Source organism: Amia ocellicauda, chromosome 15 (assembly GCF_036373705.1).
Source record: "Amia ocellicauda isolate fAmiCal2 chromosome 15, fAmiCal2.hap1, whole genome shotgun sequence".
Taxonomy (NCBI): Eukaryota; Metazoa; Chordata; class Actinopteri; order Amiiformes; family Amiidae; genus Amia; species Amia ocellicauda.
The window spans coordinates 931438-1075616 of NC_089864.1; the positions used below are offsets into that span (position 1 = coordinate 931438).

Sequence of the window (144179 nt, forward strand, 5' to 3'; positions counted from 1 at the left end):
GGCGTGGGTGATTCACTGAACCTCTTTCCCCTTCATTTGGGCCTCCATCCGTAGACCGTGTTTCTCTCGCTGCATTTTACATTTGACTTTTCATACTTCACATGCAATAGCTGAAATGCTGCCTTCATAAATGGTAGTCTCAGTTGGTTTCTCTTGCTTTAGTTGGCAACACGCTGCAACAAACTTCAGCCCACGTAGGAGTCAAGGTGAACGCAGGGCTCAAAAACCCTTAATCCTTAACCCAATCTCCACTTGTAAAGTCACCCTTGGAACGCAGACCCACTCTGTCAGCAGAAATCACGTTATGGTTACATTTTCTTAAGGTTATTTTATTTTATCCTCCCGTACAATGTTTCTCTGGGAAAGATGGATGGCGTATGTTAATACACATTGGACCAGATGACCCAAAATAAAGAGGGGGGGGAATACATTTTGTACAGTCCTAGCCTTCAATGTCACCAGTTTAATTCTCTTGAATAAGCACTGTATATAGGTCTCAGTGTCACATTGCACATACAGATTGTACTGCTTCCACTGCTGACATTTCCTAAAAATTGTCAAGTGACCTTTTTTAGGCTAAACGGATAGTGATTCCTTTACAAAGGGCCAGTGAAGTCACAGCATGATCAGGGCACTGTCACTATTGTAACAACAGGGATCGAGCTTATCGTTGTGGCTTGTGTATGAAACCGTCAGTCATTTCTCAACCAGTAAGGTTGATAAAGAAATGTATAAATAATTCACTGTGCTCATGAATTTATTATTCTAAAGCAGTCTGAACACAGATTCCTAAGCGACATCGCAGTGTTATGGGGAATAGGGGAATATCGATGCGTTGTGATGTACTGTTTGACCACTAGGGGGTATAACCCGGCTGGATGTCTCTACTCTCTGTCAACCTTACCAAAGATGGCCAACAGAAAACGAATTATTGGTCTGATATTCTGCATAGGCGATTCCTTATTAGTAAATTTGATCCTCAACACACTGATCCCTGAACACACTGATCTCTGTCTTTGTCACCAAGCACGCCCATATCCGAGCAGGCCGGGCTCTGCTCAGCTGTGTGTTTGTGTGAGACTCACAGAGCACACATAGGGAAGGCAGAATGGACGCGATTCACATACCCAGCAGAAAGACCCGATACAGCAAGATAACTAATTATGAAGTAGAAAAATGGAATCTGACACAAAAATGAAACCCCTAACCCTTCAAAAACAAATCACAGATGCTGAGTCTGTTTACAGCACTATGAAAGCCACTGACAGTGTATCCTGTATAAGAATAACACGCCATGGCAGCTTTGTGGCTGGAATGAGTTACTGCAACAACAGTACAGAAGAGCCTGTGTGTCTGTAAGGCCTGAAGTGACAATATTCAAGAGGACTTCTGTTTCCCTGTTTAGTAATCTTCTTTACTTGTATATAGTTATTCTGGCTGTTGGTAGTCTAATATAAATGGCTGTGATTTCAGTTCTGGAGGTTTTTAAAGAAGTTCATAAGACTTTGAAGTTTCACTGTCCAGTGTCAAAAGTCTGCCTGGAGCACTAATACAGTGTTATATTGACCATAAATTAACTTTTTTCTTATAAGCGCTTTTGTTTTTCTTCACTTTTTTGATTTCTTTATTAACTAGGGCAAAACTGTTTTCTGAATCTCCAGTTTGTGCTGAGTGTCTCCACATAAGACACTTGCCTCTAGCCCCTGTAGTTACAGAGTTATAAGTAAAAATAGTGTATGTGATTAGTCCTGTTGGGGACTAGTTCCTCTTGCATAACGGCGTAGACAGTAAAAATATCAGTGTGTGTGCATTTCTCCCGCTTACCCGTTCTTCTATGTCACTAAATATTTAAATGAAATACCTATACCGTGTTTCAGCTGTAAACTCCTCAAATGTAATACGTTATAAACACTTTCTTCTCCAACCACAGTTTATGTGGTAGAATGTACTGAATACAATAAAGCCGACAATCTGGGCTTTGTAATAGAAATTAGTCCTTGTTAAAGTTATAATCTGGTAATGGAGGACAGTCAGGTGCAGGCTCAATGTTTGGCAGTGCCTTGCTCTTCCCTTGATCTTTGCTCCAGATCCTTTGCAATGGTGCGTCCCCATCAGATGAGTCTTCGGTCAACGATCACTTTCTGTTCGGTCTGAAACAGAATTATACATCATGTGCATTGTAATACTCATTATTTCATTTTAGTCATATGGGGTGGGTAACATACCACTTAGCCTACTTAGAAAAAGGCTCGTGTTTATAAGCTGGTGAAATAGTTTTTTCCTCATAACTGTAGTTGTTTACATCACTGGCCTCAAACCTGAATGTTAAGTTTTAAACAACTAAAGTGCTTGTAGCGTTATTATTTATTTCTTAGCAGATCAGTTATTTAACAAGTCATGTTACAGTGTTGAAACAAGATTTGCTGGTTTGTTAGGAGAGGTGCGAGTCTTCTGTTGTAAAGTAAGCTAGTGTGAGTCCCGGTCTCTGTTGGTGAGATTAATACAGTGTCTGTTCTTCTAAACAACTACACTGTAGCACATTTGAAGTTCTGCACAATTTTGTCAAGTAAATATTTTGTCCACTGTCCATTTGTCCATTTGTTTTAATTTTTTGTTGGCACTTTATACTGTTACTGTATTTCTGAATGTACATTGTTTTCTTGTGTATATAGCCTACTATTGGAAGTACAATTTCTTTAAATAAAGTATGAGAGATGTATACTACATTTGTATGGTGCCACTCTGTTGTCTTGTGCTTGGTAGGTCTATTTATCTTTTAAATTAAAATTTAAACAAATGTAAGACACTGTAATGCCAGTAATTAAAGTAGATATGGGTAGTGGAGACAAATAGTAAATTAATGCTATTCAGATGTGCGTGTGTGTGCGTGTGTGTGCGTGTGCATTTGTGTGTGTTCGTGTGTGTTCGTGTGCGCCACCCCTGCATAAGCCAGTGCCCCACTTGGGCCACCCTTGTCTAAAAACTCTGGACATGCCACTGCCTACTTTTTACTTTTACTTGAGTAGAATTTCAACAAAGTAACAGTACTTCTGCTTGAGGAGGATTTTTCAGGACTCTTTCCACCTCTGCCCTTGAGATACGTGCTCGCCAGCCAGACTCAACAGAGAGACACAGATGTTCACAGTCCTGAACTAAAAGGTGAAACAATTCTTTCCACTGAGCAAACTAATGAATTACTTCACTTGCTAAAAAACAAAAAATAGAAAAAGTAATAAAGAATACAATGAGATAAAATAGGAATATGAAAGTCTTTCAAAATGTACTTCTACACTGCTCTGCAGTCCTCCTTCTCAGCGCAGCTGCTCTGTGTCAGAGGAACTACAGTCCCCATGATGCACTGGGGCACAGTGCACTAACAGACCTCGGGGGAACGGTCTCAAGAAGTATAAATTTAATATGCATTGCAGTTTAAAGTACTGCAGTACAAGCACATTCACAGATAGACCCTGGGGGAAGCCCCTGTGCTTTTTCCCTCTGACTCTACAAGTGCCCCTGTCAGTGCCCCCCCAGAGTTGTAGGGTACCCCTTTTTCTGATTGAGCCCCTGCCCCCCAAAATGTCTGTTCACTGCCCTGTTGCAATACCTATATAAAATGAATATTAGTTTACATTTGAGATTATCAGTATATAGTTAGCTATATAACAGTATATATTTAAGCTATATTAGGGTATATATGTAATATGGACTGCAGAATGTATTTAAGCTGTACTGCAGTATATGTTTAATATGTACTGTGGTATATAGTGCAGTATATAATTAAGCTGTATTGCTCTGTATTTCCTCCTCAGTCTCAGTGGGGGGGCGTCCTCTCCTCTTCAGTGCAAACTCTTCTTCTGCTCTCCTTTAAACAGGAAAGAGAGACAGAGAGAGGAGAGCTTAATACAGTGTAATACAGCACGGCATTGGGGTCACTACTGATAAAATGTAATATATTAGTCGTTATTCATTTCTTGAGAAATTAATAATATTAGTATTACATATCAGTTCATTTAAACTGTAGTGCATTATTTTACTTGTTATATTACCCGCTACATTAATTTTGCCCTGCAAAACAATGTGTCTAATCTCCATAGTCTGGTAATGTGATTTTCAAATGTGTGCCAAACAAATAAACTATAAATTAAAGCGATGGGTGACCTTAGTTCTCAGGTCAGTAGTGTAGAAAATATCGTCCAGACGGATTCATTTGCAGTTATCTTACTTCCAAACAAGTTCTATTAATCGGCAACTTCATTACATAGGCTCAGCAATAATAGAAAACAAGTAATCTACCAGTAGTCTGCTTAAACTGGGTAACAATTAAAACCATAAATACACAAAGTGGAAGCTCAGTAGAGATTGTGAGCATCATCTCCTGCACGGAAGGCTGTTAAGGTACAAAATAAATCAACACTGTGAAATCAAACTAAATATTGCAATTTGGTAAGTTCATTATAACCATTCACAAAACTAACAGCACTTAATAATTTACTTAATTGAGATAACCTTTCAATATAATGAATATATAATTGATATATATATGATATATATATTTTCTATATATATATATATATATATATATATATATATATATATATATATATATATATATATATATATATATAGATAAACTTAAAAGTGACATCTCTAACCCATACCAGGAAATACAAATACTGAAATCCTGGCAAAGGCTTATGGTCACTGTTGTCTGTGTTAAACTACATTCAGTAGTTTCACAATATCGATTTGTTTTGGGGTGGGGGAATGTGATTTGATTTGATTATGGCTTATTCTCTTGACTAAGGGAATGCTGGTCTGGAGCCGGGTCTGGCCCGTCAAACCCCCAAAAGTGTGAGAGCGCTCCCTGTGCTGCTTGCGCAGGTTTTTAAGAGCAAGGTCTAGCTTGGCTAGTGGAATCTCCCGGATGTCGGATAGGTTGTAATTTTATGAGCTTCGGATGACTGAAGTCCGTGAGACTTAATCGGGTGATCTGATGTGTGTGCCTTGGAAGAAGATGGATATTTGATTAGATGATGAACTGGTGTCGAGTTATTATGCGTCCGTTTTATCATTGAACTGAGTTTCCATAGGTGTGACTCCTTGAAGTAACAGAGTTGCGTGACAGGGTGAGAGTTCATGGGAATGAGACGAGTTGGTTTGAAATAATTTCCTGATGGGTCTGTTTTATTTGTTTAAAGGCAAAATTTTTAATCTGTAGGGTGAGGAAGGAAACCTGGAACATGGAGGTGGAAGAAGGGGTTGATATGCGATCAAGCGCTGAAAGTGAAGAGTCTCGGGAACGGAAAGACTGGTATTTAATAATGGAGAAAAGCAAAATTATTGTGAAGGTGACTGGAGTGATTGTTTATGGTATTGGCCAATTGATCTGGTTAATGTTCTCGAGTTGGAACCCCAAAAGGCGAGATGGTTCGAGAAGTCCGCATGACTCGTTGAGGTAAGAAGGAGTGCGAGGGGCGGCAGGGGGCAACACGGAGAGTGAGGTAGAGAAGAGCAGAGGGAACGGTTCAGGGGAATCTGGGTCAGGGTGGCGAGTGTGGCCCCGGACAGCGCAAGGTGGACGCCATGGAGGGCAGAAGGTGGTGCGAGAGACTATCTGAAAATGCGAGAAACACCGTGGCAACACGTGCGCAAAAAAGGCTTGAAGCCAGGGGTTGAAATAAAATGCCAGTGGGACGGATCAGCGGGGTGGCCCCGGGTCCGAGCAGAAGCGGGTGAAGCTGCCACTGGGTGGCAGAGGAGAGCACGGGAGGTGGGTTGACAGCCACCTGGGGATCCAGTGAAGAGTAAGGAGCGGTGCAGAGAGGCACGCAGCATGCCGTGGACACGTGAGCAACGGAGCATCTGGAACAGGGTGGGGCGGGGACAAGGATGCTGGAGACACATTGGGGGCATGACAAGTGACAGGACAAAGGCAGCATGATGGACAGGTTAGTGCAGAGCAGTCCTGGGTCCTAGCAATAACGAAGGAGGAGGACGGAGACTGGTTGGAGGTGTGGTACAGCAGTGGGACACCTGTTGGAGGAAAGTATTAGACGGGTCTGCAAAAAATGCGCTGCTGGCTGCCCAGAGGAATGCAATGCCAGCTGTGCAGGGTCCTGCAAGGGAAGTGGTAGAGAATGGCAGCTCAGAGGACAGGCAAAGGGGAGGGGGAGATTAGAAAGTTTAACACGTGGTTGAAATCGTGGTGTAGGGAAGAGGGGTTTAGGTTTATGGAGCATTGGTCTTTCTTCTGGGATAGATGGGACCCGTACAAACCGGACGGTCTACATCCAAACAGAAAGGGGGCTGATGCATTGGGAGAACGTATGTGCAGTGAAATTGAGAATCTTTTAAACTAGGGACCAGGGGGGCAGGGAGCTCTGACAATGGGAGATGTTCCTCTAAGGAAAGAAAACAAAGGGAAACTGCTAGTAGGAAAGTCCTGAAATGTTTGTACTTCAAAGCCAGGAGTATAAGGAACAAGACTGTAGACCTAGAAGCCACAGTGCTGGTGTGTGACTATGATGTTATAGGAGTAACGGAAACATGGCTTACAGAAAATGATGGGGATGAATACAAGTTGAAAGGATACAATTTAGAAATCAAAGAGGGGGTGGGGTACCATTATATGTCAGAAATTGCATTGAGGCAGAAGAACTCAAATTAGATCCCAGTAACGGAACAGAATCTTTGTGGGTGAAACTTTTGATCAAGAGATCTGGAGGATTAGTGGTAGGAGTGTGTTACAGACCACCCAACTCAGATATTCAGAAAGATGCTGCATTGTACAGTGTAATCAGGACTGCATGTAGCAAGGATGTGGCTGTTATAATGGGGGATTTCAATTTCCCAAACACACTGGGAAAGCCCAGGTGGGGACTACAGAAGCAGAAATAGAATTGGTTGAGATGGTAAATGACTGCTTTCTAACTCAATTTGTCAGGGAACCAACCAGGGAGAGAGCATGCATTGACTTGATCTTTTCAAATGACCAAGATAGAGTCAGAGGGACACTAGTTAGAGAACCAATGGCAAATTGTGATCACAATATGGTTAGCTTTGAGGCATTCTTTCAAAAAACAAGGTCCAAGTCTAAAACAATGGTCTACAATTTTAGAAAAGCAAACCTTGAAGGTATGAGGCGGCACTTAGAAGAGGTAGACTGGAGCACATTGGATACAGAGTCAGTTGAAAATGGATGGGTATATTTTAAGAATATACTACTTGAGGCTCAGGAGCAATTTGTACCAAAACTTAGCAAATTGAGGAACAAAAAACACTGGCCAAAATGGTTTAATAGAGGTATGCAATAAAATATCAAGAGAAAGAAAATGTTGTATAGCGCATACAAAAGTGATGGAGATGAAACAAAATACATAGAATATGTTGAGCTGCAAAGAGATCTTAAGAAAGGGATCAGGAAAGCAAAGAGTGAAATAGAAAGAAATAGCTCTTGGAGCTAAAACTAATGCAAAGAGCTTTTTTCAATATTACAACAGCAAGCGGTCAATAAAGGAGGAAGTGAAACAGATAAATGGCAAAAATGGAGGCATCTTGGAAAACGAACATGATGTGGCAAATGTTCTAAATGAGTATTTCACAGAGGTTTTTACAAAAGAAGATGTCCATACATCAACAAGGCAAGACCTCCTTCCGGCGCTTACTCAAGATGCATCTTTTCCAACAGTACTTGTAATATTAGTCCTCTATCCCTACTAGATAGCACTTCTCAGTTTTATTATGCTTCTTGTGTTTTCGATTTGTTTTCCTCCTTGCTCCCTTTCCCGTAGCCCTCGTCTGTAACCCTACATCTTGACAGCACTTAGCTTTCACCGTCCAGGATGTAGGACCTCACTTACTGTACTTGTGTAAATTGTAAATTGGAATTTGTAAAATGTATTATTTTAAATTGCTATGTTTTAGTTTAATTGAGTTTGTAATGATTGATGCCTTGTACTTCACTGTATTTTGCACTTTGTTTTACACTTATGTCACCCTGGGTAAGGGCGTCTGCCAAGAAATAATAATAATAATAATAATAATAATAATAATAATAATAATAATAATAATAATAATAATAACAATAAAAGGCATTCCTTTTCTATCTGAGCGTCATTCAGTGTCCTCGAACAGAATATCAATAAGATTATACTCCCCTCCCCATTGTAAATAAACCCTTCTTTATATATATATATTTAAGAAGGGTTTATTTACAATGGGAGGGGAATATATACAAGTATGTACAGTACACAGAAACACGTGATGATAATGATACAAATAATGAACAAATACACAGAGGAAACACTGAAACAAAACAAAACCTATCTAAGCTAGTCTAGAAGAGTAAACCACTACCTGACTTGTATTTGTAGGACGACCCTAACTAGCTACACTAACTAAACTATCTAAACCTAACAACTAGTACAGAGGGGTGATCACCGCCCCCTACCTAAATACCTAATGTGCTAGACAACATACATCCCTACGTGTCCCCGTGTAAACCCATGGGTATCTCACCTATCTACCCCTTCTCCCCTGAACAGAGCACAATACAATGTGAACAGAAACAAGACAGAAGAAACAGTGGATATTTACACAAGCAAACACAATCAGTCACAAAGGTATTTTACTCAAACAGACAGGGTGGCAACACGAAACGTCGTTGCAATGGTAGTCTCCCGTAATGGCGGAATGACGGGGTATTTAAGCAGTAGTTGGAGACATCTGATTGGACAGGAACAGCACGGGACAGCGGAGTTGAGTGACGGGGACGAGAGCCAATCACAGCGGGACACCTGCGTACAATAGGGATAGCAGGGGACAGACAGAGCACACGCACGCAACACAAGTCTTTCAAAATGTACTTCTACACTGCTCTGCGTCAGAGGAACTACAGTCCCCATGATGCACTGGGGCACAGTGCACTAACAGACCTCGGGGGAACGCTCTCAAGCAGTATAAATTTAATATGCATTGCAGTTTAAAAAATAACTATTGCAGTACCTATATACAATACATTTCAGTTTAAATGTGAGATTAGCAGTATATATTTAAGCTATATTAGCGTATATATTTAATATGTATTGCAGAATGTATTTAAGCTGTATTGCAGTATGTTTAATATGTATTGCAGTATATAGTGCAGTATTGAATTAAGCTGTATTGCTCTGTATTTCCTCCTCAGTCTCAGTGGGGGGGTGTCCTCTCCTATTCAGTGCAAACTCTTCTTCTGTTCTCCTTTAAACAGGAAAGAGAAATAGAGAGAGAGAGAGAGAGAGAGAGAGAGAGAGAGAGAGGAAAGCTTAATACAGTGTAATACAGTCCAGTGTAATACAGTCCAGTCCAGTGTAATACAGTCCAGTGAAATACAGTCCAGTGTGATACAGTCCAGTCCAGTGTAATACAGTCCAGTGTAATACAATCCAGTCCAGTGTAATACAGTCCAGTGTAAAACAGTCCAGTCCAGTGTAATACACTCCAGTGTAAAACAGTCCAGTCCAGTGTAATACAGTCCAGTGTAAAACAGTCCAGTCCAGTGTAATACACTCCAGTGTAAAACAGTCCAGTCCAGTGTAATACACTCCAGTGTAAAACAGTCCAGTCCAGTGTAATACAGTCCAGTGTAATACAGACCAGTCCAGTGTAATACAGTCCAGTCCAGTGTAATACAGTCCAGTCCAGTGTAATACAGTTCAGTGTAATACAGTCCAGTGTCATACAGTCCAGTGTAATACAGTCCAGTGTAACACAGTCCAGTCCAGTGTAATATAGTCCAGGTCAGGTCAGACCCACCTGTCTCTCTCTCTGGTCACTCTGACAGCAGCTGCAGTGGCCAGGAGGAACGTCAGAGCCGCCAGCCCCACTCCTGAGAACATCAGAGCCGCTGCAGTTGTGCTCGCTGGTGTTGCTGTTTGTCCTGGTTGTTGCTCTGTAAGAATCAGTGTGAGTCACTCACTGTACACAGCAACCTCTGAGTCTGAGGGGCAAACCAGTCACACGTCACATGACGTGAACAGCCTGTGTGGAAGGAGAGCTGACCATGGCTGGCCACAATAGGGCAGAGCACCTGTCAGTCAAGCCAAGGAAACAGTCTACAGCAAAGGAGGAGGATGGGAGACTGTCCTAGGCTGCGATAGGGTAGAGTAGCTGTCGATCAAGACAAAGGCAAAGGAGAGAGACTGGGCTCCAACAGGCCCAAACTCCTGCCAGTCATTTTAAGATGCCACCCTGCAGCTACTTCCTGGGTGCAGTGCTGACCACCCGCCTCTCACTCTCTCTCTCTCTCTCTGCTCCGCAGTGAGGGATCGCAGCGTCTCTGTGGATTCCCATTATATGATGAGCTGACTGTGTGAGACGCACTGCGCACTGCGCTGGGGTCCCACCAAGCTCTGAGTGGAGCTGCCAGCCGTCCCCTGCAGGGTCAGTGCGCCACTCACAGCACACAGTGTGGACCCGCTGAGACTGCAGCGGGCAGGACGCTCTCACACTCAGCACACACAGAGAGAGAGAGAGAGAGAGAGAGAGACACGGAGAATAGGAGATGGCAAGAAAGAATGACGGAGACGGAGAATGACAACATACAATGAGAGAAGGAGACAGAAATACAGAGGGAGGAAGACAGCGTTACCTGTCACAGTGAGGCTGATGTCTCTGAAGCTCCTCAAACTGCCCTGACACCTGTATCTGCCCTGGTCCCTCTCAGTCAGGTGAGAGAGGAGGAGAGAGAGGTTTCCAGTGGAGTCAGAGTTAAACAGCTGCACTCTGTCTGTGTAGCTGGAGTTGACGGTCCCATTAGAGCCCACTATCACAGTGATACTCGATCCTGAGCTGAGAATCCACCCGAGACACTCAGGCTGAGAGAGAGGGTCAGCGCAGGAGCAGCGCAGGAGGACTGAGGCTCCAGAGAGAGCGGAGATCACAGTGTGTCCAGGGCCTGACAGAGTGCAGCCTGGAGTACAAAACACACTGCAATAAATACACCTATATATGGGACATATTCTTTAATAAAAGAACACATGACCACTCAATCTTTGTGAGAATGGAAAACAAAGAAAAACGGACAGTCCTCCTTGGGAGGGACACACCCCCCCTTGCTGTGCTGTGCAAATATGTTGCAAGAGAGGTGTCACCACCAACATGTCAAAGCATCTGCGGTTGGTTCACCGTATAGATTTACAAGAGTGCCCCGTGTTTGATGCCTTGCGTTGCCTGAGTGCCTCATCATCTGCTCCGTGTATTAAAATCACTTTAATTTAACAGTTTTACATACATACAGCTCTTAAACGAGTCCTCAGTTTTTATGTAGCCTGCTGATTTTTGTTCATGGTATTCAGCTGCAACTAAATTTTTTGTTAAATAAAACACAGAATGAATGTGTTTGATATCAAAACATTTGACTTAATTTTTTTGAGAATTGATAAGAATTGGAATCGATAAAATTAAGGAGGGCAGAGATGGAGAGAGAGAGTAAGGAAGGGAGAGGTGGGGGTGAGAAGGGTTAATCCTTTCACACAGAGAAAGGAGATAACGACAGGGAAACTTAAAACAATAAATACTCCTTGTTTTAAAAGGCGAGTGGAAGATGAGGAAAGACACAATGTCATGAGAGAGATGTCATGAGAGAGAGGAGAGGAGGAGGGATAGGGAGAGGAGAGCAAATGGGACCACAGAGCTGATCTCACAACTACAGCAGGAAACAGGAGGAGGAGGAGGAAGAAGAGGACAAGAAGAAGGAGTCAACACAAACAACAATCATCTAATTATTTGATAGTTTGTACACAGTGGATATACTGTCAGTCATACAATAATACTAAGAAGAAGAAGAAGAAGAAGAAGAAGAAGAAGAATGATGAGGGAGAGAGAAGAGGCAGATGTGTGAGAGAGATACAAACACACACAGACCCAACACACACTGGAAGACATTGAAGAATCCCTCGACCAAAACCAGTTCTACCAAAAGTGGAACAATTTAGGCACAACACTGATTGAGGAAATGGCAATTAGCAAAAGAGTTTGGGGATATCTCGACAACTTACTTAAAACATCAAGGCTATTCCTCCAGAAGATTGGAGTCATGAACAAAACACAAGGACTGAAAACCTACTAAATGTTGACTCTGCCATTAAATGATCAAAACCCAACAGACGGAGCAGTTCCTCAGCAGGAGCTCACAGAGACACTCAAACACTGAACCCCAGAGAAGCCCGCGGCCTGACGGCACCAGAGCAGAGACGCTCAGAGACAGCAGCCCTGAGCTGCAGGAGGCAGCGATTAAACAACTGCTGGAGCCGCCTGCTGCCCCGGCCTCACTCTCCTCAATACTGAGACCAGGGTCGGCTCCACACAGGAGTGTGTCAGCAGAGCCGGCCCTGTATGAGCAGTGCTGTCTGTATACTGTATTTACTAACATTAGCATTAATACTGGTGTTAATGTCACTGTCATCATTATTATCATAATAATTACTGTCATTATTACCTGTTACATAAACACAGTAAAAGCTTTGGCAACACATGCCTTGTCATGCCAATGAAGCAAATTTGAGTTGAATTGAGACAGAGACAGAGACAGAGCTCAGCATCTGTGTCCTGTTTCCTCTCAGACCCTCCGCAGTGAAGAGGGACCTCCTCCCCCCACACACCCCCACAGAGGAGCACAGAGCAGTGGACCTCTGAGTCAGTCAGAGCCCTCACTCCCTGTCCTGCAATACAGAGCAGCCCCAGAGTTCACCCCCACCTGCCCCCTCCTCTCGTCAGCTAGTGAGGTCACACTTCCTGTGGGGGGTCTGCTGAACAAACGCCAACAGACACGTGACTCACGAACACGCAGTTCAATCACACACTGCCCACCCTGTGGGACATCACTGTCTGTATTAGAGTCAGTAACACTGTCTGTATTAGAGTCACAGTAACACTGTCTGTATCAGAGTCCCAGTAACACTGTCTGTATTAGAGTCACAGTAACACTGTCTGTACTAGAGTCAGTAACACTGTGTGTATAAGAGTCACAGTAACACTGTCTGTATTAGAGTCAGACAAACACTGTCTGTATTAGAGTCACAGTAACACTGTCTGTATTAGAGTGACAGTAACACTGTCCTTATTACAGTCAGTAACACTGTCTGTATTAGAGTCAGAGAAACACTGTCTGTATTAGAGTCACAGTAAATCTGTCAGTATTAGAGTCTTTAACACTGTGTGCATTAGAGTCACAGTAAATCTGTCTGTATTAGAGTCAGTAACACTGTCTGTATTAGAGTCAGTAACACTGTCTGTATTAGAGTCACAGTAAATCTGTCTGTATTAGAGTCAGTAACACTGTATTTATTAGAGTCTCAGTAACACTGTCTGTATTAGAGTCACAGTAACACTGTCTGTATTAGAGTCAGTAACACTGTCTGTATTAGAGTCACAGTAACACTGTCTGTATTAGAGTCAGTAACACTGTCTGTATTAGAGTCACAGTAACACTGTGTGTATTAGAGTCACAGTAACACTGTCTGTATTAGAGTCAGTAACACTGTCTGTATTAGAGTCACAGTAACACTGTCTGTATTAGAGTCAGTAACACTGCCTGTATTAGAGTCACAGTAACTGTCTGTATTAGAGTCACAGTAACACTGTCTGTATTAGAGTCACAGTAACACTGTCTGTATTAGAGTCAGAGAAACACTGTCTGTATTAGAGTCACAGTAACACTGTCTGTATTAGAGTCAGAGAAACACTGTCTGTATTAGAGTCAGTATCACAGTCTGTATTAGAGTCCCAGTAACACTGTCTGTATTAGAGTCCCAGTATCACTGTCTGTATCAGAGTCCCAGTAACACTGTCTGTATTAGAGTCAGTAACACTGTCTGTATTAGAGTCACAGTAAATCTGTCTGTATTAGAGTCAGTAACACTGTCTGTGTTAGAGTCACAGTAACACTGTCTGTATTAGAGTCACAGTAAAACTGTCTGTACTAGAGTCACAGTAACACTGCCTGTATTAGAGTCAGTAACACTGTCTGTATTAGAGTCACAGTAAATCTGTCTGTATTAGAGTCAGTAACACTATCTGTGTTAGAGTCACAGTAAATCTGTCTGTATTAGAGTCAGTAACACTGTGTGTATTAGAGTCACAGTAAATCTGTCTGTATTAGAGTCAGTAACACTGTCTGTATTAGAGTCTCAGTAACACTGTCTGTATTAGAGTCACAGTAACACTGTCTGTATTAGAGTCAGTAACACTGTCTGTATTAGAGTCAGCAACACTGTCTGTATTAGAAACAGTAACACTGTCTGTATTAGAGTCACAGTAAATCTGTCTGTATTAGAGTCAGTAACACTGTCTGCATTAGAGTCACAGTAACACTGTCTGTATTCGAGTCACACTAACACTGTCTGTATTAGAGTCAGTAACACTGTCTTTATTAGAGTCAGCAACACTATCTGTATTAGAGTCACAGAAACACTGTCTCTATTAGAGTCACAGTAACACTGTCTGTATTAGAGTCAGTAACACTGTCTGTATTAGAGTCACAGTAAATCTGTCTGTATTAGAGTAAGTAACACTGTCTGTATTAGAGTCACAGTAAATCTGTCTGTATTAGAGTCAGTAACACTGTCTGTATTAGAGTCACAGTAAATCTGTCTGTATTAGAGTCAGTAACACTGTCTGTATTAGAGTCACAGTAACACTGTCTGTATTAGAGTTACAGTAACACTGTCTGTATCAGAGTCCCAGTAACACTGTCTGTATTAGAGTCACAGTAACACTGTCTGTACTAGAGTCACAGTAACACTGTCTGTATTAGAGTCAGCAACACTGTCTGTATTAGAGTCACAGTAAATCTGTCTGTATTAGAGTCAGTAACACTGTCTGTATTAGAGTCACAGTAAATCTGTCTGTATTAGAGTCTTTAACACTGTGTGTATTATAGTCACAGTAAATCTGTCTGTATTAGAGTCAGTAACACTATCTGTATTAGAGTCAGTAACACTGTCTGTATTAGAGTCACAGTAAATCTGTCTGTATTAGAGTCAGTAACACTGTCTGTATTAGAGTCACAGTAACACTGTCTGTATTAGAGTCAGTAACACTGTCTGTATTAGAGTCACAGTAACACTGTGTGTATTAGAGTCACAGTAACACTGTCTGTATTAGAGTCAGTAACACTGTCTGTATTAGAGTCACAGTAACACTGTCTGTATTAGAGTCAGTAACACTGCCTGTATTAGAGTCACAGTAACTGTCTGTATTAGAGTCACAGTAACACTGTCTGTATTAGAGTCACAGTAACACTGTCTGTATTAGAGTCAGAGAAACACTGTCTGTATTAGAGTCACAGTAACACTGTCTGTATTAGAGTCAGAGAAACACTGTCTGTATTAGAGTCAGTATCACAGTCTGTATTAGAGTCCCAGTAACACTGTCTGTATTAGAGTCCCAGTATCACTGTCTGTATCAGAGTCCCAGTAACACTGTCTGTATTAGAGTCACAGTAACACTGCCTGTATTAGAGTCAGTAACACTGTCTGTATTAGAGTCACAGTAAATCTGTCTGTATTAGAGTCAGTAACACTGTCTGTGTTAGAGTCACAGTAACACTGTCTGTATTAGAGTCACAGTAAAACTGTCTGTACTAGAGTCACAGTAACACTGCCTGTATTAGAGTCAGTAACACTGTCTGTATTAGAGTCACAGTAAATCTGTCTGTATTAGAGTCAGTAACACTATCTGTGTTAGAGTCACAGTAAATCTGTCTGTATTAGAGTCAGTAACACTGTGTGTATTAGAGTCACAGTAAATCTGTCTGTATTAGAGTCAGTAACACTGTCTGTATTAGAGTCTCAGTAACACTGTCTGTATTAGAGTCACAGTAACACTGTCTGTATTAGAGTCAGTAACACTGTCTGTATTAGAGTCAGCAACACTGTCTGTATTAGAATCAGTAACACTGTCTGTATTAGAGTCACAGTAAATCTGTCTGTATTAGAGTCAGTAACACTGTCTGTATTAGAGTCAGTAACACTGTCTGTATTAGAGTCAGTAACACTGTCTGTATTAGAGTCACAGTAAATCTGTCTGTATTAGAGTCAGTAACACTGTCTGTATTAGAGTCACAGTAACACTGTCTGTATTGGAGTCAGTAACACTGTCTGTATTAGAGTCAACAACACTGTCTGTATTAGAGTCACAGTAACACTGTCTGTATTAGAGTCACAGTAACACTGTCTGTATCAGAGTCCCAGTAACACTGTCTGTATTAGAGTCACAGTAACACTGTCCGTATTAGAGTCAGTAACACTGTCTAAATTAGAGTCACAGTAACACTGTCTGTATTAGAGTCAGTAACACTGTCTGTATTAGAGTTACAGTAACACTGTGTGTATTAGAGTCACAGTAACACTGTCCTTATTACAGTCAGTAACACTGTCTGTATTAGAGTCAGAGAAACACTGTCGGTATTAGAGTCACAGTAACTGTCTGTATTAGAGTCACAGTAACACTGTCTGCATTAGAGTCACAGTAACACTGTCTGTATCAGAGTCCCAGTAACACTGTCTGTATTAGAGTCACAGTAACACTGTCTGTACTAGAGTCACAGTAACACTGTCTGTATTAGAGTCAGCAACACTGTCTGTATTAGAGTCAGTAACACTGTCTGTATTAGAGTCACAGTAAATCTGTCTGTATTAGAGTCTTTAACACTGTGTGTATTATAGTCACAGTAACACTGTATGTATTAGAGTCAGTAACACTGTCTGTATTAGAGTCACAGTAAATCTGTCTGTATTAGAGTCAGTAACACTGTCTGTATTAGAGTCTCAGCAACACTGTCTGTATTAGAGTCACAGTAACACTGTCTGTATCAGAGTCCCAGTAACACTGTCTGTATTAGAGTCACAGTAACACTGTCTGTATTAGAGTCACAGTAACACTGTCTGTATTAGAGTCACAGTAACATTGTCTGTATTAGAGTCAGTAACACTGTCTGTATTAGAGTCAGCAACACTGTCTGTATTAGAGTCACAGTAACACTGTCTGTATTAGAGTCACAGTAACACTGTCTGTATCAGAGTCCCAGTAACACTGTCTGTATTAGAGTCACAGTAACACTGTCTGTACTAGAGTCACAGTAACACTACCTGTATTAGAGTCAGTAACACTGTCTGTATTAGAGTCACAGTAAATCTGTCTGTATTAGAGTCAGTAACACTGTCTGTGTTAGAGTCACAGTAAATCTGTCTGTATTAGAGTCAGTAACACTGTGTGTATTAGAGTCACAGTAAATCTGTCTGTATTAGAGTCAGTAACACTGTCTGTATTAGAGTCAGCAACACTGTCTGTATTAGAATCAGTAACACTGTCTGTATTAGAGTCACAGTAAATCTGTCTGTATTAGAGTCAGTAACACTGTCTGCATTAGAGTCACAGTAACACTGTCTGTATTCGAGTCACACTAACACTGTCTGTATTAGAGTCAGTAACACTGTCTTTATTAGAGTCAGCAACACTATCTGTATTAGAGTCACAGAAACACTGTCTCTATTAGAGTCACAGTAACACTGTCTGTATTAGAGTCAGTAACACTGTCTGTATTAGAGTCACAGTAAATCTGTCTGTATTAGAGTAAGTAACACTGTCTGTATTAGAGTCACAGTAAATCTGTCTGTATTAGAGTCAGTAACACTGTCTGTATTAGAGTCACAGTAAATCTGTCTGTATTAGAGTCAGTAACACTGTCTGTATTAGAGTCACAGTAACACTGTCTGTATTAGAGTCACAGTAACACTGTCTGTATCAGAGTCCCAGTAACACTGTCTGTATTAGAGTCACAGTAAATCTGTCTGTATTAGAGTCAGCAACACTGTCTGTATTAGAGTCACAGTAAATCTGTCTGTATTAGAGTCAATAACACTGTCTGTATTAGAGTCACAGTAAATCTGTCTGTATTAGAGTCAGTAACACTGTCTGTATTAGAGTCTCAGTAACACTGTCTGTATTAGAGTCACAGTAACACTGTCTGTATTAGAGTCAGTAACAATGTCTGTATTAGAGTCAGCAACACTGTCTGTATTAGAATCAGTAACACTGTCTGTATTAGAGTCACAGTAAATCTGTCTGTATTAGAGTCAGTAACACTGTCTGCATTAGAGTCACAGTAACACTGTCTGTATTCGAGTCACACTAACACTGTCTGTATTAGAGTCAGTAACACTGTCTTTATTAGAGTCAGCAACACTATCTGTATTAGAGTCACAGAAACACTGTCTCTATTAGAGTCACAGTAACACTGTCTGTATTAGAGTCAGTAACACTGTCTGTATTAGAGTCACAGTAAATCTGTCTGTATTAGAGTAAGTAACACTGTCTGTATTAGAGTCACAGTAAATCTGTCTGTATTAGAGTCAGTAACACTGTCTGTATTAGAGTCACAGTAAATCTGTCTGTATTAGAGTCAGTAACACTGTCTGTATTAGAGTCACAGTAACACTGTCTGTATTAGAGTCACAGTAACACTGTCTGTATCAGAGTCCCAGTAACACTGTCTGTATTAGAGTCACAGTAACACTGTCTGTATTAGAGTCAGTAACACTGTCTGTATTAGAGTCACAGTAACACTGTGTGTATTAGAGTCACAGTAACACTGTCTGTATTAGAGTCAGTAACACTGTCTGTATTAGAGTCACAGTAACACTGTCTGTATTAGAGTCAGTAACACTGCCTGTATTAGAGTCACAGTAACTGTCTGTATTAGAGTCACAGTAACACTGTCTGTATTAGAGTCACAGTAACACTGTCTGTATTAGAGTCAGAGAAACACTGTCTGTATTAGAGTCACAGTAACACTGTCTGTATTAGAGTCAGAGAAACACTGTCTGTATTAGAGTCAGTATCACAGTCTGTATTAGAGTCCCAGTAACACTGTCTGTATTAGAGTCCCAGTATCACTGTCTGTATCAGAGTCCCAGTAACACTGTCTGTATTAGAGTCACAGTAACACTGCCTGTATTAGAGTCAGTAACACTGTCTGTATTAGAGTCACAGTAAATCTGTCTGTATTAGAGTCAGTAACACTGTCTGTGTTAGAGTCACAGTAACACTGTCTGTATTAGAGTCACAGTAAAACTGTCTGTACTAGAGTCACAGTAACACTGCCTGTATTAGAGTCAGTAACACTGTCTGTATTAGAGTCACAGTAAATCTGTCTGTATTAGAGTCAGTAACACTATCTGTGTTAGAGTCACAGTAAATCTGTCTGTATTAGAGTCAGTAACACTGTGTGTATTAGAGTCACAGTAAATCTGTCTGTATTAGAGTCAGTAACACTGTCTGTATTAGAGTCTCAGTAACACTGTCTGTATTAGAGTCACAGTAACACTGTCTGTATTAGAGTCAGTAACACTGTCTGTATTAGAGTCAGCAACACTGTCTGTATTAGAATCAGTAACACTGTCTGTATTAGAGTCACAGTAAATCTGTCTGTATTAGAGTCAGTAACACTGTCTGCATTAGAGTCACAGTAACACTGTCTGTATTCGAGTCACACTAACACTGTCTGTATTAGAGTCAGTAACACTGTCTTTATTAGAGTCAGCAACACTATCTGTATTAGAGTCACAGAAACACTGTCTCTATTAGAGTCACAGTAACACTGTCTGTATTAGAGTCAGTAACACTGTCTGTATTAGAGTCACAGTAAATCTGTCTGTATTAGAGTAAGTAACACTGTCTGTATTAGAGTCACAGTAAATCTGTCTGTATTAGAGTCAGTAACACTGTCTGTATTAGAGTCACAGTAAATCTGTCTGTATTAGAGTCAGTAACACTGTCTGTATTAGAGTCACAGTAACACTGTCTGTATTAGAGTCACAGTAACACTGTCTGTATCAGAGTCCCAGTAACACTGTCTGTATTAGAGTCACAGTAACACTGTCTGTACTAGAGTCACAGTAACACTGTCTGTATTAGAGTCAGCAACACTGTCTGTATTAGAGTCACAGTAAATCTGTCTGTATTAGAGTCAGTAACACTGTCTGTATTAGAGTCACAGTTAATCTGTCTGTATTAGAGTCTTTAACACTGTGTGTATTATAGTCACAGTAAATCTGTCTGTATTAGAGTCAGTAACACTATCTGTATTAGAGTCAGTAACACTGTCTGTATTAGAGTCACAGTAAATCTGTCTGTATTAGAGTCAGTAACACTGTCTGTATTAGAGTCTCAGCAACACTGTCTGTATTAGAGTCACAGTAACACTGTCTGTATCAGAGTCCCAGTAACACTGTCTGTATTAGAGTCACAGTATCACTGTCTGTATTAGAGTCAGTAACACTGTCTGAATTAGAGTCAGTAACACTGTCTGTATTAGAGTCACAGTAAATCTGTCTGTATTAGAGTCAGTAACACTGTCTGTATTAGAGTCACAGTAACACTGTCTGTATTGGAGTCAGTAACACTGTCTGTATTAGAGTCAACAACACTGTCTGTATTAGAGTCACAGTAACACTGTCTGTATTAGAGTCACAGTAACACTGTCTGTATCAGAGTCCCAGTAACACTGTCTGTATTAGAGTCACAGTAACACTGTCCGTATTAGAGTCAGTAACACTGTCTAAATTAGAGTCACAGTAACACTGTCTGTATTAGAGTCAGTAACACTGTCTGTATTAGAGTCACAGTAACACTGTGTGTATTAGAGTCACAGTAACACTGTCCTTATTACAGTCAGTAACACTGTCTGTATTAGAGTCAGAGAAACACTGTCGGTATTAGAGTCACAGTAACTGTCTGTATTAGAGTCACAGTAACACTGTCTGCATTAGAGTCACAGTAACACTGTCTGTATCAGAGTCCCAGTAACACTGTCTGTATTAGAGTCACAGTAACACTGTCTGTACTAGAGTCACAGTAACACTGTCTGTATTAGAGTCAGCAACACTGTCTGTATTAGAGTCACAGTAAATCTGTCTGTATTAGAGTCTTTAACACTGTGTGTATTATAGTCACAGTAACACTGTATGTATTAGAGTCAGTAACACTGTCTGTATTAGAGTCACAGTAAATCTGTCTGTATTAGAGTCAGTAACACTGTCTGTATTAGAGTCTCAGCAACACTGTCTGTATTAGAGTCACAGTAACACTGTCTGTATCAGAGTCCCAGTAACACTGTCTGTATTAGCGTCACAGTAACACTGTCTGTATTAGAGTCACAGTAACACTGTCTGTATTAGAGTCACAGTAACATTGTCTGTATTAGAGTCAGTAACACTGTCTGTATTAGAGTCACAGTAACATTGTCTGTATTAGAGTCAGCAACACTGTCTGTATTAGAGTCACAGTAACACTGTCTGTATTAGAGTCACGGTAACACTGTCTGTATCAGAGTCCCAGTAACACTGTCTGTATTAGAGTCACAGTAACACTGTCTGTACTAGAGTCACAGTAACACTACCTGTATTAGAGTCAGTAACACTGTCTGTATTAGAGTCACAGTAAATCTGTCTGTATTAGAGTCAGTAACACTGTCTGTGTTAGAGTCACAGTAAATCTGTCTGTATTAGAGTCAGTAACACTGTGTGTATTAGAGTCACAGTAAATCTGTCTGTATTAGAGTCAGTAACACTGTCTGTATTAGAGTCAGCAACACTGTCTGTATTAGAATCAGTAACACTGTCTGTATTAGAGTCACAGTAAATCTGTCTGTATTAGAGTCAGTAACACTGTCTGCATTAGAGTCACAGTAACACTGTCTGTATTCGAGTCACACTAACACTGTCTGTATTAGAGTCAGTAACACTGTCTTTATTAGAGTCAGCAACACTATCTGTATTAGAGTCACAGAAACACTGTCTCTATTAGAGTCACAGTAACACTGTCTGTATTAGAGTCAGTAACACTGTCTGTATTAGAGTCACAGTAAATCTGTCTGTATTAGAGTAAGTAACACTGTCTGTATTAGAGTCACAGTAAATCTGTCTGTATTAGAGTCAGTAACACTGTCTGTATTAGAGTCACAGTAAATCTGTCTGTATTAGAGTCAGTAACACTGTCTGTATTAGAGTCACAGTAACACTGTCTGTATTAGAGTCACAGTAACACTGTCTGTATCAGAGTCCCAGTAACACTGTCTGTATTAGAGTCACAGTAAATCTGTCTGTATTAGAGTCAGCAACACTGTCTGTATTAGAGTCACAGTAAATCTGTCTGTATTAGAGTCAATAACACTGTCTGTATTAGTCACAGTAAATCTGTCTGTATTAGAGTCTTTAACACTGTGTGTATTATAGTCACAGTAAATCTGTCTGTATTAGAGTCAGTAACACTATCTGTATTAGAGTCAGTAACACTGTCTGTATTAGAGTCACAGTAAATCTGTCTGTATTAGAGTCAGTAACACTGTCTGTATTAGAGTCTCAGCAACACTGTCTGTATTAGAGTCACAGTAACACTGTCTGTATCAGAGTCCCAGTAACACTGTCTGTATTAGAGTCACAGTATCACTGTCTGTATTAGAGTCAGTAACACTGTCTGAATTAGAGTCAGTAACACTGTCTGTATTAGAGTCACAGTAAATCTGTCTGTATTAGAGTCAGTAACACTGTCTGTATTAGAGTCACAGTAACACTGTCTGTATTGGAGTCAGTAACACTGTCTGTATTAGAGTCAACAACACTGTCTGTATTAGAGTCACAGTAACACTGTCTGTATTAGAGTCACAGTAACACTGTCTGTATCAGAGTCCCAGTAACACTGTCTGTATTAGAGTCACAGTAACACTGTCCGTATTAGAGTCAGTAACACTGTCTAAATTAGAGTCACAGTAACACTGTCTGTATTAGAGTCAGTAACACTGTCTGTATTAGAGTCACAGTAACACTGTGTGTATTAGAGTCACAGTAACACTGTCCTTATTACAGTCAGTAACACTGTCTGTATTAGAGTCAGAGAAACACTGTCGGTATTAGAGTCACAGTAACTGTCTGTATTAGAGTCACAGTAACACTGTCTGCATTAGAGTCACAGTAACACTGTCTGTATCAGAGTCCCAGTAACACTGTCTGTATTAGAGTCACAGTAACACTGTCTGTACTAGAGTCACAGTAACACTGTCTGTATTAGAGTCAGCAACACTGTCTGTATTAGAGTCACAGTAACACTGTCTGTATTAGAGTCACAGTAAATCTGTCTGTATTAGAGTCTTTAACACTGTGTGTATTATAGTCACAGTAACACTGTATGTATTAGAGTCAGTAACACTGTCTGTATTAGAGTCACAGTAAATCTGTCTGTATTAGAGTCAGTAACACTGTCTGTATTAGAGTCTCAGCAACACTGTCTGTATTAGAGTCACAGTAACACTGTCTGTATCAGAGTCACAGTAACACTGTCTGTATTAGAGTCACAGTAACACTGTCTGTATTAGAGTCACAGTAACATTGTCTGTATTAGAGTCAGTAACACTGTCTGTATTAGAGTCAGCAACACTGTCTGTATTAGAGTCACAGTAACACTGTCTGTATTAGAGTCACAGTAACACTGTCTGTATCAGAGTCCCAGTAACACTGTCTGTATTAGAGTCACAGTAACACTGTCTGTACTAGAGTCACAGTAACACTACCTGTATTAGAGTCAGTAACACTGTCTGTATTAGAGTCACAGTAAATCTGTCTGTATTAGAGTCAGTAACACTGTCTGTGTTAGAGTCACAGTAAATCTGTCTGTATTAGAGTCAGTAACACTGTGTGTATTAGAGTCACAGTAAATCTGTCTGTATTAGAGTCAGTAACACTGTCTGTATTAGAGTCACAGTAAATCTGTCTGTATTAGAGTCTTTAACACTGTGTGTATTATAGTCACAGTAACACTGTCTGTATTAGAGTCAGTAACACTGTCTGTATTTGAGTCACAGTAAATCTGTCTGTATTAGAGTCAGTAACACTGTCTGTATTAGAGTCTCAGCAACACTGTCTGTATTAGAGTCATAGTAACACTGTCTGTATCAGAGTCCCAGTAACACTGTCTGTATTAGAGTCACAGTAACACTGTCTGTATTAGAGTCACAGTAACATTGTCTGTATTAGAGTCAGTAACACTGTCTGTATTAGAGTCAGCAACACTGTCTGTATTAGAGTCACAGTAACACTGTCTGTATTAGAGTCACAGTAACACTGTCTGTATCAGAGTCCCAGTAACACTGTCTGTATTAGAGTCACTGTAACACTGTCTGTACTAGAGTCACAGTAACACTGTCTGTATTAGAGTCAGCAACACTGTCTGTATTAGAGTCAGTAACAATGTCTGTATTAGAGTCACAGTAAATCTGTCTGTATTAGAGTCTTTAACACTGTGTGTATTATAGTCACAGTAACACTGTCTGTATTAGAGTCAGTAACACTGTCTGTATTAGAGTCACAGTAAATCTGTCTGTATTAGAGTCAGTAACACTGTCTGTATTAGAGTCACAGTAACACTGTCTGTATCAGAGTCCCAGTAACACTGTCTGTATTAGAGTCACAGTAACACTGTCTGTATTAGAGTCACAGTAACACTGTCTGTATTAGAGTCAGTAACACTGTCTGAATTAGAGTCAGTAACACTGTCTGTATTAGAGTCAGTAACACTGTCTGTATTAGAGTCACAGTAAATCTGTCTGTATTAGAGTCAGTAACACTGTCTGTATTAGAGTCAGTAACACTGTCTGTATTAGAGTCTTTAACACTGTGTGTATTATAGTCACAGTAAATCTGTCTGTATTAGAGTCAGTAACATTATCTGTATTAGAGTCAGTAACACTGTCTGTATTAGAGTCACAGTAAATCTGTCTGTAATAGAGTCAGTAACACTGTCTGTATTAGAGTCTCAGCAACACTGTCTGTATTAGAGTCACAGTAACACTGTCTGTATCAGAGTCCCAGTAACACTGTCTGTATTAGAGTCACAGTATCACTGTCTGTATTAGAGTCAGTAACACTGTCTGAATTAGAGTCAGTAACACTGTCTGTATTAGAGTCACAGTAAATCTGTCTGTATTAGAGTCAGTAACACTGTCTGTATTAGAGTCACAGTAACACTGTCTGTATTGGAGTCAGTAACACTGTCTGTATTAGAGTCAACAACACTGTCTGTATTAGAGTCACAGTAACACTGTCTGTATTAGAGTCACAGTAACACTGTCTGTATCAGAGTCCCAGTAACACTGTCTGTATTAGAGTCACAGTAACACTGTCTGTATTAGAGTCAGTAACACTGTCTAAATTAGAGTCACAGTAACACTGTCTGTATTAGAGTCAGTAACACTGTCTGTATTAGAGTCACAGTAACACTGTGTGTATTAGAGTCACAGTAACACTGTCCTTATTACAGTCAGTAACACTGTCTGTATTAGAGTCAGAGAAACACTGTCGGTATTAGAGTCACAGTAACTGTCTGTATTAGAGTCACAGTAACACTGTCTGTATTAGAGTCACAGTATCACTGTCTGTATTAGAGTCACAGTAACACTGTCTGTATTAGAGTCACAGTAACACTGTCTGTATTAGAGTCAGAGAAACACTGTCTGTATTAGAGTCAGTATCACAGTCTGTATTAGAGTCCCAGTAACACTGTCTGTATTAGAGTCCCAGTGACACTGTCTGTATCAGAGTCCCAGTAACACTGTCTGTATTAGAGTCACAGTAATACTGTCTGTATTAGAGTCACAGTAACATTGTCTGTATTAGAGTCAGTAACACTGTCTGTATTAGAGTCAGCAACACTGTCTGTATTAGAGTCACAGTAACACTGTCTGTATTAGAGTCACAGTAACACTGTCTGTATCAGAGTCCCAGTAACACTGTCTGTATTAGAGTCACAGTAACACTGTCTGTACTAGAGTCACAGTAACACTGTCTGTATTAGAGTCACAGTAAATCTGTCTGTATTAGAGTCAGTAACACTGTCTGTATTAGAGTCTCAGCAACACTGTCTGTATTAGAGTCACAGTAACACTGTCTGTATCAGAGTCCCAGTAACACTGTCTGTATTAGAGTCACAGTATCACTGTCTGTATTAGAGTCAGTAACACTGTCTGAATTAGAGTCAGTAACACTGTCTGTATTAGAGTCACAGTAACACTGTCTGTATTGGAGTCAGTAACACTGTCTGTATTAGAGTCAACAACACTGTCTGTATTAGAATCACAGTAACACTGTCTGTATTAGAGTCACAGTAACACTGTCTGTATCAGAGTCCCAGTAACACTGTCTGTATTAGAGTCACAGTAACACTGTCTGTATTAGAGTCAGTAACACTGTCTAAATTAGAGTCACAGTAACACTGTCTGTGTTAGAGTCAGTAACACTGTCTGTATTAGAGTCACAGTAACACTGTGTGTATTAGAGTCACAGTAACACTGTCCTTATTACAGTCAGTAACACTGTCTGTATTAGAGTCAGAGAAACACTGTCGGTATTAGAGTCACAGTAACTGTCTGTATTAGAGTCACAGTAACACTGTCTGCATTAGAGTCACAGTAACACTGTCTGTATCAGAGTCCCAGTAACACTGTCTGTATTAGAGTCACAGTAACACTGTCTGTACTAGAGTCACAGTAACACTGTCTGTATTAGAGTCAGCAACACTGTCTGTATTAGAGTCAGTAACACTGTCTGTATTAGAGTCACAGTAAATCTGTCTGTATTAGAGTCTTTAACACTGTGTGTATTATAGTCACAGTAACACTGTATGTATTAGAGTCAGTAACACTGTCTGTATTAGAGTCACAGTAAATCTGTCTGTATTAGAGTCAGTAACACTGTCTGTATTAGAGTCTCAGCAACACTGTCTGTATTAGAGTCACAGTAACACTGTCTGTATCAGAGTCCCAGTAACACTGTCTGTATTAGAGTCACAGTAACACTGTCTGTATTAGAGTCACAGTAACACTGTCTGTATTAGAGTCACAGTAACATTGTCTGTATTAGAGTCACAGTAACACTGTCTGTATTAGAGTCAGCAACACTGTCTGTATTAGAGTCACAGTAACATTGTCTGTATTAGAGTCAGTAACACTGTCTGTATTAGAGTCAGCAACACTGTCTGTATTAGAGTCACAGTAACACTGTCTGTATTAGAGTCACAGTAACACTGTCTGTATCAGAGTCCCAGTAACACTGTCTGTATTAGAGTCACAGTAACACTGTCTGTACTAGAGTCACAGTAACACTGTCTGTATTAGAGTCACAGTAAATCTGTCTGTATTAGAGTCAGTAACACTGTCTGTATTAGAGTCTCAGCAACACTGTCTGTATTAGAGTCACAGTAACACTGTCTGTATCAGAGTCCCAGTAACACTGTCTGTATTAGAGTCACAGTATCACTGTCTGTATTAGAGTCAGTAACACTGTCTGAATTAGAGTCAGTAACACTGTCTGTATTAGAGTCACAGTAAATCTGTCTGTATTAGAGTCAGTAACACTGTCTGTATTAGAGTCACAGTAACACTGTCTGTATTGGAGTCAGTAACACTGTCTGTATTAGAGTCAACAACACTGTCTGTATTAGAATCACAGTAACACTGTCTGTATTAGAGTCACAGTAACACTGTCTGTATCAGAGTCCCAGTAACACTGTCTGTATTAGAGTCACAGTAACACTGTCTGTATTAGAGTCAGTAACACTGTCTAAATTAGAGTCACAGTAACACTGTCTGTGTTAGAGTCAGTAACACTGTCTGTATTAGAGTCACAGTAACACTGTGTGTATTAGAGTCACAGTAACACTGTCCTTATTACAGTCAGTAACACTGTCTGTATTAGAGTCAGAGAAACACTGTCGGTATTAGAGTCACAGTAACTGTCTGTATTAGAGTCACAGTAACACTGTCTGCATTAGAGTCACAGTAACACTGTCTGTATCAGAGTCCCAGTAACACTGTCTGTATTAGAGTCACAGTAACACTGTCTGTACTAGAGTCACAGTAACACTGTCTGTATTAGAGTCAGCAACACTGTCTGTATTAGAGTCAGTAACACTGTCTGTATTAGAGTCACAGTAAATCTGTCTGTATTAGAGTCTTTAACACTGTGTGTATTATAGTCACAGTAACACTGTATGTATTAGAGTCAGTAACACTGTCTGTATTAGAGTCACAGTAAATCTGTCTGTATTAGAGTCAGTAACACTGTCTGTATTAGAGTCTCAGCAACACTGTCTGTATTAGAGTCACAGTAACACTGTCTGTATCAGAGTCCCAGTAACACTGTCTGTATTAGAGTCACAGTAACACTGTCTGTATTAGAGTCACAGTAACACTGTCTGTATTAGAGTCACAGTAACATTGTCTGTATTAGAGTCAGTAACACTGTCTGTATTAGAGTCAGCAACACTGTCTGTATTAGAGTCACAGTAACACTGTCTGTATTAGAGTCACAGTAACACTGTCTGTATCAGAGTCCCAGTAACACTGTCTGTACTAGAGTCACAGTAACACTGTCTGTATTAGAGTCAGTAACACTGTCTGTATTAGAGTCACAGTAAATCTGTCTGTATTAGAGTCAGTAACACTGTCTGTGTTAGAGTCACAGTAAATCTGTCTGTATTAGAGTCAGTAACACTGTGTGTATTAGAGTCACAGTAAATCTGTCTGTATTAGAGTCAGTAACACTGTCTGTATTAGAGTCACAGTAAATCTGTCAGTATTAGAGTCTTTAACACTGTGTGTATTATAGTCACAGTAACACTGTCTGTATTAGAGTCAGTAACACTGTCTGTATTAGAGTCACAGTAAATCTGTCTGTATTAGAGTCAGTAACACTGTCTGTATTAGAGTCTCAGCAACACTGTCTGTATTAGAGTCACAGTAACACTGTCTGTATCAGAGTCCCAGTAACACTGTCTGTATTAGAGTCACAGTAACACTGTCTGTATTAGAGTCACAGTAACATTGTCTGTATTAGAGTCAGTAACACTGTCTGTATTAGAGTCAGCAACACTGTCTGTATTAGAGTCACAGTAACACTGTCTGTATTAGAGTCACAGTAACACTGTCTGTATCAGAGTCCCAGTAACACTGTCTGTATTAGAGTCACTGTAACACTGTCTGTACTAGAGTCACAGTAACACTGTCTGCATTAGAGTCAGCAACACTGTCTGTATTAGAGTCAGTAACACTGTCTGTATTAGAGTCACAGTAAATCTGTCTGTATTAGAGTCTTTAACACTGTGTGTATTATAGTCACAGTAACACTGTCTGTATTAGAGTCAGTAACACTGTCTGTATTAGAGTCACAGTAAATCTGTCTGTATTAGAGTCAGTAACACTGTCTGTATTAGAGTCTCAGCAACACTGTCTGTATTAGAGTCACAGTAACACTGTCTGTATTAGAGTCAGTAACACTGTCTGAATTAGAGTCAGTAACACTGTCTGTATTAGAGTCAGTAACACTGTCTGTATTAGAGTCACAGTAAATCTGTCTGTATTAGAGTCAGTAACACTGTCTGTATTAGAGTCAGTAACACTGTCTGTATTAGAGTCAGTAACACTGTCTGTATTAGAGTCACAGTAAATCTATCTGTATTAGAGTCAGTAACACTGTATGTATTAGAGTCACAGTAAATCTGTCTGTATTAGAGTCTTTAACACTGTGTGTATTATAGTCACAGTAAATCTGTCTGTATTAGAGTCAGTAACACTATCTGTATTAGAGTCAGTAACACTGTCTGTATTAGAGTCACAGTAAATCTGTCTGTATTAGAGTCAGTAACACTGTCTGTATTAGAGTCTCAGCAACACTGTCTGTATTAGAGTCACAGTAACACTGTCTGTATCAGAGTCCCAGTAACACTGTCTGTATTAGAGTCACAGTATCACTGTCTGTATTAGAGTCAGTAACACTGTCTGAATTAGAGTCAGTAACACTGTCTGTATTAGAGTCACAGTAAATCTGTCTGTATTAGAGTCAGTAACACTGTCTGTATTAGAGTCACAGTAACACTGTCTGTATTGGAGTCAGTAACACTGTCTGTATTAGAGTCAACAACACTGTCTGTATTAGAGTCACAGTAACACTGTCTGTATTAGAGTCACAGTAACACTGTCTGTATCAGAGTCACAGTAACACTGTCTGTATTAGAGTCACAGTAACACTGTCTGTATTAGAGTCAGTAACACTGTCTAAATTAGAGTCACAGTAACACTGTCTGTATTAGAGTCAGTAACACTGTCTGTATTAGAGTCACAGTAACACTGTGTGTATTAGAGTCACAGTAACACTGTCCTTATTACAGTCAGTAACACTGTCTGTATTAGAGTCAGAGAAACACTGTCGGTATTAGAGTCACAGTAACTGTCTGTATTAGAGTCACAGTAACACTGTCTGTATTAGAGTCACAGTATCACTGTCTGTATTAGAGTCACAGTAACACTGTCTGTATTAGAGTCACAGTAACACTGTCTGTATTAGAGTCAGAGAAACACTGTCTGTATTAGAGTCAGTATCACAGTCTGTATTAGAGTCCCAGTAACACTGTCTGTATTAGAGTCCCAGTGACACTGTCTGTATCAGAGTCCCAGTAACACTGTCTGTATTAGAGTCACAGTAATACTGTCTGTATTAGAGTCACAGTAACATTGTCTGTATTAGAGTCAGTAACACTGTCTGTATTAGAGTCAGCAACACTGTCTGTATTAGAGTCACAGTAACACTGTCTGTATTAGAGTCACAGTAACACTGTCTGTATCAGAGTCCCAGTAACACTGTCTGTATTAGAGTCACAGTAACACTGTCTGTACTAGAGTCACAGTAACACTACCTGTATTAGAGTCAGTAACACTGTCTGTATTAGAGACACAGTAAATCTGTCTGTATTAGAGTCAGTAACACTGTCTGTGTTAGAGTCACAGTAAATCTGTCTGTATTAGAGTCAGTAACACTGTGTGTATTAGAGTCACAGTAAATCTGTCTGTATTAGAGTCAGTAACACTGTCTGTATTTGAGTCTCAGTAACACAGTCTGTATTAGAGTCACAGTAACACTGTCTGTATTAGAGTCAGTAACACTGTCTGTATTAGAGTCAGCAACACTGTCTGTATTAGAATCAGTAACACTGTCTGTATTAGAGTGACAGTAAATCTGTCTGTATTAGAGTCAGTAACACTGTCTCCATTACAGTCACAGTAACACTGTCTGTATTCGAGTCACACTAACACTGTCTGTATTAGAGTCAGTAACACTGTCTTTATTAGAATCAGCAACACTGTCTGTATTAGAGTCACAGAATCACTGTCTGTATTAGAGTCACAGTAACACTGTCTGTATTAGATTCAGTAACACTGTCTGTATTAGAGTCACAGTAAATCTGTCTGTATTAGAGTCAGTAACACTGTATGTATTAGAGTCACAGTAAATCTGTCTGTATTAGAGTCAGTAACACTGTGTGTATTAGAGTCACAGTAAATCTGTCTGTATTAGAGTCAGTAACACTGTCTGTATTAGAGTCACAGTAACACTGTCTGCATTAGAGTCACAGTAACACTGTCTGTATCAGAGTCCCAGTAACACTGTCTGTATTAGAGTCACAGTAACACTGTCTGTACTAGAGTCACAGTAACACTGTCTGTATTAGAGTCAGCAACACTGTCTGTATTAGAGTCAGTAACACTGTCTGTATTAGAGTCACAGTAAATCTGTCTGTATTAGAGTCTTTAACACTGTGTGTATTATAGTCACAGTAACACTGTATGTATTAGAGTCAGTAACACTGTCTGTATTAGAGTCACAGTAAATCTGTCTGTATTAGAGTCAGTAACACTGTCTGTATTAGAGTCTCAGCAACACTGTCTGTATTAGAGTCACAGTAACACTGTCTGTATCAGAGTCCCAGTAACACTGTCTGTATTAGAGTCACAGTAACACTGTCTGTATTAGAGTCACAGTAACACTGTCTGTATTAGAGTCACAGTAACATTGTCTGTATTAGAGTCAGTAACACTGTCTGTATTAGAGTCAGCAACACTGTCTGTATTAGAGTCACAGTAACACTGTCTGTATTAGAGTCACAGTAACACTGTCTGTATCAGAGTCCCAGTAACACTGTCTGTATTAGAGTCACAGTAACACTGTCTGTACTAGAGTCACAGTAACACTACCTGTATTAGAGTCAGTAACACTGTCTGTATTAGAGTCACAGTAAATCTGTCTGTATTAGAGTCAGTAACACTGTCTGTGTTAGAGTCACAGTAAATCTGTCTGTATTAGAGTCAGTAACACTGTGTGTATTAGAGTCACAGTAAATCTGTCTGTATTAGAGTCAGTAACACTGTCTGTATTAGAGTCAGTAACACTGTCTGTATTAGAGTCAGTAACACTGTCTGTATTAGAGTCACAGTAAATCTGTCTGTATTAGAGTCAGTAACACTGTATGTATTAGAGTCACAGTAAATCTGTCTGTATTAGAGTCAGTAACACTGTGTGTATTAGAGTCACAGTAAATCTGTCTGTATTAGAGTCAGTAACACTGTCTGTATTAGAGTCACAGTAACACTGTCTGCATTAGAGTCACAGTAACACTGTCTGTATCAGAGTCCCAGTAACACTGTCTGTATTAGAGTCACAGTAACACTGTCTGTACTAGAGTCACAGTAACACTGTCTGTATTAGAGTCAGCAACACTGTCTGTATTAGAGTCAGTAACACTGTCTGTATTAGAGTCACAGTAAATCTGTCTGTATTAGAGTCTTTAACACTGTGTGTATTATAGTCACAGTAACACTGTCTGTATTAGAGTCAGTAACACTGTCTGTAGTAGAGTCACAGTAAATCTGTCTGTATTAGAGTCAGTAACACTGTCTGTATTAGAGTCTCAGCAACACTGTCTGTATTAGAGTCACAGTAACACTGTCTGTATCAGAGTCCCAGTAACACTGTCTGTATTGGAGTCACAATAACACTGTCTGTATTAGAGTCACAGTAACACTGTCTGTATTAGAGTCAGTAACACTGTCTGTATTAGAGTCAGTAACACTGTCTGTATTAGAGTCACAGTAAATCTGTCTTTATTAGAGTCAGTAACACTGTCTGTATTAGAGTCAACAACACTGTCTGTATTAGAGTCACAGTAACACTGTCTGTATTAGAGTCCCAGTAACACTGTCTGTATCAGAGTCCCAGTAACACTGTCTGTATTAGAGTCACAGTAACACTGTCTGTAATAGAGTCAGTAACACTGTCTGTATTAGAGTCACAGTAACACTGTCTGTATTAGAGTCACAGTAACACTGTGTGTATTAGAGTCACAGTAACACTGTCCTTATTACAGTCAGTAACACTGTCTGTATTAGAGTCAGAGAAACACTGTCTGTATTAGAGTCACAGTAACAGTGTCTGTATTAGAGTCACAGTAACACTGTCTGTATTAGAGTCAGTAACACTGTCTGTATTAGAGTCACAGTAAAACTGTCTGTATTAGAGTCAGTAACACTGCCTGTATTAGAGTCACAGTAACACTGTCTGTATTAGAGTCCCAGTAACACTGTCTGGATCAGAGTCCCAGTAACACTGTCTGTATTAGAGTCACAGTAATACTGTCTGTATTAGAGTCACAGTAACATTGTCTGTATTAGAGTCAGTAACACTGTCTGTATTAGAGTCAGCAACACTGTCTGTATTAGAGTCACAGTAACACTGTCTGTATTAGAGTCAGAGAAACACTGTCTGTATTAGAGTAAGTATCACAGTCTGTATTAGAGTCCCAGTAACACTGTCTGTATTAGAGTCCCAGTTACACTGTCTGTATCAGAGTCCCAGTAACACTGTCTGTATTAGATTCACAGTAATACTGTCTGTATTAGAGTCACAGTAACATTGTCTGTATTAGAGTCACAGTAACACTGTCTGTATTAGAGTCACAGTAACACTGTTTGTATCAGAGTCCCAGTAACACGGTCTGTATTAGAGTCACAGTAACACTGTCTGTACTAGAGTCACAGTAACACTGTCTGTATTAGAGTCACAGTAAATCTGTCTGTATTAGAGTCAGTAACACTGTGTGTATTAGAGTCACAGTACATCTGTCTGTATTAGAGTCAGTAACATTGTCTGTATTAGAGTCCCAGTAACACTGTCTGTATTAGAGTCACAGTAACACTGTCTGTATTAGAGTCAGTAACACTGTCTGTATTAGAGTCAGCAACACTGTCTGTATTAGAGTCAGTAACACTGTCTGTATTAGAGTCACAGTAAATCTGTCTGTATTAGAGTCAGTAACACTGTCTGCATTAGAGTCACAGTAACACTGTCTGTATTCGAGTCACAGTAACACTGTCTGTATTAGAGTCAGTAACACTGTCTTTATTAGAGTCAGCAACACTGTCTGCATTAGAGTCACAGTAAATCTGTCTGTATTAGAGTCAGTAACACTGTCTGTATTAGAGTCACAGTAAATCTGTCTGTATTAGAGTCAGTAACACTGTGTGAATTAGAGTCACAGTAAATCTGTCTGTATTAGAGTCAGTAACACTGTCTGTATTAGAGTCACAGTAACACTGTCTGTATTAGAGTCAGTAACACTGTCTGTATTAGAGTCACAGTAACACTGTGTGTATTAGAGTCACAGTAACACTGTCCTTATTACAGTCAGTAACACTGTCTGTATTAGAGTCAGAGAAACACTGTCGGTATTAGAGTCACAGTAACTGTCTGTATTAGAGTCACAGTAACACTGTCTGTATTAGAGTCACAGTATCACTGTCTGTATTAGAGTCACAGTAACACTGTCTGTATTAGAGTCACAGTAACACTGTCTGTATTAGAGTCAGAGAAACACTGTCTGTATTAGAGTCAGTATCACAGTCTGTATTAGAGTCCCAGTAACACTGTCTGTATTAGAGTCCCAGTGACACTGTCTGTATCAGAGTCCCAGTAACACTGTCTGTATTAGAGTCACAGTAATACTGTCTGTATTAGAGTCACAGTAACATTGTCTGTATTAGAGTCAGTAACACTGTCTGTATTAGAGTCAGCAACACTGTCTGTATTAGAGTCACAGTAACACTGTCTGTATTAGAGTCACAGTAACACTGTCTGTATCAGAGTCCCAGTAACACTGTCTGTATTAGAGTCACAGTAACACTGTCTGTACTAGAGTCACAGTAACACTACCTGTATTAGAGTCAGTAACACTGTCTGTATTAGAGACACAGTAAATCTGTCTGTATTAGAGTCAGTAACACTGTCTGTGTTAGAGTCACAGTAAATCTGTCTGTATTAGAGTCAGTAACACTGTGTGTATTAGAGTCACAGTAAATCTGTCTGTATTAGAGTCAGTAACACTGTCTGTATTTGAGTCTCAGTAACACAGTCTGTATTAGAGTCACAGTAACACTGTCTGTATTAGAGTCAGTAACACTGTCTGTATTAGAGTCAGCAACACTGTCTGTATTAGAATCAGTAACACTGTCTGTATTAGAGTCACAGTAAATCTGTCTGTATTAGAGTCAGTAACACTGTCTCCATTACAGTCACAGTAACACTGTCTGTATTCGAGTCACACTAACACTGTCTGTATTAGAGTCAGTAACACTGTCTTTATTAGAATCAGCAACACTGTCTGTATTAGAGTCACAGAATCACTGTCTGTATTAGAGTCACAGTAACACTGTCTGTATTAGATTCAGTAACACTGTCTGTATTAGAGTCACAGTAAATCTGTCTGTATTAGAGTCAGTAACACTGTATGTATTAGAGTCACAGTAAATCTGTCTGTATTAGAGTCAGTAACACTGTGTGTATTAGAGTCACAGTAAATCTGTCTGTTTTAGAGTCAGTAACACTGTCTGTATTAGAGTCACAGTAACACTGTCTGCATTAGAGTCACAGTAACACTGTCTGTATCAGAGTCCCAGTAACACTGTCTGTATTAGAGTCACAGTAACACTGTCTGTACTAGAGTCACAGTAACACTGTCTGTATTAGAGTCAGCAACACTGTCTGTATTAGAGTCAGTAACACTGTCTGTATTAGAGTCACAGTAAATCTGTCTGTATTAGAGTCTTTAACACTGTGTGTATTATAGTCACAGTAACACTGTATGTATTAGAGTCAGTAACACTGTCTGTATTAGAGTCACAGTAAATCTGTCTGTATTAGAGTCAGTAACACTGTCTGTATTAGAGTCTCAGCAACACTGTCTGTATTAGAGTCACAGTAACACTGTCTGTATCAGAGTCCCAGTAACACTGTCTGTATTAGAGTCACAGTAACACTGTCTGTATTAGAGTCACAGTAACACTGTCTGTATTAGAGTCACAGTAACATTGTCTGTATTAGAGTCAGTAACACTGTCTGTATTAGAGTCAGCAACACTGTCTGTATTAGAGTCACAGTAACACTGTCTGTATTAGAGTCACAGTAACACTGTCTGTATCAGAGTCCCAGTAACACTGTCTGTATTAGAGTCACAGTAACACTGTCTGTACTAGAGTCACAGTAACACTACCTGTATTAGAGTCAGTAACACTGTCTGTATTAGAGTCACAGTAAATCTGTCTGTATTAGAGTCAGTAACACTGTCTGTGTTAGAGTCACAGTAAATCTGTCTGTATTAGAGTCAGTAACACTGTGTGTATTAGAGTCACAGTAAATCTGTCTGTATTAGAGTCAGTAACACTGTCTGTATTAGAGTCAGTAACACTGTCTGTATTAGAGTCAGTAACACTGTCTGTATTAGAGTCACAGTAAATCTGTCTGTATTAGAGTCAGTAACACTGTATGTATTAGAGTCACAGTAAATCTGTCTGTATTAGAGTCAGTAACACTGTGTGTATTAGAGTCACAGTAAATCTGTCTGTATTAGAGTCAGTAACACTGTCTGTATTAGAGTCACAGTAACACTGTCTGCATTAGAGTCACAGTAACACTGTCTGTATCAGAGTCCCAGTAACACTGTCTGTATTAGAGTCACAGTAACACTGTCTGTACTAGAGTCACAGTAACACTGTCTGTATTAGAGTCAGCAACACTGTCTGTATTAGAGTCAGTAACACTGTCTGTATTAGAGTCACAGTAAATCTGTCTGTATTAGAGTCTTTAACACTGTGTGTATTATAGTCACAGTAACACTGTCTGTATTAGAGTCAGTAACACTGTCTGTAGTAGAGTCACAGTAAATCTGTCTGTATTAGAGTCAGTAACACTGTCTGTATTAGAGTCTCAGCAACACTGTCTGTATTAGAGTCACAGTAACACTGTCTGTATCAGAGTCCCAGTAACACTGTCTGTATTAGAGTCACAATAACACTGTCTGTATTAGAGTCACAGTAACACTGTCTGTATTAGAGTCAGTAACACTGTCTGTATTAGAGTCAGTAACACTGTCTGTATTAGAGTCACAGTAAATCTGTCTTTATTAGAGTCAGTAACACTGTCTGTATTAGAGTCAACAACACTGTCTGTATTAGAGTCACAGTAACACTGTCTGTATTAGAGTCCCAGTAACACTGTCTGTATCAGAGTCCCAGTAACACTGTCTGTATTAGAGTCACAGTAACACTGTCTGTAATAGAGTCAGTAACACTGTCTGTATTAGAGTCACAGTAACACTGTCTGTATTAGAGTCACAGTAAATCTGTCTTTATTAGAGTCAGTAACACTGTCTGTATTAGAGTCAACAACACTGTCTGTATTAGAGTCACAGTAACACTGTCTGTATTAGAGTCCCAGTAACACTGTCTGTATCAGAGTCCCAGTAACACTGTCTGTATTAGAGTCACAGTAACACTGTCTGTAATAGAGTCAGTAACACTGTCTGTATTAGAGTCACAGTAACACTGTCTGTATTAGAGTCACAGTAACACTGTGTGTATTAGAGTCACAGTAACACTGTCCTTATTACAGTCAGTAACACTGTCTGTATTAGAGTCAGAGAAACACTGTCTGTATTAGAGTCACAGTAACAGTGTCTGTATTAGAGTCACAGTAACACTGTCTGTATTAGAGTCAGTAACACTGTCTGTATTAGAGTCACAGTAAAACTGTCTGTATTAGAGTCAGTAACACTGCCTGTATTAGAGTCACAGTAACACTGTCTGTATTAGAGTCCCAGTAACACTGTCTGGATCAGAGTCCCAGTAACACTGTCTGTATTAGAGTCACAGTAATACTGTCTGTATTAGAGTCACAGTAACATTGTCTGTATTAGAGTCAGTAACACTGTCTGTATTAGAGTCAGCAACACTGTCTGTATTAGAGTCACAGTAACACTGTCTGTATTAGAGTCAGAGAAACACTGTCTGTATTAGAGTAAGTATCACAGTCTGTATTAGAGTCCCAGTAACACTGTCTGTATTAGAGTCCCAGTTACACTGTCTGTATCAGAGTCCCAGTAACACTGTCTGTATTAGATTCACAGTAATACTGTCTGTATTAGAGTCACAGTAACATTGTCTGTATTAGAGTCACAGTAACACTGTCTGTATTAGAGTCACAGTAACACTGTTTGTATCAGAGTCCCAGTAACACGGTCTGTATTAGAGTCACAGTAACACTGTCTGTACTAGAGTCACAGTAACACTGTCTGTATTAGAGTCACAGTAAATCTGTCTGTATTAGAGTCAGTAACACTGTGTGTATTAGAGTCACAGTACATCTGTCTGTATTAGAGTCAGTAACATTGTCTGTATTAGAGTCCCAGTAACACTGTCTGTATTAGAGTCACAGTAACACTGTCTGTATTAGAGTCAGTAACACTGTCTGTATTAGAGTCAGCAACACTGTCTGTATTAGAGTCAGTAACACTGTCTGTATTAGAGTCACAGTAAATCTGTCTGTATTAGAGTCAGTAACACTGTCTGCATTAGAGTCACAGTAACACTGTCTGTATTCGAGTCACAGTAACACTGTCTGTATTAGAGTCAGTAACACTGTCTTTATTAGAGTCAGCAACACTGTCTGCATTAGAGTCACAGTAAATCTGTCTGTATTAGAGTCAGTAACACTGTCTGTATTAGAGTCACAGTAAATCTGTCTGTATTAGAGTCAGTAACACTGTGTGAATTAGAGTCACAGTAAATCTGTCTGTATTAGAGTCAGTAACACTGTCTGTATTAGAGTCACAGTAACACTGTCTGTATTAGAGTCACAGTAACACTGTCTGTATCAGAGTCCCAGTAACACTGTCTGTATTAGAGTCACAGTAACACTGTCTGTACTAGAGTCACAGTAACACTGTCTGTCTTAGAGTCAGCAACACTGTCTGAATTAGAGTCAGTAACACTGTCTGTATTAGAGTCAGTAACACTGTCTGTATTAGAGTCACAGTAAATCTGTCTGTATTAGAGTCAGTAACACTGTCTGTATTAGAGTCTCAGTAACACTGTCTGTATTAGAGTCACAGTAACACTGTCTGTATCAGAGTCCCAGTAACACTGTCTGTATTAGAGTCACAGTAACACTGTCTTTAAGAGTCACAGTAACACTGTCTGTATCAGAGTCCCAGTAACACTGTCTGTATTAGAGTCACAGTAACACTGTCTTTATTAGAGTCACAGTAACACTGTCTGTATTAGAGTCAGTAACACTGTCTGAATTAGAGTCAGTAACACTGTCTGTATTAGAGTCAGTAACACTGTCTGTATTAGAGTCACAGTAAATCTGTCTGTATTAGAGTCAGTAACACTGTCTGTATTAGAGTCACAGTAACACTGTCTGTATTAGAGTCAACAACACTGTCTGTATTAGAGTCACAGTAACACTGTCTGTATTAGAGTCACAGTAACACTGTCTGTATCAGAGTCCCAGTAACACTGTCTGTATTAGAGTCACAGTAACACTGTCTGTATTAGAGTCACAGTAACACTGTCTGTATCAGAGTCCCAGTAACACTGTCTGTATTAGACTCACAGTAACACTGTCTGTATTAGAGTCAGTAACACTGTCTGTATCAGAGTCCCAGTAACACTGTCTGTATTAGACTCACAGTAACACTGTCTGTATTAGAGTCAGTAACACTGTCTAAATTAGAGTCACAGTAACACTGTCTGTATTAGAGTCAGTAACACTGTCTGTATTAGAGTCACAGTAACACTGTGTGTATTAGAGTCACAGTAACACTGTCTGTATTAGAGTCAGAGAAACACTGTCGGTATTAGAGTCACAGTAACACTGTCTGTATTAGAGTCACAGTATCACTGTCTGTATTAGAGTCACAGTAACACTGTCTGTATTAGAGTCAGAGAAACACTGTCTGTATTAGAGTCAGTATCACAGTCTGTATTAGAGTCCCAGTAACACTGTCTGTATTAGAGTCCCAGTAACACTGTCTGTATCAGAGTCCCAGTAACACTGTCTGTATTAGAGTCACAGTAATACTGTCTGTATTAGAGTCACAGTAACATTGTCTATATTAGAGTCAGTAACACTGTCTGTATTAGAGTCAGCAACACTGTCTGTATTAGAGTCACAGTAACACTGTCTGTATTAGAGTCACAGTAACACTGTCTGTATCAGAGTCCCAGTAACACTGTCTGTATTAGAGTCACAGTAACACTGTCTGTATTAGAGTCAGTAACACTGTCTGTATTAGAGTCACAGTAAATCTGTCTGTATTAGAGTCAGTAACACTGTATGTATTAGAGTCACAGTAAATCTGTCTGTATTAGAGTCAGTAACACTGTGTGTATTAGAGTAACAGTAAATCTGTCTGTATTAGAGTCAGTAACACTGTATGTATTAGAGTCACAGTAACACTGTCTGCATTAGAGTCACAGTAACACTGTCTGTATTAAAGTCACAGTAACACTGTCTGTACTAGAGTCACAGTAACACTGTCTGTATTAGAGTCAGCAACACTGTCTGTATTAGAGTCAGTAACACTGTCTGTATTAGAGTCACAGTAAATCTGTCTGTATTAGAGTCTTTAACACTGTGTGTATTATAGTCACAGTAAATCTGTCTGTATTAGAGTCAGTAACACTGTCTGTATTAGAGTCAGTAACACTGTCTGTATTAGAGTCACAGTAAATCTGTCTGTATTAGAGTCAGTAACACTGTCTGTATTAGAGTCTCAGCAACACTGTCTGTATTAGAGTCACAGTAACACTGTCTGTATCAGAGTCCCAGTAACACTGTCTGTATTAGAGTCACAGTAACACTGTCTGTATTAGAGTCACAGTAACACTGTCTGTATTAGAGTCAGTAACACTGTCTGAATTAGAGTCAGTAACACTGTCTGTATTAGAGTCAGTAACACTGTCTGTATTAGAGTCACAGTAAATCTGTCTGTATTAGAGTCAGTAAGACTGTCTGTATTAGAGTCAGTAACACTGTCTGTATTAGAGTCAACAACACTGTCTGTATTAGAGTCCCAGTAACACTGTCTGTATCAGAGTCCCAGTAACACTGTCTGTATTAGAGTCACAGTAATACTGTCTGTATTAGAGTCACAGTAACATTGTCTGTATTAGAGTCAGTAACACTGTCTGTATTAGAGTCAGTAAAACTGTCTGTATTAGAGTCACAGTAACACTGTGTGTATTAGAGTCACAGTAACACTGTCCTTATTACAGTCAGTAACACTGTCTGTATCAGAGTCAGAGAAACACTGTCGGTATTAGAGTCCGTAACACTGTCTGTATTAGAGTCACAGTAACACTGTCTGTATTAGAGTCACAGTAACAGTGTCTGTATTAGAGTCACAGTAACACTGTCTGTATTAGAGTCAGTAACACTGTCTGTATTAGAGTCACAGTAAAACTGTCTGTATTAGAGTCAGTAACACTGCCTGTATTAGAGTCACAGTAACTGTCTGTATTAGAGTCACAGTAACACTGTCTGTATTAGAGTCACAGTATCACTGTCTGTATTAGAGTCACAGTAACACTGTCTGTATTAGAGTCACAGTAACACTGTCTGGATCAGAGTCCCAGTAACACTGTCTGTATAAGAATCACAGTAATACAGTCTGTATTAGAGTCACAGTAACATTGTCTGTATTAGAGTCAGAAACACTGTCTGTATTAGAGTCAGCAACACTGTCTGTATTAGAGTCACAGTAACACTGTCTGATTAGAGTCACAGTAACACTGTCTGTATCAGAGTCCCAGTAACACTGTCTGTATTAGAGTCACAGTAACACTGTCTGTACTAGAGTCACAGTAACACTGTCTGTATTAGAGTCAGTAACACTGTCTGTTTTAGAGTCACAGTAAATCTGTCTGTATTAGAGTCAGTAACACTGTGTGTATTAGAGTCACAGTAAATCTGTCTGTATTAGAGTCAGTAACACTGTCTGTATTAGAGTCACAGTAACACTGTCTGTATTAGAGTCACAGTAAAACTGTCTGTATCAGAGTCCCAGTAACACTGTCTGTATTAGAGTCACAGTAACACTGTCTGTACTAGAGTCACAGTAACACTGTCTGTATTAGAGTCACAGTAACACTGTCTGTATTTGAGTGACAGTAACACTGTCTGTATTAGAGTCACAGTAACACTGTCTGTATTAGAGTCAGTAACACTGTCTGTATTAGAGTCACAGTAACACTGTCTGTATTAGAGTCAGTAACACTGTCTGTATTAGAGTCACAGTAACTGTCTGTATTAGAGTCACAGTAACACTGTCTGTATTAGAGTCAAAGAAACACTGTCTGTATTAGAGTCAGTATCACAGTCTGTATTAGAGTCCCAGTAACACTGTCTGTATTAGAGTCCCAGTTACACTGTCTGTATCAGAGTCCCAGTAACACTGTCTGTATTAGATTCACAGTAATACTGTCTGTATTAGAGTCACAGTAACATTGTCTGTATTAGAGTCAGTAACACTGTCTGTATTAGAGTCAGCAACACTGTCTGTATTAGAGTCACAGTAACACTGTCTGTATTAGAGTCACAGTAACACTGTCTGTATCAGAGTCCCAGTAACACTGTGTGTATTAGAGTCACAGTACATCTGTCTGTATTAGAGTCAGTAACACTGTCTGTATTAGAGTCTCAGTAACACTGTCTGTATTAGAGTCACAGTAACACTGTATGTATCAGAGTCCCAGTAACACTGTCTGTATTAGAGTCACAGTAACACTGTCTGTATTAGAGTCAGTAACACTGTCTGTATTAGAGTCAGCAACACTGTCTGTATTAGAGTCAGTAACACTGTCTGTATTAGAGTCACAGTAAATCTGTCTGTATTAGAGTCAGTAACACTGTCTGCATTAGAGTCACAGTAACACTGTCTGTATTCGAGTCACAGTAACACTGTCTGTATTAGAGTCAGTAACACTGTCTTTATTAGAGTCAGCAACACTGTCGGTATTAGAGTCACAGTAAATCTGTCTGTATTAGAGTCAGTAACACTGTCTGTATTAGAGTCACAGTAAATCTGTCTGTATTAGAGTCAGTAACACTGTGTGAATTAGAGTCACAGTAAATCTGTCTGTATTAGAGTCAGTAACACTGTCTGTATTAGAGTCACAGTAACACTGTCTGTATTAGAGTCACAGTAACACTGTCTGTATCAGAGTCCCAGTAACACTGTCTGTATTAGAGTCACAGTAACACTGTCTGTATTAGAGTCCCAGTAACACTGTCTGTATTAGAGTCACAGTAACACTGTCTGTACTAGAGTCACAGTAACACTGTCTGTCTTAGAGTCAGCAACACTGTCTGAATTAGAGTCAAAGTAAATCTGTCTGTATTAGAGTCAGTAACACTGTCTGTATTAGAGTCACAGTAAATCTGTCTGTATTAGAGTCAGTAACACTGTGTGAATTAGAGTCACAGTAAATCTGTCTGTATTAGAGTCAGTAACACTGTCTGTATTAGAGTCACAGTAACACTGTCTGTATTAGAGTCACAGTAACACTGTCTGTATCAGAGTCCCAGTAACACTGTCTGTATTAGAGTCACAGTAACACTGTCTGTACTAGAGTCACAGTAACACTGTCTGTCTTAGAGTCAGCAACACTGTCTGAATTAGAGTCAGTAAATCTGTCTGTATTAGAGTCAGTAACACTGTCTGTATTAGAGTCTCAGTAACACTGTCTGTATTAGAGTCACAGTAACACTGTCTGTATCAGAGTCCCAGTAACACTGTCTGTATTAGAGTCACAGTAACACTGTCTTTATTAGAGTCACAGTAACACTGTCTGTATTAGAGTCAGTAACACTGTCTGAATTAGAGTCAGTAACACTGTCTGTATTAGAGTCAGTAACACTGTCTGTATTAGAGTCACAGTAAATCTGTCTGTATTAGAGTCAGTAACACTGTCTGTATTAGAGTCACAGTAACACTGTCTGTATTAGAGTCACAGTAACACTGTCTGTATTAGAGTCAACAACACTGTCTGTATTAGAGTCACAGTAACACTGTCTGTATTAGAGTCACAGTAACACTGTCTGTATCAGAGTCCCAGTAACACTGTCTGTATTAGAGTCACAGTAACACTGTCTGTATTAGAGTCACAGTAACACTGTCTGTATCAGAGTCCCAGTAACACTGTCTGTATTAGACTCACAGTAACACTGTCTGTATTAGAGTCAGTAACACTGTCTGTATCAGAGTCCCAGTAACACTGTCTGTATTAGACTCACAGTAACACTGTCTGTATTAGAGTCAGTAACACTGTCTAAATTAGAGTCACAGTAACACTGTCTGTATTAGAGTCAGTAACACTGTCTGTATTAGAGTCACAGTAACACTGTGTGTATTAGAGTCACAGTAACACTGTCCTTATTACAGTCAGTAACACTGTCTGTATTAGAGTCAGAGAAACACTGTCGGTATTAGAGTCACAGTAACACTGTCTGTATTAGAGTCACAGTATCACTGTCTGTATTAGAGTCACAGTAACACTGTCTGTATTAGAGTCAGAGAAACACTGTCTGTATTAGAGTCAGTATCACAGTCTGTATTAGAGTCCCAGTAACACTGTCTGTATTAGAGTCCCAGTAACACTGTCTGTATCAGAGTCCCAGTAACACTGTCTGTATTAGAGTCACAGTAATACTGTCTGTATTAGAGTCACAGTAACATTGTCTATATTAGAGTCAGTAACACTGTCTGTATTAGAGTCAGCAACACTGTCTGTATTAGAGTCACAGTAACACTGTCTGTATTAGAGTCACAGTAACACTGTCTGTATCAGAGTCCCAGTAACACTGTCTGTATTAGAGTCACAGTAACACTGTCTGTACTAGAGTCACAGTAACACTACCTGTATTAGAGTCAGTAACACTGTCTGTATTAGAGTCACAGTAAATCTGTCTGTATTAGAGTCAGTAACACTGTGTGTATTAGAGTCACAGTAAATCTGTCTGTATTAGAGTCAGTAACACTGTCTCCATTAGTCACAGTAACACTGTCTGTATTCGAGTCACACTAACACTGTCTGTATTAGAGTCACAGTAACACTGTCTGTACTAGAGTCACAGTAACACTGTCTGTATTAGAGTCAGTAACACTGTCTGAATTAGAGTCAGTAACACTGTCTGTATTAGAGTCAGTAACACTGTCTTTATTAGAATCAGCAACACTGTCTGTATTAGAGTCACAGAATCACTGTCTGTATTGGAGTCACAGTAACACTGTCTGTATTAGAGTCAGTAACACTGTCTGTATTAGAGTCAGTAACACTGTATGTATTAGAGTCACAGTAAATCTGTCTGTATTAGAGTCAGTAACACTGTGTGTATTAGAGTAACAGTAAATCTGTCTGTATTAGAGTCAGTAACACTGTCTGTATTAGAGTCACAGTAACACTGTCTGCATTAGAGTCACAGTAACACTGTCTGTATTAAAGTCACAGTAACACTGTCTGTACTAGAGTCACAGTAACACTGTCTGTATTAGAGTCAGCAACACTGTCTGTATTAGAGTCAGTAACACTGTCTGTATTAGAGTCACAGTAAATCTGTCTGTATTAGAGTCTTTAACACTGTGTGTATTATAGTCACAGTAAATCTGTCTGTATTAGAGTCAGTAACACTGTCTGTATTAGAGTCAGTAACACTGTCTGTATTAGAGTCACAGTAAATCTGTCTGTATTAGAGTCAGTAACACTGTCTGTATTAGAGTCTCAGCAACACTGTCTGTATTAGAGTCACAGTAACACTGTCTGTATCAGAGTCCCAGTAACACTGTCTGTATTAGAGTCACAGTAACACTGTCTGTATTAGAGTCACAGTAACACTGTCTGTATTAGAGTCAGTAACACTGTCTGTATTAGAGTCAGTAACACTGTCTGTATTAGAGTCACAGTAAATCTGTCTGTATTAGAGTCAGTAAGACTGTCTGTATTAGAGTCAGTAACACTGTCTGTATTAGAGTCAACAACACTGTCTGTATTAGAGTCCCAGTAACACTGTCTGTATCAGAGTCCCAGTAACACTGTCTGTATTAGAGTCACAGTAATAATGTCTGTATTAGAGTCACAGTAACATTGTCTGTATTAGAGTCAGTAACACTGTCTGTATTAGAGTCAGTAAAACTGTCTGTATTAGAGTCACAGTAACACTGTGTGTATTAGAGTCACAGTAACACTGTCCTTATTACAGTCAGTAACACTGTCTGTATCAGAGTCAGAGAAACACTGTCGGTATTAGAGTCCGTAACACTGTCTGTATTAGAGTCACAGTAACACTGTCTGTATTAGAGTCACAGTAACAGTGTCTGTATTAGAGTCACAGTAACACTGTCTGTATTAGAGTCAGTAACACTGTCTGTATTAGAGTCACAGTATAACTGTCTGTATTAGAGTCAGTAACACTGCCTGTATTAGAGTCACAGTAACTGTCTGTATTAGAGTCACAGTAACACTGTCTGTATTAGAGTCACAGTATCACTGTCTGTATTAGAGTCACAGTAACACTGTCTGTATTAGAGTCACAGTAACACTGTCTGGATCAGAGTCCCAGTAACACTGTCTGTATAAGAGTCACAGTAATACAGTCTGTATTAGAGTCACAGTAACATTGTCTGTATTAGAGTCAGAAACACTGTCTGTATTAGAGTCAGCAACACTGTCTGTATTAGAGTCACAGTAACACTGTCTGTATTAGAGTCACAGTAACACTGTCTGTATCAGAGTCCCAGTAACACTGTCTGTATTAGAGTCACAGTAACACTGTCTGTACTAGAGTCACAGTAACACTGTCTGTATTAGAGTCAGTAACACTGTCTGTTTTAGAGTCACAGTAAATCTGTCTGTATTAGAGTCAGTAACACTGTGTGTATTAGAGTCACAGTAAATCTGTCTGTATTAGAGTCAGTAACACTGTCTGTATTAGAGTCACAGTAACACTGTCTGTATTAGAGTCACAGTAACACTGTCTGTATCAGAGTCCCAGTAACACTGTCTGTATTAGAGTCACAGTAACACTGTCTGTACTAGAGTCACAGTAACACTGTCTGTATTAGAGTCAAGTAACACTGTCTGTATTTGAGTGACAGTAACACTGTCTGTATTAGAGTCAGTAACACTGTCTGTATTAGAGTCACAGTAACACTGTCTGTATTAGAGTCAGTAACACTGTCTGTATTAGAGTCACAGTAACTGTCTGTATTAGAGTCACAGTAACACTGTCTGTATTAGAGTCAAAGAAACACTGTCTGTATTAGAGTCAGTATCACAGTCTGTATTAGAGTCCCAGTAACACTGTCTGTATTAGAGTCCCAGTTACACTGTCTGTATCAGAGTCCCAGTAACACTGTCTGTATTAGATTCACAGTAATACTGTCTGTATTAGAGTCACAGTAACATTGTCTGTATTAGAGTCAGTAACACTGTCTGTATTAGAGTCAGCAACACTGTCTGTATTAGAGTCACAGTAACACTGTCTGTATTAGAGTCACAGTAACACTGTCTGTATCAGAGTCCCAGTAACACGGTCTGTATTAGAGTCACAGTAACACTGTCTGTACTAGAGTCACAGTAACACTGTCTGTATTAGAGTCACAGTAAATCTGTCTGTATTAGAGTCAGTAACACTGTGTGTATTAGAGTCACAGTACATCTGTCTGTATTAGAGTCAGTAACACTGTCTGTATTAGAGTCTCAGTAACACTGTCTGTATTAGAGTCACAGTAACACTGTATGTATCAGAGTCCCAGTAACACTGTCTGTATTAGAGTCACAGTAACACTGTCTGTATTAGAGTCAGTAACACTGTCTGTATTAGAGTCAGCAACACTGTCTGTATTAGAGTCAGTAACACTGTCTGTATTAGAGTCACAGTAAATCTGTCTGTATTAGAGTCAGTAACACTGTCTGCATTAGAGTCACAGTAACACTGTCTGTATTCGAGTCACAGTAACACTGTCTGTATTAGAGTCAGTAACACTGTCTTTATTAGAGTCAGCAACACTGTCGGTATTAGAGTCACAGTAAATCTGTCTGTATTAGAGTCAGTAACACTGTCTGTATTAGAGTCACAGTAAATCTGTCTGTATTAGAGTCAGTAACACTGTCTGTATTAGAGTCACAGTAACACTGTCTGTATTAGAGTCACAGTAACACTGTCTGTATCAGAGTCCCAGTAACACTGTCTGTATTAGAGTCACAGTAACACTGTCTGTATTAGAGTCCCAGTAACACTGTCTGTATTAGAGTCACAGTAACACTGTCTGTACTAGAGTCACAGTAACACTGTCTGTCTTAGAGTCAGCAACACTGTCTGAATTAGAGTCACAGTAAATCTGTCTGTATTAGAGTCTTTAACACTGTGTGTATTATAGTCACAGTAAATCTGTCTGTATTAGAGTCAGTAACACTGTCTGTATTAGAGTCAGTAACACTGTCTGTATTTGAGTCACAGTAAATCTGTCTGTATTAGAGTCAGTAACACTGTCTGTATTAGAGTCAGTAACACTGTCTGTATTAGAGTCACAGTAAATCTGTCTGTATTAGAGTCAGTAACACTGTCTGTATTAGAGTCACAGTAACACTGTCTGTATTAGAGTCACAGTAACACTGTATGTATTAGAGTCAGTAACACTGTCTGTATTAGAGTCAACAACACTGTCTGTATTAGAGTCACAGTAACACTGTCTGTATTAGAGTCACAGTAACACTGTCTGTATCAGAGTCCCAGTAACACTGTCTGTATTAGAGTCCCAGTTACACTGTCTGTATCAGAGTCCCAGTAACACTGTCTGTATTAGATTCACAGTAATACTGTCTGTATTAGAGTCACAGTAACATTGTCTGTATTAGAGTCAGTAACACTGTCTGTATTAGAGTCAGCAACACTGTCTGTATTAGAGTCACAGTAACACTGTCTGTATTAGAGTCACAGTAACACTGTCTGTATCAGAGTCCCAGTAACACGGTCTGTATTAGAGTCACAGTAACACTGTCTGTACTAGAGTCACAGTAACACTGTCTGTATTAGAGTCACAGTAACACTGTCTGTACTAGAGTCACAGTAACACTGTGTGTATTAGAGTCACATTACATCTGTCTGTATTAGAGTCAGTAACACTGTCTGTATTAGAGTCTCAGTAACACTGTCTGTATTAGAGTCCCAGTAACACTGTCTGTATCAGAGTCCCAGTAACACTGTCTGTATTAGAGTCACAGTAATAATGTCTGTATTAGAGTCACAGTAACATTGTCTGTATTAGAGTCAGTAACACTGTCTGTATTAGAGTCAGTAAAACTGTCTGTATTAGAGTCACAGTAACACTGTGTGTATTAGAGTCACAGTAACACTGTCCTTATTACAGTCAGTAACACTGTCTGTATCAGAGTCAGAGAAACACTGTCGGTATTAGAGTCCGTAACACTGTCTGTATTAGAGTCACAGTAACACTGTCTGTATTAGAGTCACAGTAACAGTGTCTGTATTAGAGTCACAGTAACACTGTCTGTATTAGAGTCAGTAACACTGTCTGTATTAGAGTCACAGTATAACTGTCTGTATTAGAGTCAGTAACACTGCCTGTATTAGAGTCACAGTAACTGTCTGTATTAGAGTCACAGTAACACTGTCTGTATTAGAGTCACAGTATCACTGTCTGTATTAGAGTCACAGTAACACTGTCTGTATTAGAGTCACAGTAACACTGTCTGGATCAGAGTCCCAGTAACACTGTCTGTATAAGAGTCACAGTAATACAGTCTGTATTAGAGTCACAGTAACATTGTCTGTATTAGAGTCAGAAACACTGTCTGTATTAGAGTCAGCAACACTGTCTGTATTAGAGTCACAGTAACACTGTCTGTATTAGAGTCACAGTAACACTGTCTGTATCAGAGTCCCAGTAACACTGTCTGTATTAGAGTCACAGTAACACTGTCTGTACTAGAGTCACAGTAACACTGTCTGTATTAGAGTCAGTAACACTGTCTGTTTTAGAGTCACAGTAAATCTGTCTGTATTAGAGTCAGTAACACTGTGTGTATTAGAGTCACAGTAAATCTGTCTGTATTAGAGTCAGTAACACTGTCTGTATTAGAGTCACAGTAACACTGTCTGTATTAGAGTCACAGTAACACTGTCTGTATCAGAGTCCCAGTAACACTGTCTGTATTAGAGTCACAGTAACACTGTCTGTACTAGAGTGACAGTAACACTGTCTGTATTAGAGTCACAGTAACACTGTCTGTATTAGAGTCAGTAACACTGTCTGTATTAGAGTCACAGTAACACTGTCTGTATTAGAGTCAGTAACACTGTCTGTATTAGAGTCACAGTAACTGTCTGTATTAGAGTCACAGTAACACTGTCTGTATTAGAGTCAAAGAAACACTGTCTGTATTAGAGTCAGTATCACAGTCTGTATTAGAGTCCCAGTAACACTGTCTGTATTAGAGTCCCAGTTACACTGTCTGTATCAGAGTCCCAGTAACACTGTCTGTATTAGATTCACAGTAATACTGTCTGTATTAGAGTCACAGTAACATTGTCTGTATTAGAGTCAGTAACACTGTCTGTATTAGAGTCAGCAACACTGTCTGTATTAGAGTCACAGTAACACTGTCTGTATTAGAGTCACAGTAACACTGTCTGTATCAGAGTCCCAGTAACACGGTCTGTATTAGAGTCACAGTAACACTGTCTGTACTAGAGTCACAGTAACACTGTCTGTATTAGAGTCACAGTAAATCTGTCTGTATTAGAGTCAGTAACACTGTGTGTATTAGAGTCACAGTACATCTGTCTGTATTAGAGTCAGTAACACTGTCTGTATTAGAGTCTCAGTAACACTGTCTGTATTAGAGTCACAGTAACACTGTATGTATCAGAGTCCCAGTAACACTGTCTGTATTAGAGTCACAGTAACACTGTCTGTATTAGAGTCAGCAACACTGTCTGTATTAGAGTCACAGTAACACTGTCTGTATTAGAGTCACAGTAACACTGTCTGTATCAGAGTCCCAGTAACACGGTCTGTATTAGAGTCACAGTAACACTGTCTGTACTAGAGTCACAGTAACACTGTCTGTATTAGAGTCACAGTAACACTGTCTGTACTAGAGTCACAGTAACGCTGTGTGTATTAGAGTCACAGTACATCTGTCTGTATTAGAGTCAGTAACACTGTCTGTATTAGAGTCTCAGTAACACTGTCTGTATTAGAGTCCCAGTAACACTGTCTGTATCAGAGTCCCAGTAACACTGTCTGTATTAGAGTCACAGTAATAATGTCTGTATTAGAGTCACAGTAACATTGTCTGTATTAGAGTCAGTAACACTGTCTGTATTAGAGTCAGTAAAACTGTCTGTATTAGAGTCACAGTAACACTGTGTGTATTAGAGTCACAGTAACACTGTCCTTATTACAGTCAGTAACACTGTCTGTATCAGAGTCAGAGAAACACTGTCGGTATTAGAGTCCGTAACACTGTCTGTATTAGAGTCACAGTAACACTGTCTGTATTAGAGTCACAGTAACAGTGTCTGTATTAGAGTCACAGTAACACTGTCTGTATTAGAGTCAGTAACACTGTCTGTATTAGAGTCACAGTATAACTGTCTGTATTAGAGTCAGTAACACTGCCTGTATTAGAGTCACAGTAACTGTCTGTATTAGAGTCACAGTAACACTGTCTGTATTAGAGTCACAGTATCACTGTCTGTATTAGAGTCACAGTAACACTGTCTGTATTAGAGTCACAGTAACACTGTCTGGATCAGAGTCCCAGTAACACTGTCTGTATAAGAGTCACAGTAATACAGTCTGTATTAGAGTCACAGTAACATTGTCTGTATTAGAGTCAGAAACACTGTCTGTATTAGAGTCAGCAACACTGTCTGTATTAGAGTCACAGTAACACTGTCTGTATTAGAGTCACAGTAACACTGTCTGTATCAGAGTCCCAGTAACACTGTCTGTATTAGAGTCACAGTAACACTGTCTGTACTAGAGTCACAGTAACACTGTCTGTATTAGAGTCAGTAACACTGTCTGTTTTAGAGTCACAGTAAATCTGTCTGTATTAGAGTCAGTAACACTGTGTGTATTAGAGTCACAGTAAATCTGTCTGTATTAGAGTCAGTAACACTGTCTGTATTAGAGTCACAGTAACACTGTCTGTATTAGAGTCACAGTAACACTGTCTGTATCAGAGTCCCAGTAACACTGTCTGTATTAGAGTCACAGTAACACTGTCTGTACTAGAGTCACAGTAACACTGTCTGTATTAGAGTCACAGTAACACTGTCTGTATTTGAGTGACAGTAACACTGTCTGTATTAGAGTCACAGTAACACTGTCTGTATTAGAGTCAGTAACACTGTCTGTATTAGAGTCACAGTAACACTGTCTGTATTAGAGTCAGTAACACTGTCTGTATTAGAGTCACAGTAACTGTCTGTATTAGAGTCACAGTAACACTGTCTGTATTAGAGTCAAAGAAACACTGTCTGTATTAGAGTCAGTATCACAGTCTGTATTAGAGTCCCAGTAACACTGTCTGTATTAGAGTCCCAGTTACACTGTCTGTATCAGAGTCCCAGTAACACTGTCTGTATTAGATTCACAGTAATACTGTCTGTATTAGAGTCACAGTAACATTGTCTGTATTAGAGTCAGTAACACTGTCTGTATTAGAGTCAGCAACACTGTCTGTATTAGAGTCACAGTAACACTGTCTGTATTAGAGTCACAGTAACACTGTCTGTATCAGAGTCCCAGTAACACGGTCTGTATTAGAGTCACAGTAACACTGTCTGTACTAGAGTCACAGTAACACTGTCTGTATTAGAGTCACAGTAAATCTGTCTGTATTAGAGTCAGTAACACTGTGTGTATTAGAGTCACAGTACATCTGTCTGTATTAGAGTCAGTAACACTGTCTGTATTAGAGTCTCAGTAACACTGTCTGTATTAGAGTCACAGTAACACTGTATGTATCAGAGTCCCAGTAACACTGTCTGTATTAGAGTCACAGTAACACTGTCTGTATTAGAGTCAGTAACACTGTCTGTATTAGAGTCAGCAACACTGTCTGTATTAGAGTCAGTAACACTGTCTGTATTAGAGTCACAGTAAATCTGTCTGTATTAGAGTCAGTAACACTGTCTGCATTAGAGTCACAGTAACACTGTCTGTATTCGAGTCACAGTAACACTGTCTGTATTAGAGTCAGTAACACTGTCTTTATTAGAGTCAGCAACACTGTCGGTATTAGAGTCACAGTAAATCTGTCTGTATTAGAGTCAGTAACACTGTCTGTATTAGAGTCACAGTAAATCTGTCTGTATTAGAGTCAGTAACACTGTCTGTATTAGAGTCACAGTAACACTGTCTGTATTAGAGTCACAGTAACACTGTCTGTATCAGAGTCCCAGTAACACTGTCTGTATTAGAGTCACAGTAACACTGTCTGTATTAGAGTCCCAGTAACACTGTCTGTATTAGAGTCACAGTAACACTGTCTGTACTAGAGTCACAGTAACACTGTCTGTCTTAGAGTCAGCAACACTGTCTGAATTAGAGTCACAGTAAATCTGTCTGTATTAGAGTCTTTAACACTGTGTGTATTATAGTCACAGTAAATCTGTCTGTATTAGAGTCAGTAACACTGTCTGTATTAGAGTCAGTAACACTGTCTGTATTTGAGTCACAGTAAATCTGTCTGTATTAGAGTCAGTAACACTGTCTGTATTAGAGTCAGTAACACTGTCTGTATTAGAGTCACAGTAAATCTGTCTGTATTAGAGTCAGTAACACTGTCTGTATTAGAGTCACAGTAACACTGTCTGTATTAGAGTCACAGTAACACTGTCTGTATTAGAGTCAGTAACACTGTCTGTATTAGAGTCAACAACACTGTCTGTATTAGAGTCACAGTAACACTGTCTGTATTAGAGTCACAGTAACACTGTCTGTATCAGAGTCCCAGTAACACGGTCTGTATTAGAGTCACAGTAACACTGTCTGTACTAGAGTCACAGTAACACTGTCTGTATTAGAGTCACAGTAACACTGTCTGTACTAGAGTCACAGTAACACTGTGTGTATTAGAGTCACAGTACATCTGTCTGTATTAGAGTCAGTAACACTGTCTGTATTAGAGTCTCAGTAACACTGTCTGTATTAGAGTCACAGTAACACTGTATGTATCAGAGTCCCAGTAACACTGTCTGTATTAGAGTCACAGTAACACTGTCTGTATTAGAGTCAGTAACACTGTCTGCATTAGAGTCAGCAACACTGTCTGTATTAGAGTCAGTAACACTGTCTGTATTACAGTCACAGTAAATCTGTCTGTATAAGAGTCAGTAACACTGTCTGCATTAGAGTCACAGTAACACTGTCTGTATTAGAGTCAGTAACACTGTCTTTATTAGAGTCAGCAACACTGTGTGTATTAGAGTCACAGTAAATCTGTCTGTATTAGAGTCAGTAACACTGTCTGTATTAGAGTCACAGTAAATCTGTCTGTATTAGAGTCAGTAACACTGTGTGAATTAGAGTCACAGTAAATCTATCTGTATTAGAGTCAGTAACACTGTCTGTATTAGAGTCACAGTAACACTGTCTGTATTAGAGTCACAGTAACACTGTCTGTACTAGAGTCACAGTAACACTGTCTGTCTTAGAGTCAGCAACACTGTCTGAATTAGAGTCACAGTAAATCTGTCTGTATTAGAGTCAGTAACACTGTCTGTATTAGAGTCACAGTAAATCTGTCTGTATTAGAGTCTTTAACACTGTGTGTATTATAGTCACAGTAAATCTGTCTGTATTAGAGTCAGTAACACTGTCTGTATTAGAGTCACAGTAAATCTGTCTGTATTAGAGTCAGTAACACTGTCTGTATTAGAGTCAGTAACACTGTCTGTATTAGAGTCACAGTAAATCTGTCTGTATTAGAGTCAGTAACACTGTCTGTATTAGAGTCACAGTAACACTGTCTGTATTAGAGTCACAGTAACACTGTCTGTATTAGAGTCAGTAACACTGTCTGTATTAGAGTCACAGTAACACTGTCTGTATTAGAGTCACAGTAACACTGTCTGTATCAGAGTCCCAGTAACACTGTCTGTATTAGAGTCACAGTAACACTGTCTGTATTAGAGTCAGTAACACTGTCTGTATTAGAGTCACAGTAACACTGTGTGTATTAGAGTCACAGTAACACTGTCCTTATTACAGTCAGTAACACTGTCTGTATTAGAGTCAGAGAAACACTGTCGGTATTAGAGTCAGTAACACTGTGTGTATTAGAGTCACAGTAAATCTGTCTGTATTAGAGTCAGTAACACTGTCTGTATTAGAGTCACAGTAACACTGTCTGTATTAGAGTCACAGTAACACTGTCTGTATTAGAGTCAGTAACACTGTCTGTATTAGAGTCAACAACACTGTCTGTATTAGAGTCACAGTAACACTGTCTGTATTAGAGTCACAGTAACACTGTCTGTATCAGAGTCCCAGTAACACTGTCTGTACTAGAGTCACAGTAACACTGTCTGTACTAGAGTCACAGTAAATCTGTCTGTATTAGAGTCTTTAACACTGTGTGTATTATAGTCACAGTAAATCTGTCTGTATTAGAGTCAGTAACACTGTCTGTATTAGAGTCAGTAACACTGTCTGTATTAGAGTCTCAGCAACACTGTCTGTATTAGAGTCACAGTAACACTGTCTGTATCAGAGTCCCAGTAACACTGTCTGTATTAGAGTCACAGTAACACTGTCTGTATTAGAGTCACAGTAACACTGTCTGTATTAGAGTCAGTAACACTATCTGAATTAGAGTCAGTAACACTGTCTGTATTAGAGTCAGTAACACTGTCTGTATTAGAGTCACAGTAAATCTGTCTGTATTAGAGTCAGTAACACTGTCTGTATTAGAGTCACAGTAACACTGTCTGTATTGGAGTAAGAAACACTGTCTGTATTAGAGTCACAGTAACACTGTCTGTATTAGAGTCAGTAACACTGTCTGTATTAGAGTCACAGTAACACTGTCTGTATTAGAGTCACAGTAACACTGTCTGTATTAGAGTCAGTAACATTGTCTGTATTAGAGTCAACAACACTGTCTGTATTAGAGTCACAGTAACACTGTCTGTATTAGATTCACAGTAACACTGACTGTATCAGAGTCCCAGTAACACTGTCTGTATAAGAGTCACAGTAACACTGTCTGTATTAGAGTCAGTAACACTGTCTGTATTAGAGTCACAGTAACACTGTGTGTATTAGAGTCAAAGTAACACTGTCCTTATTACAGTCAGTAACACTGTCTGTATTAGAGTCAGAGAAACACTGTCGGTATTAGAGTCACAGTAACTGTCTGTATTAGAGTCACAGTAACACTGTCTGTATTAGAGTCACAGTATCACTGTCTGTATTAGAGTCACAGTAACACTGTCTGTATTAGAGTCACAGTAACACTGTCTGTATTAGAGTCAGAGAAACACTGTCTGCATTAGAGTCAGTATCACAGTCTGTATTAGAGTCCCAGTAACACTGTCTGTATTAGAGTCACAGTAACACTGTCTGTATTAGAGTCACAGTAACACTGTGTGTATTAGAGTCACAGTAACACTGTCCTTATTACAGTCAGTAACACTGTCTGTATTAGAGTCAGAGAAACACTGTGGGTATTAGAGTCAGTAACACTGTCTGTATTAGAGTCACAGTAACACTGTCTGTATTAGAGTCACAGTAACACTGTCTGTATTAGAGTCAGTAACACTGTCTGTATTAGAGTCCCAGTAACACTGTCTGTATTAGAGTCCCAGTAACACTGTCTGTATTAGAGTCACAGTAATACTGTCTGTATTAGAGTCACAGTAATATTGTCTTTATTAGAGTCAGTAACACTGTCTGTATTAGAGTCAGCAACACTGTCTGTATTAGAGTCACAGTAACACTGTCTGTATTAGAGTCACAGTAACACTGTCTGTATCAGAGTCCCAGTAACACTGTCTGTATTAGAGTCACAGTAACACTGTCTGTACTAGAGTCACAGTAACACTGTCTGTATTAGAGTCAGTAACACTGTCTGTGTTCGAGTCACAGTAAATCTGTCTGTATTAGAGTCAGTAACACTGTCTGTATTAGAGTCAACAACACTGTCTGTATTAGAGTCACAGTAACACTGTCTGTATTAGAGTCACAGTAACACTGTCTGTATCAGAGTCCCAGTAACACTGTCTGTATTAGAGTCACAGTAACACTGTCTGTATTAGAGTCAGTAACACTGTCTGTATTAGACTCACAGTAACACTGTGTGTATTAGAGTCACAGTAACACTGTCCTTATTACAGTCAGTAACACTGTCTGTATTAGAGTCAGAGAAACACTGTCGGTATTAGAGTCACAGTAACACTGTCTGTACTAGAGTCACAGTAACACTGTCTGTATTAGAGTCAGTAACACTGTCTGTGTTAGAGTCACAGTAAATCTGTCTGTATTAGAGTCAGTAACACTGTCTGTATTAGAGTCACAGTAACACTGTCTGTATCAGAGACCCAGTAACACTGTGTGTATTAGAGTCACAGTAACACTGTCTGTATTAGAGTCAGTAACACTGTCTGTATTAGAGTCAGCAACACTGTCTGTATTAGAGTCAGTAACACTGTCTGTATTAGAGTCACAGTAAATCTGTCTGTATTAGAGTCAGTAACACTGTCTGCATTAGAGTCACAGTAACACTGTCTGTATTAGAGTCAGTAACACTGTCTTTATTAGAGTCAGCAACACTGTCTGTATTAGAGTCACAGAAACACTGTCTGTATTAGAGTCACAGTAACACTGTCTGTATTAGAGTCAGTAACACTTTCTGTATTAGAGTCACAGTAAATCTGTCTGTATTAGAGTCAGTAACACTGTCTGTATTAGAGTCACAGTAAATCTGTCTGTATTAGAGTCAGTAACACTGTGTGTATTAGAGTCACAGTAAATCTGTCTGTATCAGAGTCCCAGTAACACTGTCTGTATTAGAGTCTCAGTAACACTGTCTGTACTAGAGTCACAGTAACACTGTCTGTATTAGAGTCAGCAAAACTGTCTGTATTAGAGTCAGTAACACAGTCTGTATTAGAGTCACAGTAAATCTGTCTGTATTAGAGTCTTAAACACTGTGTGTATTATAGTCACAGTAACACTGTCTGTATTAGAGTCAGTAACAAAGTCTGTATTAGAGTCACAGTAAATCTGTCTGTATTAGAGTCAGTAACACTGTCTGTATTAGAGTCTCAGTAACACTGTCTGTATTAGAGTCACAGTAACACTGTCTGTATCAGAGTCCCAGTAACACTGTCTGTATTAGAGTCACAGTAACACTGTCTGTATTAGAGTCACAGTAACACTGTCTGTATTAGAGTCAGTAACACTGTCTGAATTAGAGTCAGTAACACTGTCTGAATTAGAGTCAGTAACACTGTCTGTATTAGAGTCAGTAACACTGTTTGTATTAGAGTCACAGTAAATCTGTCTGTATTAGAGTCAGTAACACTGTCTGTATTAGAGTCACAGTAACACTGTCTGTATTAGAGTCACAGTAACACTGTCTGTATTAGAGTCAGTAACACTGTCTGTATTAGAGTCAACAACACTGTCTGTATTAGAGTCACAGTAACACTGTCTGTATTAGAGTCACAGTAACACTGTCTGTATCAGAGTCCCAGTAACACTGTCTGTATTAGAGTCACAGTAACACTGTCTGTACTAGAGTCACAGTAACACTGTCTGTACTAGAGTCACAGTAACACTGTCTGTATTAGAGTCAGTAACACTGTCTGTATTAGAGTCACAGTAAATCTGACTGTATTAGAGTCATTAACACTGTCTGTATTAGAGTCACAGTAACACTGTCTGTACTAGAGTCACAGTAACACTGTCTGTATTAGAGTCAGCAACACGGTCTGTATTAGAGTCACAGTAAATCTGTCTGTATTAGAGTCAGTAACACTGTTTGTATTAGAGTCACAGTAAATCTATCTGTATTAGAGTCTTTAACACTGTGTGTATTAGAGTCACAGTAAATCTGTTTGTATTAGAGTCAGTAACACTGTCTGTATTAGAGTCAGTAACACTGTCTGTATTAGAGTCACAGTAAATCTGTCTGTATTAGAGTCAGTAACACTGTCTGTATTAGAGTCTCATTAACACTGTATGTATTAGAGTCACAGTAACACTGTCTGTATTAGAGTCACAGTAACACTGTCTGTATCAGAGTCCCAGTAACACTGTCTGTATTAGAGTCACAGTAACACTGTCTGTATTAGAGTCAGTAACACTGTCTGTATTAGAGTCACAGTAACACTGTCTGTATTAGAGTCCCAGTAACACTGTCTGTATCAGAGTCCCAGTAACACTGTCTGTATTAGAGTCACAGTAACACTGTCTGTATTAGAGTCACAGTAACACTGTCTGTATTAGAGTCAGTAACACTGTCTGTATTAGAGTAACAGTAACACTGTCTTTATTAGAGTCAGTAACACTGTCTGTATTAGAGTCACAGTAACACTGTCTTTATTAGAGTCAGTAACACTGTCTGTATTAGAGTCAGAGAAACACTGTCGGTATTAGAGTCAGTAACACTGTCTGTATTAGAGTCACAGTAACACTGTCCGTATTAGAGTCACAGTAACACTGTCTGTATTAGAGTCCCAGTAACACTGTCTTTATTAGAGTCAGTAACACTGCCTGTATTAGAGTCACAGTAACTGTCTGTATTAGAGTCACAGTAACACTGTCTGTATTAGAGTCACAGTATCACTGTCTGTATTAGAGTCACAGTAATACTGTCTGTATTAGAGTCACAGTAACACTGTCTGTATTAGAGTCAGAGAAACACTGTCTGTATTAGAGTCAGTAACACTGTCTGTATTAGACTCACAGTAACACTGTCTGTATTAGAGTCCCAGTAACACTGTCTGTATCAGAGTCCCAGTAACACTGTCTGTATTAGAGTCAAAGTAACACCCTCTGTATTAGAGTCACAGTAACACTGACTGTATTAGAGTCAGTAACACTGTCTGTATTAGAGTCAGCAACACTGTCTGTATTAGAGTCACAGTAACACTGTCTGTATTAGAGTCACAGTAACACTGTCTGTACTAGAGTCACAGTAACACTGTCTGTATTAGAGTCAGTAACACTGTCTGTATTAGAGTCACAGTAAATCTGTCTGTATTAGAGTTAGCAACACTGTCTGTATTAGAGTCACAGTAACACTGTCTGTATTAGAGTCTCAGTAACACTGTCTGTATTAGAGTCACAGTAACACTGTCTGTATCAGAGTCCCAGTAACACTGTCTGTATTAGAGTCAGTAACACTGTCTGTATTAGAGTCAGCAACACTGTCTGTATTAAAGTCAGTAACACTGTCTGTATTAGAGTCACAGTAAATCTGTCTGTATTAGAGTCAGTAACACTGTCTGTATTAGAGTCACAGTAACACTGTCTGTATTAGAGTCAGTAACACTGTCTGTATTAGAGTTAGAGAAACACTGTCTGTATTAGAGTCAGAGAAACACTGTCTGTATTAGAGTCAGTAACACTGTCTGTATTAGAGTCACAGTAACACTGTCTGTATTAGAGTCACAGTAACACTGTCTGTATCAGAGTCCCAGTAAACTGTCTGTATTAGAGTCACAGTTACACTGTCTGTACTAGAGTCACAGTAACACTGTCTGTATTAGAGTCACAGTAACACTGTCTGTATTAGAGTCAGTAACACTGTCTGTATTAGAGTCAACAAACACTGTCTGTATTCGAGTAACAGTAACACTGTCTGTATTAGAGTCACAGTAACACTGTCTGTATCAGAGTCCCAGTAACACTGTCTGTATTAGAGTCACAGAAACACTGTCTGTACTAGAGTCACAGTAACACTGTCTGTATTAGAGTCAGTAACACTGTCTGTATTAGAGTCACAATACATCTGACTGTATTAGAGTCAGTAACACTGTCTGTATTAGAGTCACAGTAACACTGTCTGTATTAGAGTCAGTAACACTGTCTGTATTAGAGTCACAGTAAATCTGTCTGTATTAGAGTCTTTAACACTGTGTGTATTAGAGTCACAGTAAATCTGTCTGTATTAGAGTCAGTAACACTGTCTGTATTAGAGTCACAGTAAATCTGTCTGTATTAGAGTCAGTAACACTGTCTGTATTAGAGTCTCAGTAACACTGTCTGTATTAGAGTCACAGTAACACTGTCTGTATCAGAGTCCCAGTAACACTGTCTGTATTAGAGTCACAGTAACACTGTCTGTATTAGAGTCACAGTAACACTGTCTGCATTAGAGTCAGTAACACTGTCTGTATTAGAGTCACAGTATCACTGTCTGTATTAGAGTCAGTAACACTGTCTGTATTAGAGTCACAGTAACACTGTGTGTATTAGAGTCAGTAACACTGTCTGTATTAGAGTCAGTAACACTGTCTGTATTAGAGTCATAGTAACACTGTCTGTATTAGAGTCAGTAACACTGTCTGTATTAGAGTCACAGTAACACTGTGTGTATTAGAGTCAGTAACACTGTCTGTATTAGAGTCAGTAACACTGTCTGTATTAGAGTCATAGTAACACTGTCTGTATTAGAGTCAGTAACACTGTCTGTATTAGAGTCAGTAACACTGTCTGTATTAGAGTCACAGTAACACTGTCCTTATTACAGTCAGTAACACTGTCTGTATTAGAGTCAGAGAAACACTGTCGGTATTAGAGTCACTAACACTGTCTGTATTAGAGTCACAGTAACACTGTCTGTATTAGTGTCAGTAACACTGTCTGTATTAGAGTCACAGTAACACTGTCTGTATTAGAGTCAGTAACACTGTCTGTATTAGAGTAACAGTAACACTGTCTGTATTAGAGTCAGTAACACTGCCTGTATTAGAGTCACAGTAACTGTCTGTATTAGAGTCACAGTAACACTGTCTGTATTAGAGTCACAGTATCACTGTGTGTATTTGAGTCACAGTAACACTGTCTGTATTAGAGTCACAGTAACACTGTCTGTATTAGAGTCAGAGAAACACTGTCTGTATTAGATTCAGTAACACTGTCTGTATTAGACTCACAGTAACACTGTCTGTATCAGAGTCCCAGTAACACTGTCTGTATTAGAGTCACAGTAACACTGTCTGTATTAGAGTCAGTAACACTGTCTGTATTAGAGTCAGCAACACTGTCTGTATTAAAGTCAGTAACACTGTCTGTATTAGAGTCACAGTAAATCTGTCTGTATTAGAGTCAGTAACACTGTCTGTATTAGAGTCACAGTAACACTGTCTGTATTAGAGTCAGTAACACTGTCTGTATTAGAGTTAGAGAAACACTGTCTGTATTAGAGTCAGAGAAACACTGTCTGTATTAGAGTCAGTAACACTGTCTGTATTAGAGTCACAGTAACACTGTCTGTATTAGAGTCACAGTAACACTGTCTGTATCAGAGTCCCAGTAAACTGTCTGTATTAGAGTCACAGTTACACTGTCTGTACTAGAGTCACAGTAACACTGTCTGTATTAGAGTCACAGTAACACTGTCTGTATTAGAGTCAGTAACACTGTCTGTATTAGAGTCAACAAACACTGTCTGTATTAGAGTCACAGTAACACTGTCTGTATTAGAGTCACAGTAACACTGTCTGTATCAGAGTCCCAGTAACACTGTCTGTATTAGAGTCACAGAAACACTGTCTGTACTAGAGTCACAGTAACACTGTCTGTATTAGAGTCAGTAACACTGTCTGTATTAGAGTCACAGTACATCTGACTGTATTAGAGTCAGTAACACTGTCTGTATTAGAGTCACAGTAACACTGTCTGTATTAGAGTCAGTAACACTGTCTGTATTAGAGTCACAGTAAATCTGTCTGTATTAGAGTCGTTAACACTGTGTGTATTAGAGTCACAGTAAATCTGTCTGTATTAGAGTCAGTAACACTGTCTGTATTAGAGTCACAGTAAATCTGTCTGTATTAGAGTCAGTAACACTGTCTGTATTAGAGTCTCAGTAACACTGTCTGTATTAGAGTCACAGTAACACTGTCTGTATCAGAGTCCCAGTAACACTGTCTGTATTAGAGTCACAGTAACACTGTCTGTATTAGAGTCACAGTAACACTGTCTGTATTAGAGTCAGTAACACTGTCTGTATTAGAGTCACAGTAACACTGTCTGTATCAGAGTCCCAGTAACACTGTCTGTATTAGAGTCACAGTAACACTGTCTGTATTAGAGTCACAGTAACACTGTCTGTATTAGAGTCAGTAACACTGTCTGTATTAGAGTCACAGTATCACTGTCTGTATTAGAGTCAGTAACACTGTCTGTATTAGAGTCACAGTAACACTGTGTGTATTAGAGTCAGTAACACTGTCTGTATTAGAGTCAGTAACACTGTCTGTATTAGAGTCACAGTAACACTGTCTGTATTAGAGTCACAGTAACACTGTCTGTATTAGAGTCAGTAACACTGTCTGTATTAGAGTAACAGTAACACTGTCTGTATTAGAGTCAGTAACACTGCCTGTATTAGAGTCACAGTAACTGTCTGTATTAGAGTCACAGTAACACTGTCTGTATTAGAGTCACAGTATCACTGTGTGTATTTGAGTCACAGTAACACTGTCTGTATTAGAGTCACAGTAACACTGTCTGTATTAGAGTCACAGTAACACTGTCTGTATTAGAGTCAGTAACACTGTCTGTATTAGAGTAACAGTAACACTGTCTTTATTAGAGTCAGTAACACTGTCTGTATTAGAGTCACAGTAACACTGTCTTTATTAGAGTCAGTAACACTGTCTGTATTAGAGTCAGAGAAACACTGTCGGTATTAGAGTCAGTAACACTGTCTGTATTAGAGTCACAGTAACACTGTCCGTATTAGAGTCACAGTAACACTGTCTGTATTAGAGTCCCAGTAACACTGTCTTTATTAGAGTCAGTAACACTGCCTGTATTAGAGTCACAGTAACTGTCTGTATTAGAGTCACAGTAACACTGTCTGTATTAGAGTCACAGTATCACTGTCTGTATTAGAGTCACAGTAATACTGTCTGTATTAGAGTCACAGTAACACTGTCTGTATTAGAGTCAGAGAAACACTGTCTGTATTAGAGTCAGTAACACTGTCTGTATTAGACTCACAGTAACACTGTCTGTATTAGAGTCCCAGTAACACTGTCTGTATCAGAGTCCCAGTAACACTGTCTGTATTAGAGTCAAAGTAACACCCTCTGTATTAGAGTCACAGTAACACTGACTGTATTAGAGTCAGTAACACTGTCTGTATTAGAGTCAGCAACACTGTCTGTATTAGAGTCACAGTAACACTGTCTGTATTAGAGTCACAGTAACACTGTCTGTACTAGAGTCACAGTAACACTGTCTGTATTAGAGTCAGTAACACTGTCTGTATTAGAGTCACAGTAAATCTGTCTGTATTAGAGTTAGCAACACTGTCTGTATTAGAGTCACAGTAACACTGTCTGTATTAGAGTCTCAGTAACACTGTCTGTATTAGAGTCACAGTAACACTGTCTGTATCAGAGTCCCAGTAACACTGTCTGTATTAGAGTCAGTAACACTGTCTGTATTAGAGTCAGCAACACTGTCTGTATTAAAGTCAGTAACACTGTCTGTATTAGAGTCACAGTAAATCTGTCTGTATTAGAGTCAGTAACACTGTCTGTATTAGAGTCACAGTAACACTGTCTGTATTAGAGTCAGTAACACTGTCTGTATTAGAGTTAGAGAAACACTGTCTGTATTAGAGTCAGAGAAACACTGTCTGTATTAGAGTCAGTAACACTGTCTGTATTAGAGTCACAGTAACACTGTCTGTATTAGAGTCACAGTAACACTGTCTGTATCAGAGTCCCAGTAAACTGTCTGTATTAGAGTCACAGTTACACTGTCTGTACTAGAGTCACAGTAACACTGTCTGTATTAGAGTCACAGTAACACTGTCTGTATTAGAGTCAGTAACACTGTCTGTATTAGAGTCAACAAACACTGTCTGTATTCGAGTAACAGTAACACTGTCTGTATTAGAGTCACAGTAACACTGTCTGTATCAGAGTCCCAGTAACACTGTCTGTATTAGAGTCACAGAAACACTGTCTGTACTAGAGTCACAGTAACACTGTCTGTATTAGAGTCAGTAACACTGTCTGTATTAGAGTCACAATACATCTGACTGTATTAGAGTCAGTAACACTGTCTGTATTAGAGTCACAGTAACACTGTCTGTATTAGAGTCAGTAACACTGTCTGTATTAGAGTCACAGTAAATCTGTCTGTATTAGAGTCTTTAACACTGTGTGTATTAGAGTCACAGTAAATCTGTCTGTATTAGAGTCAGTAACACTGTCTGTATTAGAGTCACAGTAAATCTGTCTGTATTAGAGTCAGTAACACTGTCTGTATTAGAGTCTCAGTAACACTGTCTGTATTAGAGTCACAGTAACACTGTCTGTATCAGAGTCCCAGTAACACTGTCTGTATTAGAGTCACAGTAACACTGTCTGTATTAGAGTCACAGTAACACTGTCTGCATTAGAGTCAGTAACACTGTCTGTATTAGAGTCACAGTATCACTGTCTGTATTAGAGTCAGTAACACTGTCTGTATTAGAGTCACAGTAACACTGTGTGTATTAGAGTCAGTAACACTGTCTGTATTAGAGTCAGTAACACTGTCTGTATTAGAGTCATAGTAACACTGTCTGTATTAGAGTCAGTAACACTGTCTGTATTAGAGTCACAGTAACACTGTGTGTATTAGAGTCAGTAACACTGTCTGTATTAGAGTCAGTAACACTGTCTGTATTAGAGTCATAGTAACACTGTCTGTATTAGAGTCAGTAACACTGTCTGTATTAGAGTCAGTAACACTGTCTGTATTAGAGTCACAGTAACACTGTCCTTATTACAGTCAGTAACACTGTCTGTATTAGAGTCAGAGAAACACTGTCGGTATTAGAGTCACTAACACTGTCTGTATTAGAGTCACAGTAACACTGTCTGTATTAGTGTCAGTAACACTGTCTGTATTAGAGTCACAGTAACACTGTCTGTATTAGAGTCAGTAACACTGTCTGTATTAGAGTAACAGTAACACTGTCTGTATTAGAGTCAGTAACACTGCCTGTATTAGAGTCACAGTAACTGTCTGTATTAGAGTCACAGTAACACTGTCTGTATTAGAGTCACAGTATCACTGTGTGTATTTGAGTCACAGTAACACTGTCTGTATTAGAGTCACAGTAACACTGTCTGTATTAGAGTCAGAGAAACACTGTCTGTATTAGATTCAGTAACACTGTCTGTATTAGACTCACAGTAACACTGTCTGTATCAGAGTCCCAGTAACACTGTCTGTATTAGAGTCACAGTAACACTGTCTGTATTAGAGTCAGTAACACTGTCTGTATTAGAGTCAGCAACACTGTCTGTATTAAAGTCAGTAACACTGTCTGTATTAGAGTCACAGTAAATCTGTCTGTATTAGAGTCAGTAACACTGTCTGTATTAGAGTCACAGTAACACTGTCTGTATTAGAGTCAGTAACACTGTCTGTATTAGAGTTAGAGAAACACTGTCTGTATTAGAGTCAGAGAAACACTGTCTGTATTAGAGTCAGTAACACTGTCTGTATTAGAGTCACAGTAACACTGTCTGTATTAGAGTCACAGTAACACTGTCTGTATCAGAGTCCCAGTAAACTGTCTGTATTAGAGTCACAGTTACACTGTCTGTACTAGAGTCACAGTAACACTGTCTGTATTAGAGTCACAGTAACACTGTCTGTATTAGAGTCAGTAACACTGTCTGTATTAGAGTCAACAAACACTGTCTGTATTAGAGTCACAGTAACACTGTCTGTATTAGAGTCACAGTAACACTGTCTGTATCAGAGTCCCAGTAACACTGTCTGTATTAGAGTCACAGAAACACTGTCTGTACTAGAGTCACAGTAACACTGTCTGTATTAGAGTCAGTAACACTGTCTGTATTAGAGTCACAGTACATCTGACTGTATTAGAGTCAGTAACACTGTCTGTATTAGAGTCACAGTAACACTGTCTGTATTAGAGTCAGTAACACTGTCTGTATTAGAGTCACAGTAAATCTGTCTGTATTAGAGTCGTTAACACTGTGTGTATTAGAGTCACAGTAAATCTGTCTGTATTAGAGTCAGTAACACTGTCTGTATTAGAGTCACAGTAAATCTGTCTGTATTAGAGTCAGTAACACTGTCTGTATTAGAGTCTCAGTAACACTGTCTGTATTAGAGTCACAGTAACACTGTCTGTATCAGAGTCCCAGTAACACTGTCTGTATTAGAGTCACAGTAACACTGTCTGTATTAGAGTCACAGTAACACTGTCTGTATTAGAGTCAGTAACACTGTCTGTATTAGAGTCACAGTAACACTGTCTGTATCAGAGTCCCAGTAACACTGTCTGTATTAGAGTCACAGTAACACTGTCTGTATTAGAGTCACAGTAACACTGTCTGTATTAGAGTCAGTAACACTGTCTGTATTAGAGTCACAGTATCACTGTCTGTATTAGAGTCAGTAACACTGTCTGTATTAGAGTCACAGTAACACTGTGTGTATTAGAGTCAGTAACACTGTCTGTATTAGAGTCAGTAACACTGTCTGTATTAGAGTCACAGTAACACTGTCTGTATTAGAGTCACAGTAACACTGTCTGTATTAGAGTCAGTAACACTGTCTGTATTAGAGTAACAGTAACACTGTCTGTATTAGAGTCAGTAACACTGCCTGTATTAGAGTCACAGTAACTGTCTGTATTAGAGTCACAGTAACACTGTCTGTATTAGAGTCACAGTATCACTGTGTGTATTTGAGTCACAGTAACACTGTCTGTATTAGAGTCACAGTAACACTGTCTGTATTAGAGTCAGAGAAACACTGTCTGTATTAGATTCAGTAACACTGTCTGTATTAGACTCACAGTAACACTGTCTGTATTAGAGTCCCAGTAACACTGTCTGTATCAGAGTCCCAGTAACACTGTCTGTATTAGAGTCACAGTAACACTGTCTGTATTAGAGTCACAGTAACACTGTCTGTATTAGAGTCAGTAACACTGTCTGTATTAGAGTCAGCAACACTGTCTGTATTAGAGTCACAGTAACACTGTCAGTATTAGAGTCACAGTAACACTGTCTGTATCAGAGTCCCAGTAACAATGTCTGTATTAGAGTCACAGTAACACTGTCTGTACTAGAGTCACAAACACTGTCTGTATTAGAGTCACAGTAAATCTGTCTGTATTAGAGTCAGCAACACTGTCTGTATTAGACTTACAGTAAATCTGTCTGTATTAGAGTCAGTAACACTGTCTGTATTAGAGTCACAGTTACACTGTCTGTATTAGAGTCAGTAACACTGTCTGTATTAGAGTCAGAGAAACACTGTCTGTATTAGAGTCAGTAACACTGTCTGTATTAGAGTCACAGTAACACTGTCTGTATTAGAGTCACAGTAACACTGTCTGTATCAGAGTCCCAGTAACACTGTCTGTATTAGAGTCACAGTAACACTGTCTGTACTAGAGTCACAGTAACACTGTCTGTATTAGAGTCAGCAACACTGTCTGTATTAGAGTCAGTAACACTGTCTGTATTAGAGTCACAGTAAATCTGTCTGTATTAGAGTCAGTAACACTGTCTGTATTAGAGTCACAGTAAATCTGTCTGTATTAGAGTCAGTAACACTGTGTGTATTAGAGTCACAGTAAATCTGTCTGTATTAGAGTCAGAGAAACACTGTCTGTATTAGAGTCAGTAACACTGTCTGTATTAGAGTCACAGTAACACTGTCTGTATTAGAGTCACAGTAACACTGTCTGTACTAGAGTCACAGTAACACTGTCTGTATTAGAGTCAGCAACACTGTCTGTATTAGAGTCACAGTAAATCTGTCTGTTTTAGAGTCAGTAACACTGTCTGTATTAGAGTCACTGTAAATCTGTCTGTATTAGAGTCAGTAACACTGTGTGTATTAGAGTCACAGTAAATCTGTCTGTATTAGAGTCAGTAACACTGTCTGTATCAGAGTCACAGTAACACTGTCTGTATTAGAGTCACAGTAACACTGTCTGTATTAGAGTCACAGTAACACTGTCTGTATCAGAGTCCCAGTAACACTGTCTGTATTAGAGTCAGTAACACTGTCTGTATTAGTGTCACAGTAACACTGTCTGTATTAGAGTCACAGTAACACTGTCTGTATTAGAGTCACAGTAACACTGTCTGTATTAGAGTCTCAGTAACACTGTCTGTATTAGAGTCAGTAACACTGTCTGTATTAGAGTCACAGTAACACTGTCTGTATCAGAGTCACAGTAACACTGTCTGTATTAGAGTCACAGTAACACTGTCTGTACTAGAGTCACAGTAACACTGTCTGTATTAGAGTCACAGTAACACTGTCTGTATTAGAGTCACAGTAACACTTTTTGTATTAGAGTCAGTAACACTGTCTGTATTAGAGTCAGAGAAACACTGTCTGTATTAGAGTCAGAGAAACACTGTCTGTATTAGAGTCAGTAACACTGTCTGTATTAGAGTCACAGTAACACTGTCTGTATTAGAGTCACAGTAACACTGTCTGTATCAGAGTCCCAGTAACACTGTCTGTATTAGAGTCACAGTATCACTGTCTGTACTAGAGTCACAGTAACACTGTCTGTATTAGAGTCAGTAACACTGTCTGTATTAGAGTCAGCAACACTGTCTGTATTAGAGTCACAGTAAATCTGTCTGTATTAGAGTCAGTAACACTGTTTGTATTAGAGTCACAGTAAATCTGTCTGTATTAGAGTCAGTAACACTGTGTGTATTATAGTCATAGTAAATCTGTCTGTATTAGAGTCAGTAACACTGTCTGTATTAGAGTCACAGTAAATCTGTCTGTATTAGAGTCAGTAACACTGTCTGTATCAGAGTCACAGTAACACTGTCTGTATTAGAGTCACAGTAACACTGTCTGTATTAGAGTCACAGTAACACTGTCTGTATTAGAGTCAGTAACACTGTCTGTATCAGAGTCCCAGTAACACTGTCTGTATTAGAGTCAGTAACACTGTCTGTATTAGTGTCACAGTAACACTGTCTGTATTAGAGTCACAGTAACACTGTCTGTATTAGAGTCACAGTAACAGTGTGTATTAGAGTCACAGTAACACTGTCTGTATTAGACTCAGTAACACTGTCTGTATTAGAGTCACAGTAACACTGTCTGTATTAGAGTCACAGTAACACTGTCTGTATCAGAGTCAAGTAACAATGTCTGTATTAGAGTTTCAGTATCACTGTCTGTATTAGAGTCACAGTAACACTGTCTGTATTAGAGTCAGAGAAGCTGTGATAGAGATGAACTCACCTGTGGAGATCTGGACCACAGTGACCAGCAGCAGCACTGACACCCCCACACCTACTGCACACCCCATTGACTGAGACGCAGAGAGAGACGGTTGTCAATACAGAGAGCGAGAGAGAGACAACAGAGATAAGGAAGGAAGGAGAAAATCTGCAACTGGTGCATTCTGTTTACTTCTCTCTCTCTCTCTGTGTCTCTGTGACCACTTCCTTGTTCTCAGTAAACAGGCGTATCCAGAGAAATTACATCAACACAGCTGCCCCGGAACAGTGTTAGATAGATCGAGAGAGTTTATGATTTGAATCTATTAACAAGCACAATTTCCCCGTCTCCTCCCACCCACAGGGCAGGCCGCCAGCTAGACTTCATCTTCTCTAGAGGCTGCTCCCCTTCGACACTCTCTGTGACACCCATGGACATCTCAGACCACCAAGGAGTCTCCTTCTCCCTTTCCCTCCCCTCCATCCCCACCCCACCCACTCCCTGTCACCTTCCGGCGTAATCTCCGCTCTGTCTCCCCCTCCACCCTTGCCTCCACTGACCTCACCCTCTTACCTTCCATTGACTGTTTTTCCCATCTGTCTGTCAACTGTGCTACCTCTTCTTTGTTCTCCCCTCTCACCTCCTCTAATATAGCTTAAATATATATTGCACTATATACTGCAATACATATTGAAATACAGCTTCAATATATTTAATATATATATATACACTCACCTAAAGGATTATTAGGAACACCTGTTCAATTTCTCATTAATGCAATTATCTAACCAACCAATCACATGGCAGTTGCTTCAATGCATTTAGGGGTGTGGTCCTGGTCAAGACAATCTCCTGAACTCCAAACTGAATGTCTGAATGGGAAAGAAAGGTGATTTAAGCAATTTTGAGCGTGGCATGGTTGTTGGTGCCAGACGGGCCGGTCTGAGTATTTCACAATCTGCTCAGTTACTGGGATTTTCACACACAACCATTTCTAGGGTTTACAAAGAATGGTGTGAAAAGGGAAAAACATCCAGTATGCGGCAGTCCTGTGGGCGAAAATGCCTTGTTGATGCTAGAGGTCAGAGGAGAATGGGCCGACTGATTCAAGCTGATAGAAGAGCAACTTTGACTGAAATAACCACTCGTTACAACCGAGGTATGCAGCAAAGCATTTGTGAAGCCACAACACGTACAACCTTGAGGCGGATGGGCTACAACAGCAGAAGACCCCACCGGGTACCACTCATCTCCACTACAAATAGAAAAAAGAGGCTACAATTTGCACAAGCTCACCAAAATTGGACAGTTGAAGACTGGAAAAATGTTGCCTGGTCTGATGAGTCTCGATTTCTGTTGAGACATTCAGATGGTAGAGTCAGAATTTGGCGTAAACAGATTGAGAACATGGATCCATCATGCCTTGTTACCACTGTGCAGGCTGGTGGTGGTGGTGTAATGGTGTGGGGGATGTTTTCTTGGCACACTTTAGGCCCCTTAGTGCCAATTGGGCATCGTTTAAATGCCACGGCCTACCTGAGCATTGTTTCTGACCATGTCCATCCCTTTATGACCACCATGTACCCATCCTCTGATGGCTACTTCCAGCAGGATAATGCACCATGTCACAAAGGTCAAATCATTTCAAATTGGTTTCTTGAACATGACAATGAGTTCACTGTACTAAACTGGCCCCCACAGTCACCAGATCTCAACCCAATAGAGCATCTTTGGGATGTGGTGGAACGGGAGCTTCGTGCCCTGGATGTGCATCCCACAAATCTCCATCAACTGCAAGATGCTATCCTATCAATATGGGCCAACATTTCTAAAGAATGCTTTCAGCACCTTGTTGAATCAATGCCACGTAGAATTAAGGCAGTTCTGAAGGCGAAAGGGGGTCAAACACAGTATTAGTATGGTGTTCCTAATAATCCTTTAGGTGAGTGTATATATATATATACACTCACCTAAAGGATTATTAGGAACACCATACTAATACTGTGTTTGACCCCCTTTTGCCTTCAGAACTGCCTTAATTCTACGTGGCATTGAGTCAACAAGGTGCTGAAAGCATTCTTTAGAAATGTTGGCCCATATTGATAGGATAGCATCTTGCAATTGATGGAGATTTGTGGGATGCACATCCAGGGCATGAAGCTCCCGTTCCACCACATCCCAAAGATGCTCTATTGGGTTGAGATCTGGTGACTGTGGGGGCCAGTTTAGTACAGTGAACTCATTGTCATGTTCAAGAAACCAATTTGAAATGATTCGACCTTTGTGACATGGTGCATTATCCTGCTGGAAGTAGCCATCAGAGGATGGGTACATGGTGGTCATAAAGGGATGGACATGGTCAGAAACAATGCTCAGGTAGGCCGTGGCATTTAAACGATGCCCAATTGGCACTAAGGGGCCTAAAGTGTGCCAAGAAAACATCCCCCACACCATTACACCACCACCACCAGCCTGCACAGTGGTAACAAGGCATGATGGATCCATGTTCTCATTCTGTTTATGCCAAATTCTGACTCTACCATCTGAATGTCTCATCAGAAATCGAGACTCATCAGACCAGGCAACATTTTTCCAGTCTTCAACTGTCCAATTTTGGTGAGCTTGTGCAAATTGTAGCCTCTTTTTCCTATTTGTAGTGGAGATGAGTGGTACCCGGTGGGGTCTTCTGCTGTTGTAGCCCATCCGCCTCAAGGTTGTACGTGTTGTGGCTTCACAAATGCTTTGCTGCATACCTCGGTTGTAACGAGTGGTTATTTCAGTCAAAGTTGCTCTTCTATCAGCTTGACTCAGCCGTCCCATTCTCCTCTGACCTCTAGCATCAACAAGGCATTTTCGCCCACAGGACTGCCGCATACTGGATGTTTTTCCCTTTTCACACCATTCTTTGTAAACCCTAGAAATGGTTGTGCGTGAAAATCCCAGTAACTGAGCAGATTGTGAAATACTCAGACCGGCCCGTCTGGCACCAACAACCATGCCACGCTCAAAATTGCTTAAATCACCTTTCTTTCCCATTCAGACATTCAGTTTGGAGTTCAGGAGATTGTCTTGACCAGGACCACACCCCTAAATGCATTGAAGCAACTGCCATGTGATTGGTTGGTTAGATAATTGCATTAATGAGAAATTGAACAGGTGTTCCTAATAATCCTTTAGGTGAGTGTATATATATATATATATATATATATATATATATATATATATATATATATGCCCTTATCCAGGGCAACCATTGTTACAATATATCATTTTTTTTTTTTTACATACAATGACCCATTCATACAGCTGTGTTTGTACTGGAGCATTCTGGGTACAGTGCAGTGCGAGTACAACAGCAGAGACCCCCACCTGGGACTGAACACACAACCCCATGCTCAGGAGTCCAGAGCCCTGAACACTACATACACTGCTGCAATATGTTAAAATGTATAGCCTAATAAAGCTTAAATATATACTGTATACAGCCACACACATTAAACAGATAAGGCACCACATCCCTGGTGTGCAGTCTGGTGAAAAGCTGTGCTTGCTCTTACACACGGCATGGTTTATTTTACATGTTATTGCTTCCCTGCTGGCCTGAGCTCCTGCGAGGCGATAGGTGCTGAGACAGGAGGCGCTGCGAGACACAAACTCCCCAGCTCACACCGGCTCCGCTTCTTCCTAGTACTGAGCCGAGCCAGGGCTGACCCTGTGTGGGAGCGTGTGCAGTGGGGCGTGCGTGTGGCCCACAGACACACGACTTCTGCAGTGTCATCAGACACCTCCGAGCTCTGCAGCTCACGGCTCCACCCCATCAGGAGTTTATGAACATGATCTGCCCAGTACACAAATCATTTAGAGATATCTTCAAATGACTTCCTGTATTTTGGCTGAGATTATCACTTCCTGTTTCCTTATTCAGTTACATAGAAATGAATGAACAAGTTAACAGGAAGTGATAATCTTGGGCTACATACAGGAAGTCATTTGAAGATATCTCTAAATGAACAGGAAGTCATTTGAAGATATCTCTAAATGATTTGAATATATCTCTAAATGAACAGGAAGTCATTTGAAGATATCTCTAAATGATTTGAATATATCTCTAAATGAACAGGAAGTCATTTGAAGATATATCTAAATGATTTAGAGATATCTGCAAATCATTTAGGGATATCTGCAAATCATTTAGAGATATCTCTAAATGTACTTTTAAATGATATATCTTTAAATGATTTGAAGATATCTTTAAATGATTTAGAGATATCTCTAAATGATAATTTGGCTTGCCATATATCAGAGAGACACAGATGTTCACATTCCTAAACTAAATAGGGAACAATTTTTCCTTCCTATTGAGCAAACTAATTAACTTCTACACTTGCAGCTACAAAAATATAAAATATAAAATAGAACAAATGAAAAAAGAATACAATGAGATAAAATGTACTTCTTCTCAGTGCAGGTGATCTGTGTCAGAGAAACTACAGTCCCCATGATGCACTGGGGCACAGTGCACTAACAGACCTCTGGGGAACGGTCTCAAGCAGTATATATTTAATATGCATTGCAGTTTAAATTAAATAACTATTGCAGTACCTATATACAATACATTTCAGTTTGAATTTGAGATAAGCATTATATATTTAAGCTATATTAGGGTATATATTTAATATGTATTGCAGAATGTATTTAAGCTGTACTGCGGTATATGTTTAATATGTACTGTGGTATATAGTGCAGTATATAATTAAGCTGTATTGCTCTGTATTTCCTCCTCAGTCTCAGTGGGGGGGCGTCCTCTCCTCTTCAGTGCAAACTCTTCTTCTGCTCTCCATTAAACAGGAAAGAGAGACAGAGAGAGAGAAGAAACCTTAATACAGTAATACAGCAGAGTGCAATACAGTCCTGTCCAATGAAATACAGTCCAGTGTGATACAGTCCAGTGTAATACAGTCCAGTCCAGTGTAAAACAGTCCAGTGCAATACAGTCCAGTTCAGTGTAATACAGTCCAGTGTAATACAGTCCAGTCCAGTGTAATACAGTCCAGTGTAATACAGCCGAGTCCAGTGTAATACAGTCCAGTCCAGTGCAATACAGTCCAGTGTAATACAGTCCAGTCCAGTGTAATAGAGTCCAGTCCAGTGCAAAACAGTCCAGTGTAATACAGTCCAGTCCAGTGTAATACAGTCCAGTCCAGTGCAATACAGTCCAGTGGAATACAGTCCAGTCCAGTGTAATACAGTCCAGTGTAATACAGTCCAGTGTGATACCGTCCAGTCCAGAGTAATACAGTCCAGGTCAGGTCAGACCCACCTGTCTTTCTCTCTGGTTGCTCTGACAGCAGCTGCAGTGGCCAGGAGGAACGTCAGAGCCGCCAGCCCCACTCCTGAGAACATCAGAGCCGCTGCAGTTGTGGTCGCTGGTGTTGCTGTTTGTCTTGGTTGTTGCTCTGTAAGAATCAGTGTGAGTCACTCACTGTACACAGCAACCTCTGAGTCTGAGGGGCAAACCAGTCACACGTCACATGACGTGAACAGCCTGTGTGGAAGGAGAGCTGACCATGGCTGGCCACAATAGGGCAGAGCACCTGTCAGTCAAGCCAAGGAAACAGTCTACAGCAAAGGAGGAAGATGGGAGACTGTCCTAGGCTGCGATATGGTAGAGTAGCTGTCGATCAAGACAAAGGCAAAGGAGAGAGACTGGGCTCCAACAGGCCCAAACTCCTGCCAGTCATTTTAAGATGCCACCCTGCAGCTACTTCCTGGGTGCAGTGCTGACCACCCGCCTCTCGCTCTCTCTCTCTCTCTCAGCTCCGCAGGGAGGGATCGCAGCGTCTCTGTGGATTCCCATTATATGATGAGCTGACTGTGTGAGACGCACTGCGCACTGCGCTGGGGTCCCACCAAGCTCTGAGTGGAGCTGCCAGCCGTCCCCTGCAGGGTCAGTGCGCCACTCACAGCACACAGTGTGGACCCGCTGAGACTGCAGCGGGCAGGACGCTCTCACACTCAGCACACACAGAGAGAGAGAGACGCAGAGAATAGGAGAATGATGGAGGAACAAGAGAGGGCTACAGAGGGAGACCGAGACGGAGAGAGAGATGGCAAGAAAGAATGAGGGAGATCTAGAATGACAACATACAATGAGAGAAGGAGACAAATACAGAGAGAGGGAGACAGTATTACCTGTCACAGTGAGGCTGATGTCTCTGAAGCTCCTCAAACTGACATCACACCTGTAGTCACCCTGGTCCCTCTCAGTCAGGTGAGAGAGGAGGAGAGAGAGGTTTCCAGGGGAGTCAGAGTTAAACAACTGCACTCTGTCTCTGTAGCTGGAGTGGACGGTCCCATCACACTTCACTATCTCAGTGGCATTCAGTCCTGAGAGGAGACTCCACCCGAGTCTCTTGGGCTGAGAGTGAGTGTCAGTGCAGGAGCAGGGCAGGAGGACTGAGGCTCCAGAGAGAGCGGAGATCACAGTGTGTCCAGGGCCTAACAGAGTGCAGCCTGGAGTACAAAACACACTGCAATAAATACACCTAAATACAGGACATATCCTTTAATAAAAGAACAGTCGACCACTCAATCTTTGTGAGAATGGAAAACACAGAAAAACGGTCAGTCCTCCTGAGGAGGGACACCCCCCACTTGCTGCGCAGTACGGAGCCGCCTGACACAGATTGAGGGGCACAACGTGACATGAGCACGAGGAGAACTGTAGTTACTATTATTATGTATTTTCTTGTTACTTCTGTGTTTGATAAAAACAATCACAAAAAGTAAATTGTTTATATATATTAAGATTACTATCTATTCTTTCTTTCTTTCTTTCTTTCTAAGTATAAAATATATTTTATATTGTCATTTTCTTTTCTTCTTTTTGTACTTTAATACATTTTAAAAAGCATTGTGATTTATTATTTGATTTATTTTCCATACATGTATGTAATGTCCAACAGCTTAAACACATTTGTTTTTTCATGCCAATAAATCTCCTTAAATTGAAAACAAATTGAAAATTGAGAGAGAGAGAGAGAGAGAGAGAGAGAGAGGGAGAGAGAGAGAGAGAGAGAGAGAGAGAGAGAGAGAGAGAGAGGGACTCAAGAACAGTCTCTAGGACACATTTATGGCTCAAGTTTGAAAAGAAAATTCTTAATTCCCAATTCGACACATTCCTGTGCACAGTTTACATGCCACCAGTTGACTCCCCAACCACAGGGAAGCTGCTTTCAAAATGTACAGTCGGAAATGAGCCACTTCCAGACCCTGGGCTCAGTGCTGCTGTGTGGAGACCTCAACGCCAGGACTGGCAGAGAGATGGACTGCATCAGCACAGAGGGCAGCAGCTGTGTGATTGGACAGCCCCGTGTGCCACACACCCGTCTCCACTCAGAGCAGCCGTGTGATTGGACAGCCCCGTGTGCCACACGCCCGTCTCCACTCAGAGCAGCCGTGTGATTGGACAGCCCCGTGTGCCACACGCCCGTCTCCACTCAGAGCAGCCGTGTGATTGGACAGCCCCGTGTGCCACACACCCGTCTCCACTCAGAGCAGCCGTGTGATTGGACAGCCCCGTGTGCCACACACCCGTCTCCACTCAGAGCAGCCGTGTGATTGGACAGCCCCGTGTGCCACACGCCCGTCTCCACTCAGAGCAGCCGTGTGATTGGACAGCCCCGTGTGCCACACGCCCGTCTCCACTCAGAGGATCAGTATTGACAGGGTGGTGAATAAGAGCGGGACACAGGTGCTGCAGCTCTGTAAAAGCCTGGGTCGGTACATTGCTAATGGCAGGATCAGAGGGGACTCCCAGGGCAGGTATACTTACAGCTCTGCTTTAGGAAATAGTGCAGTAGACAACGCTGTCACAGACATGAACCCAGAGTCTATTAATGCATTTGTAGTCAAACCTCCCTGTCAGACAGCCCTGTGTCTAAAATCTAACTCTAAACAAACTACTTCTAATCTGCACCCCCATCCCACCAAATTATACAATCAAACCAGCCTATAAGTGGACACAGAGCAGCGCTGAGGAAAACACGAGAATGATCAATAGTGCAGAAATAGGAAGTATGTTAAATGGCTTTCTAATGAAAACATTTCAAAGACAAAATTGAATATATTCGTTCATCAAATAAATCTATTTTATATTTGAAACAACGGCAGCAAGAACAAAACTCAAGCACCTGCAGGGCTGAACTGGGCCGGTTTCCATTACTCCACTCCATACAGAAAGGAGCTCTACTGGGTTCACCTGCAGCAAGTCGACCCACAATCCTGCCACACACAGCCCTGCGGAGCCGCACAGCCCCCACAAGAGCAGCCCCTCAGAAATATGGTGCTGAAGCTCAGCCACTGAGCCAGATTGACAACAGTGAGTCTCACAACAGCACCAGCAAAAAACTCCCGGCACAAACAATGAAATGAAATCTGGAAGACAATTATAAACTACATTGGACAAATCTAATCGAATCAAATGATAAACTACAATGATATCTGGCCCTGAACAAAGAATGTACCCTGGCAGAATATCTGGTCAGGGTAAAAAACACAAAACAGATCCTGACCCAGTACAGACTCAGTGACCACAGCCTGACCAGAGAAACTGGCCGACACAAGAACACATGGCTGGCCAAAGAAAAGAGGCCGTGCGTCACTGTGATCTGAAGGACTACAGTGACCCTGGGCTGGTTTAAAAATGTCCACAGACGCCAGGTGTCAGCAGTTACAGTAGTATTAAGAACTGTAATCACAGCAGCAGCAGTGGTGTGTGGTTTACTGTAGTTAATGCTACTATGACTATTACTGAGTGAGGAAGAACAAAGCAGCTTAACACCCACAATTCAATACAATACAGTGTAATACAATGCAATGCAGTATTGTGCAGTAAACTGCAGTGGTGTAGCTCAGGGACAAGCTGCTGTGTTTCACACTGCAGTTATTCAAAACTGAACAGGTTTCATCAGCTGACATCTTCCTCTCTGTCAGTGTCTCTCTCTCAGCACTGGCATTTACAGAAGGACTACAGTGACCATGAGCCTTTGCTCTGAAGGACAGAAAGAGGCAGGAAATGGTACATAAAACAGGAAGAAGGAAGACAACGAGAGAGAGGGAGAGACATTCACATCTTTCTGCTCAGTCTCAAAGTTCATTGTCCCTCTGCCTGCGCTGACAGTTTCTACAGTGTCTCAGTGCGTCTGTCACAGCAGTTTCATGGACAATAGAGACCTCTCACTTGGTCATCACTGGGCTTTAGCTGTGCTGTGTCTCAGCACTGAGCTACTTCATTATCCTGTCTTTAACTCTGACTTGAACTCCTGCAGTGCAGCACAGTTACCTGTCACAGTGAGGCTGATGTCTCTGTAGCTGCTCCCACTGCCCTCACACCTGTAGTCACCCTGGTCCCTCTCAGTCAGGTGAGAGAGGAGGAGAGAGAGGTTTCCAGGAGAGACAGAGTTAAACAGCCGCACTCTGTCTGTGTATCTGGAGTGGACGGTCCCATCAGAGTCCACTATCTCAATGGCACTCAGTCCTGGGTTGAGAATCCACCTGAGTGTCCCAGGCTGAGAGCGAGGGTCAGCGCAGGAGCAGGACAGGAGGACTGAGGCTCCAGAGAGAGCGGAGATCACAGTGGGACCAGGGTCTGACACAGTGCAGCCTGGAGTACAAAACACACAGTCAGTGTAGAGAGAGAGAGTAAGGAAGGGAGAGGTGGGGGTGAGAAGGGTTAATCCTTTCACACAGATAAAGGAGATAATGACAGGGAAACTTAAAACAATAAATACTCATTATTTAAAAACTACATTTCTAATCAGTTTGAACTAAAAATGAGAGAGGAAATAATCAGGTAGACAGAAAATTACAGTTTTTAAGTAGTTAAAGTTATAAGTTGTGATTTTTGTTTTATACAATACTAAATGAAGGTTCACTGAATTTTACAAGCAAAAAATGAATAAAAAGAAAAAGGAAATTTAAAGATATAATCTGAAGACGTAGATCAAAGAGACAGGCAGGAGGTAAGCCTATATAAGACTATAAAACTGCAATACAACCTAATAAACGAATACTACGGATCAAGCTAGTAATAATAATTATAATTCTTAATAAAAATCAATATAGTTCTCTATCGGCTCAAATTAGCGCCATAAGTATCGCATTCCAAAAATTGGAAAAAATTGATGTTGAGATCAAACATAAAAAAATCAAAAGCAAGATGTATAGAATTGTAAACGAAAAAAAATGTATCGAAAGCAAAAAAAAAACGATATCAAAACTGGCTGCAGCCCCTGTCTTCGCTTGCGATGCTGTGATCTTCGTTTCTTTGCTTTGTTTTTTTTCTTTTACAATTCTATACATTTTGCTTTAGATTTTTTTATTTTTGATCTCAACATCAATTTCTTGTCAAGTTTTTTTGTTCGTTTACAATATATATATTTTTGGCAAATATATATATTTTCAAGTTAGTCAGCCTCCTCCCCAAGTCTATGGAAGTGAAGCCTGCAATCCCCACAAACAGAGACCCCAGAGCACACACTGGTTTGACAATGTTAAATTTTTATTAATTTCATCCCACACCTTGTGTTTCAATGTGTTAGTGAAAGTTTCTGAAAATGATACATTTCTCTACATTATATTTCAATAACTAGCATAGATTCTCAGTTAACTGTGATCATCGATTGACTACGTAAGACCAGTCTAGACCAGTGTAAGGAAAGACGGTTTTATGCAACGGACTTAACGGAGTGTCTATCATTAGTAGGACTTACTATCATACTAAGACAAAGACTTTGTCTATGTTTATGCATCCGGCCCCAGGGTTATGTTTTTCCAGAAGAAAGCCAGATCTCAGGGACACAGGTACCGCTTCACCCTGGACAACAGCCCCCTGGAGCTCTGCACCAGCTACAGCTACCTGGGCCTGATCATCAGTGTGTCTGGCAGCTTCACCCTGGCTCTGAATGCATTGAGACATAAAGCACGCAGGGCTTTCTATGCCATAAAGAATCGCCTCTACAAAATCAAACCTCCAATACAAATCTGGCTAAAAATGTTTGAGTGTTATTCAACAATCCTTCTGTTGGACATTTTATTTGGAGTTCTGCACACACCTCCTGCAGGTTCACAGGAGCGCAGCCAACAGCGCCTGCAGGGCCGAGTTGGGCCGGTACCCCTTACTCCTCTCCATACAGAAGCGAGCGCTAAACTACTGGGTCCACCTGCAGCAGTGTGAGAGAGCCCCCTAGCATGGTGCAGGAGCTCAGCCAATTGAGCCAAATCAACACCAGTGAGCTCCAGAGCACCAACTGCAAAAAACTCCCAGCAAACACGATGAAAACCATTAATACCAATCTGGAAACCAGCTACAAATTAAACTGGAAACATGAAATTGGATCCAATAATAAACTACAGTGCTATTAGAGCCGCACTGTCTGTATTAGAGTCAGAGAAGCTGTGATAGAGATGAACTCACCTGTGGAGATCTGGACCACAGTGACCAGCAGCAGCACTGACACCCCCACACCTACTGCACACCCCATTGACTGATATGCAGAGAGACTAAGGGAGAGGGAAAGAGATAAAAAAAATCTCATATGTGTAAGGAAGGAGACAATCTGCAACTGCTGAGTTATTTTTACTTCTCTCTCTCCCTCTCTCTCTCTCTCTGAGTCACTGCATTCACTGACCACTCCCTTCATCTCAGTAAACAGAGATGTTCAGGGAAAGGAATGCATGATTAATGTAACTACCTCATCTTCATCAACATCAACACCGCCGTCCCAATATTATTCTATAATTAATATTATAATCACAGCAATGTTACTCTTTACAACAATCATTAACTGTAGTAGTTGTCGTAATCCATCTTCTGTGATTGAAGACTCATTGTGCCCCGTCTCCACTCCCCTGCCTCCAATCCTGGCCCTTAAGTGATGGAACGATCTTCTCACTGAGGTCAGGACAGCAGAGTCCCTGACCCCCTTCCAGCGAAGACTCAGGACACATCTGTCCAGACTGTACCTGTGATACAGCAGCTGCTCAGAACTCCTGCTATTCTGCACTTTATCAAACTGCTTCCTTCCTGTGCACCTGTGTATTATTAGCACTTCTGTTGTTTAATACTTAAGTGTATGATGTCTGTACTTGTCACATCATTTTACTAGGGTGTGCGCTTATTGTTTTTTGTACTAAGAACATAAGAAAGTTTACAAACGAGAGGAGGCCATTCGCCCCATCGTGCTCGTTTGGTGTCCATTAATAACTAAGTGATCAAGGATCCTATCCAGTCTGTTTTTGAATGTTCCCAAATTGTCTCTTCAGCCACATCGCTGGGGAGTTTGTTCAGATTGTGACGCCTCTCTGTGTGAAGAAGTGTCTCCTGTTTTCTGTCTCGAATGCCTTGAAGCCCAATTTCCATTTGTGTCCCCGGGTGCGTGTGTCCCTGCTGATCTGGAAAAGCTCCTCTGGTTTGATGTGGTCGATGCCCTTCATGATTGTGAAGACTTGGATCAAGTCCCCACGTAGTCTCCTCTGTTCCAGGGTGAAAAGGTTCAGGTCCTCAGTCTCTCAGTAGGACTTTCCCTTCAGAGCTGGAATAAGTCTGGCTGCTCTCCTCTGAACTGCCTCTAGAGCAGCGATATCTTTCTTGAAGTGTGGAGCCCAGAACTGTCCACAGTATCCAGATGAGCTCTAACTAGTGCATTGTACAGTCTGAACATCACTGCCCTTGTGCTCAATTCTACACTTTTGACAATATACCCTAGCATTGTGTTTGCCTTTTTTATTGCTTCCCCACATTGTTTGGATGGAGAAAGTGAGGAGTCCACATAGACTCCTAGGTCTTTCTCATGCGTTACTTCATCTAGTTCTGTTCCTCCCATAGTGTAATTATAGTGGACATTTTTGTTACCTGCATGTAATACCTTGCACTTGTCCACATTGAATTTCATCTGCCAGGTGTCGGCCCACAACTGAATATTATCTAAGTCCCTCTGAATAGCCTGTGCTGCCGAGATTGTATCTGCTGAGTCGCCTATTTTAGTATCATCTGCAAATTTGACAAGTTTGCTAACTATCCCAGAGTCCAGATCATTAATATAGATTAGAAAAAGCACAGGCCCTAGTACTGATCCCTGTGGATCTCCACTAACAACCTCACTCCAGTTAGAAGCGACTCCTCTAATTGACACCCTCTGTTTCCTAGACATCAACCAGTTCATAATCCATCTACTTACATTACCCTGAATGCCTACAGCTTCCAATCTGAGGATCAGTCTTTGGTGTGGATCCTTATCAAAAGCTTTTTGGAAATCTAAGTATATCATATCATATGCTTTCACATGATCTACAGCTGCAGTTGCATGTTCAGAGAACTCTAATAAATTAGTAAGACATGATCTGCCTCGTCTAAACCCATGTTGACTATGTCCAAGAATATGGTTTTCATAAAGATACTCCTCTATTTTCTGTCTAATCATTTTTTCAACATTTCACAGGTGATGCAGGTGAGACTGACTGGTCTGTAATTTCCTGGCTCAGTTTTGTCCCCTTTCTTGTGGATTGGTATGACATTTGCTGTCTTCCAGTCAGTTGGCACATCCCCTGTTCTAAGTGTCATTTGGAATATTTGAGTTAGCGGCCTATAAATAATTTCCCTCATTTCTTTAAGTACTGTTGGAAATATCCCATCTGGCCCAGGTGATTTGTTTGATTTTAATTCTGCTCGTCCCTTTAGTACCTCCTCCTCATTTATCCTGATCTTAGGGTTTGACTGGACTGATTGTCAACCTGTGGCATGTCATCTGTTTTTTCTTTTGTAAAAACCTCTGTGAAATACTCATTTAGAACATTTGCCACATCTTGTTCGTTTTCCAAGATACCTCCATTTTTGCCCTTTATCTGTTTCACTTCCTCCTTTATTGACCTCTTGCTGCTGTAATATTGAAAAAAGCTCTTTTGCATTGGTTTTAGCTCCAAGGCATCAATCATTACAAATTCAACTTAGCTAAAACATAGCAATTCAAAATAATACATTTTACAAATTCCAATTTACAATTTACACAAGTAAATTCAATTGGATTGAAGTCTGGACTTTCACTGGGCCACTCCAGGACATTGACCTTTTTATTTTTAAGCCACTCCAGTGTGGCTCTGGCTGTATGTTTGGGGTCATTGCCCTGCTGGAAGATTAATCTTCTCCCAAGTCCCAGGTCTCTTGCAGACTTGAGCAGTTTTTTTTTACAGGATTTCTCAGTCCTTTGCTGCATCCATTTTATGTAATGCAGCCACCACCATGCTTCACGGTATGGATGGTGTTCTCAGGATGATGTGCCTTGTTAGGCTTGCACCAAATGTAGCGCTTAGCGTTGAGGCCAGAAAGCTCTATTTTGGTCTCATAAGACCATAGAATCTTCCTCTACTTGGTATCAGAGTCTCCCACATGCCATATACACTAGTTAGAAGGGGTGTCCACATACTGTTGGCCATGTAGTGTACAAATACCGGACAGTCCGCTAAAATACTGGCCGGTTGGTGACCCTAATTGCCACAGACATCTTTACAATTTTCTACTTTTTCATGTTTAATGGTTAAACAGATGTTTGTTATTAATATTTTGTTTTTGTTAAACAGTTATTTACATAAAATAAGTAAAAAATGAATCATTATTTATAACGTTTGCATCGTAGTTTGCACTGTTTTTTGTGTCTCTGGAGCTGGAGCTGGTTAAAAGTAACCGGAGCTGGAGCAGGGGGCTTCCATCAGCTCCGGAGCCAGCCTGCAGCTGGAGCTGAACCTCTGGAGCCACTCCGGAGCTGGAGCCAGCAAACCCGGAGCACTGCCAATCATAATTTTTTTCAAGTTCGGTTATAACGCATGAGAGTGAACGGTAATATAAAAGTGAACTAGTATTATGCTATTAAAGTTTTCACCTCGAGTTGTACATTTGCTGGACACATCTAAAGACTATCAAATATGGATATTCAGATTTTGTTACGTGAAAGTTACATCATGCTGGCAAATGATTTAATGCAGGGTTTACACTGCATTAGGATAAGAACAGTATTTATGTATAAGACAAGGTTTATGTAGGTATGTGTAACACCGGGGAGACATGATTAATAAAGTGCGCTGTTTTGTTTGTTGTTATGCTAATGTAGGTAAGGTAAATATATCAAATAAAGTTAAACAAATATCAATTAAGGGTAATTAATTAATTAATTAATGTAAACCATATTTGTGATTTTAAGTACATTAACACTGTAAACTGTAACTATACTAACAAGCTGTACATTCAGAAGATTAGAAGATATATTAAAACTATAGTATTCACTGTTACCCCCATCATGCACATGTCACTTGATACAGACAGGACTGTAGTAGACAGTTATTACTGTTATATACATGTAAAGTGTCTAATGCTGACATTGTCAATATCTTAAAGCAGGCTTTGGGATGCGGGAGGCTTACTTATCAATAGCATTGCTATGCTTTAGCTGTGCTGTAAACTTGGGAGGATAGATGATCTATAGTAACATTATAAACAACTATTATTAATGTCGAACATGATTATTCACACTGCTCTGGTCTATGCTGATCAGCACCCACCCTGTCCCGTGTCTGCTGCCCCTTCCCTTCCTGGAGATTAAGCAGAAGAAGAAACTCTTCACAAACACTCACACCAGTGACTTGAACTGGGGTTACAGATTGTAAGTTTCTGTGTAAGTATTGGTATAGGCACCAACTAAGTTATTATTGTACAAAATCACCAAGAAATCCACAATCTTTCTATCAATCAACCCGCAAATGTTGTCTTTGCTACGAATCTTGTGACGTCAACGTTGGTGGCTCTGTGGATTCCCATTATATGATGACCTGACTGTGTGAGACGCACTGCGCTGGGGTCCCACCGAGCTCTGAGTGGAGCTGCCAGCCGTCCCCTGCAGGGTCAGTGCGCCACTCACAGCACACAGTGTGGACCCGCTGAGACTGCAGCGGGCAGGACGCTCTCACACTCAGCACAGAGACAGAGAGAGACGCAGAGAATAGGAAAACGATGGAGGAACGAGAGAGGGCTACAGAGGGAGACCGAGACAGAGAGAGAGACAGAATGCAAGAGGGAGACAGCGTTACCTGTCACAGTGAGGGTGATCTCTCTCTCTGGTTACACACAGTTAAACAGCTGCACTCTGTCTCTGTAGCTGGGGAGGACAATCACACTATAGTCCACTATCACAGTGGCACTCGGTCCTGGGTTGAGAATCCACCTGAGTGTCCCAGGCTGAGAGCGAGGGTCAGTGCAGGAGCAGGACAGGAGGACTGAGGCTCCAGAGAGAGCAGACATCACAGTGGGACCAGGGTCTGACACAGTGCAGGCTGGAGCAGAAAACACACAGTCAGTATGGGGGACGGCAGGGAGATGGAGAGGTAGATAGGAAGGAAGGGGTGGGGGTGAGAAGGGTTGATAGAGAGACGGATGTGGTCTTGGTGAAACTTTCACACAGAGAAAGAGGAGGAGAGACCGACAGAGAAAAACTTAAAAAATGTTCTCCCCCAGCTGTCACGATGTTCTGGGGTCAATTAATCAATCATCTGCCAATTAATGAATCATCTGAGAGTGAGAGGACACAGTGGAAGAAGACAGAGAGAAGGTGGTGCATAAATGAGATAATGTAAAAAAAATATTAACAATATTAATTTTTACAGATTCAAAAGGAAAGAAGAAGGCTAAATATATATATACACAGCACTGGAAAAAATTAAGTGTGAAGTGGTCTCTTAATTTTTTCCAGAGCTGTATATATATATATATAAAAATATACAGGAAGTATATTATTGTGGTATTTATATATATACACACCGATCAGCCATAACATTATGAGCACTGACAGGTGAAGTGAATAACACTGATAATCTCGTTATCATGGCACCTGTCAGTGGGTGGGATATATTAGGCAGCAAGTGAACATTTTGTCCTCAAAGTTGATGTGTTACAAGCAGGAAAAATGGGCAGCGTAAGGATCTGAGCGACTTTGACAAGGACCACATTGTGATGGCTAGACGACTGGGTCAGAGCATCTCCAAAACTGCAGCTCTTGTGGGGTGTTCCCGGTCTGCAGTGGTCAGTACCTATCAAAAGTGTCCAAGGAAGGAAAAGCGGTGAACCGGCGACAGGGTCATGGGCGGCCAAGGATCATTGATGCACGTGGGGAGCGAAGGCTGGCCCGTGTGGTCCGATCCAACAGACGAGCTACTGTAGCTCAAATTGCTGAAAAAGTGAATGCAGGTTCTGATAGAATGGTGTCAGAACACACAGTGCGTCGCAGTTTGTTGTGTATGGGGCTGCGTAGCCGCAGACCAGTCAGGGTGCCCATGCTGACCCCTGTCCACTGCCGAAAGCGCCTACAATGGGCACGTGAGCATCAGAACTGGACCACGGAGCAATGGAAGAAGGTGGCCTGGTCTGATGAATCACGTTTTCTTTTACATCTCGTGGATGACCGAGTGCGTGTGCGTCGCTTACCTGGAGAACACATGGAACCAGGATGCACTATGGGAAGAAGGCAAGCTGGCGGAGGCAGTGTGATGCTTTGGGCAATGTTCTGCTGGGAAACCTTGGGTCCTGCCATTCATACCACCTACCTGAGCACTGTTGCAGACCATGTTCACCCTTTCATGGATACGGTATTCCCTGATGGCATTGGCTTCTTTCAGCAGGATAATGCGCCCTGCCACAAAGCAAAAATGGTTCAGGAATGGTTTGAGGAACACAACAATGAGTTCAAGGTGTTGACTTGGCCTCCAAATTCCCCAGATTTCAATCCAATCCACCATCTGTGGGATGTGCTGGACAAACGAGTCCGATCCATGGAGGCCCCACCTCGCAACTTACAGGACTTAAAGGATCTGTTGCTAACGTCTTGGTGCCAGATACCACAGCACACCTTCAGAGGTCTAGTGGAGTCCATGCCTCGACGGGTCAGGGCTGTTTTGGGAACTACACAAGATTAGGCAGGTGGTCATAATGTTATGGCTGATTGGTGTATATCCCCGACTATGCGTGACCACCGGCAGGTCCAACCCCCCTGCTGGTAGTACACGTATGCCCGCTCGTTCACCCTACGTGACCAATTAACCAATCACAACAAATAACATAAGCATGATAGAGACTCTATTTAGCAGGGACCCTGCCACAATCACACGCACAGTGTATTCCGATGCCACTATGCAAGAGGGACTAGTCCCCAACAAGACTAGTCACATACGGTTTGCCCTACAAACACCGCACGTAGTACCAGGCGAGGGCATGCCCCCTGACACGCTACTATATATGAACCCCTATCTGGACACCACTAAAAAATAACAAAAAATTCCCCAAACCCTTAATCAAATATGTCAAGAGATTTATGGAAGAGTTAGGCATTCTAGATGTATGGAGAGAGTTGCATCCATCAGGTAGAGATTATACTCACTTTTCAGCCCCTCACACATCTTTTTTAAGATTATTTTTTAATGTATAAGCAGGACAGAGCTAAGATTAAGGAACGTGAGATCAAATCAATCAATCTGTCTGACCATGCCCCAATTTATTTGACCCTAGATTTAAATTGAATTAAACAAAAATCTTTATGGAGGATGATATTGTCCCTGTCCTGCGGAGAGGACGAGCTGGGATCTGTTTATTGGACATTGAGCACCTGTTTTTATCTCTCCGCTGCAGCTTTTGCTGGACTGGTTATTACTGTTATTACTGGTTACTATTGTTACTGTATTGATCTTTATTTGCAACTAATAAACTTAGATCAACAGGCTTTATTTTAAACGGACAAATGCAGGACAATATTAGACGAGCATTACATATGAGACATATACAAGTAAAAAAAAGATAAGTGCGATATTGGTTAGTGTTGATGCAGAAAAAGCCTTTGACTGGGTTAGTTGGGATTCACTTTATCAAATGTTACAAAGATTTGGATTTAGTCATAAATTCATTAAAGGAATTGAAACAATATATTCAGATCCACATGCACAAAGTAAGATCAATGGCTACATTTCAGAGATTCAAACTGCACAGAGGTACAAGACAGGGTTGCCCTTTGTCCCCACTTCTGTTTTCCTTACTTGCACAATGGATAAAACAGACTCCAGAAATGAAAGGTATACAATTAAATGGACAGTGCCATAAAATTGCACTTTATGCTGACTATCTCCTATTATATATGGAGCAACCAGCTGCATCTCTTGAAGGTATTGGTTCTTCTGGAGGAGTTCAGTAGGGTCTCGGGATATAGACTAAATTATACCTACAACTTCAACCCTTCAGCCCAGTTAAAAGAGAAATTGAATCTGAAGTGGCAGTCAATATCAATCAAATACTTAGGGGTCCATTTACCAGAAGACCTCAATTTTTTTATATAAATTACAACCCACTGACCTCAAGAATTAAAGAGGATATTGCAAGGTGGAATTTGCTCCCTTTGTCTTTGAGTTTTAGAGTGGAGGCTGTTAAAATGAATGTATTGCCAAGACTGCTGTACCTATTTCAAACATTGCCTATAGAGGTCCCATCGGGGCAGTTTAACGAATGTGAAAGACTCATTTCAAGATTTACTTGGAATAGAATGGTTAGATTTAAAACACTTCAGCTTTCTAAAGAAAGGGGTGGGTTGGCATTCCCCTGTCTCCAGACCTATTACTGTGCTGCCCAACTGAGACCTCTTGTGTGTTGGTGTAGCACGGGTTATGTTGCAAGATGGAAAGATATAGAGACCACAACAATACACAGAATTTGGGGGATAAATCACTGATTAAAGACCTAAATAAAGCTGAAGTGCCATGGGTCATTCTACCTGCCAAATTATGGTTTAAACTCTTAAAAACATACCACCTGGAGTCAGATGCAGCATTATTAAAATTGATAGCTTATGATTCAGATTTCCACCCTGCTTGATATGATCATAGATTTAAATCATGGGCTATAGGGGGAATTCAAAAAGAAAATGAAAAAAATGGCTTTCTCAGGACCCTCCAACCTATGAGCAATGGATTAATATTGTATATGAAATCTATTTGATTGAAACATTAACCTTCTGTCTCAGACTACGATTAGACCCATTTAAAAGATACTAGGATAACTGGATTAGCTTCGTAATTCCAATAAGACCTAATTTTATCCCATAATACCCCTCAAACTGAGTGAGAGCAATATGCAACAAAAGCTATGTAATGATTGTATAAGTAGACCTCATTCTTGCAATAAATAAAATGTATTAAAAAAATGCTAGAATTATCCGGAGACTCATCATGAAATGTAAGACTCTCACATCGCATTTAGTTCAATCTCACCACCACTAGGTGCAAACATTAAGAAAATACAGGTAAGAAATAATAATACCATTTTTTTTTTAATGAAAGGATATTGTTCAATTCTCAAAACAGTGAAGAACAACTGAGTCCATCTGTGGTCTGAGTCCTGTGAGTGTGGAGCAAAGGGGAAGGGGGAATAAGGCCTCAATAAGCAGGAAAACTCAGGGTTCATTCAGGGTGTCGTGTTGATCAAGTTAATTCTTTATTGATGCACATGGAGAGAGAAACAGTACCCTGGCAGCGTGACATTGCTCTCTGACTCCTCTGAGCAGGAGTTTAATACACTTGTACAGACAAAGAAACAGTGATTAGATAAAGAGTAACATCTTGCAATAACGAATCAAACCCCAGAGTGAGCTGCCCTTGAGTTACGTGCTTCAGCAGACATCAACCTGACTCTCAAGCCGGACTTATCAGAGACACAAATGTTGTAAAGACTCGGGTCACAGGAACAGCCAGGGGAATGGAGGACTCGGGTGCGGGCAAAAGGCAGGACAATAACATACGTGGGTCGAATACCAGTGAACAGGGCAATGCGGGCAAAACAAGAAAGAGTGGTCGTTATATCAGGGGTTGGGTCGTTCGATCAGGCAGAAAGAACATCAAAAAACAGGCAAGGGTCAGTAAACCCTAATTGTCAAAACACTAAGAGGGAAAACAAGCTCGGAAATGCTGCTAAGTGCAGACAAGACTTTGGAATAAAGGTATGGCGTTGATGAAACAGAGAAACAGGAGACAGATGAAGGTAATTATTCAATAATTATGAAATAACTATTGCAGTACCTATATACAATACATTTCAGTTTAAATTCGAGATTAGCAGTATATATTTAAGCTATATTAGGGTATATATGTCATATGTGTTGCAGAATGTATTTAAGCTGTATGGCAGTATATGTTTAATATGTATTGCAGTATTTAATTAAGCTGTATTGTTCTGTATTTCCTACTCAGTTCGGGGGTGTCCGCTCCTCTTCAGTGCAAATTCTTCTGCTGCTGTCCTTTAAACAGGAAAGAGAAACAGAGAGAGAGAGAAGCAAGCTTAATACAGTAATACAGCAGAGTACAATACAGTCCAGGCCAGTGTAATACAGTCCAGTGCAATACAGTCCAGTCCAGTGTAATACAGTCCAGTGAAATACAGTCCAGTGTAATACAGTCCAGTCCAGTGTAATACAGTCCATTGTGATACAGTCCAGTCCAGTGTAATACAGTCCAGTGCAATACAGTCCAGTCCAGTGTAATACAGTCCATTTCAGTGTAATACAGTCCAGTGTAATACAGTCCAGTCCAGTGTAATACAGTCCAGTGTCATACAGTCCAGTCCAGTGTAATACAGTCCAGTGTCATACAGTCCAGTGTCATACAGTCCAGTGTAATACAGTCCAGTCCAGTGTAATACAGTCCAGTGTAATACAGTCCAGTCCAGTGTAATACAGTCCAGAGTAATACCGTCCAGTCCAGAGTAATACAGCCCAGTGTAATACAGTCCAGTCCAGAGTAATACAGTCCAGTCCAGTGTAATACAGTCCAGTGGAATACAGTCCAGTCCAGTGTAATACAGTCCAGGTCAGGTCAGACCCACCTGTCTCTCTCTCTGGTCGCTCTGACAGCAGCTGCAGTGGCCAGGAGGAACGTCAGAGCCGCCAGCCCCACTCCTGAGAACATCAGAGCCGCTGCAGTTGTGGTCGCTGGTGTTGCTGTTTGTCTTGGTTGTTGCTCTGTAAGAATCAGTGTGAGTCACTCACTGTACACAGCAACCTCTGAGTCTGAGGGGCAAACCAGTCACACGTCACATGAAAGGGTTACAAATAAAACTGTTTATTTTAAAAGATGCATTAGTAAAATGCAATCATCATTGGGTGTTTAAAATGTGGCATGATGCCTAGTTTCTTGCTATTGGCTATGGATGTATGGGATCATATGTTAATCATTGGAACCTGTATGTGGAAGATATATAAGCTATAGATTCTTCTGGAAGAGTGCCGTAGAATGGTAGCTGTGAGCAGTAAACACTACGGCCTGCTGATGCCCTGATGTCCGAATACAGCAGTTCGTCCTTTTGGAACTTTTTGTCTCTTTTCTTTTATTCATATCTGTTATATACACAACAACCTGAACAGCCTGTGTGGAAGGAGGGCTGACCATGGCTGGCCACAATAGGGCAGAGCACTTGTCAGTCAAGCCAAGGGAACAGTCTACAGCAAAGGAGGAGGATGGGAGACTGTCCTAGGCTGCGATAGGGTAGAGTAGCTGTCGATCAAGACAAAGGCAAAGGAGAGAGACTGGGCTCCAACAGGCCCAAACTCCTGCCAGTCATTTTAAGATGCCACCCTGCAGCTACTTCCTGGGTGCAGTGCTGACCACCCGCCTCTCGCTCTCTCTCTCTCTCAGCTCCGCAGGGAGGGATCGCAGCGTCTCTGTGGATTCCCATTATATGATGAGCTGACTGTGTGAGACGCACTGCGCACTGCGCTGGGGTCCCACCAAGCTCTGAGTGGAGCTGCCAGCCGTCCCCTGCAGGGTCAGTGCGCCACTCACAGCACACAGTGTGGACCCGCTGAGACTGCAGCGGGCAGGACGCTCTCACACTCAGCACACACAGAGAGAGAGAGAGAGAGAGAGAGAGATGCGGAGGATAGGAGACAGAGGGAGGAACGAGAGAGGGCTACAGAGGGAGACTGAGACTGAGTGAGAGATGGCAAGAAAGAATGAGGGAGGGAAAGGATTACATAAGACAATGACAAAGGGAGACAGGGACGGCATTACCTATCACAGTGAGGATGATCTCTCTCACACTATTATATTTAATATTGGTTATTCAACACTAAACAGGTTTCATCAGCTGACATCTTCCTCTCTGTCAGTGTCTCTCTCTCAGCACTGGCATTTACAGAAGGACTACAGTGACCATGAGCCTTTGCTCTGAAGGACAGAAAGAGGCAGGAAATGGTACATAAAACAGGAAGAAGGAAGACAATGAGAGAGAGGGAGAGACATTCACATCTTTCTGCTCAGTCTCAGAGTTCATTGTCCCTCTGCCTGCGCTGACAGTTTCTACAGTGTCTCAGTGCGTCTGTCACAGCAGTTTCATGGACAATAGAGACCTCTCACTTGGTCATCACTGGGCTTTAGCTGTGCTGTGTCTCAGCACTGAGCTACTTCATTATCCTGTCTTTAACTCTGACTTGAACTCCTGCAGTGCAGCACAGTTACCTGTCACAGTGAGGCTGATGTCTCTGTAGCTGCTCCCACTGCCCTCACACCTGTAGTCACCCTGGTCCCTCTCAGTCAGGTGAGAGAGGAGGAGAGAGAGGTTTCCAGGAGAGACAGAGTTAAACAGCCGCACTCTGTCTCTGTAGCTGGAGTGGACGGTCCCATCAGAGTGCACTATCACAGTGGCACTCGGTCCTGGGTTGAGAATCCACCTGAGTGTCTCAGGCTGAGAGCGAGGGTCAGCGCAGGAGCAGGACAGGAGGACTGAGGCTCCAGAGAGAGCAGAGATCACAGTGGGACCAGGGTCTGACACAGTGCAGCCTGGAGTACAAAACACACAGTCAGTGTAGAGAGAGAGAGTAAGGAAGGGAGAGGTGGGGGTGAGAAGGGTTAATCCTTTCACACAGATAAAGGAGATAATGACAGGGAAACTTAAAACAATAAATACTCATTATTTAAAAACTACATTTCTAATCAGTTTGAACTAAAAATGAGAGAGGAAATAATCAGGTAGACAGAAAATTACAGTTTTTAAGTAGTTAAAGTTATAAGTTGTGATTTTTGTTTTATACAATACTAAATGAAGGTTCACTGAATTTTACAAGCAAAAAATGAATTAAAAAAAAAAGGAAATGTAAAGATATAAACTGAAGACGTAGATCAAAGAGACAGGCAGGAGGTAAGCCTATATAAGACTATAAAACTGCAATACAACCTAATAAACGAATACTACGGATCAAGCTAGTAATAATAATTATAATTCTTAATAAAAATCAATATAGTTCTCTATCGGCTCAAATTAGCGCCATAAGTATCGCATTCCAAAAATTGGAAAAAATTGATGTTGAGATCAAACATAAAAAAATCAAAAGCAAGATGTATAGAATTGTAAACGAAAAAAAATGTATCGAAAGCAAAAAAAAAACGATATCAAAACTGGCTGCAGCCCCTGTCTTCGCTTGCGATGCTGTGATCTTCGTTTCTTTGCTTTGTTTTTTTTCTTTTACAATTCTATACATTTTGCTTTAGATTTTTTTATTTTTGATCTCAACATCAATTTCTTGTCAAATTTTTTTGTTCGTTTACAATATATATATTTTTGGCAAATATATATATTTTCAAGTTAGTCAGCCTCCTCCCCAAGTCTATGGAAGTGAAGCCTGCAATCCCCACAAACAGAGACCCCAGAGCACACACTGGTTTGACAATGTTAAATTTTTATTAATTTCATCCCACACCTTGTGTTTCAATGTGTTAGTGAAAGTTTCCGAAAATGATACATTTCTCTACATTATATTTCAATAACTAGCATAGATTCTCAGTTAACTGTGATCATCGCAGCTTTAGAGAAACGTCCGCCATGTTTTTTTTTCCTTCGGGTGTCTGAAAATTCCCAGAGTGCAGTGCGCGATTGACTACGTAAGACCAGTCTAGACCAGTGTAAGGAAAGACGGTTTTATGCAACGGACTTAACGGAGTGTCTATCATTAGTAGGACTTACTATCATACTAAGACAAAGACTTTGTCTATGTTTATGCATCCGGCCCCAGGGTTATGTTTTTCCAGAAGAAAGCCAGATCTCAGGGACACAGGTACCGCTTCACCCTGGACAACAGCCCCCTGGAGCTCTGCACCAGCTACAGCTACCTGGGCCTGATCATCAGTGTGTCTGGCAGCTTCACCCTGGCTCTGAATGCATTGAGACATAAAGCACGCAGGGCTTTCTATGCCATAAAGAATCGCCTCTACAAAATCAAACCTCCAATACAAATCTGGCTAAAAATGTTTGAGTGTTATTCAACAATCCTTCTGTTGGACATTTTATTTGGAGTTCTGCACACACCTCCTGCAGGTTCACAGGAGCGCAGCCAACAGCGCCTGCAGGGCCGAGTTGGGCCGGTACCCCTTACTCCTCTCCATACAGAAGCGAGCGCTAAACTACTGGGTCCACCTGCAGCAGTGTGAGAGAGCCCCCTAGCATGGTGCAGGAGCTCAGCCAATTGAGCCAAATCAACACCAGTGAGCTCCAGAGCACCAACTGCAAAAAACTCCCAGCAAACACGATGAAAACCATTAATACCAATCTGGAAACCAGCTACAAATTAAACTGGAAACATGAAATTGGATCCAATAATAAACTACAGTGCTATTCGGCCCTAAAGAAAGAGTTCACCCTGGTAGAGTATCTGTTTAGGGTCAAAAACACAAAACTCAGACAGAACTGACCAGTACAGGCTCAGTGACCACAGCCTGGCCATTGAAAACCTGGATCGCCAGAGAAAAGCAGCTGTGTGGTCTCTGTGATCAGGCAGAGGTTGAAACAGAGCCGCACTTCCTGCTGTCCTGTCCCAAATATAAACAAATCAGGGAGACCTACTGGCAACAAATAAAACATAAAATCCCTGAATTCGATCAGCTCCCTGATGGCTGCAAACTCCCCGTCCTGCTAGGAGAGGAGCAGCGCACTGCGACCATCGAAGCCCAATATGTGTCCACCTGCCACGGCCTGTGGGAATTCAATGCCTTTTTTGTTGATATAATTGTCATGTCACAGATTGATACATATTCCAAATATGGTATACATTCTACTTTGTTATTTTATTGTGTACAATATTCGTTCAACTGTATTGTGTCATGCTATGTTTGTCTTGTTTGATAGTATGGTCATGCCATATAAAGCTCCTTTTGAATTTTAATTTTAATTTGAGAGAGAGACAGAGGCGAGTGGAAGATGAGGAGAGACATAGGGGTAGTCTTTCTCCCCGGCTGTCATGATCTCAATCAATCAATGAAAAGAGATAGAGAGGGAGAGAGGGACAATGGGGCTAAAGGTGGGCAGGGACAGATGGAGAGAGAGGTGGGGAGATATTGAGTGCAAGAGAGAATAAAAAAATGAACAGCTTTATTTTAAATTTAAAAGGACACAGAGAAAGATAAATATATATATAGAACCACACATATCCGCTTTCACACGGCTCTAAAAACAAAACAAACGCTGCCCAGCAAACCATGTAAAAAATGTATATATAAATATGTTACTACTATGTGTGCTACTATTAAAAGATTCAAATTAATTAACAGAGGGGGCAGGGAAGGGGTTGCAATGTCTTATTAACAGACTCTGAAGAGGAACCTGGGAGAGGAGAGCAAGTGGAACCACAGAGCTGATCTCACAACTACAGCAGGAGGAGGAGGAGGAGGAGGAGAAGGAAGCCAAGAAGAAGGGGCAAAGCAAACAAAAAACATTAATTATTTGATAGTTTGTACACAGTGGATATACTGTCAGTCATACAATAATAAAAAGAAGAAGAATGATGAGGGAGAGAGAAGAGGCAAATGGGGGTGACAGAGAGAGAGACAGATACTGTGAAATCCTCAAATACAACAAACACACATTGAACAAAAAAAGCACACACAAACGCCCAACAAACACAGAAAGACATTGAAGAATCCCTCGACCTAAACCAGTTCTGTGAAAAGTGGGACAATTTAGACACAGCAACGACTGAGGAATTAGCTCTTAATCTCTTAAGATTGCTGCTGTCGCCCACAGAGCCGGGGTTTCAGCAGAGCCTGGTCCTGTTAGAGCCGTGCTGTCTGTATACTGTAATTATTAGCATTAGCATTATTATTAGCAATGGTATTAATGTCACTGTCAAGATTATTAGTCACTATTATTATTATTATTATTATTATTTTTTTTTTATTATTATTATTATTTTTTTTATTTTTTTATTATTATTATTATTATTATTATTATTATTATTATTATTATTATTATTATTATTATTATTATCTGTTACATAAATAGTAAAAGCTGTGGCAAAAAATGCCTTGTCATGCCAATGAAGCAAATTTGAGTTGAATTGAGACAGAGACAGAGACAGAGCTCAGCATCTGTGTCCTGTTTCCTCTCAGACCCTCCGCAGTGAAGAGGGACCTCCTCCCCCCACACACCCCCACAGATGAGCACAGAGCAGTGGACCTCTGAGTCAGTCAGAGCCCTCACTCCCTGTCCTGCAATACAGAGCAGCCCCAGAGTTCACCCCCACCTGCCCCCTCCTCTCGTCAGCTAGTGAGGTCACACTTCCTGTGGGGGGTCTGCTGAACAAACGCCAACAGACACGTGACTCACGAACACGCAGTTCAATCACACACTGCCCACCCTGTGGGACATCACTGTCTGTATTAGAGTCAGTAACACTGTCTGTATTAGAGTCACAGTAACACTGTCTGTATTAGAGTCACAGTAACACTGTCTGTATTAGAGTCACAGTATCACTGTCTGTATTAGAGTCACAGTAACACTGTCTGTATTAGAGTCACAGTAACACTGTCTGTATTAGAGTCAGTAACACTGTCTGTATTAGAGTCACAGTAACACTGTCTGTATTAGAGTCACAGTAACTGTCTGTATTAGAGTCCCAGTAACACTGTCTGTATTAGAGTCACTAACACTGTCTGTATTAGAGTCAGTAACACTGTCTGTATTAGAGTCAGTAACACTGTCTGTATTAGAGTCACTAACACTGTCTGTATTAGAGTCACTAACACTGTCTGTATTAGAGTCAGTATCACTGTCTGTATTAGAGTCAGTAACACTGTCTGTATTAGAGTCAGTAACACTGTCTGTATTAGAGTCACAGTATCACTGTCTGTATTAGAGTCACTAACACTGTCTGTATTAGAGTCAGTAACACTGTCTGTATTAGAGTCACTAACACTGTCTGTATTAGAGTCACAGTATCACTGTTTGTATTAGAGTCACTAACACTGTCTGTATTAGAGTCAGTAACACTGTCTGTATTAGAGTCAATAACACTGTCTGTATTAGAGTCACAGTATCACTGTCTGTATTAGAGTCACTAACACTGTCTGTATTAGAGTCACAGTAACACTGTCTGTATTAGAGTCAGTAACACTGTCTGTATTAGAGTCACAGTAACACTGTCTGTATTAGAGTCACTAACACTGTCTGTATTAGAGTCACAGTAACACTGTCTGTATTAGAGTCACTAACACTGTCTGTATTAGAGTCACAGTATCACTGTCTGTATTAGAGTCACTAACACTGTCTGTATTAGAGTCAGTAACACTGTCTGTATTAGAGTCACTAACACTGTCTGTATTAGAGTCACAGTAACACTGTCTGTATTCGAGTCACAGTAACACTGTCGGTATTAGAATCACAGTAACACTGTCTGTATTAGAGTCACTAACACTGTCTATATTAGAGTCCCAGTAACACTGTCTGTATTAGAGTCACAGTATCACTGTCTGTATTAGAGTCAGTAACACTGTCTGTATTAGAGTCACAGTAACACTGTCTGTATTAGAGTCACAGTAACACTGTCTATTCGAGTCACAGTAACACTGTCGGTATTAGAGTCAGTAACACTGTCTGTATTAGAGTCACAGTAACACTGTCTGTATTAGAGTCAGTAACACTGTCTGTATTAGAGTCACAGTAACACTGTCTGTATTAGAGTCAGTAACACTGTATTAGAGTCACAGTAACACTGTCTGTATTAGAGTCAGTAACACTGTCTGTATTAGAGTCACAGTAACACTGTTTGTATTAGAGTCACTAACACTGTCTGTATTAGAGTCAGTAACACTGTCTGTATTAGAGTCAAGTAACACTGTCTGTATTAGAGTCAGAGAAGCTGTGATAGAGATGAACTCACCTGTGGAGATCTGGACCACAGTGACCAGCAGCAGCACTGACACCCCCACACCTACTGCACACCCCATTGACTGAGACGCAGAGAGAGACAGTTGTCAATACAGAGAGAGAGAGAGAGAGAGAGAGAGAGAGAGAAGTAAGGAAGGAGACAATCTGTAACTGGTGCATTATTTTCACTTCCCTCTCTCTCTCTTTTTCTGTGTGTCTCTGTCTCTGTCCACTGACCACATCCTTGTTCTCAGTTAACAAAATTCACACTCATACAGGGAGAAACAGAAACAGTGAACATCGGAGCTACGCAGGAGTTCTCCAGGACCCGGATGATCAGGTTGTTCCTGGAGAGCGTTGCCTTTGTGCCATCTTTCACTTACTATGAGAACAGCTTCTCCGGTCTGCCCAGCATGATGTCACAGATCATGCTTCCTCTGGAAACAGTGGCTGACCATGTGAACACAGACACTCCCACAGGTGAGCTCATCTTCAGTATTATGTGTTTGTTATGTTTGTTTGTGTCCCTAAGAACTGCCCTTAAAAAAAATCTAGTTCAGCAACGATCAGCAGCCCAGTCCTGTCTGAACTCACATGTCACCAAGCATGCCATCCTCAGTGCCACCCCGGCCTGAGACACACAGGGGGCAGACCCTCCACACTGGGCAGCTCTCCTCACTGCCTGTATCTATTTCAGGGCACAGTGAAGCGGCTCTGATGTTCTCAGGAGTGGGGCTGGCGGCTCTGATGTTCCTCCTGGCCACTGCAGCTGCTGTCAGAGCAACCAGAGAGAGAAATAGGTGGGACTGACCTGACCTGGACTGTATTACACTGGACTGGACTGTATTATACTGGACTATATTACACTGGACTGGACTGTACTACACTGGACTGTATTACAATGGACTGGACTGTAATACACTGGACTGTATTACAATGGACTGGACTGTATTACACTGGTCTGTATTACACTGGACTGTATTGCACTGGACTGTATCACACTGGACTGTATTACACTGGACTGTATCACACTGGACTGTATTACAATGGACTGGACTGTAATACACTGGACTGTATTACAATGGACTGGACTGTATTACACTGGTCTGTATTACACTGGACTGTATTGCACTGGACTGTATCACACTGGACTATATCACACTGGACTGGACTGTATTACACTGGACTGGACTGTATTACACTGGACTGTATCACACTGGACTGGACTGTATTACACTGGACTGTATCACACTGGACTATATTACACTGGACTGGACTGTATTAAACTGGACTGAATTACACTGGACTGGACTGTATTACACTGGACTGTATTGCACTGGACTGTATCACACTGGACTGGACTGTATTACACTGGACTGTATTGCACTGGACTGTATCACACTGGACTGTATTACACTGGACTGGACTGTATTACACTGGACTGTATCACACTGGACTGTATTACACTGGACTGGTCTGTATTACACTGGACTGGACTGTATTACACTGGACTGTATCACACTGGACTGGACTGTATCACACTGGACTGTATTACACTGGACTGGACTGTATGACACTGGACTGTATTACTCTGGACTGTATCACACTGGACTGTATTACACTGGACTGGACTGTATTACACTGGACTGAGTTACACTGGACTGGATTACACTGGACTGGACTGTATTACACTGGACTGGACTGTATTGCACTGGACTGTATTACACTGGACTGGACTGTATTACACTGGACTTTATTACACTGGACTGGACTGTATTACACTGGACTGTATTACACTGGACTGGACTGTGTTACACTGGACTGGACTGTATGACACTGGACTGTATTACACTGGACTGGACTGTATCACACTGGACTGTATTCACCCCCTCCACATTTAATTGTTAGAGCGTGAAATCAGAATTGATTTAATCAGGAGTTTGTGCTACTTATCAACACATTAAATGTCCATTATGTCAAAGTGAAAAATATAATCTGCAAATTGTTCTAAATTAATTACTAATACAAAAACAGAAAATAATTGAATGCATAAGTAATCACCCCCTCTGCTCTGAAACACCTGATTGAGCTGTGGAAACCAATTGTCTTTAGAAGTCACGTAATTAGCTGAATGCAGTCCAGCTCTGTGCAATTAAGGTGTGTCACATGATTTCAAATGAAACACACCTGGCTCTGGGATGTGATGTCATGCCAGCCCGAGCTCCTGGGAGGCGAGAGGTGCTGAGACAGGAGGCGCTGCGAGACACAAACTCCACAGCTCACAAAGGCTCACCTCCTCCCCAGTGCCGAGCCACGACTCGCCGGGCCAGTAGTGGGGCTGGCCATGTGTGGGAGCGTGTGCAGAGGGATGTGCGTGTGGCCCACAGACGTGCGGCTCCTCCAGGACACGGCTGCACCCCGCCGAGGGAGATCTTAACACTCGGCTGCATTCAGAGCGATTGTGTCACAGTCAGCAGCCCCGCACACACACTGCCAAAAGTCCGATTATTATTTTTCTGTGTAGAAGAAATTCTTCCCTGAAGATCTGTGGGCCAAGAAATGTTTTCTTGGTGAATTCTTCTTGGCTATAGAAATGTATTCTCATCGCATGGTTATGTCAAATTCCAGTCAGGATTTACTAGCAACAACAAATGATTTCTTGTGTCTATAAATGATTCCAATGAAATTAGTTGCCTGATTTCTGATTACCAAACAAGAGACTGGTTTCTTCTATCAAGAGAGAAAGTTCTTACAATAATACATTATTTATTGTGTTCAGAAATTATTCAAATTACTTCCTGAAAAACAGTGATTTTAAACTTGATTTTCTAAAGATCTAATTGCAAAAGTTTAAAATCAAAGGAACAATATGAAGGATGCAAAAAAAATACAAAAACTTTTTATACGAGACATTACACAATACATATCGATATAATTGAGTTTTTAATCTGTAATAGGACTCATACCAATACCTTTACATGCCGTTATGGAGTTGAGTTTGAACTGAATGTGTTACTTCCAATTTCATTTTATGAAACAGCATTCAAATACACAATGAGTACAAACAATGAGTTAACAAGTTTATTACAATAGTAATAAAACATTATATACAAAATGCTTTCACAAAATATCGAAATGAATAGGTCAATAACCTCTGTGTTTTCTAATTATCTGTCAGTGTTTTCCGTTTTCGAAAGCTAATTCAAGCATTCGCTGGAAGTTCCTTCCAGTCTGCAGTCACCATCGGCGGTCCACCATCTTCATTAGATATTTTTCCAAATATAAAACCATAAAATAAAAACCATCTCCTGACTTGGCAATGTTTCATGTTATAGTTTTGATGCTTTGACATTGAAAGTGCATGGGTCATATAAATAATATACACTCACATTAACAACGTTTTCATATAAACCAATGCCCCAAAATGCACAAGTGACACCACCGACTATTGATTGCCAAGGCACAAGTACAGAAACTGCACCAAAATGCACATCCATCATTAGTGAATAAGGAAACTAAATAGATTATTATTCTCATGTTGATTTACCTTTGATCTTTGTTGCGTTTTAAGTGTAAGTCTAAAATATTTGTGGTGTTTGTACTGACTTCTTTAAATATGCTTTCCTTTTATTTTTAACCCCTTGTTACATTTACTTAGTAGATATTAGTAGATATTCGATTTGTATCTGCTAGGACTGAAATATTTACTGCAATAAACAAGCTCAGAAGAATCTCGAGAAATCTCCTTTGGTAAAATTCTCACGCCAAGAGAAATCAAGATGTTTTTGGTGCTGTTGGAATTACTAAGCATTTTTTCTTGTTACAAGAATACTCTTCTTCTGGTAAGAATGTCAAGAATTCACTTTTGGTAGTGCGCGCACACACACACACACACACACACACACACACACACACACACACACACACACACACACACACACACCTCAGGCTGGGTCCCTGCAGCCAACTCCACAACCTAAAGACAGGAAACACGTTCACTTTTTTCCCCACTTTTTATTTTTAAAAAGACAAGAATGTACACAGACCCAAACTCAAACCAAACACAAATAACAGAGGAACTAAACTGACTAAATGAGACTGATAGACTAGACTGTCTCTGTCTGGGCTGGAATAGACTGTGCCTGACGGTCACTGGTCCCTCCTCTCTACATACCTGCACTGACACCTCCGGGACACGAGGGGGAGACAGGGGCACACTGATGCAGGAGAGAGGGAGCATCCGAGAGAGAGAATCTGTCCCATATCTGTGATAAGACAACGCGTGTGTATACACTCACACACAGTCTCCCGTCTCCCTCTGTCTCTCTCTCTCATTCTCATTCTCACTCCAATTTTTACTCCTCTTCTTCTCTCTCACCCATTCTATCCCCCTCTCACTCACTCAGTAGCTCCCAGCTCCAAGGCCACCTCTCTCTCCCTCCTCCACCTCTCTGCATCGTTCCCCCTCACGTCCCCCTCTTCCGCACTCCCTCCCCTCTCCTCTCCTCTCCTCTCCTCTCCGTCGTTACTCGTACTCCGCGATCAGCACCATCATCCAGACGCCCATGAGCAGAGCCAGGATCTCCAGCACCGACTGGACCGGCCCGGACCGGCTGGCCAGCAGCTCGGGCAGCACCGTGACCGTGGCGATGTACACGAACCCCCCCGCCGTGAAGGGCAGGATCCAGGAGGTGGCCGCCGCCCCCACGCCCTCCGCCAAGAGGGAGCAGGCGGTGCCCGCCAGCGCGCCCAGAGCCGTGAGCAGCTGGAGACACATGGCCTGAGAAAGAGGGAGGGAGAGAGAATTACAGTCCCAGTGCATTAACTCACAGCCCAGTCCAGTGATTGCACTCAGGACAGAGAGAGTAGAGAGAGAGAGAGTCCAGTCCAGTGCATTAATTACAAGCCACAGTGGTCCAGTGCGGTCCGTCATCACCTGCCCCCCCTACCTTCTTCTTGGTACATCCCGACTGCACCAGGATGGCGAAGTCTCCGATCTCGTGGGGCACCTCGTGCAGCAGGATGGTGGCTGTGGTGACGAGGCCCACGGTCGGCCCCGCCAGGAAGGAGGCGCCGATGGCCAGGCCATCGGTGAAGTTGTGGGTGAAGTCGGCGGCCAGGTTCAGATACCCCGACACCTTAATATCTACACACAGGGAAGGGAATGCGGTTTCAATACAATAACACTGAGTGACCAATCGGACACCACAGAGCTCTAACACCGCACTGAGAGAGGCAGAGACACAACGAGGTGCCAAAGCACAGCAGCCCCGAGCTGCAGGAGGCGCTGCTCAGACTCGTTAAGCCGCTGCTGAGAGCCGGTGTTTCCCTGAGCTCTGGAGTCAAAGACTGATCATCCTGATTCATATAAGTGAAGACAAATTCGACCCAAACAACTACCAGGGCATCTGTGTGAGCAGCAACCTGGGGAAGGAGTTCTGCAGCATCATTAATGCCCGGACACTGGCCTTCCTCACCACACAGTGTCAGAGACAGACACATCCGACCGCATTCACACCCTACACACCTCATAGACAAACATGTAATACAAAAACGAGGTTAAATATTTGCTTGCTTTATTGACTTTAAGAAAGCATTTGATTCAACCTGGCACAACAGACTTTACAGGCTCCTATGAAGTGGTGTAGGGGTTGAAGTCTATGACATCATAAAGTCAATGTACTGGGAAAATAAGTGTGCAGTGAAAATTGGGAACTCAAGATCAGAGTTCTTCAGTCAGGGCCGTGGGGTGAGGCAGGGCTGCAGTCTGAGCCCAACACTGCTCAACATCTACATCAATGAGCTGCCACAGTGTTGGAGCAGTCTGATGCCCCGGCCTCACCGTAAATGACACTGAAGGTAAATTCCTGCTCTACAGACAACCTGGTGCTGCTGTCGCCCACAGATCAGGGGCTGCAGTAGAGCCTGTCATTGCTGGAGCAGCACTGTCAGACCTGGTCCCTGGCAGTCAACATGAATAAACCCAGAGTCATGATATTCCAGAAGAAAGCCAGATCTCAGGGACATGGGTACCGCTTCACTGTGGGCAGCAGCACCCTAGAGCACAGCACCAGCAACACACACCTAGGTCTGCCCATCAGTGCCTCAGGGAGCTTTAACCAGGCAGTGAACTCACTGAAGGAGAGGCACGCTGGGCTTTTCATGCCATAAAGAGGAGGCTCTATAATATCCATCCTCCTGTTAGAATTTGGATTTAAACAAATCCAAAGTATAATTCAACCAATAGCCTTATACAGCAGTGTGGGGACCAATCACCTCCCAGGAGATCACAAATTGGCACAAACACTCACAGAAACCCTGCTAGCAGAGTTCTGTACAAATATATTGAAAGTACAGAGAAATACACCAAACAATGCATGCAGGGCTGAATTAGGCCGTTTTCCACTGATTATAAACATTCAAAAAAGAGCACTGAAATATTAGATTCACCTAAAACAGAGCAAATCTAACTCACTCCATTTCAAAGCCTTGCAATAGCAGGAGCTCAGCCCAGAGAAGAGTCCCCTCAGCCAGCTAGTCCTGAGGCTCACTGAGCAGAGCCACACTGCCCACAGTCAGAGCCACGCTCTGCAGGTCAGCTGCAGGACAGCACTGCACAAACAACGCCAATTCGACTGAACCAAATTATACCTCAAACTCTTATCTGGCCCATTGGGAAACCAACACTTAAATACAAAACACACTGTAGCGCTATCAGACCCTCAATAGAAACTACAGCCTGGCAGAATACCTGTGACTGTCAGAAACACAAAGCAGAGGCAGATCCTGACCCAGTACAGGCTCAGTGACCACAGCCTGGCCAGAGAGACAGACCAACATAGGCAGAGCTGGCTGGCCAGAGAGGAGCGGCGCTGTGGTCACTGCGAGACAGGAGAGGTGGACACAGAGACGAGCGGCGCTGTGGTCACTGAGAGATGCCTTGGATCTTTTCTCATGTCTACTGGGTTATTTTCACAAGTCTTTTATTTACAGATTCGTATTTCTGTTTATGAACCTGTTCGTTTATATTATTTATTGTGAATCGTATTGATTATGTAAATGAAAGTGTGTGGTTTACACACATTGGGCTTTTGTATACATGGTGACGCACTAATATGATTCCAGAATCATTTTCTAAAGTTTCCTTGCTAACCCTGTAGTAAAAATAACAGCCTTTATATTACTTGTAAATGCGACACAAAAATCTATAAATAAAAATACTGCAATGCGTGGTGCAGTCACAGGTTTATTTGAAAGCAGTTAAACAAAACAATAATCGACAAGCGCAAAGCGTGAAATACAGCGTTGCGTCTGTTAGCAGAGCAGCGCATCCTGACTGAGCCCGAGTGAGAGGCGGGTCGGTCCGGTGAGCAGCGGCTCTGCCCGCTCTGCCTACAGGCAGCAGCTACACGTGCGCAAACAGAAGTATAAAGTAAAGAACTCAAAATGTGTTATTTCTGTTATTGCATTCATTATCTGTAGTTTATTTTCATCAATGATCTAAAAAGGGTCATGCTGAATTGATGCTGCACTTTGCAAAAACTTTCCAATTTGGAAAATGTATTATGCTTTGAATTGAACTATTTTTGCACTTTGCTTAAAATTTGGATAAGGGCGTCTGCTAAGAAATAAATAATAAATTCATTCTTCATAACTCCCAATTGTTTTGTTTTTTTAATCACATTTTCATAATTTTCCAGAATTTGGACTGTTTTTATTTTGTGATTTGAATTGATCTATTTATTTATGATATTTTATACTATTTTTTAGTTCATACTGTTATTTGTTTTTTTATAATAAAGTTCAAACTGTTGCAATTTTACATTGAGTGCTATATATTTTATACAACATTGTTTTGTATCAATAAAAAAAAAGGGAAAAAAATATATATCATCAGATTAATCGAAAATCGTCTCTCCCCCTCCCTAATTATTGTTATCGGTTTTGAAAATCCACTACTGGCCGACCTCTACTCCTGGCTTGTGAAAAAAAAAAAAAAATTATATATATATATATATATATATATAGAGAGATATATAGAGATATAAAGAGACAGAGACTAGATGAGATCCCTCTCTCACCTGACTGCGGCTCTCCCTCCGGCTTCACCATCTTCAGCACCTTGTTGTTTGCAGTTTCCTTCCCCTTCCCCTTCCCTTTCTCCTTCTCCACCTCCTCCTCACCTGAGCTCTCCTTTGCTTTTGGGGCTCCTGTGGCAGAGGGACAAAGAAAGACACACAATTGACAGATAAAAGATGGATGTCCATCAGAAGAGCGGGGGACACAGTAAGACAGTGACCGTGGGCAGCCTGTGCTCCGTCTCCAGTCGGACACTGGAGCTGTAGCTGTCAGCCCAGAGCCCTGAGACACAGACAGGACCGGAGAGACACAGACCACAGGACAGCAGGAGGTGCGGACGTACCGTGGGAATGGGAGTGTCCGTGGCCGTGGCTGTGCCCCCCCTTCAGCAGCCGGACGAACTTCTCCACGACCAAGAATGCCACAATGCCGCCCAAGACCCACAGCCCCACTGACATCATGTGACCGTGAGCACCCCCTGGGGACAGGACAGAGAACTGCATCACAGAGAGAGACAATCCTGACACACAGACCTCAAGACAGACCTCCGGACACAGAGAGGGTTAGATATCGAAAACGGGTCCCTCTTTAAAACACTGCACTATTACATTTGTGACTGGCAAACAATTAAAATAAACCCCAAGCTAAATGTCAAACATACTACCTGAGTGGGAGTGGCCGTGGCCATGGTCATGGTCATGTGACACACTTTCATGTGAGTGGTCATGTCCCTCGTTTCCGTGGTGAGAATGAGGCTCTGAGAGAGAGAGAGAGAGAGGGAGAGAGAGAGGGAGAAAGAGCAGAGTTAATAAAGACCTCAGAGACACAGACCCTAATACAGACCCCACAGACACTCCTGACACAGAGACACACAGACCCTAATACAGACCCCACAGACACTCCTGACACACAGACCCTAATACAGACCCCACAGACACTCCTGACGCACAGACCCTAATACAGACCCCACAGACACTCCAGACACACAGACCCTAATACAGACCCCACAGACACTCCTGACGCACAGACCCTAATACAGACCCCACAGACACTCCTGACGCACAGACCCTAATACAGACCCCACAGACACTCCAGACACACAGACCCCACAGACACTCCTGACACACAGACCCTAATACAGACCCCACAGACACTCGTGACACTCAGATTAATAGAGACCCCGCTCTCCAGGTGAATGCTTACCCAGTGCGTGGGGAATGAGGTGCAGGAAGGCATCGCCCAGCAGCCCCCCGGAGGCGAAGCTGAGCAGGATCTTGAGCAGGCTCTGGTGCTGGTCGGTGTTGGACTGGACCGGGATCAGGAACAGGATGAAGAACGGAGCAGCGCTGATCAGCAAGGTGGCAACAATGGCCTGTACGGTCCAGGTTAGAAAACAGAACAGAACACAGGTGGAGAGAAATGATACAGGTTAGTGCTGCCAAAGAACAGTGTCAGACTGTCAGTCAGTGTCTCAGTGCAAGAGCGCGTCAGTCTATCAGTGCGGGCGTCAGTGCAACTGTCTCTCTCTCTACCTGAGTCCACAGTTCCACCGATGTCCTCTTTTCCTCTACCTCCCTCTTCACCCTCTCTCCCCCATGTGAGTGAGAGTGGGGCTCAGAGTGAGAGTGAGAGTGAGCGTGCACATCATCGTGGCCGTGCTGGTGTGGCTCCTCTTCCTCGTGAGGGTGAGGATGCGTCTCCCTCTGTAGCTCCTGCAGCAGAGCGTCGTGCAGTGCGTCCTGCGTGTCCTGCTGCGAGGGCAGGTTGGCCTCTGCGCTCCACTTGCTGGCTCCGTGGTGCATCTTCACCCCCTCATCCCGGCCCCCGTGAGAATGGCCGTGGCACCCGCCGGCACCTCCATGGGAGTGGCCGTGGCCATGGCCGTGGTGCGCATGGCCATGACCGTGACCGTGGTCGTGGTGGGAGTGGCCGTGGCCAGGCTGTATGAGGGAGCCCAGAGTGAGCAGCACCACCCCCAGGGCACAGAGTGTAACTGACATGGGGGCACTGCGTCTGTCTGCCACCGTCATGGTCTCCCCTGAGAGAGAGAGAGACAGACAGAGAGAAGCTTACTTGACTATATAGAAGCTGACTGACTGGACACAACAAGAGAGAGTAAGAGAGCGAGAAAAGGAGACCGTCCATCTTCTCTCTTCTGGCAGACACAACAGAACTGAGAGAAACAGCATCAGTACAGAAATACTGGACAGACAGACGGACGGACAGCAGGTGACCGCTGCACAGCACAGAAAGTTCAATCAGCCGAGGAGCATCTCTTCTGCTCTTAGTAAAGACTGCCACCAGCAGCTGACACTCCCTCACTGACCACACAGGGGGTGATACCAGGACACAGTGCAGTACAGTGAGCCGCAGTGCATGAAGAGCACACACAACAGACCACGGGATCATGGGTTAATAATGTCCCCCCGACGGGGACGTGTTGCACACAGAGCGGAGCTGCATGCCGGGACATGCACCAGATATACGCGTTTATATGCACGCATGTTTTGCATGTTTTACACCGGGCGCTATAACGTTTAACAGTTGAAAAGCGCAGTGGATGTTTGAAATAAAGACGAATGTAATGTAATTACTACTTACCAGGGTACAGTAAAGGCTGCTGCTCCTCTGACCGGTTGAGACGAGTGTGTTTTCTTGATGAGATTAATGCAACAATTGCTAAAACAACCCGCTTCCTAGTTCGCGTCCCTGTCTGTCGCCTCTGTTGTGTATTAGCGGCGAGCCAAACAGACGTGGCAGAAAGTGCTGGCACCAACTCTCGCGAGAGTTCCTCGGCTCACTGAGCCACGGCTCTGAAGTATCGCGAGAGCGCCGGGGAACAGGATCTGGAAGCCGGATGCGGGTGTCATGTGGTGAATGGCTGGCGGGGGCCATGCTGTAGCACGCAGCCCGCGGGGCCTGGGGGTGTGTGTGTGAGAGAGACGCAATAATCCAGCCCGGTGCGAAGCGAGGCCTGGGTCGCGCCAGAACAGCCATTCTTCAGTCACATGACCGCCTGGGCCGCTTTGGCGCTGTGTCCCGCCTCCGCTCCGCTGTGAGTGGTCAGGGCTTCGTGTCAGTCATCGCGTTGTCCCGCCCTCGGGTCCTCCGCTGCTGCACTGAGTGGATGACAGGAGTGTCTAACCCGCCGCGACGTCTCTCATTCGTCCACACTGCTGTCAATCATCACCACCTTCATCCACCGGGCACTTGCATTGGCCAGCAGCAGTCCCAGCAAATTGACGCGCTTTCTTTAAAAAATCCCGGTCCTTGTAGGAAACGTTTCACTGGGAGTAGGACATGTTTGCTTTTAGGATTTGCCATTATTACTGATGTTTTAAGGTTTCAGATACATCAGACTTGTGTACGTGTGTGTAATAACTGCCCGGATGACAGTGTGGGTTGGATGTGAACAGTCATGCTCTTTATTAGTAGTGGGACTGGCAGTACATGTACATAAAGCCCCGGGGTTGATCTCCCCGTTGCCCCAAGCCAAATTATCATTTAGAGAGATCTCTAAATCATTTAAAGATATCTCTAAATATACTTTTAAATGAGATCTCTTTACATTATTAAATTATTTGCAGATATGTTGAAATATTTGAAGATATATTTAAATAACAGTGCATGCCTGCGTGTACTAAGATGCACATACATACATATGTGAATGAATAATAACAATAAATAATTACATTAATGCACAAATGCATAATTCATACAATCATAAAAGAACATAAAATACTTTTTTTCTGTGAGATGTTTCTGTTTCATATAAATGGACAAAACAATCTGCAGTTCAGTCAGTGTCAGGTGGGACAGAAAGCAACAACAACACTTGTAATACAAAAATGTTCATTCACACACTTCTGCAGGCATAATGAAAAGCGTTACACACTGTTCAGGGCGGCTGGGAGTTTGGATATCTTCCACTTCTGTTCAGCGACGCACAGACTGGATCGGGTTGAGTGGAGAACAGCAGAGAGCCAAGGCTGAGGAGGGGAGGGACGGGCAGGACGAGACGTGAGAGGACAGAGAGAGTCGAGGGAGGAGGTGAGGGAGGAGAACTAAGAGGAGGTAGCACAGTTGACAGATAGATGGGAAAAACAGTCAATGGAAGGTAAGAGAGTGAGGGCAGTGGAGGCAAGGGTGGAGGGGGAGACAGAGCGGAGATTACGGCGGAAGGTGACAGGGAGTGGGTGGGGTGGGGAGGGAGGGGAGGGAAAGGGAGAAGGAGACTCCTTGGTGGTCTGAGATGTCCATGGGTGTCACGGAGAGTGTTGAAGGGGAGCAGCCTCTAGAGAAGATGAGGTCTAGCTGACGGCCTGCCCTGTGGGTGGGGGGAGACGGGGAGAGAGAGAAGTTAAAGGAGTGAAGGAGAGGAAGAAGTCCGGCACCATGGGAGGGGTTGGAGAGGTGGATGTTGAAGTCTCCCAGGAGGATGGTAGGTGAGGACAGCGAGGGGAGAGAGGAGAGAAGAAAGTCAAGTTCGTCCAGGAAGGAGGCGAGTGGACCAGGTGGACGGTAGAAAACTAGAAGGAAGAGGTGAGAGGGAGAGGTGATTTCCACTGCATGGAATTCAAAGCTGTGGGTCGTGATAGAGGAGAGAGGGGGGGGGCAGAGAAGAGGAGAGAAGGGGAGAGCAGGAGCCCTGTTCCTCCTCCCCGCCTGGTAAGACGAGGGGGAGACAGATACTATTTTATTGTATTTAGTATTTTGCATTTTCATTAAAAAATAAACAATTCAATTTTTTAATACTTATGATTAAAATCTTTAAAATTCAATTCTTAAAATCACTTAAAATTTGTAAAAGGGGGAGACAGAGCAGAGATTATGATGGAAGGTGACAGGGAGTGGGTGGAGTGAGGAGGGAGGGGAGGGAAAGGGAGAAGGAAATGAAGTGGTAGTCTGAGATGTCCATGGGTGTCACAGAGTGTCGAAGGGGAGCAGCCTCTAGAGAAGATGAGGTCTAGCTGGCGGCCCCTGTGAGTGGGGAGAGACATGGCGAGAAAGAAGTATAATAAGTGTAATAATAATAATAAACACTGTGCTGTGTTTAATATGCGGATGATTCCTCTAAAATTTGCATATTATTTAATTGTTTCTACCTGTCTTTTACAGACCGCACAGCGAGCACACAGCGGCTTGACTTTTTTTCATTTAATCCCATGTGTTTGAGTGCGCTAGTGCAAGTTTCAGAATATGTCGTCCAAAGTATATATTTCTCTCTGTTATATTTCAATAACTAGCATATATTTTCAGTGGACTGGGATCGTCACTGTTTTAGAGAAGCATCCACCATGGTTTTTTGTCTTAAAATTCCCAGAATGCAGTGCGTGATTGACTAAGTACGACCAGTCTAAGGAAAAACTGTTTTATGCAACGGTCTTAACTGAGTGTCTACCGTTAACATGACTTATACTTATACTGAGACAAATACTTAGTCTATGTTCATGCAACCGGCACAAGCATCAACTTTCAACCACCACAGGGGTCCAACTTTAATTATATGCATATATTACATCTGCCCTTTAGAACATGGCTATATAAAAAAGAATGTTGTTTTATCTCATTATTATTTATTATAACAAGTAAAACCAAAGCACTTGCATTGTTTTGGCAACCAAAGCATTTTAAATAAATAGGCTCCAAATATCTTTTGCTAACATAAAATAAGTTACTTTTCACAGCTGAGGCATTTTACATTAAAATATGTTCATCTTCATGTTCATAATCACGTTCATCTTAATTTTGGCACTGATCACCCTCCATACAGCACAGCACAGTCCAGCACAGCACAACACACTACAACACAGCACAACGCACTGCAGCACAGTACAGCACACTACAGCACAGCACACTACAGCACAGTCCAGCACAGCACAACGCACTGCAGCACAGTACAGCACACTACAGCACAGCACAGTACAGCACACTACAACACAACACAACACACTACAACACAGCACAACGCACTGCAGCACAGTACAGCACACTACAGCACAGCACAGCACACTAAAGCACAATACAGCACAGCACAGCACAGCACACTACAGCACAGCACACTAAAGCACACTACAGCACAGCACACTACAGCACAGTACAGCACAGCACAACACACTACAGCACAGTCCAGCACAGCACAGCACACTACAGCACAGCACAGCACAGTACAACACACTACAGCACAGCACAGTACAACACACTACAGCACAGCACAACACACTACAGCACAGCACACTACAGCACAGTACAGTACAGTTAAGCAAAGCACAGCACAGCACAACACACTACAGCACAGCACAGCACAGCACAGCACAGCACACTAAAGCACACTACAGCACAGCACAGCACACTACAGCACAGCACACTACAGCATAGCACAGCACAGCACACTACAGCACAGCACACTACAGCACAGCACAGCACACTACAGCACAGCACACTACAGCATAGCACAGCACAGCACACTACAGCACACTACAGCACACTACAGCACAATACAGCACAGCACAGCACAGCACAGCACAGCACAGCACACTACAGCACAGCACACTACAGCACAGCACAGCACACTACAGCACAGCACACTACAGCATAGCACAGCACAGCACAGCACACTACAGCACAGCACACTACAGCATAGCACAGCACAGCACACTACAGCACACTACAGCACACTACAGCACAATACAGCACAGCACAGCACAGCACAGCACAGCACACTACAGCACAGCACACTACAGCACAGCACACTACAGCACAGCACACTACAGCATAGCACAGCACAGCACAGCACACTACAGCACAGCACACTACAGCATAGCACAGCACAGCACACTACAGCACACTACAGCACACTACAGCACAATACAGCACAGCACAGCACAGCACAGCACACTACAGCACAGCACACTACAGCACAGCACAGCACAGCACACTAAAGCACACTACAGCACAGCACAGCACAGCACAGCACACTACAGCACAGCACACTACAGCACAGCACAGCACAGCACACTAAAGCACACTACAGCACAGCACAGCACAGCACACTACAGCACAGCACACTAAAGCACACTACAGCACAATACAGCACAGCACAGCACAGTACAGCACAGCACACTACAGCACAGCACAGCACACTAAAGCACACTACAGCACAGCACAGCACACTACAGCACACTACAGCACAGTACAGCACAGCACAACACACTACAGCACAGTCCAGTACAGCACAGCACAGTACAGTTAAGCAAAGCACAGCGCAGCACAGCACAGCACACTACAGCACAGCACAGCACACTACAGCACAGCACACTACAGCATAGCACAGCACAGTACAACACACTACAGCACAGCACAGTACAACACACTACAGCACAGCACACTACAGCACACTACAGCACAGCACACTAAAGCACACTACAGCACAGCACAGTACAGCTAAGCACAACACACTGCAGCACACCATATTGTACAATACTATATTACACTGTAGTATGTGTTACTACACTAGCTGCACTATAATTTAAGCAGCAGTACTAAAAGTAATAGTAGAAGCAGGAGTGTAGTTTTCTTCTGCTACAGCCCTTTACCCCTCTGTTCACCTCACTTTTCCTCTCATCCCTCTCTCTCTGCCCCCCCCCTCTCTATTGTCCCCCAGCAGATAGTCTCTATTGAGGCTCAGTCTCTTAGGAAACAGCACTGCAGCATGAAATGAAAGAGAAAGACAGAAAGGGAGGGAAAGAGAGAGAGTGAGAGTATAGGAGAGGGAGAAGGAGAGAGAGAGGTAGAGTTTAGGAGAGGGAGAAGGAGAGAGAGGGAGAGTTTAGGAGAGGGAGAAGGAGAGAGAAAGTTTAGGAGAGAGATGGGGAGAAAAAGAGAGGTTTAGAGAGAGGGAGGGAGAGGAAAGGGAGAAATGGCAGAGAAGAGACAGGAGGGATAAATATCCAGGGAGAAGTGGAGCAGACACAGAGGGAGGACGGGAGGCGGAGAGAGACTTGTCCGTGCCATGTTGGTAGTGTGCGTCAGTCAGACTGCTGTCCAGGACGCTGGGACTCCGGAGCGCCCCGTCAATGACACGTCACTCACACCGACAGGCTGGAAGCGGGTAATGATAATGATGAGTTTAACTACTATTACTGTACAATAACAGTGTATTATTATTATCGTTATTATTAGTAATGGCAGTAGTAGCCGGGTAGTAACAGAGAAGTAGCCGTACTAGGGCGGGGGTTCACCGGTGCGCAGGAGGGACTGAGTGTTCTGTCTGGTATTCCTTTCCTTATTTTGTTTTGTGTAGTCATTTCATGCCTTTCTTTCTGTCTTTCTTTCCGTAGTTTGAATCTCACTGTTTCTGTCTTCCCCTGTCTCTCCCTCTCCCTCATGCACCTGTCTCACCCCCTCCCCCTATCCCCCTATCCCACTGTCCCAGTCCTTCTCTCTGACTGAATGACTGACTGACACACTGACTGACTGAATGACTGTCCCCCTGTCCTCTTTCTCTCAGACTAGGCTGTCTGGGGCTGATTGTCCAAACGCAATTCTTGTCTCTGAGATTCTGAATCCAGGAGTTGTTGTTGGGCATCACGCTCTTGACACCCAAACTCCTCGAGAGAGACAGACAGATAGAAAGAAAAATGTAGACTTCAGATTCTGACTGACTGGACACTAGAGCACATTAACACAGACTGACTGGACACTACACGACATTAACACTGACTGACTGGACACTACAGTACATTAACACTGACTGACTGACTGGACACTACAGCACATTAACACTGACTGACTGGACACTACAGGACATTAACACTGACTGACTGGACACTACAGTACATTAACACTGACTGACTGACTGGACACTACAGCACATTAACACTGACTGACTGGACACTACAGCACATTAACACTGACTGACTGACTGGACACTACAGTACATTAACACTGACTGACTGACTGACTGGACACTACAGTACATTAACACTGACTGACTGACTGGACACTACAGCACATTAACACTGACTGACTGACTGACTGGACACTACAGTACATTAACACTGACTGACTGACTGGACACTACAGCACATTAACACTGACTGACTGACTGGACACTACAGCACATTAACACTGACTGACTGGACACTACAGGACATTAACACTGACTGACTGGACACTACAGCACATTAACACTGACTGACTGACTGGACACTACAGCACATTAACACTGACTGACTGGACACTACAGCACATTAACACTGACTGACTGGACACTACAGCACATTAACACTGACTGACTGGACACTACAGTACATTAACACTGACTGACTGGACACTACAGTACATTAACACTGACTGACTGACTGGACACTACAGCACATTAACACTGACTGACTGGACACTACAGCACATTAACACTGACTGACTGGACACTACAGCACATTAACACTGACTGACTGGACACTACAGTACATTAACACTGACTGACTGGACACTACAGTACATTAACACTGACTGACTGACTGGACACTACAGCACATTAACACTGACTGACTGGACACTACAGCACATTAACACTGACTGACTGACTGGACACTACAGCACATTAACACTGACTGACTGGACACTACAGTACATTAACACTGACTGACTGGACACTACAGTACATTAACACTGACTGACTGACTGGACACTACAGCACATTAACACTGACTGACTGACTGGACACTACAGCACATTAACACTGACTGACTGGACACTACAGCACATTAACACTGACTGACTGGACACTACAGTACATTAACACTGACTGACTGGACACTACAGTACATTAACACTGACTGACTGACTGGACACTACAGCACATTAACACTGACTGACTGACTGGACACTACAGCACATTAACACTGACTGACTGGACACTACAGTACATTAACACTGACTGACTGGACACTACAGCACATTAACACTGACTGACTGGACACTACAGTACATTAACACTGACTGACTGGACACTACAGCACATTAACACTGACTGACTGACTGGACACTACAGCACATTAACACTGACTGACTGGACACTACAGCACATTAACACTGACTGACTGACTGACTGGACACTACAGTACATTAACACTGACTGACTGACTGGACACTACAGCACATTAACACTGACTGACTGACTGGACACTACAGCACATTAACACTGACTGACTGGACACTACAGGACATTAACACTGACTGACTGGACACTACAGCACATTAACACTGACTGACTGGACACTACAGCACATTAACACTGACTGACTGGACACTACAGCACATTAACACTGACTGACTGGACACTACAGTACATTAACACTGACTGACTGGACACTACAGTACATTAACACTGACTGACTGACTGGACACTACAGCACATTAACACTGACTGACTGGACACTACAGCACATTAACACTGACTGACTGACTGGACACTACAGCACATTAACACTGACTGACTGGACACTACAGTACATTAACACTGACTGACTGGACACTACAGTACATTAACACTGACTGACTGACTGGACACTACAGCACATTAACACTGACTGACTGACTGGACACTACAGCACATTAACACTGACTGACTGGACACTACAGCACATTAACACTGACTGACTGGACACTACAGTACATTAACACTGACTGACTGACTGGACACTACAGCACATTAACACTGACTGACTGACTGGACACTACAGCACATTAACACTGACTGACTGGACACTACAGTACATTAACACTGACTGACTGGACACTACAGTACATTAACACTGACTGACTGGACACTACAGCACATTAACACTGACTGACTGACTGGACACTACAGCACATTAACACTGACTGACTGGACACTACAGCACATTAACACTGACTGACTGACTGGACACTACAGTACATTAACACTGACTGACTGGACACTACAGCACATTAACACTGACTGACTGACTGGACACTACAGCACATTAACACTGACTGACTGGACACTACAGCACATTAACACTGACTGACTGGACACTACAGTACATTAACACTGACTGACTGGACACTACAGCACATTAACACTGACTGACTGACTGGACACTACAGCACATTAACACTGACTGACTGACTGGACACTACAGCACATTAACACTGACTGACTGGACACTACAGCACATTAACACTGACTGACTGGACACTACAGTACATTAACACTGACTGACTGGACACTACAGCACATTAACACTGACTGACTGACTGGACACTACAGCACATTAACACTGACTGACTGGACACTACAGCACATTAACACTGACTGACTGACTGGACACTACAGCACATTAACACTGACTGACTGGACACTACAGCACATTAACACTGACTGACTGACTGGACACTACAGCACATTAACACTGACTGACTGGACACTACAGCACATTAACACTGACTGAACACTACAGAGAGAGAGAGACAGAGTAAGAGGGAGATGTGGGGTGGTGAGGGAAGGGAGGAGAGGGATAAGGAGACAGTGAAAGGGTTAATACACATACACACTGGCTGACTGCACTAAGCCTTAGAGAGAGAGAGAGAGAGAGAGAGAGAGAGAGAGAGAGGCAGGGAGAGAGAGAATGTGCATTAAAATGCTAATGAACTGGTTTGCTACACAACAGGCTCACTGACCACACTTAATACAGCCAGTGAATATACTGCAGATTAACCCTGACACACGGACACACACAGGGACACACTTACACACAGTAACACACACAGGGACACACAATGACACACTGACACACACATAGACACAATGACACATACACATACTTATATACACACACACACCCCGATTCACACACAAACTGAAAACCTCACAGTCACCCATTGAAACACACACCCAGACACACTGATGCACACACAGAAAGATAAACTGTGTTCCTCGTGGACACACACACACCACCACACAAAATAAATGGGTGAATGAATAAATAAATAAATAAACAAACGATGGGAGTCCTGTTTTTTAATCTCCACACGTCTCAGCTAAAGGTCTATGTTTCTGCCCTTCTGAATTTAGCCCTGATACATAAAGTATGAATAGGTCTCTTCTGTTTTTATTACTATTATTATTATGATTATGATTATTTGATTATGATTATTATGATTATTATGATTATTATTATTATTATTATTATTATTATTATTATCCTGGAGAGACAGCACATTCCAGTCCAGCAGAGTCTCAGCCCTGGTCCTGAGAGACACAGTCCAGTCCAGCAGGGTCTCTGGTCCTGAGAGACACAGTCCAGTCCAGCAGGGTCTCTGGTCCTGAGAGACACAGTCCAGTCCAGCAGGGTCTCTGGTCCTGAGAGACACAGTCCAGTCCAGCAGGGTCTCTGGTCCTGAGAGACACAGTCCAGTCCAGCAGGGTCTTAGCGGGGACACATTAACACAGGCATTAGTAGTCCACGATGATGAAATGGACACAGTGGTAGGACACTGCAGATCTGTCCCGCGCATTTCTCTCCCCGCCGCCAGACCGCGCTGTGAGCGCCGCCCGCGCTGCTCATACAGGAAGTGACGCGCTGGGCACGTCCGGCGGAAAAATGGCCGCCAGCGAGAGGCGCTGACGCCAGACTTTGTTTATATTATTTTTTGTTTAGTTTTTTTAGTTTTGTTTTTTAAAAAGCACACGTTTGAAATTCCCTGGAAAAAACAACGCCAGGAAGAAAGAGAGAGAGACAGACGGAGGGACAGCGGTGCGGAGAGACGCGGAAGTGTGGAGGAGACAGACTGCGACACGGCGGCGCAAACTGGAATAAACTGTAACAACAGCAGCAGCAGCAGCGCTGAGTGACCGTAAGTCTGTACCTGTGGTCCTCATACCGGTACTGTGGGCCTGGCCGCTCCGCGCACACCGACGCTGCTTCATCATTGATCAATATTGTGATTCAGTCGAGCCGCCCGGATTTGAAGTGACGTTTGAAGTGCAGTGTGTTGTTTCTGTAGTGAGTCTCTGGACACTGTCCACTGTGGGGCTGTAGTGAGTCTCTGGACACTGTCCACTGTGGGGCTGTAGTGAGTCTGTGGACACTGTCCACTGTGGGGCTGTAGTGAGTCTGTGGAAACTGTCCACTGTGGGGCTGTAGTGAGTCTTTGGACACTGTCCACTGTGGGGCTGTAGTGAGTCTGTGGACACTGTCCACTGTGGGGCTGTAGTGAGTCTCTGGACACTGTCCACTGTGGGGCTGTAGTGAGTCTGTGGACACTGTCCACTGTGGGGCTGTAGTGAGTCTGTGGACACTGTCCACTGTGGGGCTGTCTGTGTCTGTCTGACAGTGTCCAGACCTGTTTCTAGTATTGTTGCTTGTTCGTGTGGTGTTATGAATGTATTTATAAAAAGCTCAGGTTTGAAAGTGAATTCTTAATCATCTCACGGTATTATTGCCATTGTGGCTTGAATTACTTTAAATTAACATATATATATTTGTGTCTGTCTCTGTGTGTGTGTGTGTGTGTGTGCGTGTGTGACTGTCTCTGTGTCTGTGTCTGCAGGGTACATCACCATGGCTGCCCCGGCCAACGCTCAGAACCCCAACAAGACCTGGGAGCTGAGTCTGTACGAGCTGCACAGAACTCCTCAGGTACACTGACGCACTCACACTCACGCAGACGCACTCACACTCGCACACACACTCTGACACTGTGTCTCGGTGCAGGAGGCGATCATGGACGGCACGGAGATCGCGGTGTCCCCACGCAGCCTGCACAGCGAGCTCATGTGTCCCATCTGCCTGGACATGCTGAAGAACACCATGACCACCAAAGAGTGCCTGCACCGCTTCTGCTCCGACTGCATTGTCACAGCGCTGCGCTCGGGGTAAATACTCGCACCGCCATAACAAGTCTAACCCCGCTGTCTCTCCCTCTCTCAGTAATAATGAGTGTGTATTAACTCCTCTCTCTCTCTCTCCCTCCCTCCCTCCCTCAGTAATAAGGAGTGTGTATTAACCCTCTGTCTCTCTCAGTAATAACGAGTGTGTATTAACCCTCTGCCTCTCTCAGTAATAAGGAATGTCCGACGTGCCGTAAGAAGCTGGTGTCAAAGCGCTCCCTGCGGCCCGACCCGAACTTCGACGCGCTGATCTCCAAGATCTACCCCAGCCGGGACGAGTACGAGGCTCATCAGGACCGGGTTCTGGCCCGGCTGAGCCGCATGCACAACCAGCAGGCGCTGAGCTCTAGCATCGAGGAGGGGCTGAAGATGCAGGCCATGCACAGGTACCGCACACACTGCGACACAATGCGCTGTGTAACACCCTCTGACACAGCGTCACACTGACGCACTGCGCTGTGTAACACACTCTGACACAGCATCACACTGACGCACTGCGCTGTGTAACACCCTCTGACACAGCGTCACACTGACGCACTGCGCTGTGTAACACACTCTGACACAGCGTCACACTGACGCACTGCGCTGTGTAACACACTCTGACACAGCGTCACACTGACGCACTGCGCTGTGTAACACACTCTGACACAGCGTCACACTGACGCACTGCGCTGTGTAACACACTCTGACACAGCATCACACTGACGCACTGCGCTGTGTAACGCTCTCACACACACTGACATGCTGTAACACTCTGCCCCCCAGGGCGCAGCGCGTGCGTAAGCCGCAGCAGGAGAGCGACAACACCACGTTCAGCGGCGCGGAGGACAACTGCGACTCCCGCTCCCACGTGTCCCGCGGCTCGTCCCCCCCCAGCGCCGGCATCCCCCCCGAGCCCGGGCCCAGCCGGCACAAGCGCTCGCGGGGCTCGGAGGACTCGGACCGGGCCAGCCCGCCCCCCCACGACGGCGCCGGCTCCGAGATCGAGCTGGTGTTCCGGCCGCACCCCCTGCTGGTGGACCGGGAGCAGTACAGCCAGACCAGGTACCGATCCACGTGCACTGTGCTGCCCGGGCCGGGCCTGGAGAGCCCCTGTCCACGAAGTCACCCAGAATCGCTCATTTCCACAGACTGGGAACTCATGGAAGTTATTGATCAATTAAGCAATTAACTTGTTTAATTAAAGGATCTCTGGTCACTGAGGCCTGAAAAGAGAAGTTAATTGTCTTTTTCAGAAACCCCGGCCCGAGTGAGCACAGTTAACTTGTTCCATGTGTTGAGGAAAGGATGATTAAAGGTGACCTATTAAACCTGTTGGACTGGGGCCCTCGAGGACTGGGTAACACCCACTGCAGTAATGTAACTATAACGCACTGTGCTGTGTAGTGTGTTATAGGGCTGTCTTCGAAAGTTTGTCACGTGACGATCACATCGATTTTTTTCTCTTGTAGAAATTGACAGTGTTTGAATACTGTAGTGCCGCCGCACCCGATGAAGGGTTAATGTGGTGAGGAGGAGCGTAGAGAGAGGGGATAACAGGTGAAGGAGGATGAAGAGCGAGTCAGAGCGAGTGTGCCATCCCTGAGACCCGTGTACCCTGCACTCACACACCGCAGTGATGAGCTGGGTCGACTGCTTGGAAAGTATTGTAGCAAGCGCTGCAATCCTAACCCACGCCCCCACACGGCCCGTCTCAGTTCAAACACCAGACCTGTGTACTGTCCATTCCTTCAGTACACGCTGTGGATATAACAAAGCTCAAAACCGGCAATAAAAGTCGTGTCAGCAGCCATTGGACCAGATCACACGTAAACCATGTATTTAGAAAATATCCGATCACTGCTATACAGCCTATTTGTTCTTCTTCTGAAAGAGCACTGCGTTATTGTGCTGTAGTTTCTTTATGCGCCGTCTTTACAGCACAGTGTTGTGGAATAACGTAAAACAAAACTAATGTCTCGACAAACATCTGCGGTTTGGACTGTTGTGCTGAATGCACAGAAGACGCCAGAAAGCAACTGAACATGTATCCCACGGGAACGAGCAATCTGCGGCATCATTTCAGCAACTAACTTTAAATTATTCTGCGTTACTTATTAGGATTGATGGGTCAATTATATAGAAGTGTAAGCAGCTGGAGATGAGCCCGTGTGCAGCTCCACACACTCTGCCAGTGCGTTGCAAGTGATAATGTTGACGCACTGAACTGTGGAAGGGACTCTTTATTAATCCCAGTGTGAAGGTGTCTGTGTTCCGGCGTGTTTAGTGTTTACTGCTTTCAGTAGAGCTGTGTTACTGAACACCGGGGTACATGCATGAAGGGTCTCGGCTGTTTCTGACACTGTCTATTGCATAAAATACAAGTTAAAGTTGACATGCACACGTCACCACACAAAATGAATAAAAAATGATCACTGTTCGAGATAACAAGGGGACGTTTTATTTTGTTGATATGGATTACCTGGAAATAAAAAAAGGAAAAATAGGATTTTCATTCAAGTCAATACACTAGTAGCGAATGTGACGTCATCAAGAAATTATGCAAATTGGCACCAACGAAGCTACGATCCTTCAGTAATGTGTTCCGAACCTTCCAAGACAAAAACTCACCCTTCGGGACAGCCCTAGTGTGGTTTAACGCACTGCTGTGTAACACTGTGCTGTGTAGTGCGGTATAATGCACTAATGTATAACACACTGTGTAGTGTGGTATAACACTGTATATCGCACTGTGTTGTGTGGTATAACACACTGTATATCGCACTGTGTAGTGTGGTATAACACTGTATATCGCACTGTGTAGTGTGGTATAACACACTGTATATCGCACTGTGTAGTGTGGTATAATGCTGTGTAACACTATGCTGTGTAGTGTGGTATAACACACTGTGTAGTGTGGTATAACACACTGTATATCGCACTGTGTAGTGTGGTATAATGCTGTGTAACACTGCTGTGTAGTGTGGTATAACACACTGTGTAGTGTGGTATAACACACTGTATATCGCACTGTGTAGTGTGGTATAATGCTGTGTAACACTGCTGTGTAGTGTGGTATAACACACTGTGTAGTGTGGTATAACACACTGTATATCGCACTGTGTAGTGTGGTATAATGCTGTGTAACACTGTGCTGTGTAGTGTGGTATAACGCACTGCTGTGTAGCACTGTGCTGCTCTCTGGCCTGGCCTGCGCGGTGCAGTAGTGTAATGTCCCGCCCCGCCCCGCCCCCGTCTCTCGCAGGTATGTGAAGACCACGGCCAACGCCACGGTGGACCACCTGTCCAAGTACCTGGCGCTGCGCATCGCCCTGGAGGAGCGGCAGACAGAACGCGGCGCGGACAGAGCGCCCGACAGGCCGGCCGGCCCCGAGGGGGGGGGCGGTGGAGCTCCGGGGACTGCGGCGGGGGCCGGGGGGCCGGCGGGGCCCGAGGGGGGCGCGGTCAGCCTGCAGGACGTCAGTGAGAAGCAGTACACCATCTACATCACCACACCGGGGGGAGCTTTCACCGTGAGTGACGAGGGAGGGCATCGGAGCACCGGGGGTCTCGGTCTCTCTGTCTCTTTCTCTCTCTCTGTCTGTGTCTCTCCGTCTCTGTCTCTCTGTCTGTCTCTCTGTCTCTTTCTCTCTCTCTCTCTCTCTGGCTGTCTCTCTGTCTCTGTCTTTCAGTCTGTCTGTGAATGGACTGTAGTGCAGTGCGTCAGTATTAACCCCCCCCCCCTCTCTCTCTCTCAGACTCTGAATGGCTCCCTCACTCTGGAGCTGGTTAATGAGAAGTACTGGAAGCTCAGCAAACCCCTGGAGCTGTACTACGCCCCCACCAGAGAGCCGCAGTGACCCCCTCTGTCCCTCCTTCAGTCTCGGTTCATGTAAATAGTCCCCAGGATTTCATTTTGTACGTTTCTTTTGTGACAGATAGAAGAGGGGGGTGTTAAAGGAGAGAGGGAGAGGGTGCAGGGGACTGTAGATCAAAACAGACGGGAGGGGACTTGTCATAAGGACGGAGAGACAGGGACGAGAGGGAGGGAGGGAGTGTGGAATAGGACGGTTTGGTAGGAGAGGTGGGGAGAACGAGAGAAGAGAACAGAGGTGAGGAAGGATTGAGGGATATGGAGGACTGGAGAGAGGAGATGCAGGGAACAGGGGAGAGGGAGAGGTGGAGAGAAATGTAAAAAAATAATAATTAAAAAATCCCAGTTCTGGAATATTATAATTTCATGTTTTGTTTGCAGTTGAATCTCTCTGTCCGGGGCTGTAGCTACAGCCAGACCGACCCCAGCATTACTGTTGATGAGGCCTGTGCTGCCGACCCGCTGTGGGCCGGGCCTGTGCACAGCAGCGCCGCACAATAAAGCTTTTCTAAACTTGTACAGAAACCCTGGCCTGTGCTCTTCACTACTGCGTGTGTCAGTGTGTGTGTGTAACTGGGCTCTGTGTGTCAGTGTGTGTGTGTGTATAACTGGGCTCAGTGCGTCAGTGTGTGTGTGTGTAACTGGGCTCAGTGCGTCAGTGTGTGTGTCAGTGCGTGTGTAACTGGGCTCTGTGTGCCAGTGGGCCGAGCCATGACAGGCCCTGTAGTCGGGTCAGTTGACTTGTGGCTGGTTTGTGTCTCTGACCCCACACTGCATATACAGACAGGTGACAAATTAAAGGAAAAACCAACAAAACCAACCAAAGTGTCTCAGTAAGGTGTTGGGCTCCATGAGCCCCAGAACAGCTTCAATGCTCTTGGCACAGATTCTACGAGTTTTGCTTGGTCACGTATGTAGATCAGTGGAGCATGTAGACGCTCTTTAAACCGGGTCAGGCAAGTGATCGTGTGAGCCATGGAAACCAGGCCTGGTCCAGTAGCACTGGGCTGCACAGCACCCGTCACCTCACCCTCACAGCGGCCACACACCCCAGAGACCGACACGCTCGCAGCGGCCACACACCCCAGAGACCGACACGCTCGCAGCGGCCACACACCCCAGAGACCGACACGCTCGCAGCGGCCACACACCCCAGAGACCGACACGCTCGCAGCGGCCACACACCCCAGAGACCGACACGCTCGCAGCGGCCACACACCCCAGAGACCGACACGCTCGCAGCGGCCACACACCCCAGAGACCGACACGCTCGCAGCGGCCACACACCCCAGAGACCGACACGCTCGCAGCGGCCACACACCCCAGAGACCGACACGCTCGCAGCGGCCACACACCCCAGAGACCGACACGCTCGCAGCGGCCACACACCCCAGAGACCGACACGCTCGCAGCGGCCACACACCCTACACAGAATAGACACTGCAGCTGGTCAGTTTGTGAACTGTTTATTGTGGGAACGAGGGAAGAGAGGGAGGGATGAAGAGAGTTTACTTCTTCTTGGACACCCCCACGGTGCGCCCCCGTCTGCCCGTGGTCTTGGTGTGCTGGCCGCGCACACGCAGGCTGCGGAGAGAGCGAGAGAGAGAGAGAGAGAGAGAGAGGGAGTGAGTGAGCAGTGCAGTCTCCTCGCAGGACCGTATTTATACGAGTGTGGAGGCACGCAGGGCAGGCCTGGGTCAAACACCTGGACATTTGTGTGTAATTACTACCCTGTTTGACCGACTGTCTGAAGGTGTGCATCTTCACTCGTCTTCACAACAGTCGATGTGCTGGTAATGCTGTTGTGCGTAGTGTGTTGTGATGTACAGATGATATCGTATGTTCAAACAGCGCACACATTGAAATGCACAGGTTTGAAAACACAGATCAAATACTCGTGGAAATACAGATCTGAAGTATTTGCTGAAGACACACCAACTTCAAATACATTCAACTAGTAATTGTGAAACAGGATACAAGATATACGCTTTTAAATAGGATTTTAGGAAAGTATCTCAAGTAATTGGAAATGCAGAAAATGTGTTTGACACAGATCTGACAGGGTCTCTACAGCACCGTGTGTGTCAGTGTGTGCAGTAATGTCTACAGCCCCGTGTGTCAGTGTGTGCAGTAATGTCTACAGCACTGTGTCAGTGTGCAGTAATGTCTACAGCACGTGTCAGTGTGTGCAGTAATGTCTCTACAGCACCGTGTGCGTCAGTGTGTGCAGTAATGTCTACAACACGTGTCAGTGTGTGCAGCAATGTGTCTACAGCACCGTGTGTGTCAGTGTGTGCAGTAATGTGTCTACAGCACCGTGTGCGTCAGTGTGTGCAGTAATGTCTACAGCACCGTGTGCGTCAGTGTGTGCAGTAATGTCTCTACAGCACCGTGTGTGTCAGTGTGTGCAGTAATGTCTCTACAGCACCGTGTGTGTCAGTGTGTGCAGTAATGTCTCTACAGCACCGTGTGCAGTAATGTCTCTACAGCACCGTGTGCAGTAATGTCTCTACAGCACCGTGTGCGTCAGTGTGTGCAGTAATGTCTCTACAGCACCGTGTGCGTCAGTGTGTGCAGTAATGTCTACAGCACGTGTCAGTGTGTGCAGTAATGTCTACAGCCCCGTGTGTCAGTGTGTGCAGTAATGTCTACAGCACTGTGTCAGTGTGCAGTAATGTCTACAGCACTGTGTCAGTGTGCAGTAATGTCTCTACAGCACCGTGTGCGTCAGTGTGTGCAGTAATGTCTCTACAGCACCGTGTGCGTCAGTGTGTGCAGTAATGTCTCTACAGCACCGTGTGCGTCAGTGTGTGCAGTAATGTCTACAGCCCCGTGTGTCAGTGTGTGCAGTAATGTCTACAGCACTGTGTCAGTGTGCAGTAATGTCTACAGCACGTGTCAGTGTGTGCAGTAATGTCTCTACAGCACCGTGTGCGTCAGTGTGTGCAGTAATGTCTCTACAGCACCGTGTGCAGTAATGTGTCTACAGCACCGTGTGCGTCAGTGTGTGCAGTAATGTCTCTACAGCACCGTGTGCAGTAATGTCTACAGCACCGTGTGCGTCAGTGTGTGCAGTAATGTCTCTACAGCACCGTGTGCAGTAATGTCTCTACAGCACCGTGTGCAGTAATGTCTCTACAGCACCGTGTGCAGTAATGTCTCTACAGCACCGTGTGCGTCAGTGTGTGCAGTAATGTCTACAGCACGTGTCAGTGTGTGCAGTAATGTCTACAGCCCCGTGTGTCAGTGTGTGCAGTAATGTCTACAGCACTGTGTCAGTGTGCAGTAATGTCTACAGCACTGTGTCAGTGTGCAGTAATGTCTCTACAGCACTGTGTCAGTGTGCAGTAATGTCTCTACAGCACCGTGTGCGTCAGTGTGTGCAGTAATGTCTCTACAGCACCGTGTGCGTCAGTGTGTGCAGTAATGTCTCTACAGCACCGTGTGCGTCAGTGTGTGCAGTAATGTCTCTACAGCACCGTGTGCGTCAGTGTGTGCAGTAATGTCTCTACAGCACCGTGTGCAGTAATGTCTACAGCACCGTGTGTGTCAGTGTGTGCAGTAATGTCTCTACAGCACCGTGTGACCTATGTACAGTATCTCTACAGCACCGTGTGCGTCAGTGTGTGCAGTAATGTCTCCACAGCACCGTGTGCAGTAATGTCTCTACAGCACCGTGTGCGTCAGTGTGTGCAGTAATGTCTACAGCACGTGTCAGTGTGTGCAGTAATGTCTACAGCCCCGTGTGTCAGTGTGTGCAGTAATGTCTACAGCCCCGTGTGTCAGTGTGTGCAGTAATGTCTACAGCACTGTGTCAGTGTGCAGTAATGTCTACAGCACCGTGCATCAGTGTGCAGTAATGTCTCTACAGCACCGTGTGCGTCAGTGTGTGCAGTAATGTCTCTACAGCACTGTGTGCGTCAGTGTGTGCAGTAATGTCTCTACAGCACCGTGTGCGTCAGTGTGTGCAGTAATGTCTCTACAGCACCGTGTGCAGTAATGTCTACAGCACCGTGTGTGTCAGTGTGTGCAGTAATGTCTCTACAGCACCGTGTGACCCATGTACAGTATCTCTACAGCACCGTGTGCGTCAGTGTGTGCAGTAATGTCTCTACAGCACCGTGTGCGTCAGTGTGTGCAGTAATGTCTACAGCACTGTGTCAGTGTGCAGTAATGTCTACAGCACTGTGTCAGTGTGCAGTAATGTCTACAGCACCGTGCGTCAGTGTGCAGTAATGTCTCTACAGCACCGTGCGTCAGTGTGCAGTAATGTCTCTACAGCACCGTGTGCGTCAGTGTGTGCAGTAATGTCTCTACAGCACCGTGTGCGTCAGTGTGTGCAGTAATGTCTCTACAGCACCGTGTGCGTCAGTGTGTGCAGTAATGTCTCTACAGCACCGTGTGCGTCAGTGTGTGCAGTAATGTCTCTACAGCACCGTGTGCAGTAATGTCTACAGCACCGTGTGCGTCAGTGTGTGCAGTAATGTCTCTACAGCACCGTGTGCAGTAATGTCTCTACAGCACCGTGTGCGTCAGTGTGTGCAGTAATGTCTACAGCACGTGTCAGTGTGTGCAGTAATGTCTCTACAGCACCGTGTGACCTATGTACAGTATCTCTACAGCACCGTGTGCGTCAGTGTGTGCAGTAATGTCTCTACAGCACCGTGTGCAGTAATGTCTCTACAGCACCGTGTGCGTCAGTGTGTGCAGTAATGTCTACAGCACGTGTCAGTGTGTGCAGTAATGTCTACAGCCCCGTGTGTCAGTGTGTGCAGTAATGTCTACAGCACTGTGTCAGTGTGCAGTAATGTCTACAGCATCGTGCGTCAGTGTGCAGTAATGTCTCTACAGCACCGTGCGTCAGTGTGTGCAGTAATGTCTCTACAGCACCGTGTGCGTCAGTGTGTGCAGTAATGTCTCTACAGCACCGTGTGCGTCAGTGTGTGCAGTAATGTCTCTACAGCACCGTGTGCGTCAGTGTGTGCAGTAATGTCTCTACAGCACCGTGTGCGTCAGTGTGTGCAGTAATGTCTCTACAGCACCGTGTGCGTCAGTGTGTGCAGTAATGTCTCTACAGCACCGTGTGCAGTAATGTCTACAGCACCGTGTGCGTCAGTGTGTGCAGTAATGTCTCTACAGCACCGTGTGCAGTAATGTCTCTACAGCACCGTGTGCAGTAATGTCTCTACAGCACCGTGTGCAGTAATGTCTCTACAGCACCGTGTGCAGTAATGTCTCTACAGCACCGTGTGCAGTAATGTCTCTACAGCACCGTGTGCGTCAGTGTGTGCAGTAATGTCTACAGCACGTGTCAGTGTGTGCAGTAATGTCCCTACAGCACCGTGTGACCTATGTACAGTATCTCTACAGCAGTGTGCGACAGTGTCCTGCTCTCACCCCCAGAAGTGCCTCAGGCCGCGGTGGGCCCGGATCTTCTTCAGCCGCTCCAGATCCTCTCTCAGCTTGTTGTCCAGACCGTTGGCAAGAACCTGTCGCATGACCACAGCAACGATTACATCAGCGCTCCGCCGGCACAACCGCACCACTGTGTGCAGCAGCGCGTCTCCACCGCCACACCCTCACGCACACACACCCTCACTCACACACTCCACCATCACACTCTGACATACGCAAACTCTCTCACACACACACACGTACACCGACACTCTCACACTCACCTGGCTGTATTTGCCGTCCTTGACATCTTTCTGTCTGTTGAGGAACCAGTCAGGGATCTTGTATTGCCGGGGGTTCTGCATGATGGTCACCACTCTCTCCACCTGCACAACAGCAGCAGCGTCACACACGACACACTACACACACCGTGGGGTCAGAGCGTTCACGGTCCCAGTGGGAGCACAGCGCCCAGGCGTCCGCAACATCAGCCGCTACACACGGCCTGGATTTGACAACACGCCACACTCACACAGGACAGACACTAACAGGGCATCTGCACTGTCAATGCCCACTACACACAACAGCCCGGGCCCGCTCACCTCGTCCTCCGTCAGCTCCCCGGCCCTCTTGCTCAGGTCGATGTCGGCCTTCCTCAGGACGACGTGGGCGTAGCGCCGACCCACACCCTGCAACACAAGGCACACCAGAGTCACACACGCACCCCCTGGAGAAACGCACCATCCCACAGACAGACTCTTCCCATGATGCCCCGCTCACCTTGATGGCAGTGATGGCGAAGGCGATCTTGCGGCGCCCATCGATGTTGGTGTTCAGCACTCGCAGGATGTGCTGGAACTTCTCTGGGATTACGAGAGACTGCGGAAAGGAGGAGGAGGAGAGGAAGAGGAGTTAACAGAGTTGGTTCAGAGCCTGGCAGCCCCACCACCATCACACTTAAAAGCTGGAGCAGGACAGTGAGAAGATGCCATCTACAGCCCTGAGAGGCCTGAGGACAGGACACAGATGTCCCCGAACATACACCCGCACTACTCCAACACGATGATGCACAGTGCTGTTACTCCAATGCTGCACAAAGTGAGTTAACGCAAATGTAGACCCACAATGCCCTGCGAGGAGCGGGTGTTACTCCAATGCTCAGTGGGTGCAGACAGATGAGCTGCCCCACGCTGGAGGGGGGTAAATCATGAGCACACGGGGCACAGGAGAGGAAGACAGAAAGCACGTCCCGCACTGTGGGTATCAAACCCTCAACTGCCCCCCACACCCGGGTAACCGACTGGCGAACTGCCGACTCCCCGCGCCTCGCCCCGGCTGTGGGACCAGAGCCCCCCGGCGAGCCGCGTTCACCCCGCCGGACCCAGAGTCACGGCCCGGAGCGCGAATATTGTCCGGGGCTTTAAATCCGGGCCCGGGGGACGCCTGCACGACCCGCCGCCGCCTGCACACGGCTCTGCGCTCCGACTCGACTGTGTAAAGTCATCTTTTGCCCAACCACCGACATAATGGCTTCTCAGGCCGGGCGGAGGTGCTGTAGGGGCGGCGGCGGGTCCTGTGCGAGTCGTGGGAGCCTGTGTGGCGAGGATGCGAGTGGATTTCCCCGCTGGTCCCGTCCCTGTCCCGCTAGGAGCTCACCATCTTGGCTGCGCGTCTGGAGGCAAAGAGGAAGAGACGGGCCTCTCGCGAGAGTATATCAGCCGCGCCGCGCCGAGACCGGAAGCGGGTCCGACACTGAAACCAGTCCGACACGACGTGTGCAGCACTGGTGTCTGTGACGTGTTCGTTTTCATTACGTGCGAAAATGTAGACAAAGTGATAAATGCGCAAGTATTGATCTGTCGTTTACTGTCGTTTGTTTGTTGCACCTGCTCTAAACGGCAGGTTTTGATTCGGTCTGATTCAGGACAGAGGGACACAGACACAGCGTGAGATATCAACGTCCGTCGACACGGGAGCAAATCAACCGCCATCGCCCTCTAACACTGAACACCTGCCGGCCTGCGGCTGATGCTCGTGTTTCCTTCGCTGTATCTCAGGCATGTGTCATGGCGAGCACTGCTTTGTACTGTAGCTCTTCACCACTCCAGCGGAGTTTCGGCTCAGCACACCCTCTTTAAAATTTAAATTAAAGGGCTATTTCCCCCCTAACCCATATAAACAAGTTATGCATGATAATTTATGAAACAATACATTAAAACATATTTTCAGAAACTCTTACTACTTGCAACAGTACTAGTGCTCTGTGGTTTGACAGCAGTTATTTGGACACTAGATGCTACAGATGCGTGTGTTTGTAGAGCCCGACCGGTGAAGCTGCAGCCGCTGGAGCCCGGACCCGCAGCGTGTTGCGCACTTCCGGGCCAGACCGGAACTAGTCCCGGGCCGAGGCGCAGGCGGAAGTCGGCCCACGGTAATGCAGTGATGGCGGCGGCTGGGCTTTCCGACATCAACACTGCGGTCGCACTGATGGAGCCGCTGCAGGACGAGGTACCGTAACGATAATAATCCGGATCACAGTGACGACCATTAAAGCAGAGCGCTGACAGTGTCGCGTCACTGATGACGTGTGCTGCCCCTTCTGCCAACAACAACAGAGCAAAATAATAACACAGTCACAGTGTAACAGTAGGGCTGAGCTGTGCGTCTGTCTGAGCCTCCTGTCAGCACTGCTCTAGTGTCAGTAATACTGCTGCCACAACACTGCCAGTCACACATCTCTCTCCCCCCAGATGAAGGACGACCTGGCCGCGGTGGCCTCTCTCAGTCTGGGTGACCTGGACCTGACCTCTGACCAGTTCATCCTGGATGAGGTTGACAGTGAGTTCCTCTCTGTCTGTCCGTGTGTTGTGGGTGACCGTGCCGTTGTTGAGTGTGTAACAGTGCTGTTGTGTGTTTTGCAGTCCATATCCAGGCGAATCTTGAGGACGAGCTGGTGAAGGAGGCCCTGAGGACGGTGAGAGGCAGTGTGTGCACATGTGTGTCAGTGTGTGTTCAGCGCTGCACAGAGGAACTACTGCATGTGTTGCTTTTCACTTGCTCTGTTCCTGAGCACGGACACGCCTGTCAATGGTTTGGCCACAGTGATTTACACCAACAAAGATTTATAATTGAGGCAGTGGTGCGGGAGCGAGAGAGAAACTGTATACACTGACACACTGAATCATTAACACACTGACTGACTGACTGACACACTGAATCATTAACACACTGACTGACTGACACACTGAATCATTAACACACTGACTGACTGACTGACACACTGAATCATTAACACACTGACTGACTGACTGACACACTGAATCATTAACACACTGACTGACTGACTGACACACTGAATCATTAACACACTGACTGACTGACTGACTGACACACTGAATCATTAACACACTGACTGACTGACTGACACACTGAATCATTAACACTGACGGACACACTGAGTGAGTGACTGACTGACACACTGAATCATTAACACACTGAGTGAGTGAGTGACTGACAAGCTGAATTATGAACACACTGACTGACTGACACACTGAATGAGTGAGTGAGTGAGTGACTGACAAGCTGAATTATTAACACACTGACTGACTGACACACTGAATGAGTGAGTGAGTGACTGACAAGCTGAATTATGAACACACTGACTGACTGACACACTGAATGAGTGAGTGAGTGACTGACTGACTGACACACTGAATCATTAACACACTGACTTAATCTCTCTCTCTCTCAGGGTGTTGATCTCAGACAGTACTCTAAGCAGGTGGAGTCAGAGCTGCAGCAGATCGAGCAGGCCTCCATCCGGGACTGTATCCAACAACGGCGCTATTATTGTTATTATTATTATTGTTGTTATGAAGATAGTAATACATAAGCTATACAATACAGCGAGAGCAGACCTCCAGCAGCAACACTACAGTACACTATACCATAGTTTACTGCACTATACCACAGTAAATACAGTTCTGTACACTGTGTCACAGTGCTCTGTACTGCTCTGCACTGTAATACCGTGTCCAGTTAGGGTGTGTCTGTCGCCCTTAACCCCTCGCTGCCCAGACATCAAGGAGAGTCAGAACATCGCCTCCCTGCACAACCAGATCACGGCCTGCGACTCCATCCTGGAGGTGAGACGGAGAGAGAGAGAGTGGGAGTGCGTGTGTGTGCCGTAGTGTCCAGTCAATGTGTGTTTTTAACCCCCTCCCTCTCTCTCCCCCTCCCCCTCTGCCTCAGCGCATGGAGGGCATGCTCAGCGGCTTCCAGTGCGACCTGTCGTCCATCAGCAGTGAGATCCAGAGTCTGCAGGAGCAGTCGGTGGCCATGAATGTGCGTCTGCGCAACCGCCAGTCCGTGCGAAGCGAACTGAGCCAGCTGGTGGACGAGCTGCTGGTGCCCAACACCATGATCAGGTCAGTGGAGGGAGGGCATTGCAGTAGTGCTGTGCTGTTACTGTATAATTGTGTTGTTGTGGTGTTGCAGTGTGATCCTGGACAGCACAGAGACGGAGCAGTAGTGTAATTGTGGTGTTGTGGTGTTGCAGTGTGATCCTGGACAGCGCAGTGACGGAGCAGCAGTTTGTGGAGCAGTTGCACGAGCTCAACAACAAGATCAACTACGCCAAGGAGCAGAGCTTCACTGACACCCTGGCCTGCACGGACACCCAGGACACGCTGAGCCGGCTGAGGACCAAGGTACCGACACACTGACACCCTGGCCTGCACGGTCACACACAGCACCCTGGTACTGTACTGAATGAGTGTTTTTCTCCTGCCTCCGGTGCAGGCGGTGTCTAAGATCAGAGAGTTCATCCTGCAGAAGATCTACTCCTTCAGGAAGCCCATGACTAACTACCAGATCCCCCAGAATACACTGCTCAAATACAGGTACTCATAATGCACTGCTCAGATACAGGTACCCACAATGCCGTGCTGGTACACTGATGCAATGACTAACTGAAAGCCTCTCTCTCTCTCTCTGCCTGCAGGTTTTTCTATCAGTTCCTGCTGGCCAATGAGAGGCAGGTGGCGAAGGAGGTGAGGGACGAGTACGTCGACACGATGAGTAAAATCTACTACAGCTACTTCAAGTCCTACAGCGGCAGACTGATGAAGGTGCAGGTGAGGCGGGGGTGCTCTGCGCTCACAGGGATCCGTACAGCCGTCCTGACCGCAGCGCCACAGTGAGACCGCAGCAATGATGATCCTTCTCTCTGTCCCCTCTGTCTCCCTCCATCCCTCTCCCTCCTCTTCTCTCTCCTCTGTCTCCCTCCATCCCCTCTCTCTTCTTCTGTTCTTCTGTCCCCTCTACCCATCCCTCTCTCTCCTCTTCTGTCCCCACTGTCTCCATCCCTCTTCCCCTCTCTCTTTCTCTCTCAGTACGAGGAGGTGGCTGACAAGGATGATCTGATGGGCGTGGAGGACACGGCCAAGAAGGATATCCTTCCAGTTGTGTGGCTGTGTTGTGTTGTTGTGTAACGGTGTGGCTGTATTGTAGAGTTGGTGTGTAGCAGTGTGGTGGTGTGGCTGTGTTGTGGAGTTGCTGTGTTGTGTGGTTGTGGTGTGGCTGCACTGTGTAGGTGTTGCATGGCGGTGTGACTGTGTTGTGGAGTTGTTGTGTACTGGTGTGGCTGTGTAGCAATATGGCTGTGCTGTGGAGTTGTTGCGTGGCGGTGTGACTGTGTTGTGGAGTTGCTGTGTAGCAGTGAGGCTGTGTTGAGGAGTTGTTGTGTAGTGCTGTGGCTGTGTTGTGGAGTGGTTGTGTAGCGATGTGGCCGTGCTGCCCTTGACTGCGGCTCAGGTTTCTTCTCCAAGCCGTCTCTGAAGAGCAGGAACACCATCTTCACCGTGGGCCAGCGGGGGGCCGTGCTGAGCCCCAGCGAGCTGGAGGGGCCCATCCTGGTGCCGCACACCGCGCAGCGCAGCGAGGCCCGGGTACGGCACTGCGCCTCCCAACTGAAACAACCATCAAACGTCATCATCATCATCATCGTCGTCATTAATAATCTCTCTCTCTCTCAGTACCCCTACGAGACGCTGTTCCGCAGCCAACACTGGGCTCTGCTGGACAATGGCTGCCGCGAGTTCCTCTTCCTGTGCGACTTCTTCATGGTCACAGGAAGTCCCGCCCTCGACCTCTTCAACTCCATCATGGGGAAGACGCTCAGCATGTTCCTGGTCAGCCTGTGTGGGGATGGGGATTGTTTTTGTGGATCATGCATGGGTGTAGTGGTGTGCGTGATGGGGGAGCAGGGCGCAGGGGTGGGAGCTGTAGGGGCACACAGGCGGGTAATCACATGACTCCCCCCCCCCCCCCTCTCTCTCTCACAGAAGCAGATATCGGGCTACGTGTGCGGTTGCTATGACAGCATCGCCGTGTTCCTGTGCATCCACATCATCCTGCGCTTCAGGGCCATCACGGGCAAGAGGAGCGTCCCCGCGCTGGACAGGTGCGTCCATCTGTGTGAGTGTGTGTGTGTGTGTGTTTATACTGGTATGTTTGTGTGTATTTATACTGGTGTGTTTGTGTGTGTACTGGGCAGGTATTGGGAGGCGGTACTGGAGCTGCTGTGGCCGCGATTCGAGTTGATCCTGGAGATGAACATTCAGAGCATCCGCAACACAGACCCCCAGAGACTGGGCCTGCTGGACACTCGGCCACACTATGTGAGTACAGACTGCACACTGACCCCCCACTGACCACAAAGACTGGGCCTGCTGGACACTCGGCCACGCTATGTGAGTACAGACTGCACACTGACCCCCCACTGACCACAAAGACTGGGCCTGCTGGACACTCGGCCACGCTATGTGAGTAATGACCACACACTGACCACACACTGACCCACAGACACTGACCACAGTGACCCCCAGAGACTGGGCCTGCTAGACACTGACCACTAATCTCAGTAGTGCTGTTGTTGTTGTTGTTGTTGTTACTTTTAATGCAGATCACGCGCCGTTATGCAGAATTCTCCTCCGCCATCGTCAGCATCAACCAGACCTTCCCCAGTGAAAGGACTCACACCCTGCTGGGGCAGCTGCAGGTACACCGCTACACAACTGACCCAGAGTGATGCGCTCACTCTGTGCTGTGTGCTGTGCTCACTCTATGCTCACTCTGTGCTGTGCTCTTGCTGTGCTCACTCTGTGCTGTGTGCTGTGCTCACTCTATGCTCACTCTGTGCTGTGCTCTTGCTGTGCTCACTCTGTGCTGTGTGCTGTGCTCACTCTATGCTCACTCTGTGCTGTGCTCTTGCTGTGCTCACTCTGTGCTGTGTGCTGTGCTCACTATATGCTGTGCTGTGTGCTGTGCTCACTCTATGCTCACTCTGTGCTGTGCTCTCCAGGTTGAAGTGGAGAACTTTGTCCTGAAGATGGCAGCAGAGTTCCCCTCTCGCAAGGACCAGCTCATCTTCCTCATTAACAACTATGACATGATGCTCAGTGTGTTGATGGTGAGAGACCCTGTACTCACTCTGTGCTCACCCTGAGACTGTACTCACCTTGAGACAGTGCTCACCCTGTGCTCACCTCTGTTCCTGCAGGAGAGGGCTGCAGACGACAGTAAGGAGGTGGAGGGGTTCCAGCAGCTGCTGCACGCCCGCACACAGGTGAGAGAGGGAGGGAGATGTGGAGATGGGCTGGTGATTAGAGGGAGGGATTTCCTGCCCGGGGGGGTGCAGTGCAACAAAACTCACCTAAAGGAAATGTTCTTTACCCTGAGAATAATTCCACCCCCCCATCAGGAGTTCATCGAGGAGATCCTCTCACCTCCCTTCGGCGGAATGATTGCGTTTGTGAAGGAGAGCGAAGCACTGATCGAGAGAGGACAGCTGGACCGGCTGAAGAACGACGAGGGTGAGAGAGAGAGAGAGAGAGAGTGAGTTTAGTGTGCTGTAGTGTCCAGTCAGTGTTAATGGACTGCTGTGTTGATGTTGTCCCTCAGTGCGGGTGACCCAGCTGGTCAGGGGGTTCTCCAGCTCGTGGAAACAGGCTGTGGAGTCCCTCAGTCAGGACGTCATGCGCTCCTTCACCAACTTCAAGAACGGCACCGGCATCATCCAGGTATGCACTGTATATACACAGAGTGACCAAACTGGATGAGTCCGATTGAAGGGCACTGAGACCTCCAATGTGGGACTGTGGAGTGTGAGACTGTGATCAACCCGGCCGTTTCAGCCCAACACACACACTTTGAAATGCATGTTGTGCTCAGAACAGATGGTGCAGGGAGATTCTCACTGGGATGAATCTTGGAGGGCCACGTAGCTCCGCGCTAGATGGGTATAATTAGCAGCTCACTATGACGCACGATTCCCGCCGGCCCGCCTGCGGCCGCACTGTTCGGCCAGTCCCATGACAATTCTCCCCTGTGATAATTCACTCCCATCATACGTAATCATTTGTAACTTGTGTAAGAAGGCAAATTCTGCGATCGTGGAATCGCGGATTTCTGGAGGGACGAACCTGAGACTAAAACTCCAACTACAGCTCATCAGGGCAGTTGGCTGCGGTGGCTTTAGGCGACTTCAAACAGGTTTCAAAACAGCTCAGTTGGTGTAGCGGGTAAGGAACGCGTTCTGGGTTTCATTCCTGGTGTGTGGATATTATTTTTCATGTATTGATTTTCTTATTAATTATTTTATACATCATTATATATAATATAATTTCCTGGAGTTAAACGGTATCAGAGTAGAACGGACTATTACACCGTGTAACACTTTTTTTTGTTCCTGGGTAGTAAGTGTTATTTCCTAATTGCTTATGTCTCAGAAATATAGAAAATGCCTATTATTCGCCACAAACTTTGCTTTTGTGACCAAGACAGAGATATTTTGAAATTTAACTATTTCCAATTAGCAAAACGGGTGAATTTGCGTCTTTTCTTCACATAAAGTCAGACAAAGACAACATATGAATCCAGATTAACATGTATTTATACTAAAGTAATACAAAAATTACTAAAAAAGATTTAGAAGTGAGTAGTTTTTCCAGATTTACGATTAGACTGTATTTACTGTCCTGGTCACAAAAGCAAAGTTTGTGGGGAATAATAGCTATTTTCTATATTTTTGAGGCATAAACAATTAGGAAATAACACTTACTACTCAGGACCAAAAATTGTGTTACATATTGTAATGAGACGGTTGATAAGACTTTTACACCAACACAGACATGCAAAGCACAGCGTTCAGAATAATTACATAATTAATGCTGATAAATATATCTGATAATGCTGATATATATATATAAATATATATATGAATGAAGTTCATCCGTATAACGTCGCTATCATGCTTATGCTTAAACTCATAATGCGGGACATTGTGTAACTGTTGTGAGACGCAGACAAGTGCTTGACAGGCGGACATCTGGTCACTATGTATATACTGCACACTGTATTTACTGCACACCCTATTTACTGTAAGTCCTTTATTTACTGCACACTATTTACTGCACACTATATACTGCGCACTGTATTTACTGTAAGTCCTTTATTTACTGCACACTATATACTGCACACTATTTACTGCACACACTATTTACTGTAAGTCCTTTATTTACTGCACACTATTTACTGCATACTGTATATACTGCACACTGTATTTACTGCACACACTGTATATACTGCACACTGTATTTACTGCACACTGTCTATACTGTATACTATTTACTGCACACTGTATGTACCTTACGCCCTTTATATACAGCACACACTATTTACTGCAACACTGTATATACTGTGCACTGTATTTACTGCGCACACTGTATATACCTTACACTCTTTATATACTGCACTCACTGTGCATACCGAGACTCTGATTGATATAGACTTACTGTACACACTGACTTCTACACACCTCTCTCAGGGAGCTCTGACGCAGCTGATCCAGTACTACCATGGGTTCCACAAGGTTCTGTCCCAGCCACCCTACCGGGGCCTGGCGGTGCGCTCCGAACTCATCAACCTGCACCACCTCATGGTGGAGGTGAAGAAACACAAGCCCAACTTCTGAGAGACGTGCGGGGGTGGAGAGAGAGACATTCCTGTGCTGAGTGAGTGTGTGAGAGAGAGAATATAGATGTGTGTGTGAGAGAGAGAGATAGTGATTGTGTGTGTGTAATTTAATCAAAACACTGCTCTGTGCTGGTGATGCTGTTGATGCTCAATAAAATGTGACACCTCTGTCCGTGTGTGTGTGTTCATGTAGCGCAGGCTTGCACTGTGTCACTCTCTCACTCTGACACTCCAGTTCAGTGACTAATGTCCTGATATGAACTGTGAACTTGCACATTTATGTTTGTTCAGTGTAAAAGGTATGTATTCAAAATAATGTGGTGTGCCATGGTAATATATGGTGGTGTACTATGGTAAAAACATGCTAAAATATGAGTGTAGTGTGAAGGAAACCATACTTGGTTAAGTACATGTACAGGAAAATAAACACACGCACAAATCAACTCTAAATAATAAAGAAACATTCAATACAGCTGCTCTGTGTGGCTTTGCCGGCTCTGCTCTGCTCTCCTGCTTGGGGAGTGGTTACACGTCTCATAATAAACCGTTTGAGTAATACAGTAGGCAGGTAGAATACGAGGTGAAGTGGGAATTTGTTTGTTTATGCGTTTCTGTGATGATGATGTCACACTCGGACACACCTGGCTGTGTGACGCACCGCTCCGCGCGGACACCGACGCGCTTCATTCCGAGACGGATATCTGACAGAGGAGACGCGTGACACCTTCTGTCTGCTGCTGAGGACAGTGCTCTGTATCCTGGCCATTGTGGGGGATCAGCGCTTCATAGTCTGTGATCCCCCGTGGTCCCTCGGGCTGCCCGGCCAGGAGGAGAGGCCTCTCGTTGGGGATCAGCGGCACAGCGGGCCCTCGCCGCCAGGCTGCCCCTGAGCTCCAGAGCGCCGGGGTAGATACCAATACGTATGCTGCACTTTGACAAATTATAAGTATTTAAAAAATATATAGTAATAATAGTAATAATATGTAAAATCACAAAATATAAAATGTATATACTTATGGTGTGGCGCTTATGCCTGCACACACGTGTACATGTTGAAAACAAACTAGATTTTTCAAGTGTGAGAAAACAGTACAAAAATAGTTTTTATTATTTGAATTGAATATTTTTAAGCTTTAAGACTACAATAACCAATGCAATATAACCCCCTGCTGGCGATAGTGTGCACTGCAGCAGTAATCACCTCCTGACCCGGGTGTTCAAGGCGTGCAGGTGACCGCGGAGAAACAGCCGAACCAGCGATGATTGATGGGAGGAACCAACACCTGGGAGACCGAGGGAGAAACAAAGAACAAGCAAACAAAAAACCTAATCAGATTCATAATAAAATAGTTATTTATATATGTATGCGCATGCAGGTTTTGTCAATCGCTGGGTGTGGTCAGAGAAGCACCATCGTGCATCGTACACTAATTATGCTATTTATTGTAATTGAGCTTTAATCTGCCCGTCCACCATTTCTTATCACGGTTTGATATTGTCACACAAGTGACTCTGATCCTCAGAGCCATGGAATACCAACTGCAACCAGGAATGATCTATGGATGTCAAGACTTTATTCACAGCTCTGTCTCTTTTATAATTAAACGTTTGCAGGTACAATATACTTTTTTGCTTTTATTTTCATATATTCCGTACATTGTAATATCAAGCAAAGTTTCTTGAACATTATAATATTAAGGCAAGTTTCTTGAACTCCTCCATTAAAGAGGTAAACTAATCAGCCTGCTGCTCAATAGAGCATCACTTTTCCGGCTTCTGCAAGTTGAAAGTTGAATGGATTTTCATTGTATTGACAGTTATCATACACGCAGAAGAACATAAAAGTGTCCAATCGAGAGGAGGCCATTCACCCCATCGTGCTCGTTTGATGTCCATTAATAACTGAGTGATCAAGGATCCTATCCAGTCTGTTTCTGAATGTTCCCAAATAGTCTCTTCAGCCACATCGCTGGGGAGTTTGTTCAGATTGTGACGCCTCTCTGTGTGAAGAAGTGTCTCCTGTTTTGAATGCCTTGAAGCCCAATTTCCATTTGTGTCCCCGGGTGCGTGTGTCCCTGCTGATCTGGAAAAGCTCCTCTGGTTTGATGTGGTCGATGCCTTTCATGATTTATATAAAATATCAAATATGAACATAATCATGATAATGATGAGTCTCTCCTCCATTTTAATTATTTTGAATCTCCACTGAGCCTCCTACTCTTCTCCAATTGGCTGATGGCTGTTTACGTCACGGCGCGTAAGTTGAAAATATCTGATCTCTTGCGTGCTGCTCCGCTTTGCTGCCTCATTCAGCAACTCAAAATCGTTTGATCTGTCTCTATTTCAGTGAGGTTTCGCTGGTGTACACCCGCCCCCAGAGTCTGCCATTGGCTGACCAAGGTGACCAGGTGAATGGCCATCCTATTTTCCATCGCTCCGCAGGTTTCCTCAATGCAGCTTGACACCGTCTCCACTGCAAGGCGGTGGATGTGTGCTCAGCTGCTCATGGAGTCCCTGAGGTCCTGTACCAGGAAATACAAGAATGGCATTGATTCAGCACAACATAATTGTTCTGGCCTTTACAGGTGTTGATGCTGTGAAGAACAAATGGACGAACATCCGTGATGCAGTTGTTAGAAATGTTAGGAAGACACCCCCGCCCAGCGGCTCAGGAGATATCTGTCCACAGGAGCACGAGCATCGAAACATCTGGTGCTGCCTCCTGCCACATGTCCAGCCGAGAAGGTAACATACTGTCCAGATAATAGGCTAGTGTTCAGCTGTGACCATTCACTAACTAATATTGTATTCCATAATCTGCTAACATAGATCAATTGAATTCTCCCAGACATAAACAATGCAAACAACTG

General features: G+C 43.1%; 5 protein-coding genes and 1 long non-coding RNA gene across 6 annotated transcripts; 2 read left to right on the forward strand and 4 right to left on the reverse strand.

Moving 5' to 3' along the window:
• Window positions 1-7277: 7277 nt before the first annotated feature.
• Window positions 7278-71015, reverse strand: LOC136771818 (uncharacterized). Its single transcript, XR_010822379.1, has 4 exons — window positions 70795-71015; window positions 10628-10948; window positions 9793-9928; window positions 7278-9237 (listed from the first exon to the last, which is right to left on the reverse strand). It is a non-coding gene; the product is annotated as an uncharacterized LOC136771818 (long non-coding RNA).
• Window positions 71016-75116: 4101 nt separating this feature from the next.
• Window positions 75117-100500, reverse strand: LOC136772061 (polymeric immunoglobulin receptor). The gene is made up of 11 exons (XM_066724754.1): window positions 100044-100500; window positions 94357-94677; window positions 92726-92861; window positions 88856-88893; window positions 88410-88502; window positions 86943-87150; window positions 82250-82365; window positions 80117-80437; window positions 76966-77286; window positions 76094-76229; window positions 75117-75603 (listed from the first exon to the last, which is right to left on the reverse strand). Exons 1-11 carry the CDS (start codon window positions 100108-100110, stop codon window positions 75561-75563), a joined length of 1800 nt encoding a protein of 599 aa, XP_066580851.1. The 5' UTR covers window positions 100111-100500; the 3' UTR covers window positions 75117-75560.
• Window positions 100501-104024: 3524 nt separating this feature from the next.
• On the reverse strand, window positions 104025-110876 carry slc39a7 (solute carrier family 39 member 7). The gene is made up of 8 exons (XM_066687187.1): window positions 110711-110876; window positions 109642-110147; window positions 109313-109481; window positions 108774-108866; window positions 108453-108587; window positions 108112-108240; window positions 104980-105176; window positions 104025-104810 (listed from the first exon to the last, which is right to left on the reverse strand). The coding sequence occupies exons 2-8, from the start codon at window positions 110137-110139 to the stop codon at window positions 104556-104558; spliced, it is 1476 nt and encodes a 491-aa protein (XP_066543284.1). The 5' UTR covers window positions 110140-110147; window positions 110711-110876; the 3' UTR covers window positions 104025-104555.
• Window positions 110877-120697: 9821 nt separating this feature from the next.
• On the forward strand, window positions 120698-126405 carry LOC136711140 (E3 ubiquitin-protein ligase RING2-A). The gene is made up of 7 exons (XM_066687188.1): window positions 120698-120991; window positions 121688-121776; window positions 121852-122012; window positions 122198-122413; window positions 122793-123071; window positions 125272-125539; window positions 125765-126405. Exons 2-7 carry the CDS (start codon window positions 121699-121701, stop codon window positions 125864-125866), a joined length of 1104 nt encoding a protein of 367 aa, XP_066543285.1. The 5' UTR covers window positions 120698-120991; window positions 121688-121698; the 3' UTR covers window positions 125867-126405.
• Window positions 126406-127330: 925 nt separating this feature from the next.
• Window positions 127331-133083, reverse strand: rps18 (ribosomal protein S18). Its single transcript, XM_066687190.1, has 6 exons — window positions 132931-133083; window positions 132055-132153; window positions 131877-131963; window positions 131559-131660; window positions 131278-131369; window positions 127331-127464 (listed from the first exon to the last, which is right to left on the reverse strand). Exons 1-6 carry the CDS (start codon window positions 132931-132933, stop codon window positions 127389-127391), a joined length of 459 nt encoding a protein of 152 aa, XP_066543287.1. The 5' UTR covers window positions 132934-133083; the 3' UTR covers window positions 127331-127388.
• An 89-nt stretch (window positions 133084-133172) lies between these two features.
• Window positions 133173-141477, forward strand: vps52 (VPS52 subunit of GARP complex). Its single transcript, XM_066687189.1, has 20 exons — window positions 133173-133782; window positions 134025-134112; window positions 134196-134248; window positions 135026-135101; window positions 135352-135419; window positions 135526-135701; window positions 135833-135983; window positions 136075-136175; window positions 136277-136409; window positions 136668-136724; window positions 137088-137222; window positions 137310-137465; window positions 137619-137737; window positions 137831-137954; window positions 138239-138334; window positions 138638-138745; window positions 138836-138901; window positions 139037-139148; window positions 139237-139355; window positions 141161-141477. Exons 1-20 carry the CDS (start codon window positions 133474-133476, stop codon window positions 141305-141307), a joined length of 2394 nt encoding a protein of 797 aa, XP_066543286.1. The 5' UTR covers window positions 133173-133473; the 3' UTR covers window positions 141308-141477.
• Window positions 141478-144179: the final 2702 nt, after the last annotated feature.

What these genes read in the sequence shown, in the direction of transcription:
- LOC136772061 (XM_066724754.1), bottom strand. Translation starts at nt 100,110, where the DNA reads ATGGGGTGTGCAGTAGGTGTGGGGGTGTCAGTGCTGCTGCTGGTCACT. An exon ending in TGTGGTCCAGATCTCCACAG is followed by an intron (nt 94,678 to 100,043) that starts GTGAGTTCATCT and finishes TTTGTACTCCAG; the next exon opens with GCTGCACTGTGTCAGACCCT. An exon ending in GCGACCAGAGAGAGAGACAG is followed by an intron (nt 88,894 to 92,725) that starts GTGGGTCTGACC and finishes TTGGTCACGTAG; the next exon opens with GGTGAACGAGCGGGCATACG.
- slc39a7 (XM_066687187.1), bottom strand. Translation starts at nt 110,139, where the DNA reads ATGACGGTGGCAGACAGACGCAGTGCCCCCATGTCAGTTACACTCTGT. An exon ending in CCTCATTCCCCACGCACTGG is followed by an intron (nt 108,867 to 109,312) that starts GTAAGCATTCAC and finishes TCTCTCTCTCAG; the next exon opens with AGCCTCATTCTCACCACGGA. An exon ending in CGGACACTCCCATTCCCACG is followed by an intron (nt 108,241 to 108,452) that starts GTACGTCCGCAC and finishes CCTCTGCCACAG; the next exon opens with GAGCCCCAAAAGCAAAGGAG.
- LOC136711140 (XM_066687188.1), top strand. Translation starts at nt 121,699, where the DNA reads ATGGCTGCCCCGGCCAACGCTCAGAACCCCAACAAGACCTGGGAGCTG. An exon ending in AGCTGCACAGAACTCCTCAG is followed by an intron (nt 121,777 to 121,851) that starts GTACACTGACGC and finishes GTCTCGGTGCAG; the next exon opens with GAGGCGATCATGGACGGCAC. An exon ending in CACCGGGGGGAGCTTTCACC is followed by an intron (nt 125,540 to 125,764) that starts GTGAGTGACGAG and finishes TCTCTCTCTCAG; the next exon opens with ACTCTGAATGGCTCCCTCAC.
- rps18 (XM_066687190.1), bottom strand. An exon ending in TCGCCATCACTGCCATCAAG is followed by an intron (nt 131,964 to 132,054) that starts GTGAGCGGGGCA and finishes CTTGTGTTGCAG; the next exon opens with GGTGTGGGTCGGCGCTACGC. An exon ending in GGGAGCTGACGGAGGACGAG is followed by an intron (nt 131,661 to 131,876) that starts GTGAGCGGGCCC and finishes GCTGTTGTGCAG; the next exon opens with GTGGAGAGAGTGGTGACCAT.
- vps52 (XM_066687189.1), top strand. Translation starts at nt 133,474, where the DNA reads ATGAAACAATACATTAAAACATATTTTCAGAAACTCTTACTACTTGCA. An exon ending in AGCGTCCCCGCGCTGGACAG is followed by an intron (nt 137,738 to 137,830) that starts GTGCGTCCATCT and finishes TGTACTGGGCAG; the next exon opens with GTATTGGGAGGCGGTACTGG. An exon ending in TGCTGCACGCCCGCACACAG is followed by an intron (nt 138,902 to 139,036) that starts GTGAGAGAGGGA and finishes CCCCCCCATCAG; the next exon opens with GAGTTCATCGAGGAGATCCT.